The sequence below is a fragment of the Saimiri boliviensis genome, chromosome 6 (genome assembly GCF_048565385.1).
Source record: "Saimiri boliviensis isolate mSaiBol1 chromosome 6, mSaiBol1.pri, whole genome shotgun sequence".
Taxonomy (NCBI): Eukaryota; Metazoa; Chordata; class Mammalia; order Primates; family Cebidae; genus Saimiri; species Saimiri boliviensis.
Window position 1 is genome coordinate 85,175,559 of NC_133454.1, and position 144,179 is coordinate 85,319,737.

A 144,179-nucleotide genomic window follows, 5' to 3' on the forward strand; every position below is an offset into this window, starting at 1 on the left:
ATTACCTATAAACCATTTCTTATAGTATTTCTATATGAATCTTTTAAAAATATAGTCCCTTTATTAATATACTCATCTAACTGTATTGTAATTTCATAATGGTATAAAAATCATCTTCATAATCTTTAATGCTATTTTGTAATCTCTTTGTGTATAGTATTCAAAATTGTTGTTGGGTGAATGAATGAATGAACAGTAACAGCATTTCCCCAGCATGCTATATGTATGCAAAGTGAGTTAAGGTGGTACATGAGCAAATTATCTTTATTTTAATTGATATGTTATTATAGCAAATATATTGCAAGGTATAACTAGCCTATTAATTCTGTGATATTTTATTGTTTAGGATAAAGCTAAATATACAGTATTTAAGAGAGTGAGTTCATGGGTAAAAAAGGAAATGTGGGCTATAAATATCACAAAAATTCATAATAACACAATGTGAATAACCAATATAGGAAACAACTGCCAGGGTCACTCTTCTGCTGAAAGATATCCTTTACCTTGAAGATAACATTCAAAATCCTAAGTGGAACTTGTAAGTCCTCTCTTCTTACCTGATTCCAGCTGGCTATCTCTTGATATTCCCATTCCATTCCCCAAAGGATACAGCCTGCACAGCCACGTGAAACTCCTTAACCCTCCCCACTGTGTCCCTTTTATAAAGCCTTTTGTCCCTGAAAATGCAATTCTCTGCCAGAAATGCCTGCTCCGAATGCTTTGCCAATGAACAGGAGAACTCCTATTCACCCTTCAAAACCCAACTCAAATTTCAACACTGCAACTGTAGTGAGCTAAAATAGAGATGTCATAGATGGGTACAAGCTGATATTCCAGAAGATCCGATGGTGTCAGGCAATATCTAAGTAAATTCACCATGACGTAATGAAAGCTCTTCCCTCTTACAGATATCTGAACTCAGATTTTGCAGATATACTAGAGCTGATTACATTCAGATAGAATGCCCAAAAGAACTCAACAGAATCAAATAGTTACCAAAATGAGATATCATATAATTAAGGCTCTTTCTTTCCTTTTCTGTATCTTTGGTGCTGCTTATTATGAGGATGAAGAACTGGTAACTCCCTAAAAACTCTCAAGTGCAATCACAGCATGGGTTCAAACAGGCCCTGGCACTTCTTACACTGAACCAAAGGCTCAAATACTCCATAAGTATCAAAGCTAAGAATCGGAATCAGCATTCCATAGCTAGAATAAGAGTAATTTTCTTTTGCTAATTTTTTCAGACTGTGCAAGATATTTAATTGTAGAAAATTGGAAGTATAAAAAAATCTAAGAACCAGAAAGAGAAATCACTCATAATCCTATTACCTACAGGCAGAAAATCTCAATTTTTGGGCACATTTCCCCTTAGCCTTTTTTCCACTCCTCCCCACACCCTGGCTTTATTTACTGTCCTTGTATTTTACTTTGCTCACTTATCATTATTCTTCCATGTTATTACAAATTCTTTTCAAACATTAATTGCATTACTTAACTGTACTTTAACCACCAAATAGCTATTTTGACTATTTCCAGATTTTTTATTACACAGAATGTCGTAATAAACATTTTTGTGCATAAATCCCTGTCTGCATTTTAGCTTCTTTCCCTAGGACTGATACCTAGCTATGAAATCATTGGTTCATAAGTTATGGCTATTTTAAGGCCAAACTAGGAATACTCCTGCCTCCTGACTTCTGTTTCAGAGCTCTTTCCACTTCAGCAAATTATTGCTCTCCTTCATCAAAATCCATGTGAAAAAAATCATGGGAAGTTTTCTTCCTTGGCCTGTCACGATATCCTCGGCAGCACAGAGCTGAAGCCATAGACACTCTATAAAAGTCTCTTTAGAATTTCCCATAATGTGCTTACTGAGACTCGTGTGTCCTGATTTGGACACACGACACAGGTGTCCATGCTATACCTAGATTGTACCTGCCTCACCTCTTTGCATTAATACCTTGGTGAAACTGTTTAGTTTTTTCAGGTAAAATCCTGCAGGAAACCTTGCAGTCAGGGCTGGGCTTGTGATGTTTTAATGTCCGTGCGAATATTTTCAGAACTTCATCCCCTGATTTCCACTGACCCCACTGGAAAGAGCTCATTGCTAATAACCACAGTTACCTTAAGAACCTGGGTAATAAGGTGGTGTAAGCATGCAGCTGATATAGCACCAACTTTATGCATATTATAACAAACAACTCCTCTGTCTGGACACATGCTTGATGAGCAGACAGCACCTTTTGAGAATAAACAATGCACACATTGTTGTAAGGAGATGCAGCTCTGCAACACAGCATGCACTGGAGCTTCGCCCTCACTGGCTTCTCAGCTGAGCGCCTTAGGGCTGAGGCAATCGACACAGGCAGATGGAAACCTTGACACTGTCTTCCCAGCCAGAGACTTTTCATGGATTGTCAATATGAATCTACATGTAAGAACCTCCTCTCAATAGTCCTTTGATGCAAGTGATGGTATGCTTCTCAGAGGACATCTCTGAACAGCAAAGAACAACTGGATAAGGAAGAAGGAAAAAAGATGGCAAATGTAGAGAAAGTAAGTCCTCCTGTATGCCAAACAGACTTCTGCTGCTTCCCCTCAATCCCCTGGGCTTTACATGATCGTACCTGGCAGGCAACCACAAGCAAAATGCATCTCTTTGCCTGAGGGTTTTCCCTGGTGACTGAACTCAACTATACCCATGTGGTCATTGGGTCAGAAGTACTGGAGAACTAGTGCTCCTCCTCCAGTAATCCTTAACTAATGGGTGATGAGGATTGATGTACAAGTAGCTCAGGTGGTTGGCCTCTCAGGTGGGATAACTCTGCAGCAGGTGTTCTACATTGGCTTTCAGAGTTCCCCAGCAGGAATAATTTCAGTTATCCACAGTGGTTGTCTACTTGGTAACACACCTTTTATTAGCCTCTTTCTTTCTTTGTCTTACTTCCTCACTCCTTTATTAGTATTTCCTAGGATTACTTCCCAAATAAACTACTTGTTCTAAATTATTGTACCAAACTATGACACAGATGAAATAGACACTCTAAATAAGTGAATATAGAAAAGTCTTTAAATTAGAAAGGAGTGGGGAGGGGCCGAAGCTTCTTATTGGAAAAAGGAAGGGCCAGGTGGAAGCCCATGCTAAAAATATCTCATATCTGATACTCTGAAGAAGGCTTGGATGAGTGGAGAATTTACCAGCTTCATACACTGAGATAATGTGAAATATTATGCATTTTCATTACATGTGTTTCTAATATAATTCTGTTGCAGGAGCTCTTGCAAGATATGCGCTGGGCAAAAATTACCACTTGGCTTAGTGTAATCTATGTTTCCATGTAAAAAATGTATCCTCCACAAAGCAGTATAATTCACAACTTCTTTATCTAAGCTCCTTGGAGACCAGCAACAGATGACACAGACAGGACAGGTAGATGGTGTTGTGATTTTAACAATGTTTAAAATTAGGATGAGCTCAACCAATAAATAAAGTCAGGGCTCTCCTGGAAGATCCAAGCCTTTATGCCCTTGCCGTAGTAAAGATGCTGTGGATCCTGGGCACATCCTCACAAATGGCAGAAATATACAGAGGAAACCAAGATGGGGCCAGAATTCTGGAACCGAAGGGGCATGTAGAGGCAGCAAGCAGGTAAGCAGAAGTGGTGGCTGTGGCTGGTCAGGTGCCCCTCCTGTCTCACTGGTCTCTGACCCGGTCTTCCATGTGTAAAGGCTGAGTCCTGGAGGCCAGGCTGAGGTGCCATTCTTGCAATCGGCAAGCTTTTTACCCTGGGAAATGGTTTCTTCTCCTTTCAGCTCCTTTTCAGATTTTATTTGCATTTCCCCAGACCTGTTTTCATTTCCATCAGCCTGGGCTGGCAGTCAGTGTGGGCTGGGGCTGGAGCTGCTTCAGAGTCAAGATTCCCCCGCTTGATATTGCCTCTGGTTGGGCCTGTTTGGGCTTGCTTTGGCAGCACAATCCCGAGTGTCATTCAGGCAATTAAATAAGGTATTTTATTTTATTCAAGGGGGCTGTATCATGCCTATTTCAGGAGCTATTTGATGGGAACTGGGGCAAAAAAATGTCCCTTGAAAATGGCATCCCATCTGTAGCCCGATGTGAAAGGATCACAGAATTAGCTTTTCTTTAACACTATTATATTCTTTCAATAGGGTGTAAAGTTTTAGGAGATGAACTTTCATGCTCCATGTCACGGGAGCAGATTGGTTTTGCATGTGTGACAGAGCAGGCCCTGAGACTCCAGCCGTGGGGGGACGATGCAGAAACATAGAATTCTTAAGTGAGTCAAATGTCTTTCCAAGGTCTGTGTCTGCTTAAAAACTTTTCCTGTCTTCCCTGTATTTGCTTTCCCTAACTTGTTCACTTTCTTTCACACCAACCTGTGGAGTAACACTGAGCAGAGTCAATGTTCTTGTCTAGAAGTTGACTTCATTAAAATGCAGGTGGGACTGTAAGTCTCCGTATGTTGTGGACCAACTCCACATGTGGGTCATTCTAAGGCATTTTGTCTTGCCTTGAGTTTCCTTGGAAATGATTCTTGTGTTGGCTCAGGCCCATTTGCTGGGAGACTGAGATCCCAGGCCTCCTCCCTGTGCTTAATTTCACAGTGAGAAATCTGTGAGTTCATGGCCCCAGCAACTACAAGGTCATGGTTAGAACACAAGAGGCATTTATATTTCGTCCTGGCTCTCCTTTGCCTTTCATCTTTCCTGGGATACTAAATTAATTTTTAAACTAAAGCTGAAGGAGTTTTGATAGAGAGGGTAGCTGGGAACATGGAAAAAGACAGAGTACAATATCTAGAATGGTTATTTGTTCAACTTTCTGAAAAGTGGAACATCAAACAATAATTTATTCATAAAACAAAACCATAAAATTTTCTTTCAAAAACAAATATTAGACAAAAAGCCAATCAAACAAAAAATTTCATCAGTATACAGGGTGAACAATATTAAACCATCAACTTAAGTATCAAGAGTGACAAAGAGAAAATATTCTAACCGATCTTAAAAACACAAATTCTGGTACTATTTGAAATCACTTAGTTGTCAGGCATAAAAAACTAGAAAGGGTTTGTTTTCTTTCCTTTCTAAAAATATTACATAGCATATCGTGTTAGAGTTAACATTTTGTTGGCCTTGAAGTTCTAATAGATTCATATTTGTATGAAGCAAACCTCTCAAAGAAGCAATTCATGGCGAGACACAGTCTAGGTATGAGTGTAACCCTACTGTTGCACAAGCCTTTACTCTAGAGAGGAGCATTGTTGGAGAACCTCTGGGCACGCAGAATTCAGCAGGATAAATGGGAAGTGAAAAGACCTCAGAGAAAAACTAAAAAGACTTTTAAATATAGGAAAAGGCGAGAAAATGGTAAACTAAGAAAATAATTTCTTTTTCCTTTATGCCTTTTCTCTTGTTTTTCTTAGTGTAGTGAGGGTGTAATTAAATTATTGGACATTTCAATGCATGTATTGAATTAACTCCATTATCTCACTGTCTCTAGTGGGTGAGATCCTCTCTGGGAACTGGTTTGTGTGTTCTAGGCATCTGAGAGTCCTTCCCTTTCCCTGATGCCTTGGATACACCACTAAAACTGACCTAACTGATCACACTTAGGAACTGTCAATCCATCAGTAAGAAACATTGTTGAGATTTCAATGGAGGAAAAGATTGCTAGGGATTGAAAGACAATGTCACTGTGTTCGAAGCGATCATAATCAACTTGAGGAGATAAGACATAACCCTTTGGAAAGTTAAATATGAAAAAAAATCATAATGAGTGACACAATAAAGTATCAGAGAGGGGTGAATAGAACATTCCCCCTCTCCTCGCCAATCAAAGTAACCAACCATAGGAATCAACATTGCAGTGTCAAAAGTGTGAAAGCCAGCTGGCCCACATCCTGCAGAAGGCCTGTCTTCAAGTCCAAATTTGCTGCTGCCCCATCACTTACTGGCAGCTAGCTAGCTGTCTCTTCTGGGGTAGGTTCATGAATATTTTTGAGCTTGTGTTTCTTTAGGTACAAAATGAGTTTATTTTATCCATCACCTAGAAATACAGAAGATTGCTAAAATAGGATATGTAAAATCCCTAGTATTAAGTATGACATGTAATACATATTCAAGAAGTGTCATTCATCTGCCCCTATATTGTCTTCCAAGCTTCAGGACCACAGAGACTTTATGTAGAATTAAAAGTCCTAAGAAACACGGGCCAGAATCCAGCTACCGGAAATTTTGTAATTCTTCCTACTCCTGAGATAGAAATTTGTGATTTAAAAAACTCCACGTTCCACCCAACTCTAAGTAAAATTAACTTTTCACCCACTCCTGCCTTCCACTCACTATTTTCACACCTTTAGCTGAGCTCAGGCCAAGAAGTACATGTGAGCTGATAAATGAAGTAGGGACATAGGCACTATCCTAGGTATCTAGCCCTAATGGACCATAGGATAGAGCAGCTCTGGGAAATGTGCTGCTCCGAGTAAGAGGATAGCAATCTGCTCTTAGTTTTTGCCAGAGAAGTAGGCTCACTATAACTTTCATGGCCTATCTCAGCCTCCAGCATCAGACTTGCCTGGATTTGCCTCCTGGACAATACTAGCTTGACCTTTGCAAACTAGTATTGCCCACAGACCCATCCATGACCTTATTCTATCGCCACCCTCTTCCCGGCACTCCAGTCTGCGGTTTTCCTTAGTTTTGACTCTCCTGTCTGACTAAATTTCTCTCTGAAGATTTTCTGAGCTCCAACCGAACCCCAGCTAATGGACCACAGTCGCCACTAGCCGATGTGCCATCGTGACAGCACTGTAATTGTATAGGCTGGAATGAGTCACCAGCCCTCCTCGATGATACCTCTGTTTCCTCCTGTCCATATATGAAAACAGGCCACTGTCATAGGTTGAGTGCAGGGCGTTGGAAATGACAGTATCCCCCAGGCTGAATGGGGAAAGGAAGTCAGTAGGTAGCTGGTAAATTGGATGCACCAATTTTCTATGTGGAACTCCCCCACCCATCCCAAGATTTTCCATGGCACTTGAGAGAAAATTCAAATTTCTTCCTATGGCCTGCATGACCCCTCTGAACTGATCTAATACACTTTATTCTGTACTCCATTGGCTTCAGCCACACTGCCCTTCTTTCTGCCCCTCTAACTGCTTTTGTCTCATTTGCAGACCAGGGCTTTCACTTCTTGTTTGCTCCCCTTGAAATTTCCTTCTCCCAGGCTCTCTCACAGTTGAGTTGTTCTTGTCATTCAAGTTTTGGCTCAAATGCCATGCCTCTTCAAGTGGTTAGAGAACTTTCCAGATCATTTTATTAAATATTGTCTACCTACCCCATCACTTTCTAAACCATTAACTAGTTCTGTTTTCATCGTAGCCCTTATCCCCCTATGTGATCTTATTTACAGTTATGTACTTATTTCATATTTGTGTCCTCCAATAGAATGTCATCACAATGAAGGCTGGAACTGGTCCATATTATTCGCTTTTGTGGTGCCAGGGACTAGATAGGTAAATGGCACAGAGAGGGTTGCCAAAACAGAATCTGGATAGACAATTCACACAGTTTGAGAAGCACAGTGGGCTCCTTTAGGTATTGGCTGACACTAAATGGTGAATTCAACAACTAAAATAGCAGCAAAGATTTCAAATGAAGTGATGGAGAGTTAGAAAGGCAAAGGTTCTCCAAGGAATTTTTTCATTCGGCAACAATATTTCAGCCATCTGGACTAGTCTTCGGGTCTTGAATGGACCATGCAGGTCAACAAGACTCTCACTCTGAAATAAGGATCACAGTGGTCTCAGCCCACAGGAAGACTGGTATTTAGCAAGGGAGTCAATCAGAACTAAGACGAAAGAACCAAGGTTGAATCATGGAATGGACAGGCCTATCTAAAAGAGAAAAAGAAAGATTTGTCTTAGGCAAGACAACTAACCAGCAACGAATTTTGAAAGGATAGGTTTCCAGATCTGGTGTCAAGTGGCAATGATCTGAGGGTGAGCAATGTGGAATCTCATCAGTCTTGACTCAGAAAAGAGAGAGTGACTTAATTCTCAACCCTATCCAAAAGGGATCAGGGTTAAAGTGAGGTATGAGGGATCAGGAAACCTCATGCCAGTGAGAAGCCAGGGATAACAGAGACACACAGAGAGGAGCTGACAGCTTCTCCCAGCAGCCAGCCTTTGCAAGAGTTAATCAGCCCACTCACAGTTCTCAGAGGCAGCCGAAGATGAACAGCATGTGCTGTGATTACTCTGCCTTTTAAACTATCCTGTGTCTCCACGGTACAGGCAACACTTTCTGGAGTAAGTAAATCATGCCCAGCATTCATCTCACACATACAGACAAATATGAAATCAACATTTCTCCATGGTAAACAAGATCCCGCTGTTCATCTGCTGCTGGTGGGCATCTGGAATGTCACTCCTTTTCTCTAAGAGAATGAACGTCTCAGAAGAAGGACCTGTTTTCTGGTCAGGGAATCAGTTTAGGAATGGTTAGGGACAACTGTCTAAAACAGGAACAGACTATTGTGAGATTGAATCAGCAATGCTGCTTCAACTAATTCAGTTGCAAGTCTGTCCATAACAGTAGCTGCAGTGAATCTTTATTCAAACTTTACAAGAACAGTTTAAGCCTACTAGTCTTAAAATGATGAAAAATATTGAAGTAGTATCCAGTGTTGGCTAGGGCATGAATAAACAGGCATTCTCATATACTTGGTACCAAATTCAAACTGGCACAATGAACCTTCTAGAAAGTAGTTTGCTAGCATAATCCTCATAACAAAATGTCATCTCACTGTTGTTTTAATTATGTTTTCTTGATAGCTAGTGAGGCTTAGCACATTTTAAATGCTAAAACCTTATGTGTATATTAGTTGATGAATTGCCTGATGTCTTCAGATCATTTTCTATTGGAATAATCTTTTTATCTTGGTTTGTATGAACCCTTAAAAGATTAAGGAAACTAAACCTTTGTTTGTAATATGTCTTGCAAAAAAGTTTTATATTTTGTCTTTTAATGTTCTTTGTGGTATTTAGATGAATAAATAAATCAGGGTTTGTTTTTTCCATTCAAAAATTATAGAATTTTACATAGTCAAAGGCATTGTTAATCTTTTCCTTTAAGCGATTGAGTCTGCATATTTTCTTCACCATCATAGGATTACATAAATATTTACATATTTTGGTATTATAAGTTTTTTTTTTTTTTTGCTTAAAACTTTGAGAGAACCAAAATTTATTTTTGTAGCAGTTATGGGTACAAAGCTTGAAGGTGTTTTTTTTTTTTTTTTTTAAATGCCTGTACACTTGCTATCAGTCATATTTTATTAAATAATCCACTTAATAAATAGGTGAGTCTTTCCCTAATATTTTAACTGACCAAATTAATGTATACCAAATTATTATACATACTTAGCTCAGTTTCTGGACTATTTTTCTGGACTATTTTTTAGCTTTATGAATCTGACTACTTTGGTACACTATACCACAGTGATAATTTAATTTCAGATAGAAAAAGTCAATCTCATTACTCATTTTTCTTGGTCTTTTCATGACTATTCTAACACAATTATTCTTCTAAATGAACTTTGGAGTCATTTGGTCAAGTTCCAAACAAAAATCTCATCAAATTTTAATTGGGATTGTATTAAATGTATAAATTAATTTGAGGAGAAATGACATCTTTAAAATATTGAAGCCTCTAATCTAGAGACATGAAATGCCTCCTGATTTATTAACATCTTTTATGTCCTTAAGTCAAATTTGTGATATTTCTAAGATAGATCCATTATATTTCTTGGTAAGATTACTTCTTATTATACTTTCATTGCTATTGTTAATGTGATTACTTTTATCTTTATGTATTTCTTTTATTATTATTATTTTGCTTCCTCTCCCTTCTTTATATATTTCTAAATAGCTATTTCTGCTGTATAAAGAAGTTACTGATTTTTATATTAATTTGATAACAATATTTTGTCAAATGCCTTTATTAGCTTTATTGTTTTTCAAATTATTCTCCTGCTTTTTTCTAGATAGATGATCTTAATCCTCAATAAACAATGTTAATTTTATCTTCTCCCTCATAATATTTGTAGGAAAACTTTTAGTTAAATAATTGTTTTGACACATATGTCTAATATGAGAAACCTTTAGGAGCAGGAGAATTTTTGAACAACTCATATGAAAGTGCTTCTAATAAAATGTAAAATTGTTACTTTTTTAAAACTAAATATTATTTGTAATAGATTCAGCTGCCCATTAAATTTTCCCTAACTCCCACTCTAATTATAAGGGATTCACATCATATTAAATTTTATTCTTAAATTAATTAAAATTTTAACAATGAGAAGGAAAGAAAGAAATCGAGATTAAAATGGTTCAAATTGTGGACTCTGAAGCCAAATAGCCTAGGTTTGAAGCCTACATTGGTTACGTATTAGTCATTATTATTTTAGGCTAATTATTTCACTTGTACGTGGTTCTCAAATACGTAAAACAAAAGTAATAATACACATTGAGCATCCCTAATCTGAAAATCTGAAATCCAAAATGCTCCAAAATCTGAAACTTTTTGAGTGCCAACATGATGCTACCAGTGGAAAATTCCATATCTTATGTGATGGGTGTGTAAAAATATTGAAAATATTGTATAAAATTACCTTCATGATATGTGAATAAGGTATACATAAAATGGAAATGAATTTCATGTTTAGACTTGGATCCCATCCCCAAGATGTCTCATGATGTATATGCAAATATTCAAAAATCTGAAACACTTCTGAGGTCCAGCACTTTGGTTTTGTTTGTTTTTGTTTGTTTTTGAGAGGGAGTCTTGCTCTGTCACCCTGGCTGTAGTGCAGTGGTGAGATCGGCTCACAGCAACCTCCACCTCCGGAGTTCAAGCAATTCTCCTGCCTCAGCCTCCAGAGTAGCTGGGATTACAGGCAACCCCCACCACCACCACCACACCCAGCTAATTTTTGTATTTTAGTGGAGACAGGGTGTCACCACATTGGCCAGGCTAGTCTCAGTATCCTGACCTCAAGTGATCTGCCCTTCTTGGCCTCCCAAAGTGCTGGGATTACAGGCGTGAGCCAACACACCCAGCCAGCATTTTGGGTAAGGATTACTCAATTTATAGTACCTACTGGTCTTCATCTGCTAAGGCTACTATAACAAAATACCAGAGACTGGGCAGCTTAAAGGACAGACATTTATTTCTCACAGGTGTGGACACCAGGAAGTTTGAGATCAGGGTGCCAGCGTGGTAGGTTTCTGGGGAAGGCTCTCCTCTTAGCTTGCAGAAGGCTGACTTCTCCCTGTGTGATCTCTCTCTCTCTTTCTTTTCTCATAAAGGCACAAATTCCATCATGAGAGTACCACCCTAACAACCTAATTTAAACCTAATTACTTCCCCAAAACCTTACCCTCAAATACCATGACATTGGGGGTTAGGGCTTCAGCATACAAATTTTGGGGAAACATAAATATTCAACCCATAATATTTACCTAATACAGTAGCAAAGGATTACTTTATACACACACACAGACACACACACACACACACACACACATACACACACACAAAAGATTACTCTCTCTCTCTCTCTCTCTCTATATATATATATATATATATACCTATACATATGTGTATATATATATATATATATATATATATACACATATGTATATATATATGATTTTCCTTTCTCTGCAACCTCACAGAGCACAACAGATGAGGGATCTCTCTGGAACTCTATATGAGCACTAATCTCATTCATGAGGGCCCCACCCTTATGACCTAATTACCTTCCAAAGGCCCTGTGTCCAAACACCCTCACATTGGGGATTAGGTTTCAACATCTGAATTTGGTTGGGGAGGGCACAAATAGTTATTCCAGAGAACCATATTTTATTTTTTTTAAATGCCAATGCATTTATTTTGTTACTGTGTTATAGGATTTCTCATCTGAAACCATAAATATAATTGTACTACAGAGTTCTACGGTTTTATATTTGTGATATATGTATTGTTTTTGTTCAATTTTATTATCAAGTTTATGTTAGCTTCATAAAATGAATTGAGAGGTTTTCTGTCTTTTTCAGTGCTTTGGAGAAAAGTAATACATTTCCAGTCATCTATGCTCAATGTGAAAATATGTTTAGAACACATAAATATTTTATTCTTTTAAGTTTGATAGACTCCACCTGAAAAATTACTGGCTCCTAGAGTCTCAGTTGCTACTACAGTGCATTAATCTACTCTATTTTAAAACTTTTTGTTTTTGAATTGGAATTTCACTCATGATACCGAGGCTGGAGTGCAAAGGCGTGATCTTCGCTCACTGAAACCTCCACCTCTTAGGTTCAAGCGATTCTCCTGCCTTAGCCTCGCAAGTAGCTGGGATTACAGGAATGAGCCACCACAACCAGATAATTTTGTATTTTTAATAGAGATGGGGCTTCACTATGTTGATCAGGCTGATCTCGGAACTCCTGACCTCAGGTAGTCCACTCACCTTCACCTCCCAAAGTGCTGGGATTACAGGTGTAAGCCACTGTACCTGGCCCAATAAACTTATCTTAAGAACATTTTACATTTACAGAAAAATTGCCAAGATAGTACAGAGAGTTCCCATATACCCCACACCCAGTTTCCATTATTATTAACACCTTACATTTGTATGATACATTTGTTACTATTAATTAACCAATATTTTACATTATTATTAACTCCATTATTAAGTCCATATTTATTCACATTTCCCTGATTTTTACCTGGTATTATCTGAATGTCTCCCAAAATGTATGTGTTATAATTTAATCACCTATGTGATACTGTTAAGAGGTGGATCTTTTAGGAGGGGATTAGATCATTACTCTGTGATATTTTGCTACAGTGGCACAAGTAAACTAATATCTTTTTTCTCTGCCAGAATGTTATTCAGGATATCGAATTAAATTTACTCACTATATCGCCTTAGGCTCCTTTTGGCTGTGACAGTATCCAGATTTTCCTTATTTTTGATGACCTTGACAGCTTTGAGCTCTCATCAGGCATTTTGTAGACTGTTCGTCTATGGAGTTTTGTCAGATGTTTTTCTTATGATTAGACTTGGGTCATGGGTTTTATTTAGGAGGTAGACCCTAGAGGTAAAAATACAATTTTGATCACATCATATCAAGGGTATACACAATATTAACATGGCTTATCATTGCTGTTATTAACAGTGATCATATGGCAGAGGAATTAATCTTACCAACAGAGTACAATGCCTTGTTCAGTTTATTTTGCCCTTGGTCTTATAGATTCTACTTATTTCCAAAACTAGTTAGATCAGCACTTCTTTTACCTATCACCTTCAGTGCAGTTGTTTCATATATTTGTAAAACAGATTTTTTTCATTACATTCTGCATTCTGTCCTGGGATTTCAGACCTCCTAAGTAATTTTTTAAAATGTGCATGCATTAAGATTCACTCTTTGGGCTATCAGATTCTATGGGTTTTGGCAAATGCCTAGTTTATGACATCTACAATTACAGTATCATACAGAATCGTTTCACAGTCCTAAAATATCTCCTCTGCTTCTTCTATTTAACCTTACCCTTTTATCCTTCCCTATGGCAAACTGAACTTTTGACCAATGCTATAGTTTTTCCTTTTCTAGATCGTCACATAATTGGAGTAATACAATACTTTTCAAATACTTTTCAAACTGGCTGCTTTCACTTAGCAATATATATTTGGCATTCAGGTCTTCTCATGGCTTAATAATTCATTTTATTTTATTACTGAATAGTATTCTATCATATATACAACAGTTTGTTTATTCATTCACCAATCGAAGGACATTTTGGTTACTTCCAGCTTTTGTTGGTTATGAATAAAGCTGTTATCAACATTTGTGTTTGATTTTTGTGAGGACATAAGTTTTTGAATCAATTAAGTAAACAGCAATGAGGTTATTGGATAGTTTTATAAAGTTATGTTTTGATTTATAAGTACAGCCAAACTGTCTTTCAAATTGAGTTTACAATTTTGCATTCTCATAGGTAATGATTAAGAGTTCCTGTTGTTCCATATCCTAGCTAGCAATTGGTATTGTCAGTACTTTGGGATTTTAGCCATTCTAATAGGATTGTAGTAGTATTTCTTTGTTGTTTTAATTTGCAATTCTTTCATGACAAATGATGTTGAACATCTTTTCACGTGTTTATTTGCCATCTGTATATCTTCTTTTGTGAGACTTCTGCTGGCAGTGAATTGACTCAGTTATCTTTGCCTGAGAAAGTCTTTATTTCTCTATCTCTTTTGAAAGTTAGTTTTACTAACTATAGAATTCTATACCGATGGCTTTTTTCCTTCGACATTTTAAATATTTTATTCCACTCTCTTCTTGATTGCATGGGTTTTTGTTTTGTTTCATTTTTGTTTTTGTGTTGAGACAGTCTTGCTTTATCGCAGAGGCTGGAGTGAAGTGGTGTGATCTCAGCTCACTGCAACCACTGCCTCCTGGGTTCAAGTGATTCTTCCACCTCAGCCTCCTACGTAGCTGGGATTACAGACATATACCATGATACCCAGCTAATTTTTGTATTTTTAGTAGAGATGAGTTTTTACCACTTTGGCCAGGCTGGTCTCAAACTTCTGACCTTAAGTAATCCACCTGCCTTGGCCTCCCAAAGTGCTGGGATTACAGGCATAAGCCACCATGCCTGGCTTTGATTGCATGGTTTCTGACAAGAACTTTTTTTTTTTTTTTGAGACGGAGTTTCGCTCTTGTTACCCAGGCTGGAGTGCAATGGCGCGATCTCGGCTCACTGCAACCTCCGCCTCCTGGGTTCAGGCAATTCTCCTGCCTCAGCCTCCTGAGTAGCTGGGATTACAGGCACGCACCACCATACACAGCTAATTTTTTGTATTTTTAGTAGAGACGGGGTTTCACCATGTTGACCAGGATGGTCTCGATCTCTAGACCTCGTGATCCACCCGCCTCGGCCTCCCTCTGGTTTCTTTTGATTTTTTTTTTTTTTTTTTTTTTTTTTTTTTTTTTTTTTTTTTTTTTTTTTTTGGTGTATGCTGAATATACTATGTCTTGGTGTTGGTTTTGGGGGATTTATCCTGTCAGGTGTTCCCTGAGCTTTCTATCTCATGTGGTTATGTTTACTGATTAGTTTTTGAAGCTACCAAGTCATTACTTTAAATACATCTTCTTTGATTTCTCTTTTTTTTTTCTGGTGTTTCAATTATGTGTATGTTACCCTTTTTGAAATTGTCTCACAGTTCTTGGCTATTTCTCTTCTTTTTCATTATTTTTCATCTTTGCATTTCAGTTTGGGAAGTTTCTATTGACATATCTTCAAGATCATTGGTTCTTTCAATAATGTCCAGTCTACTGATAAGGTATGACAATGTATTGATGATCAAAGGCAGCATTCTTCATTTCTATTACAGTGTTTTTATTTCCAGAAATTTTTAAAATTCTGCCTTAGGATTTTCATTTCTCCTCTTATATTACCCAACTGTTTTGCATGTTGTCTACTTTCTCCATCATGGTCCTAATGCATTTATCATAGTTATTTTACATTTCCTGTCTGATAATTCCAACATCTGTGTTATATCTAAATCTGCTTTGATGATGCTTGCTTTATCTCCTAGATGGAATTTTTCTTGCTTTTTGGTTCATTTTGCAATTTTTTACTGAATGTCAGGCATATTATATGTTAGAAGCTGATGTAAATAGGCCTGAGTTTAAGGATTTGTGCTAAACTGGTTAGGAATTAGGCTGTGTTTATATATGTATGTATATATATATATATATATAAAATTCTTTTTTCTTTTTTTAATTGTACTTTAGGTTTTGGGGTACCTGTGCAGATCACGCAGGATTGTTGCATAGGTACATACATGGCAATGTGGTTTGCTGCCTCCATCTCCTCTTAACCTATATCTGGCATTTCTCCCCAGGTTATCCCTCCCCAAGCTCCCTACCTCCAGGTGCTCTCCCTCCCCTAGTCTCTCCCAACAGACCCCAGTGTGTGATGCTCCCCTCCCTGTGTCCATGTGTTCTCATTGTTCAACACCCGCCTATGAATGAGAACATGCGGTGTTTGATTTTCCATTCTTGTGTCAGTTTGCTGAGAATGATGGTTTCTAGATTCATCCATATCCCTACAAAGGACACAAACTCATCATTTTTTATGGCTGCATAGTATTCCATGGTGCATATGTGCCACATTTTCCTTGTCCAGTCTATCATCGATGGGCATTTGGGTTGGTTCCAGGTCTTTGCTATTGTAAACAGTGCCACAATGAACATACGTGTGCATGTGTCTTTATAATAGAACGATTTATAATCCTTTGGATATATACCCAGTAATGGGATTGCTGGGTCAAATGGAATTTCTGTTTCTAGGTCCTTGAGGAATCACCACACTGTCTTCCACAATGGTTGAACTAATTTACACTCCCACCAACAGTGTAAAAGTGTTTCTATTTCTCCACATTCTCTCCAGCATCTGTCACCAGATTTTTTGATGATTGCCATTCTAACTGGCGTGAGATGGTATTTCAATGTGGTTTTGAGGTGCGTTTCTCTAATGACCAATGATGATGAGCTTTTTTCCATGTTTGTTGACCTTATATATGTCTTCTTTTGAAAAGTGTTTGTTCATGTCCTTCACCCACTTGGCTGTGTTTAATGTAGGTACTAGAGGCTTCAAATTTCTTTTATGTCCTTGTTTATGTTTCTCCCGTTATCTTTGGGTTTCCTTGTGAGCACTTCCTCAACTGAGTCAGTTATGTATAATCCCTGTTAGCTATAATCCATTGTTATTACATTGGAGCCTTATTGGAGTGGTCATGCAGTTTATGGGGGAGGGGAAGGTTTCTATAATTTATTATAAAATCTCTGCATGTTGGTGGACCTGTGCTCCTGGCAGTGACCTTCATAAGTGTTTCTTAGATTGTTCTTCCCACTTCTGTGAGACAGAAAGCCTACAAGTGGGAGAAATCCCTTTCCCCAGGTTTGATAAAAGGCAAAGTCCTTCCCCCTTGAGAGGAGGCCTTTGTAAGGGAGAATTCACTGTGTGTTTCACAGTGGTTACTCTTCCCTCCCTGTGCCAGAGCCAGGAGATCTTTCTTGATTCATCCTGAAAATCTCGTGGAGTTTCTGGAAGTAGGACTCAGAAGCACATCAGGACCCCTAAGACTGCGACCCCCTAGGAGTTTCTCATTTTCTAGTTAGTTCACTTTCACCTCCAGCTATTCATCAAAATTATCATTTTATTGTTCTTGCCAGTTGTTGGCTGCAGCAGCTTCTGCTTCGGGTAAGCTGATCCCAGCTTTGATTCTCTGGATTTACCTGTCTCTTCAGATTTTGAGGCAGTAGTTTCCTCTGCAACTTTATTCCCTGATTTATCTGAGAAAAGCTGTTGATTTTCAGTTTCTTCAGTTTATTTATCATAAGGGTGGAGTGTAGCATCTTCCAAGCTCTTTACATGTTAGAGCTAAAACCAAACACAGTATTCTGTTTTTTTAACTTCCTTTGGTTCAATTTTGTGTCTAAGTGTTTTGTGTCTAAATGTTTTTCCATGCAGATATACAGGGCATTATTAGTTATTTAAAACTCTTTTGTATATTTGGTTTTACCCCCTTTCTCATGCCTACTGTTGCACATTTTTATTTTCTATCATTTTTCCTCCTGATTTGCATTGCTAGAAGGATATCAAAATTGAGAGAAAAAAAATCTGTTAAGTTTGTCAACTCTGTTTTATCTCCTATTTATTTAATCTCTTATTTTATATACCTTCAGCTTTTCTTAGGTTTTATTTGCTACTTACATGTTTTCTCTCCTTAAGTTGGATGCACAGCTTGTTTGGTTTCTTCCATCATTGTTTAACAATATGCTAATAATACTCCTCTCTCTATTACTGCTCTTCCTATCTTCATACGTTAGCTGCAATTTTATTGTTTTTAAAATAGTTCATAATTTCAGTTTTAACTAACTCTTTGACATAGAAGTTACATTGGAGAGGAGATTACCTTTTATGTTTATGTGTACTTTTATTGCACTGCATTGTTACGGTGTAGAATGTGTGGCTCAAATGTGAAAAAATTTATTCACTTTTTTTTTTAGCCTAGCATATAAATATTTTTGTGAAAATGTCATGAACTTTGAAAAGTAATGTGTTTTCTGTTTGGAGTGTATACAATTCTCCATTTGATCATTTAAGACAAATTTTCAACTTATTTTTTACTTTCTTCACTTGCTAGTTGTGCTGTGAAAAATAGTCTTTAAATCTGTCAGTACAATTAACTTTCATCAATTTCTCTAACAGCATTTTAAAGTATTTTAATGCCTTGTTATTTAGTAGATTAGCATTAGTAATTATAACTTCATTTTAGGTTATATTGTCTAATCGATATTCAGTAACATTCTACTTCCTTTATGTGCTGTTACATGAATTTTAATTTGAGTTCTAATAGTACTATATGCATCCCTGCCTCTTTTTTTGGCATTGCTTTAATAAATCTGTACTCCTGTGAACCTTTCTAGATCAACTTAGTTTTAAAACATTTGCTATAAACAGTATGTAAATAACTTTATGTTTTGCACATTATATGCTTTTTTAAAAGTTATATTTTTAGAAAAATATCTACTCTCTTTTATACTGATGATTACATTGTTTGTTCTTCAGGCATATTAAACTTTAATTTTTGTGTTACAGTGAAACACATAAGCATTATCTATTGAGTCCCCTACCCCACCCTCACCCATAAACCCCAGTAACCACTAGGAGAGGGATTGATACATAAATAAAAAACTGTCTGTTTAACCATTGAAACATACGTTTTTTTCTTGCTATTTCTCCTTTATAGCACACGTTTGTGACAGAATATGGGTTTATTTATTTATTTATTTATTTAAAATCAAACACTGCATGTTCTCACTCAGAATATGGGTTTTTAAAATTTAGATGCTAAAACTATAATTCCATAATACATTATACTTCTACCCCTTTAAGAATTTTTAAAAATTAGCATTAGGCTTTGTATTTGCCTTTTACAAATATTAAGATGCTAACATTTATTTTTGAAATACTACCGTCTTTATCATCCATTTCCTTCTTATTACATTTTCTCCATAAATAACAGCTTCATTTTTCTTAATTTCTCAGACAGGCAGAGAATTGCTTGAGTTTTTTTTTTTTTTTTTTTTTTTTCTTCTTTTTCTTCTTCTTCTTAATAAAGACGGGGTGGTTTTACTTTCTAAATCATTTTTCCAGCCCTTTTATATTGACAGTTTTTCCAGGTTCAGAAATTTTTCACAATTTCCTTTCAAAATTCTATAGACATTGCTCCATTGTCTTCTGGCATTTAGAATTGCAGAACAAGAGTCTGTTGACAACTTAATTATTTTTATTTTTACAAACAAATTCTATTTTCCCCTCCTTAATTATTTACAGAACTTTTCAATTAGGTTTTTATTTTTCTTCACCATAGGCATACTGATAATTTGAAAAGCCGAATAGTTCTGGAAGACTTGTAACTTAAAATAATATAAACCCTCTCCCTGTCTTATTCACTGCTCCACAAAGGCAACTACTTTCAAATTTTTTAGCTGATTTTGAAAAACGTACTTCTGTAACTCTAAATAGCAGGCTTATACTGCTATTTGAATTCTCAACATAATTTAACCAGTCTTTACTTTAGCTTCTTCTTAACATCATCCACCCCGCCCCCATCAGTGTGGGAGCTACTGATTCCTGAGGGTTTGAGTTCTGTGATGGGAACGTGTTCTTCTTGGGTTTTCCTGCCAGCAGCTTAGAATCTTGCTTTTGTCAGTCAGCTGTGTCTGTTACACTTCTCCACCTACTGCCCAGCTTCCCAATTTTTTTTTTTTTTTTGCTACTGTTGTTCTATTTTTCTTTGCCATTTTCAATTATTGTCTTTAAACATTTTATTTTTATTTTTTTTGCTGTCGTGTTGGTGAGATTTTAAGGGGAAGTAAAACTAAAGGCATGTGTTCAATTACTCATTTTTTGCCAAAAATTCTCAGATGTTTTTGATCCTTGAAATTCAAATATGTTATTAGATATATCAAAAAGCATGTTTTCTTTTACCAGCTTTACCTGAGTGTTCAACTGGGAATTTGATTCTACAAATCTTAATTTTTCCTTTGTACAGAGAAGTCTGTTTCTATTTTGTATTATTCTTCCATATGCGTCATTTCACTTTCTGAAATTCTATTATAAATGGATTATATCTTCTAGAATAAAAGTGAAGAATAGTCTTCACTTTTATCACATTTTTGTTCATCATTTTTATTTATACAAATTTCCTGTGAATTCTGGGATAATTTATATAAATCAACCATTCACCACTTCATTATGTTTTCTGTAAATATTTTATAACCATATTTTGTATCTAGAATTTTTTCTTATCTCAGAAGTTCTTTTTTTATTATTATTATTTTATTTTTTTAGGTAGTCTTGCTCTGTCACCTAGGATGGAAAGCAGTAGTGCAATCATACTCCACTGTGGCCTTGAAATCCTGAGCACAAACAATTCTCCTGCCTCAGCCACCTGAATAGCTGGGACTACACAGGCATTCACCACCAGGCCTGAGTAGTTTTTTAAGACTCTTTTTTTTAGCAATACATCTCACTTTGTTGCCCAGGCTGGTCTCAAATTCCTGGGCTCAAGTGATCCTCTTGTCTTGGCCTTTCAAAGTGCTGGGATTATAGGTGTGAGCCACCCTACCAGTCCTGATGTGCCTTTTTTGATAGATGCATTGTCCTCTTAAACCTAAATAAGAGCATGGATTATAATATCTTTAAATTCCTTATTTGTTAACAAAAATTTATCTATTAAATAGGGAAATATTAGTTTTGATTCATAGGAACAATCTCCTTATATTTGGACCAGTAAATTTTTATATGCAATTGATATTTCTTTAGCTTATTACCTTTTAAAGAATTAAGGTGTACTTGGGAAGAATACGCTATTTGGAAGCCACTTGGAATGAGTAGAATGCACACAATCCTGGGGCACTACATTATAGTTGAGAGCAAAACCATGATGGGGGAACAGGATGGAAGAATAAAAGTGGCCCAAATTATACTACACCTTTCAGCAGAAAACCACTCTAACCTAGTCCCAGACCTGGCTGCTCTTGAACTTTGCTGATCATTATGGTCTACTTTCCCCCTTCGTGGCTTAGCTCTAGGCCCTGTTCTTTGATGTGTCCTTTAAAAGTTTGACTCTTTCCAGGATTAATGCAAATTCTCAGTTTTTCTGTTAGTTTTTCTAAGATAACTGCTATGATTTGAATGTGTCTCCGAAATTCTCTTGTTGACAACGTAACGAGATTAAGAGGTGGGCATTTAAGAGGAGATCAGAGCATGAAGGCTTTTTTCTTTTGAATGGGATTTAGGCCCTTCTAGAAGAGATTTTAAAAAGCCTGTGTTAGGCTCTTGTCCTTTCACCTTCTACCATGTGAGAACAATGTGTTTCTCCCCTCCAGAGAAGTCAACATCAAAGTGCCATTTTGGAAGTAGAGGGCTTCCCTCACCAGACACCAAACCTGCCCACTCTTTTATCTTAGACTTCCCAGCCTCCTCAATTGCGAGAAATACATTTCTGTTCTTAGAAATTATCTAGCCTTAGATATTATTTTATATCAGCATGAATAGACTATGACCACAATTCGGGGCAACAACAGTTTCCAATGTCATTACTGAGACTTGCATTGCTATCAGTTCTAACAAATACTACAGCATTTTAATTAGCACATCTGTAGGCCAGTTCAATCTTCCAGTTTAATTCCAGAGAAAGAATATCTTGTCATCTGAAATAGATGGTTATTAACCTTCTTATTGCATTAATCATTTGAAAAACTAAAAAAAAATGTTAAATTTGCAAAAGGCATATTAGTCTGAAGATTCTTTAATGAAAGTAATATTGAGACTTTGTTGTTTATTGTCATTCAGAAACTCACTCACTTTGTGTCTCTCTCTAAGATTACATATTCCAAATACACAAACTCTTTTCTTAAACACTTGGGATTAGATGTATTTAGAATTACACTGTTAAAAAATTTATCTTAGAACATTGATAAAGGACATGCAGTATATGTTACATGATCAAACATATAAAAATGTTTAAATGCTGACAAAATGGAATAAAGATGATCAGGCTTTCCCAGGTAATATAATCATGCAATGGGTTCGCCTTGCCCACTGCCTAGACAAAGCCGATTTATCGAGACAGAGAATTGCAATAGAGAAAGAGTAATTCATGCAAAGCCAGCTGTGCAGGGGACCAGCGTTTTATTATTACTCAAATCAATCTCTGCAAGCATTGGGGAATACGAGTTTTTAAGAATAATTTGGTGGGTGTGGGGCAGCCAGTGGGTCAGGACTGCTGATTGGTCAGGTTGGAGATGAAATCATGGAAACTCGAAGCTGTCTTGTGCTAAGTCAGTTCCTGGGTGAAGGCCACAAGATCAGATGAACTGGTTTATCAGTCTGGGTGGTTCCAGTTGATCCATTAAGTACAAGGTCTGCAAAAGATCTCAGGCAGTGATCTTAGACCTTACAATAGTGATGTTATTCCCCAGAGCAATTTAGGAAGGATCAGAACCTTGTAACCTCCAGGTGCATGACTCTTAAACCATAATTTCTAATCTTTTGTATAATTTGTTAGTCCTAAAAAGGCAGTCTCATCCCTAGGCAAGAAGTGGGTGTGCTTGGGAAAGACCTGTTATCATTTTAGTTTTAAACTATAAACTAAGTTCCTCCCAAAATTAGTTCAGCCTACGCCCAGGAATGAATAAGGACAGCTTAGAGGTTAAAGACAAGAAGGAGTTGGTTAGGTCAGATCTGTTTTACTGTTTCAGTTACAATTCTGCAATGGTGGTTTCGGTCAGGTCAGGTTTTGTCATCCAAGGAGCTATGAAAAAACTTGGTCAAGAGAATATGGGCCTTCCCTTACCTTGTTCAGTATTCTTCCATTAGTTAATATATGGTGACAAAATCTGACACAGGTGGTAGAAGTTTCAGAAAAGAGCAGAGTCTCTGAACAAAAGGTTGAAGTTAAAATTATATTTCCTGAAAGATAATACAGGAGAAAATAGAGATGATGTTGGGCTTGGTGATGACTTTTGATACAATACTAAAGAAAGAATCAGTGAAAATAGCTGATAAGCTGAACTTTATAAAAGTAAAAACTTCAGGTTTGTAAAAGACAGTGTCAAGAGGATAAGAAGACAAACCACAGACTGGAATAAAATATTTGCAAAAGACATGTCTGATAAGGGAGTGCTGTCCGAAATATATAGAACTCTTACAACTCAACAATAAGGAAACCAACAACCAGATTAAAAAATGGGCCAAAAACCTCAATAGACACGTCACCAACAAAGATGGACAGATGGCAAATAAGCATGTGAAAACATGGTCCATGTCATATGTCATTAGGGAAATGAAATTACAACAACAAAGAGATGCTGTTACACACCTAGGAGAATGGCATTATCCAGAACACTGACAACATCAAACACTAGCAAGAATATGAAGCAACAGGAACTCACTCATTGTTACTGGGACTGCATAACTGTACAGCCACTTTGAAAGATGATTAGGCAGTTTCTTATAAAACAAAACATATTTTGACCATATGATCCAGCAACTGCTGCCCTTGGTAGTTAGCCAAAAGGGGAAAAACTTACATTTTACCCAAAACCAATACATGCATGCTTAGAGTAGCTTTATTCATAATTGCCAAAACTTGGAAGTAACCAAGCTGTCCTTCAGTAGCTGAATGGATAAACTGTGGTATACCCAGATGATGGACTAATATTCAGTATTAAAAAGAAATAAGCTAAGACATAGAGGGAACTGAAATGTGTATTATAAGTAAAAGAAGCCAATCTGAAAAGATTACATATTGTATGAGTACAACTATAGGACATTCTGAAAAAGGCACAACTATGGAGACAGTAAAAAGATCAGTGGCTGCCAAGACGTAGGAGGAAGGAAAGGATTAAGTAGGTGGATCATAAAATATTTAGGGAAGCGAAACTATTTAGTATGATACTATAATGGTGGATATAATTGCCAAAACCCATGGAATGTTCAACAACAAAAGTTAACCATAATGTCAACTATGAACTCTGGATGACAGCAACGTGTCAATGTGTGTTCATCAATTGTAACAACTGTACCATTCTGGTGGCAGAGGTTGGTAGTAGGGAGGGTATGCATGTGTCACAGCAGGAGGTATATGGGAACTACAAATTTTCTGCTCAATTTTGCTGTGAACCTAGAATTGCCCTAATAAAAATTAATCAAAAAACTTTCCTGATATATACATATATATATATATATACACACACACACACACACACACACACACACACACACACACACACACACACATATATATCAGAAAACATTGTCCTGTTTGAATTGACTGTTTATTTCCAGAAACATAGTTTGGAATGATATTGTCCATTATATTCTAAAGATATGGGACATCCTGGTCATGTTGTTGGAAGGGATTTGATCTTTTTGGATTAATAAATGTGTTACTAAGTGAGATGGGGCATGGAGGAGGCTACTGTTTCAGTCTGCAGAGATTTCTTTATTGCTTTACCTTCTTGTCTCTTCTTCACACTTCCAAAATAATCCTCATTGTTAACAGTTCTAGCTATTAGGTCTGCAAGAAAGCTTGGTTCAATTCGTATCACAATTCGTTGCCATCCCTAAAGAATGTTTTCCAACAATCCTCATTAAAGCTGATTTACAGGTCAGATGTTGGAGAAGCGATTACACATATTTAAGAACCCCAAATGCAGATTGTCAAATTATCCCTGTAGCTACAGGAGGACGAAAGTTGGGAATGAAGGAAGAAAGGAAAGAAGAAAGAAGGGAAGGGAGGGAGAGAGGAAGAGAGGGATAATTCATAATCTCAGTTATTCCTTTCTGCAAACAAGTAAACAGTCCTGGAAAGTGGAAGATTAACTTCTGTGGTTCTGGTTGTGAGATCAGGGACCAAGTCTTAGGCCTGCAGCTTGCTCTCTATTCCTCTCTCCCTTCACAGATATTTCCCTGTTTTTTTCTGAGAGGTTAGCAGAGGTAGGGCAATGGAGGGACTTGCTCTTGAGATGTCTCACCGACTCCTGTTCAAATAAGGTTTCAGGAAACAGAGAAGTGGCTTGCGGCTTCAGCTTGTAAAAACGAGGTGTTTGAATCTCAGTTCTAGCATTTTAATCATGTCGCCTGACTGCAGGGATCCCCAATAGTTGCTACCATGTCAAATACTAACACCTCAGAATTAGGAATCCTCAGAACCATTCCTGCAGAAAGAGACAAGAAGGAGGATATTGGCATTCATCTATGTCCTCTTACAGACCATGTTGGTCCAAGGGACAGGAAGACTCTGGCCATAGGGCTGAACTGGGCATTGGCTGTGTGGCTGTGTGCAACAATCAGTCTTTGCTCAGCCTTCTTATTCCTGTTCTGCCCTTGCTCCTGTCTCAAGTTCTCCCAAGTTCAAGCCCCAGCCCCTGGACCTCTGGACACAGACCCTGTACTGTGGTTTGTGGTGCTTGGTCTCAGTACTTCCCTGTGTGCTCTACTTTAGAACATTGAACTCCTCCCTCTCAGGAAGTCCTCTGCAACCCAGTCCTGCCTATGGGAGTCAGAGGCAGAGCTGGCAAAAAGCAGAAAAGACAAGTCCTCCCTGGAGCACATTCTCCAAAGGCAGAATCTCAGAAAACCTCAAAGTATAAGGAAGGTGTGAAGAGCCCTGCCCCTCCTCTCACTGCGGCCACCAGGATGGAGGGCCTGATGGTGCTTCTCACCTGGAGCCTGGTGCTCCTGTGACCTGCCTCTGCCAGTGACAGGGAAATCCAGATCATTTCCTCCAAGTCACATCTGCTCTCAGGAGCTGGAGGGGAGGGCAAGAAGACAGGATATTCTTCCTGCTATGGCTACAAAACAGAGTTGAATGCTTACCCCTCCCCTGAGAGAAAGCACAACTCTAAGAGGCACCCTCACACCTGCCTGCATTTTAATTAATATCAACCCACCATCTATCAACAGCAAGTCAACATGCTTCACACCAGGGGAGAAAAACAATCCTCGCCTTGTCAGCCCTGCCTCTCCGGGAGCAGCGGAGGGTCTCAACGTCCTCTGACTCTCTGCCACCTCTTTTTCCCTGGTGGCTGTTGACAATGTATGGTGTAGCATGCCATGGATATGGCTTTGGCATCAGAGGGTGGCAGCATGAGAATGTGGCAGATGGCTTGGGATTGACCATGGACAGGCACAGGCACTCTGTTCCAACTGTCTTAGGACTTTCCAGTCCTCAGAGCAATGCTCTGTGATGGGTATTTCTATCCCCATCTGAACAGAGGGGCCACCGGAGGCTGTAGACGTGCAGGGACTCCCCGAGTGTTAGCCACACTGCTAACACGAAGTAAGGCTAAGCATATGAGTGCAGATCTGACCAATGGATCCTTCGGGTCTTTCTGTCTTTCTTTCCCACAACCTGCAGATCTGACCAATGGATCCTTCGGGTCTTTCTGTCTCTTTCCCACAACCGCTGCTCGGCCCACTGGAATTTTAGAGTGTTACCCCCAGATAATCTGCGCCTTTTTTTTGAAGCTTGAGATGCAGGATAAGAAGAGCTCTATCCAGTAGATGGAGATGGGAGGTAGAAAGAGGCATCCCTGGTGTGGGAGTATGTTCGTACCTATAGGGCTGTGTGTGCTCATGCACAGACACACACGACATCCGCAGGAACCCGAGCTCTATGTGACTGCGACCGAAAGCGTGTTGATTGGTGTCTGTCTGTGCACAATGCAACAGTGCGCCTTGTGAGCATACCTGGGCATTCTCCATTCTAGCCTGTAGAAAAGTGTTATAGAGAAGTGGCAGAGATGCTCTCAGGCTCCCCTGGGCTTAACTGTGTCAACCTCTGTGAGCCACTTTCCTCATCTGTGAATGGGCAGTAAGGTGATTCAGTGATACAACGTGTGAAAAATCCAGTATGCTGCTTGGTACACGGTAAGCACGCGATAAATTGTAGCTACAAGCCAACCCTGAATTCACTTAATTACCTTGTCATCTATCTTTTCCTTGAGGATAGACTTAGTCAAATGCTCGCGGTCCAGATTTGCTTGCTTTCCAGTCTCTCAGCCTGGGAAGTGGTGAAAAAAGTGTTTGGTCCTTTGTAGCTAATTCTTGGCACACCCTTGCCAAGCCTTAGGGATCACTTTCTCCCTCCCAGGTGCTCACAAAGACTGTGCCTTTAAAAGGAGGGCAGGAAATAAATACTGACATATGTGAAGTGCTTCCTATGCCTGTAGGAAGGAACCCCATGCCTTCTGGCTCCTCACAAGGATGGGAAGAGATGCCCTTTCCTGGGCCTAGTTCTCTCCCCTGATTCTCTTGATGAGTCCCTAGGTTCTGGAAAATCTCCATCTGCCTTTAAAGCTGGTTTCTATTATCCCTGTTAAAGAAAACCCTACTCAGCTGGGTCCTTAGCTACTTAGAGACAATTGTCCAGTTTCCAGCCTCACTTCCTTTTATCATAGAATTGCCTAAGCAGGTGGTCCTCCACGGCTCCTCTCCTTCCTGCAGGATAATGCCTTCCTTTGTGCTCTGCCTGGCAGGAGAGGCCCTCGTGGGGATGCTGCTGCCCGAGGACTCCAGGGATTGAGTCTTTGCCAGCCCTCGGATTTCTCCCCTGGGTGATTCCAGTGGAGGTGCTGGGCTCTTCTCAAAAGACGTGAGCCAGGGAAGTGGATCTAAATGCAGCCCCAGACAAGACAGAAGCTGCAGATGGCAACATGGGTTGGTGGAGAGAACCAGACGATGAGCCAGGACATCAAAAGTCAGGGAAAGGGGCACTCAGCTGTGTCCTGGAGAATATTCCTAGGTTTCCTGATAGGTAACAGTGGACATTTTCCTGTTCAGACTTCTTGAGCTGTCCCCTTCAAAGAATTAGATTGTAACTCTTATTGCCCATTACCTTTGTAGACAGAATTCTAGTTTCCTAAATTTTACAATACTTTCTCTTTTTCTCTAACTCTTTTTTGTTCTTTCCTGGATTCCTTTTGATCTAGCTTCCTTGGAAATAGCTTCTTAATTCAAGGAAATAAAAATTCTTCCTGGAGTGGGGAGATTATCACAGTGCCCCTTGGCAGTGCTAAGACAGCTCTGTGCTAGAGCCCAGGTTCCAAAAGCACAGAGGCCATCTAAATGGCGTAGGAAAATGGAGTAGAACAGGGGCAGAAATTTCACTGTAGATAATGGCAACAAGAACAAAGCACCTTTTCTCTCCACTAAACAAAGAGGCTTCTCTGATGTGGATCGTGGTGATGCAAATAAATGATGGTGGGAGCAGGGCTGGACAGTGGCTGTCAGGGAGATACTAACAATGGTGGAGACAAGGTAGTGGCAATGGAGGTACTGGGGAGAGGAGTGGTGGCAATGGTGACAATACTGAGGTTCCTGAGGATGGTTAGTGTGCTGTAGAGCTATCATCTGGAATACTTTCCACACTTCATGTCTTATCAAGTCCTACACATCTCACTGCATCACGGAAAGAAGGTGCATTTGGAAACCAGAATTCCTACTGCCCTTGCAACCTTGTAAATCTTACCTTTTTCAGTCTTCAATTTTGCTTATCTATAAAATGTGGGGATTGGAGAAGGTGAATTCAAATGTACTGCCACTTCTTGAATTATAGCATTTCAGAATTTCAGGCTTAGTTCTAGTCCTGCTTTCTCCCAAACACTTTAGGCTGGACATTTCCTGTTTCTCTGGGTTTCAAGGATGCTTGATGTCTCAACCAACTTCTTGGTCATTAGCATTGACTACTACACTTATTGTAGTGTCTTGGTCTTGGGGCTGGGTTCCCATATGAACTGTTTTTGGTTCAGTACCTGGAACAATATTACACAGTATAGACATTCAGTACATGGTTGATGTTTCCTGGGGATGAAGACTTACTCAACGAACAACTGCTGAACATTTCTACATTCCAGGCTCTGAACCAGGTCCTGAGTTAAAAGCATTTTCTGATTGTGAGACCCTGATAGTGAAAGCAGTTTACTTTCCAGTGTGAACCATTAACTAAAGCACAATGTGATAAGTTTTCATAATGTACATATGAATGAAGTGCAGTAGCTTGCTGAGGAGGGGACCTGTGTAAAGCATAAGATAGGACACAATGTTTTATTTTTTTTATTAATTTTTTAATTGCATTTTAGATTTGGGGGTACATGTGAAGAACATGCAAGATTGTTGCATAGGTACATATGTGGCAGTGTGATTTGCTGCCTTCCTCCTCGTCACCTATATCTGGCATTTCTCCCCATGGTATCTCTCCCCAACTCCCCACCCCCCACTGTCCCTCCCCTATTTCCCACCAACAGACCCCAGTGTGTAGTGCTCCCCTCCCTGTGCCCATGTGTTCTCATTGTTCAACAACCGCCTATGAGTGAGACCATGTGGTGTCTGATTTTCTGCTCTTGTGTCAGTGTGCTGAGAATGATGGTTTCCAGGTTCATCCATGTCCCTACAAAGGACATGAACTCATCGTTTTTGATGGCTGCATAATATTCCATGGTGTTTACGTGCCACATTTTCCCTGTCCAGTCTATCATTGATGGGCATTTGGGTTGGTTCCAGGTCTTTGCTATTGCAAAAAGTGCTGCAATGAACATGTGCATGTGTCCTTATAGTAGAACGATTTATAATCCTTTGGATATATACCCAGTAATGGGATTGCTGGGTCAAATGGAATTTCTGTTTCTAGGTCCTTGAGGAATCACCACACTGTCTTCCACAATGATTTCTGATTGTGAGACCCTGATAGTGAAAGCAGTTTGCTTCCCAGTGTGAACCATTAACTAAAGCACAATGTGATAAGTTTTCATAATGTACATATGAATGAAGTGCAGTAGCTTGCTGAGGAGGGGACCTGTGTAAATCAACTGATTTACACTCCCACCAACAGTGTAAAAGTGTTCCTATTTCTCCACATCCTCTCCAGCATCTGTTGTCTCCTGATTTTTTGATGATTGCCATTCTAACTGGTGTGAGATGGTATCTCAATGTAGTTTTTATTTGCATTTCTCTGATGACCAGTGATGATGAGCATTTTTTCATATGTTTGTTGGCCTCATGTATGTCTTCTTTTGTAAAGTATCTGTTCATATCCTTTGCCCACTTTTGAATGGGCTTGTTTGTTTTTTTCTTGTAAATCTGTTTTAGTTCTTTGTGAATTCTGGATATCAGCCCTTGAGAACACAATGTTTTAAAGGGAATCTTGGAAAATGATTCTTGTCTTTCCATTGACAAGAAGAAAAAGGCTTTCAGGCCAAGAGAATTGAAACACCATGTGTAAAGGGTGAAGGTATGTACCTAGGGAATAGTGGTTTGGCATGAAGGCTGATGCCTGACTGTGAAGAGAGATGAGCTTTATCTTCTGGCCTCTATGGAAAGATTTTAGGCAGGGATTTCCAGCATTTTCAGAAAGGCCCTATGATGGCAGGGTGGAGAATGGACTGCAATCCAGGAAGGTGGAGGCAGGAAGGTATGGCAGGAAAATCTTACAGACTGACTTTATAATGAGATCTGACAGAGGCAAGGCATAAGACTGACGGAGCAGGGAGCAGTATCCATGGGGGCCTCAGGAAGAGGCATCAATAACTTGCAATGACTTACTGGATCTAGAGGGTGAGAGACAGGGAGAAATTTGGAATGGTTTTAAAATTTCTTGCTAGGACAACAGTCCTATTAGAAAGGATGTAGGGAGGAGGTTTGATGATAATGAGTGGATGAAGATGAGACTATTATCTTTGGGTCTTTGTCTCAGTATGGTGCATACATGAAGTGGACATTTGGAAAATGGACCTCTGTCTCTCCCTGTCCTTCCCTTGCCCACATCTCAGTGGCTCATAAGGTTCTACTGACCAGAGCTCTGCAGAATCTAGGAGCAGGCTGGGAAGGAGAAAGCAAGGGGGACCTCACGAGTCAGAGTCATTGGTTTGATTTCCCAATATCCAGATGCTCTGTCCAAGACCTGTAGCCACTTTCCCAGAGAAGGCCCGCGAAGAGGTCTGAGCTTGATGGAGTTGGGGAGTAGGCTTTTTCTTTTTCTGGCCCCCCTTTTTTTTTTCTTTGAACTAAAAGCAATTTCCATTTTATGCCTTTTGTCTCTTCATCCAAGCAAATGCCGGTGGGATCTGGCAACCTGAGTTCAATAGCCAGTCCTTTTGGTCTTTCAAAGGCTATGAATGTAATAAGAGCACTCAACCCTTCTGAAGATATGCAAATCCGTGCATTTAAAAGATTTACATTCATCCTTCACAGGCCCTGAAATATAAATATGAAATACCCAGAACCTTGTCACTTCAGTAATAATTAAGCTGATGGCCTATTATGTTCGATTGCAAATCAATATAGTATCTTTTGGTGCCACTTGAGTTCTTGAGGGTTGGCATGGGGCCAGCTCCAGTTATACAATTGAATTGCTGCAGCTGCCTGGGAAACTTCGCTGCCGTTCCCATTCAGGAAGAATAGGCGGGTAACAATGGTGACCAGCCTCCCTACAGTAATTGTGTACGAGGACACATTTCCAATGGGGTTTTTGTTCAGCAGGTGCTGTTATTTTAGTTTAATTTGAATTCTGAAATATGGAGGAGAGAAGGAGACCAATCTTAACAGCATCTAACCTACAGCTGTTCGAAAGAGGCCAGCAAACAGCATATGTTGCTTAGATGGAAATCATAATTGCTTATTCTCCCTGGGATGTTGGCCCACCAACGTGGAGCCTCTGAAATTAGCCGGCATTTTTCCGGCATTTTCCTCAGTGGTGAGGCCTCTGCAGAGCTCAGGAGGAACTATTCTAGAGTGGCTCGCTCCCTGGAAGGCTTTGGTGGTAGTGGCTGCTGTATGTCCTTTTTCTTCTCCTTCCCTTCCCCTTTTCTCCTTCTTGGTAGACTGAGGTGAATTCCAAACACTACAGAAAACGCGTCCTGGATTGGCTTCCTTATTGGAGGCTGCCAAGGGGACACACAAGGAAACAGACAGTGCAGAGGCCTGGTGGAGCCCCGGGGCTGGGCTCTCTCTGAGAGAGAGGTAACATCCACAAGGCATGCTCCCATCCACAAAACACTTTCACATGCTCTGCGTTTTTCTTTACGTGCTCACAACACTTCCTGGAAGGAAGTGATAGTGCTCCGTTTCATAGAGAGGGAAGCTGAGGTGCAGGGTTGTCGGAAGACACACCCCAAAGCTAAAGCCTGCTGGGCTGGAATAAGTCCTCAAATGTAAAATTCCACACCTTTCCCTTTATCACTGTTTCCTTTTTTGTTCCAGGGACTTCCTTCAGCTCCCAGGTTGGTAAGAGGTCCTGAGAGATCTACTTCCTTCAGCCTCTAAGTCTATGGTAATGAACTAAGCCCATGATAAAGACCAAACTCCTGTGGTCTCTGTATTGAAAACCCATGTTTACATGATTTGGGGGCTAGACTTAGGAAGAGTCAGAGGTGTGGCATACTGAATGCCTAGCTTCCATTTTTTTCCTCCCTCCCTTTCTTTCTTTGCTTTTTCCTTCCCTTTCTCTCTCTCTCTCTCTCCCTCCTTACCTTTCCTTCTCTTCCTTTCCTTCTTTCCTCCCTCCTTCCCTCCCTTTCTTTCTTCCTTCCTTTCACATTTACAGAGCCCCTGCTATAAGGCAGGCGTTGAATGAGATGCTGTGGGCCATGCAAAGATGAATAAGGTAAGTACCTGGCCTTCAACAAGCCCAGTCCAGAAGAGCTAAGCCCCCTAAAATAGAAGAAACAGCTTGTTTTGGTTTCAAATCAAGCTGTTTTGATTGGGATGTACAAAGTGCTTGGCGTAGACAATGGCTCCACGGGGAGGTGAATATGGAGGTGGATAATGAAGGATGTGTACAACTCTTGAAGGTGGAGAAAAGGGGACAGGGACCCAGACGTGGCTTGAGTCACAGGTCTCACCCCATCATGCACCCATTGTTAATAGGAAAGAAGGGTTACAGGACTGATGGGGAGAGGACTGATGTAGCTTGGCCCCCTCGGTGGCATTATATTAAGGAGTAGCAGTGCTGGAATGGACATTTGGTGTGAATGAAAATTTGGTGGAATGGAAATTTGGCATTAAGAAGATGAAGCGGGTATGTGGCAGGAGTCTGGCCCAAATGTCTCTTGTTAGTCCCTCCTGGCCTGAAAAACTGAGAACTTGTTGACTTCTGATGTGGCTAGAGCAGTGCCTTAGCTCAGATGCTGCTGCCCTTAGAACTGTGGGCAGCTCCTAGAGTTCAGTGATCCAAGGCTCATAGTGAGCCCCTGCTCTCTGTCAGAAATCTTTGCCCTGCCTTTTTTGTCAGAGACTGTTCGTCCTCTGCCTGACCTTTGTGTTCACTTTGTCCCTGTTTGGGAATGTTCCTGCTGAGAGGTATAGAGTAAGGATGTCCAATCTTTTGAGTTCCCTGGGCCACATTGAAAGAGGAAAAATTGTCTTGGACCACACATAAAATACACTAACACTAATGATAGCTGATGAGCTAAAAAAAAAAAAAAAAAAAAAAAAATGCAAAAAAACAATCTCATAATGCATTGAGAAAGCTGCAAATTTGTGTTGTGCTGCATTCAGAGCTGTTCTGGACTACATGTCCTGGGCCCACAGGCTGCAGGTAGACAAGCTGGGTATAGAGCGATCCTTGAAGCCTTGAAGCTATACAAGGGTAAGGTTCAGCTCTCAACACCTGCATGTCTCATAAACCTGCCTCGTTGGATTTCAGAGTGTTTACCAATCCCATGGTTAGGAGCATGGCTTTGGAATCACACAGGTGTGGGTGCTAGCAATGGATCTAGAGGGGAAGTATAAGATGGTGGTCACGGACTTGGAAGTCAGACTGCCTGGGGTTGGAGCCTAATTTTGTCACTTCTAAATGTGTAAATGTCACTTTATTATATCATCTATAAATGGGAGACAATAATCTCTAATTGAGAGGGTGAATGTGATGTTCAAATCAATTAATGCATTTAAAATATTAGTACAGGGCTTGACACAGCCCACTAAGATTTAGCTGCTCATAGAAGTAGCAGTAGCAGCAGTCGTAGTAGTATGACAGTAGTAAAGATGATGTAATCATCATAGTCGCAGTGGTAGTGTAGTAATAATAGTGATATTATTACTACACTAATAATATAGGATATTATAGGATATTATGGTGGTGCTGGTAGTAGTGATAGTATTAGCAGCAGTAGTGGTAGTAATGGAAGTAACATTGAAAAGCTCCACCACTTAAATATCTTGGGAAAGTTTCTATACCTCATCTTAACCAAAAACTGGGGCAAATGGTATTTCTGTCATAGCAGTGATGATAGTAACAAGCAATCAAATTTCACAGTTTACCGAGCACTTGAGACACATGAGAAATTAACTACAGCTGAGTCTGTCACATGGAATTTCACCAAAAATTAGATAAGTTGAAATTTGAAAACCCCCCAGGGGTTAAGTAACCCAGTGTTTTTCTTCGTGATTCTTTCTTTGCAGACAAAGAAATGACCTTGTGGAGGAACAAAGCGAGACTACAGTGTTAACTGTACAGGGAAAACCAGTGGCCAGAACCACACAATCTCTTTTGCCATCAGCTCCCTGTGGCCTAGCACCGTGCCTGGCATAACAAGTGTTTAAGTAAGTAATATGTTTGCTTATTGGATATTTGTCGAATGCAGAATAAAGGGATGATGCTGCACTGCCTAAGTAAAAACCATGGGGATTCTAGAAGGCTCTCCCCAACAAAAGGAAGGTGATGACATTTTGGCTTTTAGTCAAAATAGTCCTTTTAGTTAGGACAGGAAGGAAAGAAACGCCACTTTGGGAGGGGCCCGAGGGTCGCTTTGGAGGCAAGAGCTTTGCAGCTTCCTCTGTGAATGTGGGAGAATCTGCTATGTAACAGCTCCTCTGTCTCCATGCTTTTACTCTAAGCAAGCCAGACAAACTCAGGATATCCGTGGGTGGGAATTTATTTTGGCAGTTCAAGTGATGTAGGAAAGCCAAGAGCCTGGGGCTATTCAGTTAAACAACACATGTTAATCTCAGTCTATTTTGCATAATCCCAGCAAACATTTTGATGTCAGGAAAGTGTCATCCAAGAACAAGCAGCTTCTGTGAGAGGCTTGTTCTTGGCGTGGCTCAGTAATACAGGAGGATGGAAGTGAGGTCTGCAGAGGAAACCTTGTGTCCAGTACAGGCATGATCAGATGCGGAAGCCCATTCTATCCACCAAATTATGATGTTATGGTGTGGGGGATGGGACCCCCAACCTACTAGTGGCTGGGGTACAGAGTGACCGCTTGCCTCTGTAGATTTAAGAGCATGGTTTCTGTAGTCGCAATGTGTCTTCCAAAATTCATGTGTTGGACCTTTAATCCCCAGTGCAACTGTGGTGGGAGGTAGGGCCTAATGGGAGGTGTTTAGGTCACAAGGGCACAGCCCTTCATGAATAGATTAACGTCCCTATAAAAAAGGCTTATGGAAGTGGGTTTGCTCTCTTCTGCTCTTCTGCCATGTGAGGATGCAGCAAGCAGGCCAATACCAGATGCTGGCACCCTGATCTTAAACTTCGCAGCCTCCAGGGATGTGAAAAATAAACTTCTGATCGTTATAAATTATCCAGTCTCAGGTATTCTGCTATAGCAGCACAAAACAGAGAGAGGGCATTGGAACTCATTGCAAAAAGAATAAAAGGAAAAAGCTGACATGGCTAGTAAGAAAATGGTGAAGATGTCCTGCAGGAATACTTTCTCTGCTAGGCCCTGATGGGTGGGGTCATAAAGATGTGGTTTCTGAGAGCAAACTGTCTACAGTGGCAACAAACAGCCAACTCAAGTCCCTGGGCCATGGCTCAAAGACCTCAAGGTGACAAAGGTAGGCCCTGGTGGCTCTTAAGATGCATTGGCCCTCTGCTGATTGCTGTCTCTGGTGCATTCCCATCCTCTACACCATCATCTCCTCTTCACAGGTAACAAATTATGAAAGAATCTGTAATTCTGGTTGAGGTGGGTTTACTGGCCAGTATACATATATATGTATATATCTCCCAGTTACGGCATTTTCACATGAAAATGATTTTAAATGTCACCTAACATCTCCCTCTATTCCACCCTCCCCCCCACACAAATCCCATTCCCCCCACCAGATACTCATTGCATTTGATAGGTGGGAAAACCCAGTTGCATGGTGGGGGAAGTGCTTTTTCAAAGTATTCACAGCAACTTAGCATCAGACAGTGCTGGGCTATGACTTACATCTGTCCGCTCCAGATTCTCTGCTCTTTATGCTCTACACGCTGCCTCCCACACTCAGACTCTCTTCTTTCTTGATATTTAGGAAGCATGGCACTTCCAAATCATCTGTATTTTCTCCAGGATGATTTTTACTTGTATCTAGTGGGCTGAGAGTAATGTTAGCCTAGGAGAGAAATCATCGCAGGCCCAAGATAAAGGGGACGTTGTTACCATGGGCTCCAAGGAAATTAGGCAATAGGATTAAAAAGTGTGTGTGTGTGTGTGTCTGTGTGTGTCTGTGTGTGTCTGTGTGTGTGCGTGTAGCCATACATATAAAGAATAAGTATATATAAAGATACACATGGAAAAGTACATATACATATGTAAAATGTATATAAGAAATTAAATATAATACAGATATATGTAATATCTAAATTAACTTCTTGCTTATTGGGTATGGGTTTGTGAGTGTAGAGTGAAAAGCTTGAAATTAAATCTTGATTCTACCACTCATACAATTAATGACTTTTGTATAGTCAGTTTTTCCCAACTTTAATTTCCTCATGTTTAAATGAAGGATAATAATACCTTCTTACCAGGGTTGTGGTAAGGGTCATACAGAATCATGCACTGTTTCAGGAATGCTTTTGACTTTAGTGACAGAACTATTCAGCCATAGTGATTTAAACACATACAGATTTAATGTTCTCAAACACAAAGATGTCGGAGGCAAGTAACTGCTGGTGTTAGCAGTTTAATTCAACATGGGCTGATACCTTTGTAATTCTCTTCTCCTTTCCTTACTCTTTGCATTATGACTGCTGCAGCTCTTGCCATCACATCTGTAATCTAGTAGGAAGTGGTAAGAAGAAAAAAATATCTTTTTCAGGAAATGAAAAGCTTTCTCCAAAATTTCACAACAGGCTCCCACTTATCATGTCCAGGGCTGTGTCACATGGACACCTCTAGCTGGAAGTTGGCAAAGAAAAAGAAGTTGGGAAATGGTCAATCTACTATGTCTGCCAGCATAAAGCTTTCCCACAGGACACAAGACTATGGAATGAATGCTCTTGTTTCTCTTCTTTCAAAAGATTTGTGCAAGTGTGCTCGGAGCTCTAGAATAAAGGAAAGATGATAGGGCTGGTGAAATGACAAAAAGCAGGCTGAGTTTCTGGTCATTGCCTGAGAAAAGATTATTTGTTTCCAGACTTGCTTATGCAGGTGACCTCAGTGGTCTGGAATTCAGCACTACCTGGTGAGGAAGGGGAGAGAAAACTATTGAGGACTAAAAAGGAGAAAGATATCCCACCCCACCCTACCCCAACCCACCCTGGCTGGGCTGCCGGACACTTTCATCTGGATCTCAGCCCTCAGTCTGGTCACGCTCAGTATGTCCATAAGAAACTTGGCATTTGTGGGACATTAAATCATCTTTACCACTGGATTTTACTGTCCATCAAGGGCTGCAACAGCTTCTTCCTTGCTGAGGCTCTAAAGTTCAGAGCCCTCTTTGTCTGTGAGGACTGGATCTTAGCAGGCAACTGGCTATATCACCCAGAAACAAGGCAGTGCTGATGACAGGGACAGTCAGACAAGAAGGAGAGCAGCAAACTGGAGGGGAGTCCTCTCACCTTAGTCAGGGGCAGAATAGAACACAGAACCTCTGTCATGGGGTTTATCATTTGGATAAAAACAAAATGGGCTCTCATCTCTGTTGCCTCCCCTCTCTATTCCTGTTCTGGTCAGGCCAAAGATCTATTCCTTGGTCCTCTCCAGTGTCTTTCTCAGCCCTTGCCCCTCTCACATGGATTACAGGGTGATATGGTTTGAATTTGTGTCCCTGCCCATATCTCATGTTGAACTGTAATCCCCAGTGTTGGAGGAGAGTCCTTGTGGGAGGTTGATTGGATCATAGAGGCAGATTTCCCCCTCGCGGTTCTCATGATGGTGAGTGAGTTCTCATGACATCTGGTTGTTTAAAAGTGTGTAGTACTTCTCCCTTTATTTTATTCTTCCTGCTCTGGCCAGTGTAAGACGTGCTTCCCTTGTCTTTGACTTCCGTCATGACTGTAAGTTTCCCGAGGCCTCGGAAGCCATGCTTCCTGTAGAGCCTGCAGAACCGTGAGCCAATTAAACTTCTTTTTTTTTTTTTTTTTTTTTTTTTTTTAATAAATTACCTAGTCTCAAGTAATTCTTTATAGTAGTATGAGAATAGACTAATACACAGGCATAGCCAGCCTGGGGCTCCTTGACCACAGTCTGTCCTCTTCCAACAGCTGACACTCATCTTTTGTAGTCAGGATAGCTGAGTTCTAAGCCTGACTCCTTTCTGCTTCCCAGCCATGTGACTAGACTGCTTTCATTCTGACTTAACGCATCTGTAAATAATATCATCATTAGTGAGTTGCTGCCGGGGCTGAGATAGGCAATGTTTGTGAAAGGGGTCTCACGGGCTTCAAGGACTGATTAGATGGGAATTTGAGTAAGGAAAGGACAAAAGGAATAGGCTGGGCTTCAGGTGTCTCAGCTAAACTTCAACAAGAGCAGCTCTTCTATCTTTTTTACATGTTGAGCTTCTGGAAAAATATCATGTGAAAAAAAGCTTTTCTTTATTTAAATAAATACATAAGGAAACCACCAATTTATGTTAAGTGCATAGCATATATTAGGCACTTAATAAATACTGCTCACCTCCTTTCCCCAACCTCTTTTTCAAAAAATGGCAATTGCCATTTCCAACAGCTTTTGCTTCATGCACTTCTAAAAGTTAAAAAAAAAAATACACTAAATGCTTGCCACTTGCATCTAATTATGAGAATGGCTGGTCCAGTGATTCTGTGTGTTGAGATCACAACTCCGGTGCTTATCTCTTAATCCATCAGTTGCAGATGACCATCCAGGGACTCATTTTTCTTTGGCATGACTTCTTTCTGCAGCCAAAATTTCCTGGACCTGCCTGAACTCCTGTCTCCATGCAGCTCCCCTTTCACTTAGCTGACCTGATAAATGGCCAACAAGGTCTGGTTTCAGCAATGGGCACGTTTCACTAGAAAACAATTAAAGTGACCAAAACCTGCTGAGATCTAATAAATATTCACTCATCCACCTGAACAGATGCCAGTTACAGCAGAAGAAAAATATAGTGTCTGCAATCAGGGAATTCACTGTGGTCTGGAGCTCCTAGCACAGGTGTCAAAAGAAATACAATGAAATCAGGATAATCTTGCCTTAGAAGGGGCATCAGGGAACAGAGAAAGATGGGGTACAGGAAGGTAGGTGTCTATATAAAAGTGATACCTAGGGATCCCCATTTGGATTTGTCCCCTTTTAGCAGAGATGGTGACTTGACTATGTAAGCTCCTTAATAAGATTTGTATAATAAATCTTTGGGTCCCTTTGTAGTCCTTAGAACAGGGCCCTACGTAAGATTCAGGGATACTTACAGAGCAAGGCTTAGAGTGTGCAGGCCATAGGAGATATGGGAATGCATGACTCACACTTCTGTGATTAGAGACTTCAGTTCTTGTAGGAGGAATGGCAGCTCTAGGTGAAGTTCAGGAAGATCTACATGGGCTACTGGGTCTAAAGATTCTGTAATTTCACAGGGGAAATCACCTCTGCCTGGAGGGGATTAAGGAAGCTTCATGGCAGAGGTGGCATTTAAGATGGGTCCTGGGATATGGAGGTGGGGTAAAGCCATTTGAGGAAGAGTGGATTCTGTGAGCAAAGGCTCGGACAAGAAGGAGTGGATTGTGCTCAGGGTCAGCCTGAGATCCTGTGAAATCCTGTGGTTTGGAGACAGAAGACCAGGTTCTGGTCCAAGGCTCCATCTGTTCATAAGGAAACTCAACTTCAGAGAAAAAAAAGTTATAAGTCCAAATTCACAAGGCCAATTAAAGGCTTCTTAGGAAATTCCAGAATGACAGCTTACCAAAAAATGAAGCATCCGTGGACAATACAAGAAGAGCTTTGGTTAATTACTAACTGTGAAAGAAATTTTTGAGCTCAGAGGAGATTGAGTGCTATAGGTGACAGAAGAAGCTTTCCTGGAGAAGGCACAAAGAAAGTTTCTCAAAGAACAGGGTAGAAGAGAAGAATCAGGAACAAGGAACTTATAACTGTGGGACCCAGGCACTGGGTCAGGAACAATATATATCTAATTGATAAAAAGACTAATTGCAGTTACTATTTTTGGTAACCAATTATGTATTAGGTATTTTATTTACATCACCTCTAAAATTTAAAATTATACTGCCAGGGAGGAAATATTATTCCATTTTGCAAATTAGAAAACAGAAGGTCAAAAGAATTACCCAATCCACCCTGCCGTCAGGAATCAGAGCCAAATAATAAAAAGTGATCTGCTTCCTATGCCACATTGACACCAAGATTGTTTTTGTCTGTTTTTTTTATTTACTTAAGAATTACAAAATAATCACTATCCCACTTTACATGTGAGAAAACATGTTCAGAGTGGCTGAATAATTTACCCAAGGTCACACAGCAAGGATGGTGGTGGGTTCTTTCTAAGGGCAAAGCTGATGCTTTTTGCCAGATAACACATTCTTTACCATTGTGGATTTGGATGGGTCTAAAGGAAATGAACAAAGTGTGAGTATAAAGGTGTGGAGGCTGCAACAAGAATATGAAACTGAAGAATGTTGAGGCCACCTGCCTCCTGTCCATCTGAATCTGTGTGAATCTGAAGGGCACAACATCTTGATCCTGGCTTCATTTTCTGTTCTTAGTTCCAAGACTTCTCAGGCCAGAGTATTCTTTACTCTCTCTACATTGTGCTTTGGGTGATAAAAGGTTGGAATTTTGAAATTCTCTAGTTTCAACCTCTCTACTGTTTATATATACAAACCTTCTGGCTCCCCAGTTTCTAGGCAAGTCACTTCTTCTCTTTGAGCCTCGGTTTTCTCCTCTGTTAAATGGGAGCATCAATCTTCACTTCAAGGATTGTGTGAGTAATAAATTAAACAATGTTGATTAAGAGTTTAGAATAGGCTGAGTGTGGTGGCTCACACTTGTAATCCCAGCACTTTGGGAAGCCGAGGCAGGTGGATCACTTGAGTTCAGGAGATTGAGACCAGCCTGGCTAGCATGCCAAAACTCTGTCTCTACTAAAAATACAAAGATTAACTGGGCATGGTAGCACCCGCCTGTAATCCCACCTATTCTGGAGGCTGAGGCGAGAGAATCGCTTAAACCCGGGAAGCAGGGGTTGCAGTCTGCAAAGATGGCACCACTGCCTGTCACCCAGGCACTCTAGCCTGGATAACAGAGCAAGAATCTGTCTCAAGGAAAGAAAAAGAGTTTAGAACAATGTCTGGCACACATTTGGCGTTTCATATACAGTTGTGGTAAATAGATGGTGTGTTGTTAGTATGACCATTTTCATCTGCCCCAGCCACCCAGTCCTCAGCCCCCAGGATCCATCAGACCTCAGCCAGCCAGCCAGCATCCCTGCTGTTCTTTCCCAGCTGATATGGGCTTTCAACAAGACTCCTTTTTGCTATACAGCAGGCAGGACTGAGGTAGAAGAATAGGAGTGGTGTGGGGTATAACTGGGTAGGGCAGCCAGGAGTTTTTGAAAAGTAATTCATGGAAGTGATGGTGAGTCCCAGGGTAGGGGACAGCAGATTAAGCAGGCGTTGCCCCATGGCTAACCAAGACCCCCTAGGGGAACCAATTTCTGAGAAGAAAATGGAGTCTCTCCTCTCCAGTCTCTCCTCATTCCTACTTCACCATCCTTTGCCAACTCTGGGCTCCAGCTGGTCTGGGAGGCAGCTCACCTCTGCCTGGTCATTAACAGTTCATTTGCTTAAATACCCATCATCATTACTGCCAATGGCTCCTCAGGGCACCATTGCATCTCAGGAACAGCAGCAGACATTCTCCTCTGACTGATGGCCCCATGCTCAGCCCTGCTACCTGCTAATGACTCCTGGGCTGACAGCCCAGTTTGGGGGCAGCAGGATGTGGAACACTGAAGGAGATCTGCGCTGCTCCTGTGAGTTCCTCTGACCCTCACAGTCCTGGAAAAGACTTGGCCCTGAGAATGGCAATGCCCCAGATCCTCAGGGAAGAGATTATAGGAGGCATCCTCAGTGCCCGCTCTCGAAAATCTCCCTTCCTGAGAGCTCGTCTCTGCTCATGGCACAGGGTATCTCCGTCTTCCTTTTGCTTGCAGGGTGTTTCTCCTGAGTACATCAGGACATGAGATCCAAGAGGAAGGAGACTCTTCAGACTTGACCACCACATCATGTCAGCCTATTTAGAAAGACTCTCTCATCTCTGCGTTTCCAGGCAGGTGGGCTCGTGTCCACTTTACAGATGAGGAATCTGAAGTTCCTGGAATTTGAGTGAGCTTCCGAAGATCACACAGCCAGGGTATGTCAGTGTTGCTTTCCAAATTCAGTTTGGTCTGAACCCAAAGGCCAAGCTTCTTTCTCTGCCCCTGATATTCAATGTGAGGGAAGCCCCAGGATTCTGCAAAATTGAGAAGCCAATAGGCATGGATAAATTGAGCAGCTGTCTACCTTACAGAAGCATTTTCTGTTAAAAATTTTACTTAGTTATGAAGATTTTGTGGTTGGTTTGAGGGGAACACCACTAATTTCCCCCTTCCCTGACTCGCTGACCCCTCCCCTTTTCTGCTTTCCGCATTATCTCATAGGCTGCTGTTTCTGTTTTTTCCAGGCAGAGGGGACTGCTCTTAGTAACAACAATGTGTACCTTTTCAATATGCCAAGGACTTTTTAAAACTGTCCATGTGTTAAGTCATTGAATCTTTACAATAAATCCATGTAGTGGGTTTTGTTCTTATTCGCATTCACAGATGAGGGAATTGAGGGCCAAGAGGCAAAAATCTTGCGCAAGATCACCGTAGCTACTACATTAGAATCCTTAAAGGGTGAGGTGGGAGGAGTATCTCTTTAAGGGCATCATTCCTCTGCGCCTATTGTAGTCTGACCTTCTTAAGTCACCTACAGTTTAAGCTGTGTTATCAGAAGTTGAGAAACAGATTGCTGTGGAGTGAAGCAGGTTTAGAAGGGCCTGAAGCCTGGACATGTGTTGTGGTAGGATTGGGTATGGGGGCTGACCTGGTGCTGGAAGGGAGAATACCTCTTGCTTAACAGGAGAGAACGATGTCCAAGTCCCTTGTCTGCCGCAGGAGGTACCAGGGCAGGGACTAGTTTCTACAATCGGTATGGAAGCTGCTGGAAAGCTTAGCCAGGAAGCTGGGGGGCAGGCTTGCAGGAAGCATCAATTTTGGGACCAGAATCAGGAATATATTCAGAGGAAGGGCTTTGGGCCCTGAGGATAAATTTCTGCTGTGGCTCTCAAACCAGGCAGAATGAATCACTCCCTCCTCTGGCTCCCTGGTGTTTGCCCACATCCTTGTTGCCACACTTACTCTTTGTCTAAGTTGCAAAGCTAACCATGTCATTTTCTCAGCTTAAAAAAAAATTTTAATGGCTCTATAAGGCTACAGGGAAAATCCCAAACACCTAAAAAGAATTTCCAAGGACCCCCACAATCCAGTACCGGATGAGACCTTTGGCATCATCCGTCACCTCCCCTTGTAAGATTTGTTTCATCAGAACAACACAACTTTCAGTTCACATCACAAAAGGTTTTCTCTCATCCTCTCCTATCAGGTACCTGTGATTCCCTTTGCTGGGAAATTATTTCCACCTCTCTGGCCACAGCTACACCACATACATTCACACCTATGCCCTGTTCCCTGGAGAACTATTCATTTTTTGACTCAGACATTGGTGCTGCTGGGAGCCCTTCCTAGCCAACCCCACCGTAATCCTAATGGCCAGGCCACTTTCAATGCCCTTGCTGTATTTCCTCTTAGCAACCGGTATTTCCCCCTATCATACACTTGCCCTCTGGACTGTGACGGCTTTTTGGTCTGTGATGAACCTTTGCTCCCAGCACCATGAGGGCAGGCCCTCTGTCATTTTTGTCATTGTGTACCCATGTCTGACACACAGTAAGTGGTTAATCCACATTGCTGAATGATTGAGTGGCCTCCATGTTTTTGCCTGCTAGATTATTTCTTTTCCAGAGTGACTCAGACACCATATCTGGGTTATCATTAGGACTCAAGAGCCTCCCTCAGGATGGGCCCAGAGCAGACAGAAGTATAATCCGACTTAACTAAAAGTAGCATAGGAAATGGTGCACCAGACTGGCACCTGTTGCCAGACTGCAGTGAAATGCTCAGTAAGTCAGGACCAGGTCATGAGAATGGGAACCAGTGGGTTCTGGGCCCTGAGGTTAGTGTCAGGTTGCAGCCAGGGTGGCCATGCTAAGTTACCCTGTATCCCCAGATAGATACTTAAAGTATCACAAGCTGGGGACAGGACTGGCCCCTGAGGGTTGTTTGAAGTTGACCTCTAATCAGCATCATGTGGAAAAATTGGGACTATGGGAGCTAAGAAAAGGCAGTGTGGGCAATGGGTCCCAAAGAGGGAGAGGTCTATGAGCAAGAGAGAGCAGTTGGAGAAAGGAGAGAGACTGGCTTGTCCCCTCTCGGGCTGAGTTACTGGGAGACTAAGAGCCCCTCTTCCTCTTGGCTTTCTAAGGCTGAGGCTGGACTGAAGGGACCCTCAGTGGGAGAGGTCCCCCAGTGAGGCTCAGTCCTAGGAGAGGTTCACATTGCAGTGTGGCCCCAATGTGGGCAGGGACCCTGACTGAGGCAAGTCCAAGGAGCTGAGGCAGCTGAAAAAAGGTCCCAGGTCAAATTCTGGCTCAATTAGTTGGCCTGTGTGAACCTGACAAGTCACTTCCCATCTATGAACTTCAATTTCCTTCTCAACAGAATGTAGAAGTTGAGCCTCAGGTCTGCGATTACCTAAGCCACTTAGTCTAGCATCTAAAACTTAGCTGTGTATGTGCCAACTTTGTCCAGTTTAATCCACTCAACCTCACGAAATGTTTATCTGCATAATGTAACAGCATAGGCCCTGGAGTCAGATTAGTGGAGTCTGAACCCTGATCTTGCAACTTGCTAGTCGTGGGACCTCGGAAAATATTCTCAACTTCTCCACGACTAGCTGTCTTCATCTCTAAAAAGGGAATAGCATTTGTATCCATTGGGAATAGCATTTGTCCTCAGACTTTTAGGAGGGTTACATGAGACAGTGCAGGTAAAGTAGAGGCTGGTTCGTGATATGACCTTGATAAACTTTGGCTGATACTGTCAGTCAGGATCCTCCAGTTTTTGTCAACACACCCGACTGATCTTCACTCATTTTCATTTGCCCTTTTCTACCCAATTCCTCTCTACCTCTATCCAAACCTAACCTATCCTTCAAAGTAGTCTATTAGACTTCTCCAGAGAAACAGAACCAATAAGATTAATAATTAATGAATTATATCCTTATAAGAAATTGACCCACATGATTATGGAGCTGGCAAGTCCCAAGATCTGCAGGGTGAGTCAGGCAGGCTGAACACCCAGGAAAGCCAATGGTTTGGTTCTAGTCTAAAGGCCGGAAGACTTGAGACCGAGGAAGAGCTGATGTTTCAATTCAAGTCTTAACACAGGGAAGTGTCAGCTTCCCAGTTTGAAGGCAGTCAGGAGGGAGGAATTCTGTTACATCCAGAGGGTCAGCCTCTATGTTCTATTCAAGCATTCAACAAACTGGATGGTGCCCACCCACATCAGGGAGGGCAATCTGCTTTCCTCAGTCAAATGTGAATCTCACCCAAAAACATCTAGAAACATCACAGAATAATGTTTGATCAAACATCCCAGCATGCTGTGGCCCAGTCAAGTTGACACATACAATGAACCAACACAGATGGCTCAAGGACCCCTCCTCCTGAGAGACCCACTCATGTCTTCCATTGCCTGGGATCTTGAGCTCTTCTTTTTCTGAACTACTAGAGAATTATTTCTGGTTGTCCTGTTTTTTTTTTTTTTTTTTCCAATCAGTTGCATTGTGATTTTCATTATAAAAGAAGAACAATAAAGGCTGGAGACACTGGCTCATGCCTGTAATCCCAGCACATTTGGAGGCTGAGGCGGGCGGATCAACTGAGGTCAGGAGTTCAAGACTAGCTTGGCCAACATGTAGAAACCCTGCCTCAACTGAAAATACAAAACTTAGCTGGGCATGGTGGCACACACCTATAGTCCTAGCTGCTTGGGAGGCTGAGGCAGGAGAATCACTTGAACCCAGGAGGTGGAGGTTGCAGTGAGCTGAGATTACACAACTGCACTCCAGCCTGGGCGACAGAGTAAAATTCTATCTCAAAAAAAAAAAAACCAGAACCAGAACAATTTATTCCACACCTATTGTGTGCCAGCCAGAGGATGGTAGCCATTACTATTCCTATTTTTAAAGATTAGGAAACTGAGGCTTAGAGGGTTTAAGAAACTTACCTAAGAGGTTTTGTAACTGAGGGAACCAGGGTCCAAATCTAGCTCTTTTTGACTCCAAACTTGTGCTTTTTCCAATACACTGAGCTATCACCCTCACTATTATTTAAATAATCCACCAACAGGTGTTTGCCTTTTCTCATTGGATTGTAAGCTGCTAAAAGGGAGGAGTTTATGTTTCTCTGGATCTTTCACTGAGCTTAACATGGTAATTAATGCTTGGCAAAATGGAGATATATCTGGCTGTGATTTGTTTAAAACAAAAGTATGGCTGTGGCAAAGGACCAAGTGCCATTTAAGCTTGAGGTAGGGAATTTTGAGGGGGTCTCAAGGCGTATAACTTTCATTTCTCAGTTACCATGCACCATGTCTTTGCTTTTCATATGCAGTGAGCCCATTTCCCAAGAGGAAGAGAAGTCATCAGCCCTGCAATCACCACCTTGCAGTCATTCTTTCACTTCTTCAGTTTCTGTCTTCTCCAGTTCTTCAGCTCCCTGGATATTTTCTTTCAGGCTCATTCTTGTCCTCTATCTGCATCTCCATCTTCCTTTTCTACTGTCATCCTAACTGGGGCAAGAAAGACTTAACCTGTGCTTTCCCTGTTCATCCCCAATCCAGATGCTTAGCTGCTCTGGTCTAGATTTCTCTCAGCTGCTGGCTTCAGTTCACCATAGGTTTGGAAGCACTTCGTGTCTTCATAGTCCATGAAATGGCTTTGCCTTCTTATTTTAAGATCTTCTTTTTCTGCTAGGTCCTAGTTTGAGTGAGATTCTGTTACCACAAGTAAGAGATCACTATCTGAATCACCTCAGTGATTCAAAAGGTTATTCTAAATTCCACTTCAGTTCTAAGGTAAGTTTTTAAAATAATAAGAATAAGATTAAAGCCTGTTTTATTTTCTTTATTAAAAGCATCACAAATGATTTAAAGATTTTTTTTTCAAATAAAATTGCAGCATTGTGTCCAAAGACATTGCAAATAAGTCAGTGGGACTGGATGGAGTAAGCAAAGTGAACTGATTGATGATTCAGGGAGAGGGACAACACGGTAACTGTGGAAGGCTGTGGCTTGTGGAAGTGACCGATTACCTAGGGCTTTGAACTTAGTAAATTTTGCCTTTGTTTTTTATTCTGGGTTTTTTAAAAGTTACCGATTTGTTTATTGTGAAGGAAATGGAGTCATTAGGGCAGTCTGAGCAGCAGTGTGACACGATCTGAGCATGCTTTTGACAAAACCTGTCTGGCTGCTGTATGGAGAATTGATGGTCAGGGCAAGACAGGAGCAGGGAATACTGCAGTAATCCAGGTGAGGGCTGGTGGCAGCCCAAGTGGTTGGTATGGATGTGGGGAAAGTGAATGGACTTGGCAATGTTAATAGCATCTAATGGATTGGACCATATCTGCTTTGTGAGGGCAGAAGAGTAAACTATGAGATCCTAAAGTCTTGTCCCAAAAAGAAACCACTACAATTTTATAAATTTGGCAACTCTTAACAGGGTGTTCCATTGGAGGTTAAACTTAAATATGTGTATGTGAAAAGGGTTGACAATTTTCATGAGGACTCTAACCATCTTCTTGGGAAGAAAGGATTCAGAGCTAAACCTCCACATGGGGATATCATGGAAAGAGTGCAGTGGATATATAAACGTGGGGATGGCCACTGCACCAGAAACAGCCTATCTATTCGGTGGCAGGCTTGTGCCCTAGAGAAGTGGCTAGTGAGTGAATGTAAGGAGAGGAACCCAGGCTAGCGGATTAGAGAGTCATCTCTCCTGGCCCCTTGAAGTACATATGTGGCTTGGACAGAGCCTGCTCTGGCATCCATGGCAGACCTTGGAGCAGGCTGCCAGGCCTCAAGACTTCCTGCTTACCAGGCAGTGAAAATGTAGCTCAGCCAGGAAGAAACGGTCAGCAGCGGAGAGTGGGTGTTTGTTTGGATTGGCCATGTCTGCCTGGACAGCAGGTCTCCAGGTTTACACCACCGTTAATGTCAAAAGGCTAATGCAGATCATGAAACAAATTTCACTCTCTATCCTACTGAGCACAGTATAATGGCAGAGCTGTCAGAGAAGACACTTGGCAGAATGCATCCTTCTATGTGGCATGATATAATTTGCACCACCTCTACAAACTTTTCCTAACTCTTTCCTAAAAATAGTGCTTCAATTAGAAACCGACACAACTTCTGTTGGGAAAAGTGTGAACAGCCACAAAATGTTCCATAAAGGAAGGAACAGGTGAGACCCCGGTAGATCATCAACTGCCAAATCATATACTATAATGTATGGTAATTGGTTATTATTAAAATAGTCTATTGCTTATCACACAGTAGTTAAATGGCCTTTCAGTTGCTCTGTAATTACTCAGTGATGGGTGATCTGTTTTCTTCTTTGGGAGCTGGGTACCAAGGATATCAGAGCAGCATCTGTCACAACACAGGAAGAGAGCACAGGGAGGGGAGGGTTTCTGCCAAGGTGGGGCTGTACTGGGTTCTTTCAAAAATCCCCTATGGGGCCAAATGCTCTTAAGAGTTTTCACAGGGCCAGGGAACAGAGAATAAGGCTCCGTCTCTCCAGGCCTTCCTCTGCCTTCTATCACTTCTTCTTCTTGTTTTTTTTTTTTTTGTTGTTGTTGTTGTTTGTTTGTTTTGTTTTTGTTTTTGTTTTTGTTTTTAAGTTGGAACCTCATTCTGTTGCCCAGGCTGCACTGCAGTGGTACGATCTTGGCTCACTGCAACCTCTACCTCCTGGGTTCAAGTGATTCTTCTGCATCAGCCTCCCAAGTAGCTGGGACTATAGGCACGTACCACCTTTAATTTTTGTGTTTTTAGTAGAGACAGTGTTTCACATGTTGGCTGGGCTGCTCTTAAATTCCTGGCCTCAAGTGATCCACCTGTCTCAATCTCCCAAAGTGTTGGGATTACAGGTATGAGTCACCGAACCTGGCTGTATCACTTCTTACCTGTCCTTGCAGCTACCTCTTTAGAAGTGTTCTAAAAGTTTTTGCTGCTGGTGGAGAAAAGACACATTTGTGTAAAGTGAGGTGGGACTGGGGAATGCCATTCCCTGATTCTTCTCCTTCAGTGAAACCATAGAGAAGCCTGGGCCTCACAGAACATTGCTAACTCTGAGACTCTGAGGGTAAGAAGTAAGATTCAGTGATCTCAAGGAGACCTAGATCAGATCCCCAGGGAGGTAGAGAGAGCAGCTGTATCAGAGACGAAGGCTCAGCCCAGGACAACATGAGGGAGAAGAAGGCAGGGATGAAAGGATTCAAGAATTGTAAGGCACAAAGCAATCCGTGGGGAAGCTGATCTCTCACTTCTCAGATGGAGAAGAAACACTCAGAGAGGGAGCAGCTTGTCCAGAGCCACATGCTGTGATAAGACCCAGAGCTGGGTGAGAGGTCTGGCCTTCTGAATCCATCCAGGCAAGCCCCAACTAGAGGGTGCTGCTGAGGCTAGGAAAACAGGAAGATGGGGGAACACAGGGCCCCAATTCCTCTTCTCCATCCCCTCACTGCTCCAGCAGGCCTCACTGTGGCCCTGGGGCAAGATGAGAGGATGGGATAGTTTTATAAAAAGACGAGGTACTCCAAAATCTAGCTGGTTACAGGATACAAAAGGAATACCTGTGACTTCTGGGCTGGTTTGTTTCCTCGTGAGTGGGCAACAGGAGCTATGGTTAGAGTGGAGTCTGACCTTAGCAAATGAGACGGAATGTCTCAGGAGAAGCCTCTGTCACCTCTTTTTTTTTTTTTTTTTTTTTTTTTTTTTTTTTTTTTCAGAAAAAGGGTCTCACTGTTGCCCAGGCCAGAGTGAGCACAATCATTACTTACATTTGATTGAGAATACAGTGGCAAAATCATTTCTCACTACACCCTCGAATTCCTGGGCTCAAATGATTCTCACCTCAGCCTCCCAGAGTGCTAGGATTACCAGCATGAGCCACCACACCCAATGACTGTCTTTTATGTCAATGGTATTAATAGTTATTTTTTTCAACCCAACTAAACCCAAAACGTCATATACTCTAGGATACTTAATGAGTGTTTGTTGAATGAATTTATGAATGAATGGCAAGAAGTATGAATGCTTAACATTATAAATAATCCATTTCTATTTCCACTGTTTTAGAGCTTAAAGTTTGGCTTGTGCCACTTCCTTGGGGAAATCTTGTTGGACCATATCAGGAAAAGGAGGGCTGTGTCCCCACAGCACTGTGCACATGGTGCATTGCCATAGCGTATTGTAAGTATCTACTGGGGAACCGCTCTATCCTACCACATAGTTTTCTTAACCATTGCATCCCCAGTAGTTAGCACATGCCTGTCATAAAGATGTTCAGAAATGTTTGTTGAATGATTGAGTATTCAGACATGCACACACTCACACATATGTTCTAAATTATGAAAACATAGCTAGAGGAATTTTTTTTTGTCTGCAATGCTTTTATTTTCCATTTCAACCAGATCTCAATATTTTGGAGAAATTAATTTTCCCCTGTTATTTGCTGTCTTGGTGGAATGGTAAATCCAGATACCTGCCCTCCCACTATAGAAGTCAAAGGTATCACTGAGGGCTTCTCTGCCAGAACCAGGGGCCAGCTGATGCTCTCTCTGAGACATCTGATTTCTGAGCAAATAATACAAAGATGAATAATACAAAGATGTGATCAGAGTTCATTTATCCCATAGCTCCATGATCGGACTACTCCTGCTCTAAAAATATACCTGTAGCTCCACATTCTGCATTATTTGGTTTCAACCCATATCTAAGCCTGGTTCTCCAACTTTCCCATTGATTCACTAAGCTCCTGTTACCCTTCCAATAAATTCCCTTATACTTACATCAGCCAGAATTAGTTTTGCTGCTCACAATGGAAAACTTCTTACTGACACAATCACAAATTAATTTCTGAGCATGAATACACACTCAGCAGAGGGCCTGGCTCTTCTGTGGAATACATGAATTATGTTTAGTAGATCCTCACTTATGGCTGCCACTCAAAAATGTTCACTAAAAATACTTATTTTTCACAAATATCATAGAGGCTCAAGGGTTTAAAAGCAAATCCAGATTGCTCTCTTGGCATCTCCCAGATTAGGAAAAATGAAATATAAATTAAGCAAGTTGCCAGAGACATTTGAGTGGACATTTCAACTCAGTGGTACCTAGGCCCTGCCAACTTAAACGGCCTCTTCTGCCTTTGCTAAGGGAAGCATGCCACGTTGCTCAAAGAGGCCTGCCTGTGGTCAGCACCTCTTCCTCAGTGTGGGTGTTGGTGACAGGGAAAGTGGTGAATGAGGAGGTGCTCACCTCTATACAGACCCAGGAAAAATGGAAACTGAGCATAGAAATTTTCCTTAAGCCAGACCCACTTAATTTTCCAGCCAAGCACTAACAATAAAGCAGCTTGAAAACATATCTTCTCCAAGACAGTATCTGCCCTGGCCTCCATTATGGGTGTGGTATGGTGGCTGTTATCAGCACTAATAGAATATCCAAGGAAAGACATTTTTTGTTCGTTTTTAAAAATACGAAATATGTTAGACAGAAGCATCCTATCCTTTCTGTGAAAAAGTTGAAACCCCAATCAGATAAGTATAGAGACAACATTGCTGAAGGGGCCAGCATGGTCTTCGTACCACATGCTGTAACCCACAGGGCTGATGCTGGGATTTTGAGTTTCAAGTGCTGGATGATCACTGGGACTCTAGGTAGAGATAGGCTCTCAGTGCCCCCTCAAAGGCATTACTGGAAGCCAATTGTTCAGGGAAAAGCAAGTTAGCTTGGAACTGTGGAAGGAAATTATCTCATCTAGTGTACCACAGCCCTACGGAATAATAACAATGGTTATCCTGCTCTGTGCCATGAAATCTCTATGACAGCTCATTAAATATAACAGTCTGCAAGACATGTATTCTTATACTCATTAAATAGAAGTAGAAGCCTAGGTCCAGAGAGCTTAAGTGACTTGTCCAAAGTTGTAATTGGTTAGTAGAGTAGCTTAAATTCGAGGATTTATTCTCTGAATCCAAATCCTCTGCTCTTTAAGAACCGCCATGCTGATTCCTTGTGATTTTGTAATTTTGAGAAATTCGTTTCTGTCTCTGGACCTCCATAGCCTCCCAGTACAATGGAGAAATTGGTTCAATAATCTCTGCTATCCCTCTCCACTAAAGTTACATTTCTTTGGGACCAAAGATCCCAGACCATTGTGCCCATAAAAGACAAAGCAATCACCTCTGATTTGACTGAGGCACCACAGGAAGAGCCAGCCTTTGACTCACAAATAGACAAAAGCAGGTCTGTGTGTACTCCCCCAAGTAGGAAGGTGCACAGATGCTAGTCCAAAAGGCCCAGTAGTCTCTGATAGGTATTGCCACTAGGAATTTATGGGAGAAAGAAGATTAATTCTGGGAAGGTTGCATGAAGGATAGAAATGAAATGTAGAATTTTAGCTGACTCTTAAAATGATGGCTAGAAATTAGAAAAGGAAATCAAATTTAGCATGTTAGGCATTGATAAATAATAATAACTAAAATTGGACAAACAATCATCTAAGACTTTTGCATATGTTAATGACATTTAATTATCACAGCAGTCCTCTAAAAGATATAATACCATTATTTTCATTTTAGAGATGGAGAAACCAAGTCTTCGAAATCTTAGGAAAGTTGCCCACAGTCAATATAGATGTTAAGTGGCAAGTTTGGTGATTGAATCCACAATGATTTTGTAAGTTTATGCTCAATATTTGAATGATACAGGGGACAAGTGAAGAGGAGGGAGGCAGGTCATATGTCCTAGGCCATAAAGGAGGGGAGTAGAATCGAGGAAGATGCAGCAGAAAAGAAGGCTTTGAAGGCACTTAAAAGAAGGCTTTGAAGGGTCTTGGTTGGTGGAACCATGAGAAGAACACAGAGAAGTTGGTGAGGATAATTCTGCCCCTTCTCCGTATTCTAGAGCTGACAACTCCAGCTTGTGTCAGGGTACTCAAAAGAACAGACGATTTAGTGCAGCTCCTGCCATGTGTCAAGAGTGCACCTACCTAACACCCGTGGAGTTTTCTATGCATTAACTCTTTTAATCCTTGCAGCAGCCCTGTGAAGCTGCTACAGTTTACAAGCTCTAGCTCAGATGAGGAAACTGAGGAACGTACAGGTTGAGTAGCTTGCCCAAGATCTTCAAGCCAATTGAGTGGGCATCCAGCTCCAGGGTATGTGGCATGAGCACTCTGTAAGCTTCCTGGACAGGCTGGAGAAATGAAAGGGGTACGAGCCTGGGTCCAAATTCAAACTTCATTACCATGGGGGTCCTCTCTGAGTCTCAATTTCCTTTCTGCAAAGCAAGGATGACATCATCTCCTGTCAAGGGTTTATGTGAAGATGACATGAAATGACTAAAGGAAATGCCAATCCTAGTGGATTTGAGGTAAAAGGACTCCCAGCCCTAAATTCCTTCCTCTTATTCCCCAATAGTCTTCTCCCTGTGGAATCTGGATTTCAAGTCTCCTTTCCCAGAAAGGGAACACTTTTCTTTCTGGGACCGTTGATATAGAGCTATGTGAAGCATTCCAATCTAAATTTCTTTTCCCCAAACAGCCCTGACTGACATTTTCTTTCCCCACTCAGCTCAAAGACACTCAGAGCATTGAGCAAACATCTGGGATTTTTGCATGTTGCCATGTCTTTTAAAGAACATCCCTAAAATGTACTGGAGACTCCAAGGCTTAAAATAGGTCCCTGCAAATTCACCCATGCCTATAATTGAATAGCAGTTTGAGAGAAAAATAGCTTCAATAATGTTACATCTTAAAATTATGGTACATATTAATTGCGCTCGAGTCTCCATTTTCATTTAAGAAAGTGGCCTCCTCGTAAGTAAAGTGGGAAAGATACAAAAAAGAAAACCAAAAATAAGTCAGTTTTTTTCCCAAATCACTGAAGTGCAAGGCACAGTCTGTTCCCAGGCAGAGTTTCTGAGGGAGGGATACCTTCCCCGCTTTTGCCTAGAGAAAGGAAGAGATCTTATTGCAATCATTCTTATTTTGTGTAGAACTGAGGCACAGAGGAAAAAAAAAAAAAAAAAAAAGACGCTTCCAAGATCATAAATATGCCCAATTGTGCAATGAGGCCCTCCAGCCAACTGATTTTAATTCTTCCAGCTTAGATATTTCCTATTTTACAGATGAGGAAATTGAGACGGAAGAAAGAAGGCACCCAGGATCCTCCTAACTATATAAACTTGAGTTTGTGTTTGGGGGAATAGAGGTCCCAGAGGCTTGAAACTCTGCCTGTTGAACAAGGTCACTCTGGAAAATGGCCATGGGATATCCTGAAGGCCACCTGTAGTCACCATCTGTTGCTAGTATTTAGGACTTCCCATTTCTCATGCTTGTCTACTGCATGTTCACAGATATCTGGCTGACTGTCAAGTCCATGGTTAGACATGTGGGTAGCAGATGTGCACAGCATTGCATCCAGCTGTGCTTTTGTCAGCTGCAAAAGGTAGCGTTTGCCAGTTTCTTACCCATTAGACGTCTGGAGAACAGGGCTCACATGAGAAGAAGCTCCTAGACATGGTGTCCCTGTAGGTGAGAGTCATAATGCCTTCAACACTCATCATGAGCCTAAGAAAAGGCTGGAAACAGAATTCTGGCCAACTCATTCAAGAAATAATTTTTGAGTGCTAACTCTGTGAGAGGCATCATTCTAGATGCTACAGAACTGGTGGAAACAAGACAGAAGAAAGGACTCCACTGTGGAGGAAGGGGGAAAATGTGATCCCCAAAGCAGCCAGGATGATCCTTTAGGAAAGTCAATAGAGTCATGTAATTGCTCACTCAGTTTAAAAGCCACAGTTTCTACCCTGGCTTTACATGAACTGCCTTCTTCTTCCTTTTCAACCTCAACTCCTAACACTCTTCCTCTTCCCCTACCCACTCCAGCCACACTGGTCATTTTGCATTCCTAGAACACACTAAACACGTTTCTACCTCAGGCCCTTTGCACTTTCCATTTTTCTTTACTGTTGGAAACACACAGCAGAGATTCTTAGTTCTTGGTTCCCTCTCTTTTGCTATTGTTCTCTTCTCTTCATACGCCCAGCAAATATTTTTAAAAATCAGGAACTAGTCATCACAGGCGGTTAAAGAAGAAACCATGTTCTCCCATAGGCTGTCCTGGAATGCCCCACCGGCATCAATGACTGGGTCCTCTTCCCTGGCCCTGAAGGAGTGGGCCACTTTCCAGACACATCCCAGGCAGCAGGCCTGCTCCCTGACACTGACAAGAAGTGAGGAGCCTCAGGAAAAGTCACAGACATAAACAAGATAAAGCCTGTGACCCTCTAGGACACTTTGGCCTGTGGACCAGAGAACTGTCAATGGCCCAGCCCTTGCTCTGATAAGGGAGGGCAGGAACATTCCAGGAGATGCATTTGTCTGGAGCCCTCAGGGAGAGCAAAGGCTGAGCACCCCCGAGAATCTGGCAGGGAGAGAGGAGGGGGAATACTGGTGGGAGGATCTCTCCAGGGCGTGGAGCCAGCCCCACTGCCCTTGCTATCCCTTTAGCCCAGATATGGGGCAAGACAGTCAGGCCAACTCAGCAAACGTGTACCTGGCAGCTCGTTTCTGCCTGACACTGCTAGGGTCAGGGTGCTGGGGGAGATGGGAGAGCTGGGATACCAGGTTGCAGGGGCTCAGAAAGGTGTAAGGGGACGTGGATATCAATTGCCTGCATGGAAAATGAGAGGGGACAAAGGACAGGCTTTAGTTCTCTGAGGAAGGAGGCAGTCATTCTGTCTGAGGTTGTGGTAGTCTAGGAATGTTTATTTCTTGGGAACAAGGCCCCTAAGTAGGCTGTAAAGTCAGCCATGACTTTGAGAGGTGGAGGGATCAAAGGAGAACATTTCTGGCATAGATTGGTATGTTCAAAGCATGGAGGAAGGCAATTACAGATGTGTTTCAGTTCACGCAAAGGCCCCTGAAAGGTGGCAACAGAAGATGAAGCTAGAAAGACAGATCAGGGCTGCAGTAGGAGGGGCCTTGACTGCCTGGGAATGAATGTGCATCTATCCTATAGGAATGGGAGCCAGGGCTGCCTCTCCTATAGGGCAGAAACAGGACCAGTTGGGCTTCACATGGAGGAAGGCGGTGTGGAAGGGGAGCAGACAGGGCCAGTGGAGGGGATGTAATAATCTAAGTAAGAGGTGGTGAGGCCTGAATTCCGGTAGGAGCCATGGAATTTCTGGAAAAAGTTGCTGATTGTTTTCTTGCTCCTCTTTTAAGACCGTTATTAGCAGCTACGGGGCCACCTGAATGTGTACTGAGCACTTAGGAAACAGGTCCTGAACCAGAAAAACTGCCCAGGTACAAGCCTATATCCCATACATTCCTTGTCAGGCAGAAGTTAGCAGAAAACCCTGCAGCCCAACCAGATAAAGGCCTGGCTTCTAGAATGCCCTGGAACTGCCTGGGTGATCCTTTTAAAACATGAATATAAACATGTCCTCATCCTCCTTAAAACCCTTTACTGGTTCCACGTCACTCTCAAAATAAAGTCCAAGCTCTTTGGCTTGTCGTTTAAAGCTTCATCAAGCCTGTGCTTATTTATACCTCTCTTGTCCCATCTCTATAGTGTATGGCAGGGGTCCCAAAACTTGTCTTCATATTCAAATTCACCTGGAGATCTTTTAGAATGTCTAAAGCACAGCCCAGCACCCAAACCAATTAAATCACCGCTTCTGGGATGGGACCTAGTTGCTCAGGTGACCCCAGACAAACTAGAAACCCAGGTACAGGGCCTATATCCTAAGGTCCAGTCGTACCAGATATATTAGCTAGCTATTTCCCATAGCAGACCACTTCAAATTCATGGTGGCTTACAACAGACATTTATCACCATGGTCACATAAATGCAGATCAACTGTGATTTGGCAGGTAAATGCTGGTGGCAGCTCTGCTTTACACTTCAGGGTCAGCTGGGTTTGACTCTAGGCTGACCCTGGACATTGCATTCTAGACGTTACATTGAGGAAATTCTACAGATCTCTCATCTTTCTGAGAGCAACATCTTTCCCTGCAGCAAATTTTCAAGGTGTTGATAGAAGTGAAGGTGCCCCTTAAGATCTTAGATTTAGTTGGCAAACCCTCACTTAACTCACATCCCATTGGTCAAAACAAGTCCCATGGTCAAGGCCAACAACAGCATGGCAGGAAAACAGACTTTGCTCACTCTTCTGTTCTGCAAGTCACATAGCAGGAAGAAGTGAGAAGCTGAGAATAATTCACTCCCACTTACAGGTCATCTTGTGAGCTTGAGAGAGTCACTTCTATGAACCCCAGTTTCCTTCCCTGGAGAATGAGACAGTTGCCCTGGATGCCCACATACATGACCACCCCTCCCAGCTCTTCTCATCCACAAAGATCTTTGCATATGTACACACAGCCACCCACTTGTGTCCATACTGCACATTTTTAAAACTGCACCTATGTGCCTGTGTGCACTTGCTCAGCTATACTCACACATGCCACATGTATTCTCAGACATGTTTAGTTACAAACAGTCTCCCCCACCCGGCTCACCCTCACACACTGGCTCACTCACACATATATTCCATACCTCTCTGCACAGCTGTTTAATCAGAATCAGGGCCTGCTGATGAGGCTGTCGTCTGGTGCTCAGGGAGCTGCTTTAACTCTTTGCTGCTCCCATAAAGGCTGGCTGTACTGCGTGCCCTCCATCTGCAGACCCCAGGGAACAAAAGGGCCACAGAGGGGTCAGGCAGAGCTGCTTAATCTGCAGGCCTGGAGCTTTTCTGGTGCTACAGGGCCAGGGAGAGGGTGCAGAAGACACAGGGACAGCATTCTAGACCCTCTGATTGCACTTTATGATTTCTCCTCCTGCCTGCATCTCCATTCTCATGTCCCAGGTATCTTCAGTAGGATAGCCAAAATATGAATCATCCAAACCAAGACAGTTCTGAGAGCCAAAGGGACATTAACAACAATTACATTGAAACAACGGAATTACCTGAGATTGTCACAGGCAAGCAGCAATGCATGGTCCCTACTCACAAGAGACCAGATCTTGCGGAGTTGCCCTGAGCTCATGTTTCAGCCCAACTCAAGGACAATCCAGGTTGAAAGGAACCTTCAGGTAGAATTGCCTCATTTGCAGTTGAAGGCCCAGAGAGAGGCTGGGACTTGCCTGAGGTCACACAACAAGTTAGTAACAAAACAGGGTGTTGAACAAAGTTTTTCAGTCTTCCTGGCCAGAGTTCTCCCTGAGCTTAGGTACAGCTCCTGGGAAGCTGGCTGAGACTGTGGGATTAGCATGCAAGCATTCACTGAGGTGTACTTGAGAAAAGAAAGAGGACAGGGCAGAAGGACAGCAGCCTCAGCAGAGCTCATGGGGAGCTGTGGAGCTGAGAGGGTCCTTCCAGGTTGTCTCAAATGAGTAGATGGGCCGAGGCTCTGTGCTTCTTGGGAGAAGACATGGTGTAGGGGGGCGGGGGCAGTACCCTGCAGCTGAGAGCGACTCCCAGAGAGGGACACAGTAGCTTGTCAACTAAGGGAGGAAGTGCCTTGGTCTTCCAGGGGAGGTGGGCAGCACACCATGGTGTCCACCACGTCCTGCAGCCCCAGGCGCCCCCACCTCCAAGCCAGCTTGTGCCTGGGCAGCAGTTGTATGGGTATTCATTTCACTGGCTCCATAGGGGGTCCTGGAAAGAAATTGCTGGGGAGGAGCCCACCTGGCTGAAGCTGCTCCTATGACTGGCCAGCATGTTCCTTGTGGAGCCCGAGCTTCCTGCCAGCCCCAGCACAGCCATCCCTGCAGCTTTGCAGCTGCATTATTCACACTCAACAGAAGTCACTGTTGCTTACTTTATTTTCTCACTTCCTCAATCCTTCTACATTGCATGATGAGGACAAAGGAGAGTTTGGGAGGTCTTGGCCTCTGCAGCGAGCAAATTCAATTATTTTGACAAAACTGTTCCTGGGCCTGTCTTCTGGTCCAAGGGAGTTTCCTGTTGAACTCAGCCAGGGAACAGGGGCAGCTAGCAGAGACCCAAAAAGGGGTACCTGGGCACGGGTTAAAAGGGCATTTGTGGCAAGCCAATTACACAGCTATAGAAAACAATCTCAGTGAGAATTCTCAGGCTTCTCTGTGAAGGAGGGACACTTTTCCCATGGGCTGTGCAGTCCAGCAATCCTGACTTCCAATCTCAGCTCTGCTGCCTACCTACAGAGGCACTTTACAAATACTTCCAAGTGTGGGAAAAAAAAGTTCAGCAAATTAAATTTAACAAAGTTTAGTTGCGCAAAGAACAGTTTGCAACTTGAGCCCCAATCAGAACCAGGAAACGGAAGTGAGGCACAGAAACAGCTTCACTGGTCACAGCTCAGCATTTGCCATATTCGGATGTGGTGTGATGAGCTGACTGCCTGTGATTGGCTGAACCTCAGCATCTGTTATTGGCTGAGACACAGCTACATACTCCTAAATTAGGCTTTCATTCTGTTTACATACTAAGTTAGGTGCAGTTTGTTATGTAAATACTCAAGGTACAGAGGCATCTTCAGGCCAAGTTTAGTTAAATTTAACACAAGTTACCTAGAACTTAGGGATGGCTCTTTATATACAATAGAGCATTGTGAGAATATAATGAGGTAACCTGGGAACCGGAAAAGGATCTGCAACGTGCCAGCACTCTGCTAAGCATGCAGCATCCACAGCCTCCCTTGTCCCTATTGCAGGCCTGCAAGGGGAGTACCCAGGATCCCATTTTACAGATAAACAAGCTTGCCACAGGGTCCCAGAACCAAGCTCAACCTGACACCGTATGATTGCAAAGTCATTGCCAGCATTCTCTGTAGATTAGTCCTGACAAGGGACAGTTTCTTACTGCAGTAAAGCAGGAATTAAAAAGAAAAAACAAACCACTGGAGTAGTGTTTGACATTTCCCTATGTTTTCGTCATATTGGGTGAAAGAATTTCAGTGCCAAAAAAGACTGTGGAGTTTTTACACACACACACACACACACACACACACACACACACACACACACACCCGTCTTAGAGTTTTTTTCCTGAGGATCCTGCCGAATTGCTTTTCACAAAAGAGGGCTAATGGCACAGGGCTCTTTTGGAGAGCAGATTGAACGAATTGTCCAGTTTTGGGTGGAGGACCATCCCACTTTCTCAGTCATCAGTGGAATGCTGGCTGGGTTGATGTGGGTGTTACTCAGGGACTATTGACAACCCACCAAAAGAATCTAGCAAACTCGTATGTGCCAAGCTCAAACGAAGAAGCTCACAGTCTCCTGGGGAAAATGGACATAAAAACAGGAAATTACCACATGTAAGTAATATTATAACAAAGAGTAACAGAATCAAATACAAAGTCCCCAGATAACTTGGAGGTGGTGTCGCTCTGTTGTGGAGGCTCAAGGAAGACTTGCTGAAGGAAGGATCGTGAAATCCAGGTTTTGAAGTATGAACAGGAGTTTTTAGGAACTGCCACCTACTTTTAATGATTTCTTTTTCTATCTAGAGAGTGGAGAAAAGAAAGAGAAAGGGTGCTTATATGTACTACATGCCATTGGCCAGGCTGCATTAGACGCTTTGCAAGTTTGCACACGTAATTCTTATGATAACCCTGTCAGATGGGGTTTTTCACAGGGAGGAAACGTAGGATCGAAAAGGGCAAGCCGAACAATTGACTCAAGGTCACACAGCAACCAAGTGCTGGGTCCAGAAATCCATCCCAATTTTTTTGGCTCCAACTCCCTGGCTCTTTCCTTGCTGCTGGCTTCTGTAGCCCATAGGAGCTGCACATTCATAAAACTTATTTGTAGCACATGGTGCAGTTTTAGAGTTGGTTAGAATAATGTAAAATCGTTAGAAATGGATTTAGCAATGGGTCTTATTTAGAGTCAAACCAACAAAGTTCCCTCATCCGTTCACAGAAACTACAAGTCTTCAAAGCACTGTCCCATCTACCCATAACTCTGCCCAACCCTGCAACTTGAACAGGAAGGTCCCTTGTCTGGTAAGTCAGGAGCAGAGCCAGAGGGACTAGTATCTCAATCTCTTGGCTCCAACCGCAGTACTCTACAAGTGACAGTATATTATACATATCTTGTCCCTTTCACATCTCTGGTGCTATAAGGAAGTACCTTGAGGTCCTCCAGATCATGGGTACCTTCCGCATACTCCTTAACACAAAATGACATTTAGCATAGGATTGAGATTGAGTGTATTTCTTTCCATAAACAGGTGTGGCTTGAATTCCTGTGCTGGCTACTCCTGACTTGTGTGACCTTGAGCCAAGTTTCCTGACCCTTTAGACTTTAAGTCATCTGAGAAATGCAGGCATAAGTTTGGAGAAGTCCTACCTCACAGGACCTTTGTACCCCAAATAATTGGGGTGATGTTTCAGTACTTACTAGGTACACAAAATAGCTGGTACTTACTAGGTGCTTGGTCGATGTGAGTTTCCTTTATCCTTTGAAGAGCTGAAGAGTGAGGGGGGTTAATTTCACTGCATCAGGACCTAGACATCCTTATAAAATTAGAGATTTTATTTCCTTGTGCAGTAATTATCTATATATTGTACATTCTGGATTCAGAGTCACAGAACAGTTACGGTTTTCAAACTGGGTTCGATGAAGCCCTGAGGTCCTGGGAGAGGGTTCAAGGGTAATGGATGTCAGTGGTCAGGCCTTCAGACCACCCCACACCCAGTTCAACAAGAGCAGAATCTCTTTTATATCTTTTATATTTTGAGTTTTCAAGTAGAATTTCATCTTAAGAATGAGATTGAGTGTTGAAAATAGAACATTGCAAACCTCTGTTGGCGAGTAATAGAAAGTTTAATGTGTGAGCTTTGCATCATAAAGGAGATTGCTTTCTCCTTTAGTCTCTTCTCTTCAGGTCTTCTTAATGACAAAAGCCCAGCTCCTACCCTGCTAGCTGCCCTATCACCAACATGCCAACCAGTCACAGGAAGGAAAACCAGTTAACAAATGCCTGGAGCAGCTACAACATACTTCGGCTTCCAGTCTTTACATGGACCATTTTTGTCTCAGCTTGGCTGTGAAGTCTTGACTGATGTAGGCTAGAGACAGGAAAGGAAGGTGAGTTAGGGCCTAAAATGACAAAGTGAGGGCAGAGAAAAGTGTTGAAAATGAATGACTATGGGAAGGAAATAAATCTTCTTCCGAGATGCTCCTGTTTCTATCTGACACCCAGTGAGATGGCGAACACGCTGACTTTGGATCTAAGAAAGCTGAGTTCAAATTCTGAGCCTACCCACTCTGTAGCTATGTGATCTTCAACAAGCCATTAACTCTTTCCAGTCTTAATTTCCTCATCCACAGAATGGGAATAGTATTGCTGCCACAGGATTAATATGAGTGTATATCACATGTATGTAAAAAGCATATGTGAGATATTGAATGAAAAACAGTTGGTGCCTGCTAGCTGTCACTGAATAGACATCAGTTCCCCTTCTCCATCCAGCTACCTACCAATTGAACACTAGGATGTGGTAAAGACTGAATTAAATGATGTAAATCAAATTCCTAATGCACCTCTGGCACACAGTAGGTGTTCAATAAATTCTATCTTCTCCACAAGCTTCCCCATTTCTGCACAGCATATTTGCAGCAACCGCCATCCTGATCACCTCATGCTTGGTTACTAACTTAGCCTCCCTAGTGGGGCCCCTGTCCCAGAGCCCTGTTCCTGTCTCCCTGGCATGTGCAGTCACCCTAATCTTCCTCTAAACAAATGAACAAAGCAAGACAAATGGCAAAGCTCCACTAACAACAAGCTATTCAGTTCCAGCATTATCTGATTTAATTCTCCATTTATGTTTCAGACCAATCTGCAAGATCAGTGTTAATAGCACTCCCTCCCCCTTGTAATGATAATCTCAGGCTCAAAGAAATAAGCAGTTTCAGCTCCTCACCTCGGTGGGGGCATAGGTAAGGTGTGAGATTCCATCAGTTCTGTCTGCAACCAAAGAATCTTCTGCAATGTAACTGCTCTCTAAAGTGGGCTGGCTGGGCACTGAGAGTGGAGAGACCTGGATGCTAGCACTGGCTCACCATTGGTTCATGGCACATGAGCCCAGTTCCCCCTCTGAAAATGAGGAGAGTCTCTTCCCTTCTTACCTCGTATGTCTGCACTCAGGTTTCAAGGCCAATTCCAGATGGGCCATATGCTCTCTCTTCTCTGTACCTTTGCCCAAGCTGCCCCCTCTTCCTCAATCACCACCTTCCTTGCTCTGTGTCTACCTGGTTAAGAATTAAGCTCTAAGATTCTGCTCACTCATCCCTCACCTCCTTCAGAAAGCCTTCCTAGATGACTCCAGGCAGAATCAGGTGCTCCCTCCTCTAGGCTTTCATAGCCCTGCATCTAAACCACAACTATGGCCTTTTTTTTTTTTTTTTTTTTTTTTTTTTCTGGTGTATACATTTGATTGTAAGACTGTCTCCTAGTAGATACACTGGGAGCTCTCCTGTAGCTCATTTATCTTTATACCCATGTGTAACAGAATAGTTGCTCAGATAATACTTATGGAATGAATGTATTAATGAATGAATGAAGAGAGAGAGCAAGGGAGATCAAAAGAGCCTCATTGAATGAGTTCAGGGTTTTGTTGGATCCCAGCTTCAGAGTCCATGAATTAAGATTAATTCATTCTTGCAGTTCTTCCACTGCTGACTTTGTGCCTCCATGGGGGTCAGTGGCCGCGTGCCCTAGCAGCTTATCCCTATACCATGTAATCTGGGTCCGATGCTGGAATTTGTGCTTAGAGCTTGGCTCCAAGTCTCTGTGACAGGTCTCTGCCCTGCATCCAGCCCCTTTCTAGAACATGGGACCTGTATTACCCTGGCAAGCCTGTTTCAGACCAAGGAACTCCATTCCTCTCCCCAGCTCCCGTCCTCTCCCTCTCACCTGCTTCCCTGGCTGGTAACAGGGCCTACCTCCTGCCCACCAGAGCTTCTTAGACTGCAACTATCAGCCTAGTTTCCCCACTTCTGTGTCCCACCCACCTACTAGGTCAGCCTTCCCATGATAGCTGGGAGAGGGTAACATCCTCACGTGCCAGGCTTTCTCTGGTATCAGGATCCCTTCATGTCAGCTCCTATCCCTGGGTCAGATGCCCTAACATATGCTCAGCCCTTCGGACAGCTCCAGACCAGTGTCCAATCCCTTTCTGCCTGTTAGGGAGCATCTGGACATGCCTAGCCAAATCCTGAGATGGGCCGGGAGAAGGCAGTCGAGCCTGGAGATTATTTTCAGTGAAGGTCAACCCCGCAGGTGGAACACGTGGTGGGTGTTCAGGTTCGACTAGGCCACGGGAAATGGAAGATTGCATGTGGTACAAACCTCAGGCTGTGTGCCTTTGGACAACTCATTTTACCTCTCTGTGCCAAAGAGTTTTCATTTGCAAGCTGAAGATAAGAACACATAATTGCCACCTCAAAGGGCCATTATGAGGAATAAATAACACAATGCACATCAACCTCAGGGCCTGGTACGTGATGAGCCCTCAATAAACGTGAGCCTTTTACCATGTCACTATAGCTGTTGTCATTGTTGCTGTTGTTGCTGCTATTATCATTTAGAAGAGTGGGCTGCATCTTCAAGTACATCTCCTGTACCATTTCTTCTCCTCAAACTACTCATTAATATTCTGAAGACTAAGTCAGGGAAGCAGTAGTGACACACCAGGCTTAAAATTAATCAAGTTCCCTTCAGTCCAAATGAACTTTTCTCACCGATTCTCAGATCTTCGGCATCTTGCTACTAGGTACATTTTTTCTACATAATGAAGTTTGGGCAGTGCTGGCTGGCCACTGTCAGCTCCTGCCTAGTCCTGAGTGCGACCTCCATGCAGTCACAGCTGTTCTCAGGCACTGCGCCGCGTGTCCCCCACCCCCCATCGTCTGGCTGCCTTCTCATCTGGGGTGATGCAACCTCTTTCAATCAGATTAACATGATGTCCTTGTAATTCTGCATCCAAGACACATGTCACTTTCCTTCAACACATTTGGAAGGAGGGCAAGTTCTACTTTGTAAGGGCCATCACTTATTTTGAACTGGAAGAAAATAATTTATTTGGTCAAAAGTTGTTGTGCTTTTCCATTAAGGGCACATATTCCCCTTTCGTAATGGGAAATGGGACCTTTTAGACCCTACATAACCTAATATCCAAAGTCGTTCCAGCACAGGGCTTTCGGCCTCATTTGATTTCAATTAATCAGTGAATCCAACAACTAAGGAAAAGCATTAGAAAATTAACCATACCAAGTGAGAGCAGAGGAAGTTATGTTAGCAGGAGTCTCCCATCTCAGGTGTTTCTGTAAGAACGATTAAAATGCTCCTTATCTGAGGCGGAGGTTGTGATGAGCTGATTGCGCCACTGCACTCCAGCCTGGACAACAGAGAAAAAAAAGTTCCTTATCTGAATGGAAATTCTTTTTTTTTTTTTTTTTTCTACTATGGGAAGACTCCAAGACACTCCTCCTAAGACTGGGCTTGGCTCTATGCAGAAACCCTGCTAAAGTTGGCAGTGCCACCCACCACCCAACTAAGAAGGTCTCCCAGGACTGTTTTCTAGTTCCCAGCCTGGGCTGTCTGATATGGCACCCCAACCTAGTACATATCTTAGAGGCTCAGGTTTTTGACAGTAGCAAACTGGAAATTTCACCACTTGAATGAAACCACGAAATCTTTTTTTTTTTTTTTTTTTTTTTTTTTTTTTTTTTATTGCATTTTAGGTTTTGGGGTACATGTGATGAACATGCAAGATTGTTGCATAGGTACACACATGGCAGTGTGCTTTGCTGCCTTCCGTCCCCTCACCTGTATCTGTCATTTCTCCCCATGCTATCTCTTCCCACCTCCCCACCCCCCGCCCCTCCCCCATTTCCCCCCAACAGACCCCAGTGTGTAGTGCTCCCCTCCCTGTGTCCATGTGTTCTCATTGTTCAACACCCGCCTATGAGCGAGAATATACGGTGTTTGATTTTCTGCTCTTGTGTCAGTTTGCTGAGAATGATGGTTTCCAGGTTCATCCATGTCCCTATAAAGGACGTGAACTCATCGTTTTTGATGGCTGCATAATATTCCATGGTGTATATGTACCACATTTTCCCTATCCAGTCTATCATCGTTGGGCATTTGGGTTGGTTCCAGGTCTTTGCTATTGTAAACAGTGCTGCAATGAACATTCGTGTGCACGTGTCCTTGTTTAATAAATGGTGTTGGGAAAACTGGCTAGCCATGTGCAGAAAGCAGAAACAGGACCCCTTCCTGACACCTTACACCAAAATTAACTCCAGATGGATTAAAGACTTAAACATCAGACCTAATACCATAAAAACCTTAGAAGAAAATCTAGGCAAAACCATTCAGGACATAGGTGTAGGCAAGGACTTCATGACCAAAACGCCAAAAGCAATGGCAACAAAAGCCAAAATAGACAAATGGGACCTAATCAAACTCCACAGCTTCTGCACGGCAAAAGAAACAGTCAGTAGAGTGAATCGGCAACCAACAGAACGGGAAAAAATTTTTGCAGTCTACCCATCTGACAAGGGGCTGATATCCAGAATTTACAAAGAACTAAAGCAGATCTACAAGAAAAAAACAAACAAGCCCATTCAAAAATGGGCAAAGGATATGAACAGATACTTTACAAAAGAAGACATACAGGAGGCCAACAAACATATGAAAAAATGCTCATCATCACTGGTCATCAGAGAAATGCAAATCAAAACCACATTGAGATACCATCTCACACCAGTTAGAATGGCGATCATTAAAAAATCGGGAAACAACAGATGCTGGAGAGGATGTGGAGAAATAGGAACACTTTTACACTGTTGGTGGGAATGTAAATTAATTCAACCATTGTGGAAGACAGTGTGGCGATTCCTCAAGGACCTAAAAATAGAAATCCCATTTGACCCAGCAATCCCATTACTGGGTATATATCCAAAGGATTATAAATCATTCTACTACAAGACCACGAAATCTTAAGTCTTGGGAAAGCATGTCTGCAGGGCAGTCTTGGCGTGCACGACCCTTTTGCACCTCTCACTAGCCATTTTCAACAGATGCCAAATTCTTGGATCTGGAAGGGGTGGCCCTGGGCCCCATCTTCAGGCTGGGTACATGGTGGGCTTGAAGGGTGAAGAAGACTGCTTCAGACTTTGATACATTACCAATATGACTCAAAGAGAAGACAGAGGTTAAGTAACTTGCTCAGAGTCACACAGGTAGTAAATAGCAAAATTGGACTTTGGATCCAGGCTTATACAAATTTATATTATGCCTTTCTGCAATGCTGCTGCCTGGAAGTCAGGCTTAGTGCCGCTGAGATCCTGGTAGATACCTACTTTCCCCAAAGTGGTGAACTTTTCAGGCTACCACCAGATCTGTGCCATCTGCTCACTTCTGGAAGGGTTTCTTCAAATCCTACCAGGTGACCTTAATGTCCCAAAATATTCTTGACACGGAAGCCCTCACTTGCAAAGAAAAGCTGGATCCCAACCCCTGTATTGGACAGACCTTACAGGAAGTTTCCTTAAAAGCCTAAGAAGCAGAGACAGAAAATGAAAAATCACTAAGGTAGTGGTAGGTTTACATCCCAGGGAAGGAGCGCCATGGCACGCACACACCTCCTGCATGGGCTAGGGTTTGCATTTGTGTTTAATAACAACTTTGATCTCTCTGCCAGCGGCAGCGGTCATTGAGAAATCCTGACATAAAGAAGGTATCTGGGAGATAAAGTTCTGCAAGCGATGATTACTAGCACTTAAGTTCTCTTTTTGTTGAAAGGAAGAATCCCAGATTGAACAGTGCATTGAATGATATGACAAGCAAGTACTTGATCCCTGTCCAGCTGGAGGGGGGATTGTACCCATCAGCAGCTTTTTAGCTAAGGACGTCTTTATATTTCCCTTCTTTGTCTGGGCCTCTCTAGTTCCTCCTTTTACTTCATGTCAGCACTATATAGTAGGTATGCCAAGTGGTTTTGAAATTTAAATTACAGTCTCTTTTTCAGATGTTATTGGAAAGAACATGTAATTTATAACCACGTGTTAGGAGTACAGGATGTTCATGGTCCACTGCCAATTTTTCTTTTGTAAAGTTAATAAAACTTTCATAAAACACTTATACACTTGTATATTTCATGGTAAAGATTTTTTTTTATCTCATAGGCTAATGTAAAGATTTATTAAAACCATTTTTTTGTTAAGAGGAGTGTCAATAGTTTGCAGCTGAGTGTAATTTTGAATCCGTGGAAGATGACGGTCTGATGGAAAATGACAGTAACAGCTTTGTTGATTTAGCACTAAAAATAAAGGAGCCTTTCAAATGAGAGAATGCTCTAATATCCAGAGTGGGCTAGGATGCACTCAGGCCAATGGAGGCAAGCTGGAGGAGCCGGCCACCAGCACTCCAGCCCCTGGCAAGAGCAGTGTAGGGTTGGATGAAGCCCAGGTGGGAGGGTGAGCAGAGCCCCAGGGGTTAGCGTGAAGGAAGGCTCTTCTTGCTAGGGAGGAAGAGGGGCCAGGAGGAGTGTCTGAGTTTACTTCTTGTGGCCGAAAACTCTGGAATCTAACTGTCCCCACAGGCACTTTTAGCCCTTTCTAGCCTTTGCTGGATTCGGTTTTTCCTGAATATAGCAAGCTGATTATATCTGGCATACCTCCCTTGCCCCACTCTCTGTCGCCTCTACCAATCGACATCTACCCTAAACTGGTTTCTACCGAAGAATCCTTTCAAGGAAACTCACTTAACTTTTTTCTGAGTGTAAACCCCAGCATTTTTTTTTTTTTTCTGGAGGCGGGTAACTGGTAAATTGCCGTGCTCTCCTGTGTAGAGCTGAAGAGTAGACGGGCTACAGATTCAATGATTTGGAGGAGTAAATAGACGTTTCTGAGCTTCCGTCTTCTCCAGGAAATGCAGATGATAACTCCTACCTCCAGGCCCCTTTCTGAGCTGATTCTGAGATAATGCGTATAAATGGGCTTTGCAAACTGTGGGCACTAGATGTGAGAACTCCTCCTCTTCCAGGCTGGATCCAAGATCCTTTGCAAGGGATAGTGAGCAAATTACATCCTGCTTGCAGGAAGACCCACGTTCCCTCAAATGTTGAAACAGGCTGAATTTACAAACAGATTAAGAAATTAAGAGCAAATGAAGAGGAAGGAATGGTTATTAACTGTGTGCCATAGATCTTTGCATTAGTAAGCCTTATGGTCCTTGTTTTATAGATGACGAAAGTGGGAGTAAGAGAAATAAAGTACTCAGCTCAAGATTACAAAATGAACGGAACAACCAGGTTTCAAACAGGTTTATTCTGGTGCGAAAGCTTATATATTTTTTTCCATTCTAGAATGTTAGAAGCAGCAGACACTCTGGAATGTTCCCACATGCTAAGCACTATGCTAGGTGCTCTATAAACATTCTCTCTCTCAATCCTCACAGCACACCTGGGAAATCACAATTACCTTCATGCAAGGTGAGCGGTGCTGAGAGTTATAATTCGCTACTGAGTGTGCTTCCCGTGGAAGGCTACGGCCTACCAGTGCCTTTGGTGGGAAGGAGCAGGAAGCTTCAAGCTCTGCCTAGGGCCACTTCTCCTGCAGTTGAGGGTTTAGGGTTAGCTCCTAGAATTTGACTGAGAAATGGGGTTGCTAATTGTCTCATTCCTCTCTTCACAGCTCCTCCCCATCTCCCGCATTCTGCCCTTCGCTCCAGCCCGGCTCCCTTTGGACCCTCTTCCAGTCGTCCTTTCTTTGCTCTCTCTGCCATTCTCTTCCATATTCCTTTTTCAACCAAGTGGTCACTCTCTATAGCAGCATTTCTCCTGGTGACCCTCTCTGGCATCACTGAGGTCAGGGTCAGGCACGTGCCTGGTTTAGGGCTGCTGTTTTCTTTGCAGGAATCCTCTCCAGCCACCTCCTTCCGCCTACTTTCTGGCTAACTCCTATTCTTCACTGAGGTTTCTGTTTAAATGTTACTTCTTCAGACTATGCCTGACAAGTCTAACTAGATAAAGCCATGTATGTGTACACTCTCTAATCATTTTGCCTTTCTCCATAACTCTTCACAATTCTAATTAAGTAATTGTTTGTAAAACTTACTTGTTTGCTGTCTATGTTACCTGCGAGACTGCAAGCATCAGGACGGGAGGAACGGCAACTGCCTCACTCATTGCTGCACTGTCCATGACCAGTACAGCGCAGGGTCAGTCCTCTCAGCAACCTCACACCATGGCAGTGTTCCTCCCCTTCTAAACAAAAGCCCAAGCAGCCTCCTGACTTCACACCAGAGTCCCATTTGTTACTGTGCCAAGTATCGCCAAGTGTCATACAAGTGTGACAGAGTCTAGTTAGGAGAGATTCTGGTGGCAGCCTTCCCCTTTGTACTTTGGAGAGTGAAGATCCAGATTCCCACCCTGTAAGAGGTGAAGAAAGAGCCCATAGCCTAGCCAGCTTCCACATCTCAACAACTCTGAGATAAGGAGGCATAGGAATATCTGGGACCCTGGAAAAAAATGTAAAAGAGAAATTGGGACCCCCAGGGCAAGAAGTCCAAGAGAAATGACAGAAGACCCCTACACGATCTCTGTCACTGCTGCAGGAGCAAAGGCAGAGCAATTGGGATCAATGACCCCAGCTAGGAACATAGCCTGGAGGGAGTGAGTGAGCGTGTGTTTGTAAGTACACAGGTCTCCTTTTCATCAGGTCTCGGGGAAGGGCTGTGGCCCAACTGAGCAAGCCATTTCCAAATATGCAGATTTGTTCATTGCTGTTGCTGTTGTAGCTATTGTTGTTTTTAGATGAAGCAAGTGTGGTTCAGCAGAAGTTGCTGCCTCTAGAGTCGGAAGGTGCAGGCTTGGGTGCTGAGCACCAGGGGCTGGAACCCAGGCTATTCACTGAGCCTTCAGAGCAGTGCTCAGAGCTCAGCCAGGCCAAGGCCCCTCAGTGGGATGATCTGGATCCTCCCAGAGTTGCCAATTCAGGGAATGTTGGCAGGCTGGAGGATCCGCCCATTATCCAGCTATCTTGCTTGAGACAGTTTTGCAGAGTTGTTAAGAGTTCAGGTTCTGCAGTCAGACCCTCAGCTTATCGACTTTGTCATCTTGGGGAAATTATTTGGTATCCCTACATGTCAGTTACAGTTATAAGCAGAGTCTGTTTCATGGGCATGTGACCTGTGCATTCCCCCAGGGCCCCATCCTCATAAAGGCCCTGCACTTGCTTTAACACTCTGCTGTTACCATCTTGAAATTCCCAGTGATTTTTTTTTTTAAGTAGCTCTATATTTTCATTTTGCACTGGACTTTGCAAATTAAGTAGCTGGTTCTTATTACCAAATACCAAATAAATATTTATTAGCAGAACATATACTCAGGGTGAGGAACAGTGAGATAAGGCAGGTCTGTACTTGGCACACATTGAGGGCCTGACATTAAGGGACATTATGATTATTGCTTCCTGGGTTACCTACCAAGAACTAGACACCTCCCCGGAATTCTGGCAGCTAGTTGGTGAGAAAGGACAACTCTAGTTTTCCACAACAATCAAAAACAAGGCCCTTTAATGCTTGAATAAGACATAGACTGAATAAAGAATCAAGATTTTGAATGGCTTCATGGCACATTTTTCCAGAAAGCCATGGAGTGTGAAGTAGGATCTGTATGTGGTAGGCTGCAGAGAGGTGACCAGGGGTGACTGGCTGCCCTGCAGTCAGGTTCACCCTCTCGTCTCCTTAGTGTCCCAATCCCCAGTAGCAATTCCACTCTGCTGAGAGTTTAACATTGCTGCTGCTAGTCTGATTTGGTCAGACCAGTTGCTCATAAGTGGTCTCCCATGTCCCGACCAGTGAATGGTTATGCTTCCAAGCTAGGCACATGCAAGATAACAAACACAGGCAACAGAAAAGTCTTCATTCACCTGGTGAATACACTAGAGTGGCTCTCTCTCTGTCCAGACCTCTTTGATCACCTCCGGCTCTTCCAACACATACAGCCATGGCCAGTGCTGATGCCTTCCTTTACTCTCCCCATCTCTCCTCAACTCATTCCTTTGTCTCTATCTTCATCCAAGTGCTGGAATACCTTTGTCCCTCTGGTTATAAGAATATTACCACCATCCCATCCCTTTGACATTCCTCTAGAAAACCAAACCCCCGTGCTAAAAGGAAGCATTTTCTATTATATTTGACCAAAATCTATTTTTGAATCTTTATTTGCAATAGCTGGCAGCATAGTGCAGCCCCTAAAGTTCCTCATACACTCCAGATATTATGTAATGGGGGGATGGGTCAGGAGAAGCAGGAGTTCTTCTTAACCCTGGGGTATCTGAGGAGCCAGGGAGACATAGCAGGTAACCACAAAGTGAGGCTTTGAAATAGGGTCTCTGAAATTCAGCCCAGTGCTCTTTCTTCCTGCTGTGTGATGTTGCCTCTATTGAAAGATTCCCTTTCCCCAAACAGAGTACAACAATCCCATTGAATGCATTGCCAATGATAAACTATGTATGGACAAATAACAACAGTGACAAAACCGCGTACAGCGACAAGGCAGTCTGTGTTGGGGAAGAAAGAGAAAAATAAATGAAATTAACAGTGGGAGACAAAAACAGAGGAAAACCCAGCAATTAGATTAATCATAGACTTCCAGGAAATTGGCCCAAATTTCTTTAAAATCTTGTTGATTGTTATTCAGATTGAAGGGTTCCCTGCAAGATTAGCCAGAGCCCACTAAGCTTGCATACCAATCTGCTACATCCTGCATACGAGCTGCTCAGATCCCAGGGCTGTGCTCCCGCTACAGTGGATCACCTGTGTAGTGGTGAGGTCCAGTAGACAGAGCCCAGGACTGGGGGTCAGGGAGTGGCATTTCTAGTCCAGCCTCTCAGCTAACTCACTTTGGGACTTTGAACAAATCATGCAACTTTCTGGACCTCAGTTTCCTCATCTGTTAAATAGGCAATTCTGCCAGCCTTTCTTAAGTCAGTGGGTTTTGAGAGGTTGAAGAGAAAATATAGATATGGAAATCTGTGGACAGGCTGAAAATGCTATGCAAGCATAACATAACTTTTTTGAGTATTTTCAGGGTCAGAAACAAAGCCTAAGGTTCACCTATCCCCCTCTGAATACCGGAGTAGAGAAAATGCAGTGGAGCCCTAGTAATTGCTTACAAAAATGTTCTGAAGCCTTCAGATTCAAGAGAAAGTTCAGTATATCTTTATCCAAATATTCCTCCCTCTTTTATGATCTGCATTTAAAAGAAAATTGAATGACCTATCTCTGGATTTATTAATGCTTAAATCATTAGTATCTTGGCTCCAGAATGCTCCTGGTTTGCCAGAAGGATGTCAGGGCTTTCAGATGCCTGGAAGTTGCTCCTCACCCAGAGTGAAATAATCCAAGCATGAAATGGTTTGGGTTTGGTTTGAAGGATTGAGTGCCTGGGTTCCTCTTAGAACTGAACTCTTCAAATAGGACCTTTTTTGGCTCAAGGTTAAACAAAGTTATTAGGTGCTAGGCTCTATGCTAAGGGCTTTGCCTGCATTATTTAATTTAATCCCTGCAACCACGTAGTGTGGTACGTTCTATTAATGTTCCTATTTTAAGTATGTAAAAAGCAGGACCACCCCTCCAAGTACTGTGGAGAAGATTTTGACCAATTTTTCTCTTGGCTTCTGTTTTTGAATCAGTGAATCATGAAAAGAATAAATCATCTGAGAGTTGAAGTAAACCACAACAGCCGTCCGGTATTACATTTCCCAAAACATGTCTCTGCTGGATTTACTAGGTGTTAGCATTTGAGCATCAACTAAGCTTGAGGACAAGAATTAAGTAGGCTTCTTTGCTGCAAGACTTCTCAGAGCCTTTGAAAGGGATGTTCATTGTGACTCTCAAAGGAGAGGATGATGCAGGCAGCATTTTACTAACTTACCTGGTGACAGATCTTTTTCCATAGGATCCTAATATTCTTCAGAAAAATTGTTTTAGAAGATGATATAGAAGACACCAAGGCCCAGTCAGAGACAGCAACTTGTTCCCAAGTCCTAGGATGTTAATAATAGTAGAGACAACAACCCAGTTGCCCTGAGTCCAGGCCTAGGCCAGGTCCTGTGTTTCACTACAACAAAGGAAGGTGTGGTAAGAGGGCCAGCGTGGGCTTTCCACAGATTCATGCCACAAGGACCACACCTGGGATCACAGATCATAAATCACACATTTGCAGAATCAAATGGTCATGGGTGCTTTAAGCTGGAAGAGAGAGTTCTATTTCAGTCAACTCCTTTATGCTTGATGGAGCTGTATTAGTCAGGATTCTTCAAAGAAACAGAACGAATAGAATGTGAAAGGAGAGAAAGAAAGTGATTTAAGGAATTGGTTTAAGAGATTGTGGGGGCTGGCAAGTCCAAAATCTTCAGAGTAGACCAGCAGGCTGGAAACTTAGGGAAGAATTGATATTGCAGTCTTGAGTCTAAGCAGTCTGGATGCATAATTCCTTTTTCCTTAGGGGACCTCAGTTTCAACTGATTGAACAAGGCCCACCCATATCATAGAGGATAATCTGCGTTACTCAAAGTCTGTTGATTTAATGTTAATCTCATCTTTAAAAACACGTTCACAAGAACATTCAGACTTGTGTTTGATCAAATATCTGAGTATTGTGGCCTAGCCAAATCACACATAAGATTAGCTATCTCTGGGGCCACGTTCCTTCCTTCCCTTAAAATGCCATTGACACTTCTCTACATTTTCATCCTATTCCATAGAACGGGAGAAGCATGCCCAGAAATCTCTCATTACTCTGAATTTCAACCTGAAACTGCTGTGGTACCAGGGAAGTACCTTGTGAGTTCTCTCAGTGAATGAGGCTAGAGGCAGGGGTGAGGGAGTAGGGCTGAGCTGGATATAGTCAAGGTTCTACCACACTCCTCTCCTTCAACCAAAACAATTCAATTTCTGTCTGTTACATATGAGACTTCCCTTTAAACTGATGGTAAAATCTGCTGGAGATACTCCTGGTCTACACAAGAACACTAGCGCCTCCAACGCTTTTCTACTCAAAGTACATTCTCCAGACCAACAGCATCAGCACCACACAAGAACTGGTGAAAAATGCAGAATCTCAGGTCCTGCTCTCGACATACTGAATCAGAGTCTGTACTTTCACAAGATCCTTAGATAATTAGTAAACATTTTCAGGACTGAGGAGCAGTGCTCTGGAGCTCAAACTTCTAGAGGACTGACTAGAACACTGTCAGACACATCATAGAAAGTTAAGAATTGATTATTTCCTGAATGATGGCTTGACTTAAAAGACTGAGACACAGAGGGAGAAAAGATGACACAATTAATTAGTAGAGTATTAGTTAAATCTTATTAACAGAAAATAAGATTCTCTGATCATATATGTATTCTTTGTAAAAGAATATACCTCTATTCTGGGAAGCCCAAGTCATCATTGAAAATTCTGAAGTTTCCAGTATGAGCAATTCAGAATTCAAGAAGTCCCATGGAACTGTCTAAGTTATTTGTGTTGATAGGAGAATTCCTTACAAGGAGTTTTGTTCAGCAAACAAAATCACTTGGCTAGAATGAGCAAGTTCCCCTGAGAGGGTCCACTGGCGTGGATGAAAACTGAACTATGTGTTTACCTGAAGGTACATTCAAGCTGAAATAAAAGTCTCCTATGCAATCTAGGTTCACTTGAGCTGCCTTTTCTGGAAGGATTTAAAAAATTCTGAGCAAATGATCAGTCAAGAAGTTAATTTGCTGCTGTGCTAAACTGCTAGCACTGAGGCTGTCACTGGGGAGAAAGAGAAGCAAGTGGAGAAATCTTTGATCCTCAGTTCAGCCCACTTCTTCCAGAAAGTGGAATGGGAGATCAAACATGAACAGCAGTGTGGGCTCCAGGCTCTGTCCAGGGCGATAGGAATCCAATACTACAATAATCATCCAACTTCGACAGAAGTCATCCCAGGAAGCTTGCCAAGAAAAAAGCTTGACTAATAAGACAGCTGAAACCATGACAAATGAGGGAGAGGGAGTGAAGGCTGCAGACGTCCTTGGGTTGTCTTCACTGGGAAACTCCTTCTGTGTGTCTCCTCCCTTATGCAGCCTTTCTTACAGAACCCAAAACAAAGACGAAGTTGAATGATCGTCTGCATTTCTAGACTTACCTAAAAGTTTGAGGGTTTAGTCTTAGTTTTTCTGGGCTAAAAATTCACACAATCTCAGCCCAGGAGAGGAGCTTACTGTTCAAATAGCACTGTGTACCAAGAGTCTCACCAGAACTTCTGTTCAGATCCTGTGTGATATTCTCCATAAAGGCCCTCACAGCTGTGTAATACCTTGTTATAGAGTGTTACAAAGCACAGTCACATTCATAAGTCATTTGTCCCCAGGTAGGGTCTGTGTGCTATGGGATTCATCCACACACTGGCTGCCTCCATATCCCATTTTCCTCTCCAAGAACCCTGGTAATAAGTGATGCACAGGACAACTTGATCAAAGTCCAGCAAATACTACAAGTGTAGTCTCTTGCAGCTACTACAAATGCAAAATCTCATTAGAGTCACTGAAATATAGCCAGTTACACTGAGATTTGGCAGAAGGCTTGGCAGATAGTCAGAGCAGCACCCCTCATAAATTTCTGAGTGTCCAGACTATTACCACCTTACCTTGACTCATGGTATGGAGCAGATACTATGTAAAAGCTGTATCTTAGGACATAATCTCTACTCACAGGCTTGGTCTTGAACCACCAAGCCCTTCAGCTCATCTAGCTTTCAAATGCCCTAGCCACCTGCTACAACACTGATTCCCCCTTTCCTTCCTCCCTCCAAAATACTCCCCCTCACCCTGCCAAGATGTGCCTTTAGAACTCTGACCTCTTAACATCAACCACACCTCACTATTCCATACTTCAGTGTTATCGTCTTCCTAGTCAACCTAACCCAAAGGACACTGTGTACCAAAGGATAAACAAGTCAGTCTTTTGGGGAAAAAAACCATGAAATTCTGAGAAATGCTTCGTAAGTTCACACTGTGCTATGGTTTACTGCAGAGCCTCTCAGTAAAGGGTGCCACAATCTGGAGAAGAGAAACTAGCAGAACCAAGTGAATTCTAGAGCTGTTAAGTGTGGTAGGCTACAGTTCACCCATCATCAAGTGAGTTGATAGAAGTAAGAAAACAAAGTCCCTTCTCTCAAGAGGTTTAGAATTCATCAAGGAAGACAGACAGGAAACATGCAGTTAAAATCCTGGAAGATGTTGTTGTGATCCAGATTTCCCAAATGCGATCAGAGCAAGTTACTGGTAACTGCTGCATCCAACAATTTCAGGGGAGTATATTCACATTAGGGATAGCTAGCAAAATCAGCTGATCTGGAGAAGCTTTTGGCATTGATTCTATAGAAGCTGACCACATTATCAATGTTTATAACACGTGATTACCTCTGACAAAGATTGAGATTTTCTTCTTTCATAACAAGTCTCCCAACCCGAGGGTAGCTGCAGGGAGACTCATGGAAAGCAATAGTGATCCAACATCTAAAGGAAGTGGTCTTTGCAGCACAGGCACAGCTTGGAATTGACCTGATTATCAATCATCAAATCACTCCAAAAATAATATTGAGCAACTATTATTATCTGCTTAAATTAAATCATTCTTAATATATAGATGAGGCATAATTGTCCAATAGTTTTCTCACCCATGAAACAAGGATAATAATTCTGACCCTAGAGAATGTGTGTGGGCTTTAAATTAGACACTATAGGTAAAGTATCAATAGTTCTGTTAAGTGTCAAGCTTTGTTTAAGGTTTCAGCCTGCCTTGAACAAGAGAAGGAAGGGAAAACAAATAAATCGTATTTGTTCTACCTAGTATTTTAAAACTCCAGATTATTTAAAGTGGATAACCTGAAAGTGTTCAGAAGTCTTGCTAGAACCCTTTTAGAATAGCTAAAGACAACAGAGATAGGGAACCTTTCCTTTTGCACTAGGTGATGAAGGGCTAGATGTCTCAGAACTAAGGTGCAGGCTGCTGGGTATCTATTCCATCTTTCTCTGCCCACCCTAGTAGAAAGAGGTAAACTCAGGGGTTTATTCAGAAACAGACAGAACTGATGGGAGGGGGCCAGAATATTCCGTTTACGAAAACTTTGCCTTCTGAATCAAGTTTAAACTGCAGCTTTATCTGAGTCCCATGGGAAGAACTTCTTGAAATACTATCTGTTAACAGTTTACATTTCACTTTAACTTCCTCCAGGGGAGTTAGAGCCATAACTACTAGTGAGATGGTTTTGTATGATAACCTGGGATTCTGGTATTATTACTGTTGGCAACAGTGTTTGGTTTCATGGCAGTAGGCTTTGGTGGCTGTCTGATATCAGTGGATAGAAAGGCTTCTTTAACTTCAACATGTTAATGTAATGATTATTCAGTTCTTTCTGCATATAAAGTGTAACCTACCCACTAACAAACATCCCAGATAGGAACTGGAGGACCAGAAAGACAGCTCTGAATTAAAATCCTTTAGCTGCCACTCACAAGCCATGCAACCTTGGCCAGTCTATTTCGGCTTCTGTTTTATCTGTTGAATAAGAGGCAAAATCTCAGAAGGTTCTTCAAAGGTTTAAATGAGAAAATGTTTTTGGCACATTATGGGACTAGAAATACATCTTATCCATCCCATTTTCAAAAGCAGGCACTCTGGAGTGAGTCTGGTTTATATCCCAACTTCTTGACTATCTAAATATAGAATCTCAAATGCCTCTCCACTTTTAAAAATAGGATAACAATAGTATTTACTAATGGGGTCGACTAACCCCCATAAGATAGATTGCATGAATAAGCACAAGTTATTAATACATGTAAAGCACTTAGAATAGCACCTAGCATGTAGTAAGTTCTGTTTTAAGAGTTAGCTATTTTTATGATCTCTTTCCTTCCTCCTTCTCTCCTTCTCGTTTCTTCTCTTCCACTGCACTAATATGACAGAAGATCTCTTCCTGACAACACAATCCATTTGGAATCATCAATTTTCAGATCACTGATTTCTCAGCATCAAAAGAGTTAAGATCCTTTCAAAACCAGATGCCGGCGCCACATACCGCTCCCTGTTCTTTATAGAGGCTAAGGCCTTGATCATTTCTTAATGTAACTACTTCAGGAAATTTGTTGCGCTAATAATGTTAATATGCCTTATTTCTACACTGCTCACGCCCAGAGCTCTCAATCACTTCAAAACACAGTGATTGAAATTTTTCAAAAGTCTTTGATTTCGAAGTTGTTATGTAGAACACTAGTCAAGTATAAATATGGCAGAGTGATTTAAGGCGGTTGGAGCAATCCAAATGTTTAAGCTTGTTTCAAATAATTATCAATCTTTCTGCTCTGCATTTTCAATACCTCCCTTCATTTCAAGGAGTGGCCCTCAGTGAGGCCTGGAGCATGCTGTTGAGGCTGCTGAGTGCCTCTCTGTTTCCCACACTATGTCACTTTGTCATAATCATGTTATTAAACCCTAATGGCTTGTGCTGCTCCTGGTGTCTGATTCAGGTCACAGAGAGAACTGGTCACGTTGGAATCAAACACTCGCGGCATGACTGCATTCATTCAGGCATTGTCCTTCCAAGCCACCGCTTTGAGGATGTGCAGCCTAAGGGACAGTGCCTTCTGATGGCCTCATATCAGTCAGTTTGGATGCCCACAAGGAGGCAGGCTCTGGTGAAGATTTATCTTGAAGTCACGAGCTGCAGATGGACCAGATGACGCTCTTACGGCCCTGGACATCTGTGCACTGCTGCTCATCTGCTCAGCACCACTTCGTATTCTATTCCAGCCCCTCCCACCTCTACCAGTTTGGGCTGGGATTTTGACCAGATTCTCTCGAGGGCTAATTGACAGTGCTTTCTTCACCCAGGTGCATATCACATACTCCCTCTCTTGCCCTGGGGCTTCTCTGATTGAAGGGGAGAAGTAACCATGGGCCCTGCTTAGCCGTATGCTTGTGCAACTATAAATGCAGGTAAGTAAATTACCCAAGAGCTGCCTTTGACCAAAGGAAGTGATAGATAGATACGTTCTCCCTTCATACTCCTAGTTGACAGTTTCAAGACACATTTCATGAGGATTCTCCAAAAGCCCTGTGAAATGAGCATCAGTTGCTCATAGCAGCAGCCAATTCCAGGGCATATACTTGCATTAGCCTTCTCTCCTATGCTATTCTACTCTCTTAACTCTCTTTCAAGTGCCCTCCCTTACTAAATAAAATATTTGCATGCAATTGCATTTGCTTCAGACTCTGTTTCCAGGGGAACTCAGGAATTACCCGCATCTGGGAGGATTGGGCTCAGAAACATTCCAGGCCCAGAAACATTAACTTGGAAGACCAGAGCACATGAATTCCTGAGAACAAAGGGAACGAAGCCAGGGATGCCTTTGTGCAGAAGGACAAGGTGACCCAGTTGTCCAAGCACAGACTAGCCAGGGTGCAGAGCTATCTCAGCACAAAGGGTTTCCTTGACACATTATTTTTTCAGTGCCAAAGAACCAGTGGACAGGATTACTTTAGTAAAATTGTACAGATGACAATTACCACAGCCCAAAGAACTAGGGGCCTGGGCACAACAGGACCGACGAATACAATTACTTGAGATAGAAGCTTCAGGTATAGACTGAAGTTGCCTCCATGTAGAAAGGCCAAGGCCTGGGCACAGAGTAACAGAGCCCCATGTGGCTGGGGTGGAGACAGGCCAGCTTTGTCCCTTCTGCCCTCTGCACCCCCCCACACAGTGGCACCAACCATTGCTTCCTCTCTTACTTGTGAAGTGCCCATGAAGAAAAGCATGAGATTTAGGCTCAGAAGATGGGAGTTAAGGCCCCCCTCTGCTCCTTCACTGATGGTGTGACTTGGGAGAGTCACTAAAACTGTCCAAGGAACACCCTTCTTCTTTATAGATGGGAAATAATAAATATGAGAGGTTCACTATTGAAGTCCTCTGCAAAACTGTAAAATATACACTTAATGTGTAAAATACCATTTAGTATGAAATAGCTGTTTCACAGAGGCTAACGGGAATGCAAATTGATCATTATCATTATTATTAAACAGTATTTGCTTTTGCAAAGCTCTGCTTTACAAAATGTTTTCACTCGATCCCATCCAAAACCTATCCTGAAAGTTGAGTCATTGCCCATCATTCTACAGAGGAGGAAACTGCTACTCAGAAAGTGTGACTCTCCCAAAACACTCAGGCAATGAGTGGCAGATCTGGGTAACAAAGCAGGACTTCTGCACCCACATCCCTTGCTGTGTTTCTACCCTGACATGCCAGAAAGGAGAGTTGGGCACCATAGTTCCATGTTTTCCAGCTTTAATTGGAATGATGCCGGGAGATAACTCTGCTTAAGAACACTGGGATGATAGTGTTCCGTCTCCCTCTTCCCCGGGGCCATTCCTGGGTAGCACTCACATCACGCTGTCATGTAGAGAAGCTTCTCAGGCCTATATTTAAGTAATAAGACATGACAGGCTGTGTATTTCTGGGACATTATTACATGCCTGGGGTGGTGGTGGGAGGCTGAGGCTAAGGAAATTTCTTTGAGTGTCGCTTTGGCTATTATAAAATATCATGTATAAATCAAGATGGGGAGAGGGCTAGTCAAAGAGGCAGACAGTCACTTAGAGGCGGTGCTGGCATGGCTGTTACATCACTGCCAGCCAATGCCACTGCTCCTCTTTCTTGCCAAATGCCCCCAGTGATTTGACAATATGAGATCTACAAAGCATTCAGGTTCAAAGTCATCCTCAGGATTCTGAGATTGTTAGGGTTTGTGGAGCAGAAAGGTCAATCATCCCATAGTGTCCATGTTCACCCAGTGGAGGATGATCCAGTGAATTTGGATGTAGAGGTTCTGTAAGAGAGGGCCCTCCAGCAAACTCATACTTGCCATTGGGTAATTGCTGGATTTGCACGTCTCAACATCTTATGGGTTGTGGTTGTGGTTTTACACTCTATTTGAGGGATAGGCCTTTACTCTCTGCCAGTCTAAATGACTAGCAGGCATTAAAGATGGCTGCCAAGCTGATCAGAAACAGACCTCTAGGCTGATCTGCAACTAGATCCCTGAGCTCTGATGTTTCAGCCAAGGTTAGGCAAATTCAGGCCTTATGCCTGGTTTCTGTGGGGCGTTCTTGTGTGCGGTGACTGGGCTGTGATTAGGAACAGCAATATTTTCCAGAGATTTTTGCCCTCAGGGAACTGACAATCTGGAAGAAGGCATAAAACAAATATACTCACATAAATCCAGTGTGAGTAATAAAAAAAAAATTACTAAGACCAAGTCGTATGTAGCTATATCCTTAGTGCATGACACAACTTCGAAGATCATAGTTTCTCAGCCAATGTTTCTTGAAGGAATGAAAGTGCCCTAAGAACCCAAAGTGCTAAAGATGTCCAGCTGCTCTAAGCTTCAATTTTTTAGGCTGAATATAAAAAAAGTGGGGCCTTCTTTCCCTGCCTTGGTTGCAGAGTTAGATTGAGAATTAAAATATAAGAATTTTATTGTAAGCTTTAAAGCGCTACCCAGTTTTAAGTGAATGCAACATAGGATGTGATCACATATCTGTCTAGCAGTAAGAGAGACAACTCAAAGAAAAAACTCTGGATGGTTTGGTGTGCATAAACATTTGCAGCCTCTTCCCTCTGTTCCCTCTCTCATTATCAGTGACTTGGACTAGACCTAGGCTGCAAAGAGGCTTCATCTATTGATCTTTTGGAAATGTCTGCCCCATATACTAAGTTGAGTAGGATGGTGAGATTTCATCTAGATCCAGTGGGGCACACAACTAACATATCAGCGAACTCTGTTTATCAAAGTTCTCCTCCTCATATGCAGTTCACCAGATACAATCCAGCTTTCAGAATGGCTGTCTTGGGTCTGTGCCCTCCCTAGATTCAATTAGATCTAAGGCTGGTGACTTACGAGGAAGGAGCCCATAGAAAGGGCTGTATGTATGGCAGTCCAGTTCAGTACATTCCTCATCTCATTTATTTGTTCTTCAAATATTTATTAATCATATATTTATGCCAAGCACAGTACCTAGAATAAATACAAAGATGTATACACAAGACATAATCTCCTGTATTACAAAGTTCACAGTCTAGTGAGGAAGGTAAACAAGCAAATAAATACCTTTTACACAGGATAAATGCTATAATAGATATCTGTATAGTGTGCGACAGGGATGAAAGAGAAGAGATCAATTCTACTCGAAGGTGATGAAGGAAGATTTCACAGAGGTGAAAATAAATGCACTAAAGAGTAAGGATAAGCAGAAGATTTCAGGCTGGTAAGTTGCTCAGAGTGTGTTGGGGAGAAAGCTGGCTGTGCCTTCCTGGTATGGTCAGAGGGTAGGTTTGGGCTTCCAGGCCAGAGGTGATTTAGCCGGGTATGGACCAAGTCACTATGGGCTTTATTGGCTTTGCTGAGGAGTTTGGCTATATTCTGTGGAACAAGGAGAAAATCCCTGAATGATTTTAGTAGGGGAATGTCATGGTCAGATTTAAGTTTTGGAAAGAGACCACTTTAGTGGCTGAAGTAAGAAACAATCAACTCTGATCTCTGAGGGTTGGTCTGTAGAGCCATCTTGGACCCGAACAACTTCCCAGTTTTCACTTTACATTCTAATTGCATTGTTCATTATACCAAAACAATGGAATATGTTTCTGCTAAATCTAGGGGGTCTGTTTGGGATGGTCTAATTTAAAATATGAAGTACATGGTTCAGTCAATGGTGCAGATAGAATTCAAAGGCCAGAGCCCTTTCTATTCAACAGTTGGACCTCAGAACTAACCAATGTTGGTCAAGAATGAAGCCCACTGGCTTTCGTTCAGAGTAAGGCCCACAGCAGCGGCAGCAGGGGTCAAATGCTGGTAGAGACAGAACTACTGCCCAGTCTGTAATACCACCTTCTCCAAGTGCTGGGCCAAGCCTCACTCATGCAGAACTCCTCCAATCTGTAGACAGTGCTTTCTCCCTGGAGGTTCCACCTCATTATCAAATTGGCCTGGAGAAGAAAAGATTAACTTCAAAAAGTTAGTAGCTATTCAAATAACTGAAAAGCTGCTCTTTATGAAATGAAGAGCAGACATACACTCTTAAGTACTTCTGAAACTTAAATGGGCACACAAATTACCTGGAACTCTTACTGAAATTCAGATTCCAATTGAGGGGAAATGGGAGGCGGCCTGAAATTCCTCGTTTCTAACAAGCCTCCAGGTGATATAATGCTGCTGGTCTGAGGAACACACTTGTGTACCTAGGCTCTAAGTAATCCCGAGGGAAGAAAGAGATCCCCTTGGAGGATGCTAAAGTGTAAGAGTCCTAGCTAAAAAACTTTTCGCCTGTTCAGAGTTATGTGGAAAAGAATGTGATGCTTCAGTATCATGACTGACCAAGCAGAAATTAGGCAATAATTTGGCAATTGCACATTGTAGAGGAAATTTCTGCTCTGCATGGCAGGTGGACTGTCACTAGACTATCACAGTCAACTTCAAACTTTTTTGTTTATGTATGCCCTAAAATATTTTGACAACTATGTATCTACTTGACCATTTCCAGATTGACACCTAAATTTTACATCATATGTTTAAAAGTATTTATTTCTTAATAAAAGATAGAAAATGTTAAGCAATGTGTTTAAAATGAAATGAAGATTGACTAATTTAAACAAATGCTGTATTAGCACCAGCAGGTAAGCTCCAGAAAGCAAGGAATTATTTTGCCTGTATTTTTCAGGTACTTGATCAATGTTGTTGAATGAAATGAAGGTGCCCCAAATATGAAAACAGACATGTGAAAATTTTATCCATGATACTTATATATAGTATCTCGAAATATTTGGTAGCCCCTCAAAATATTCCAGTTATATTTAAAAAGTGATCTTCTAAAAAAAAGCATCTTGACCTACACTGCTCAGGCTGTTCTAAATTCAGTGCATCCCAACCATGGTCAAAATACCAATGTTTTAATGTTAAGTTGTATATAATACACAACAGAATGATGATCAAGGCAAAAAAAGATTTTTAAAAACCTAGAAAAGGTAAAGTGCCTTTGCTTATGTTTTTCTCTTTTTTTAAAAAAATAACAGCTTCTATTTAAACATTATTTGATATCTCAAAGCTGCCTCCCTGATCAACATCTGTCTGAATTTCCATCATTTTGTTCCATTTACATGTGTAAATGGAACATGTGTAAATGTTCTGATGTCAGAGCATTCTGGGGTCTGGGTTAGGACTCCAAATGCCAACTACATCTCTGAAATACCATAGAGTGACTATTTTCATACTTTCTGGAGGCCACATTCTGCCCACCAATGGAAATTTGCCTAGTGTCCACTCTACCTACAGTGGACAAACCAATCCCAGGTCTCATTCTCTGTATCCACTGTAACAACCAGCACTTTTCTTCTAGGATGGGCAGGCATTTGAGCAGTGGCTGGTATCAACATGGGGCGGTGTCACCCAGCCCTTCCAACACAGCAGCTTTTTACTGCCCTCTGACATCTTTCATGCTCTTAACCTCCCCTTTTAGCAAGCATTTTGACGGTCACTCTTCCCTCTTTTTCTTCAGAAAGTCCACACTGACTTTCTGAACCCCGACCCTTTGGCCAATAGACCTGTAGATGGGATCTGCCTGAGTGGTCCTATTCCTGCTTCCAACCTGGACCCACTTCGAGCTCCTGTCCCATTTACGTTACAATGCAAACCCACAACTCCAGAGCTTCCTTCACACTCTCCTTCCCTCTCATCCTAATGGAGACCCTACCTTCGTTCTCTCTCTCCCCAGCCTTCCCTAGAGACAGGGTTCCAGAAAAGCATCAGGAGCTTCCTGCACCCTGCCTGCTCATTGCAGTGTTGTTAGAGGGGTGATCCAGCCAGCCCATCACTGCCTTTCTTTTCCTCATTCGTAGCCCATTTCTGTAGGCAGCAGGTCAGACTAAGACCCTGATAGAGTGTTCTTCTGATAGAGGGAAATGGGACTGAGACTGAACCCTGGCCAAAAAAAAATATTTTTGACTGTGCCTTAAAATTTTTTTTTGATATATGCCATAACTCATCTGCCTAAAGGAAAGTGGTGATATTCCAGTGTCCGATAAGCACATCAGACAAGCCCACAGATCATGGGAACCAAGAGAAAATAGCCCTGCAGGGTTACATGAGCCTCGGACGTGTTCCCGGACAGAACAAGTGTTATTGTAGGATGACACAGACCAGACCTCAAATCAGATGCTAGTTAGTCCTGTTCTCAGAGGAAAAGCGGGCTGGAAATGGAGCTTTGAGACAGGGTCAAAAGCAGCAATGCTCTTTCTGGCTGGCAGCCCTCATCCCAGCCTTGTCTCTACAGAATCTCACTGGGAAAAAAGACAGAACCCAGAAACATCTATGTGACTGTCTTTAGATTTAATCATGATTGATATTTGTCCAAGGAAGTGAATGAATCCAGGACAGGGAGAGAGATGTCTCATCAGAAGAATGAGCAGGATGTTTCCCAAATTTGCTTTCTGGCCCATTAAAATCTCATCAGGACAAATCTTTTGGGGGCCTAAGTCACCCTGGAAGCATTTGGAACAGCAGATAACTGGGCAAGAAAGAGGGTGTCAATTTAGATGTCTTTCACTGGATGGGGATAGTGGCAAGCACAGGGCAAATAGAATCATCATAGCTGTTAACCAAGAGGTCATCAAATTCAGCCTCTTGATTTTCGAGAGAAGGGAAGTGGGGCACACAGAGGAAGGGGGTGTGCCAAGGTCACACTGCCACAAGGCTTGGAGGGAGGTGAACAAGGATCAGCACTCAGTTCGCCTGATGTCTAGCCCAGGTGTTTTCCTTGCATTGAGCCTTGAAGGACAGACAGCCCAGGAATTGGCGAGGACGCTGCTTCCCTTTGCTGCCGCTCTGTAGCTGGGGAGAAATGGGCCAGGTCCTAAATGCAGCTCTTAGGGAAGTCTCTAGCAGGTTGTCAAGTGTTCCTGCCAGTGCTGAGCTGGCAAAGGAGGGTGGGAGAAGTGCTTAGAAATCCTGAGCACTGAAAGGTGGCCTGTAATTGTAAAATTCCATTTCCTTTCAATTAGCAGCTGATTGCATTTGATGAGCTGCAACATTGTTTCCTCCGTGTAGATTAGGAGTCAGAGCAGTCAATGAGCTGTGAAATTCTCTCCCTGCTGAAACAATAGACAGTGATTAAAGCGCAGCTAATCCGATCATTATAGCCAGAGCCCACTGATCATTAGCTGCTAACCAGATCCCTGAGAGCAGCTTTAGCCCAGCCAAGGCGGGCTGGATGCAGCAGGTAAATGCTACCAATACACTGCCTCCCTCCTCCCTGTGCCCAGAAGTCCCTGTTGGACCCGAGGGTTGGGGCGAAAAACTGGATGCCACAGTGGATACAGGGAATGAGACTGCCAAGGGCAGCTTGATATCAGAGAGACAGCCAGGACTTCAGAAGCAGAGGTAACAGATTTGGGATCATGTCCCATCCACCCCTCACCCCCACCCCCCCAGTTTGTGTTTCAATCCTGCAGCTGGCATTAGCTATTTACCCCAAATCCTTAATAATACCTTCCTTGTGTGGCTGTTCTGAGGATTAATGCCACGGCCTAGGTAAGATCACTGGCATAATGCTAAAGGTCGGTAATAACACCAACTAACATTTTCAAGTGTTTGCTACGTGCCCAGCACTGTTCTAAGGGCTTTGTATGGATTAACGTGTCTAATCCTCGTAACAGCCCTGATACAGTAGTTGCTATTATTATCCCTGTTTCTTCAATGAGGAACACATAAGTTCAGGAACTTGCACAAGATCACTTAGCTTTAAGAGACAGAGCTGGGATTTGAACCAGGCAAGCCAGCTCAGAGGTCATGCTATTAAATACCCAACTTGGCTGCTTCTTACAAAAAGAAAATGTCAACATTCATTGTCTCCCTTTGCTAACTCTGTACTTTTCAGACTTTACAGTGCAGAAGAATTAGCCAGTGAGAGTGCTAAAAATGCAGATCACCTGACCTAAACCCCAGAGATTGGAATTCAGTAGGTTAGAGAGAAGACCCAGGAAACTGTGTTAATCAGCACCATGTGCAATGTGGTTATGACGACTCAGGACTAACCTGGAGAAATGCTCGAGGTTCTGGGAGCAGCCATGTCTTGTCCAGGACCCACATCGTCCTGTAGCTCTGCTGCTTCACTCAGGGCTACTGCCCAACACCTGATGAGGAAAGCCACAATGGCACTCACAGAGGATGAGAAAGGGGCAAAAAGCAGAGGTTCTGGAACCACATGGAGTAGGATTTGAAAATCTGTTCCTTTTCTTACAGGAGTGGCCATATAAATCATCATTCAAAGGAGGACACTTCTGAGAGTAAAAGGGAAATTAATTAATAATTATTCCCAGTCTAATTAATAATGAATAATTATTCACCAGTCTAATTAATAATTAGACTGTCCCAAGCAAACTGGATGTGGGGTCATTGTAGCAGAGCCGCTGGTGACCTTGGTTCTCTAGTGCTGAGGTGTGCTTACAGCAAGCACTTGTGGAGAATGAGCGACCAGAGAATAGGACAAGCAGGAAGAGTGGAGGGTTAATGACCCTGACGCAGCATCAACCAGTGGCAGATAAGGGATCTATAGGTTAACTCCATGATGTTCTTGCCTCTAGGACCACATAGTAACTCTTAAGAGTGTTCTGTTCTGTCTCTGAGAGTTCCTCAGTAAGACAGAGGCCCAGTCGCTCATCATGGTAAGTAGCTGGATAAACATTTACCTTCTTTCCGTTTCTGTATCTCATGTTTCTCATCTTTACTGGTTATTTCGTGAGGTCACCTTGCAAATGAATTGACACCCAGATCCTTTGCTCAGTCTTCTTCTGAACTCAGAACAGCTGCCTTACCACTTAGGAGCCATGTGACCTTGGGCAAGTACTTAAATTTCAGCTTGGAAATAACAGTAGAGAATGCATGTTAAAGCATGGCATATGGCAAACACTTGATACATGTCCAGTTCTAGTGTTATTATTATTGAATTGTTATTGCTCTGACTCACGTCGGAGCATTTTTTCTCTGCTATCTTGCTGTCACCTCTTCATCTCTCCTCCAGATTGTTGCAATCCTCTCTTATCCGGGGTGGCTTCTACACCATGGCCAGGGTGCTGACCTCTTATTTTACTGCTCCCCTTGGCCTGCTGTATACCAGGCAAGTGCCAGGGTTTGAGAAATAGTAATATTGTGTTTTTAAAATTTGTTTTGAAAAGTGATTCAGAATTGCTACTTCAAGAAGAGAACATAACTTAATTACAAAATGCAGAAGTCTAACACTTATATTGAAGAGCAACACACATTTAAAAAGCCCTGAGCTGATTATCACTCTTGCTTTCAAATACCTTCTTTTGCCTGACACTGAAAGAAGTCAAATGCAGCATTCAAGGACACATCATAACCTTTGACCTCCTGACAGGTCGGCTAACACTGCTTGTGCTCAGAGGCCTATCCCTACAGGGAAAATGCCATGGAAAATCCCCCCTCTGCCTAGCTCCTTCTTCTTCCTACTTTTCTTTCAAATAAAACAAATGTGAGGTATGATTGCCTACTCCTTTTAATTTTTTGCTAAGCACAGTTGAACAGCTGATTTTAGTCATTTCTACCTATGGTTTCCTCCTTAGAGCTAATTAGTTTCTTTTCAAGTAATTGCAAATAGTACATTTTCCAGGCCCTTGGAGTAGAGGCTGACAACTAGCTGGCTGGAGTGGGCTCTTATCAATAGCTCACGGAAATTAGACACACAAACATCACACTGGGGCCCTGAGGGTTGCTCTAAGTCGTTTAGAAGAAATAGCTCACGAAAGTCCCAGGGCTCTTTTATGAATGGACTCGCTGATACAAAATCTCTGGGATGTGGTGGGCAACAGGATAATGGAAGCTTCCCTAAGCATCCAAATGGACTGAGCTTTACATGAGATCAAGCTTCACTGTGCCACAGATACTGTGTTTGGTGCTGTGAGTGAATCAGGAACAAGGGTTGAGTCTAGAGATGAAGGGGAGGGAAGAGAGTGGGAAGGGCTCTCTCCACAGGTTTAGAGAAGTGGACAATGATGTTCACTAGAAGGGGAGAGACACACAGACTTCATGGAGTTCTTATCATTGTTATCAGTCATTCCCCTGCACCAGAAAGCCAGTCCTACTACCCCATCCTCCAGGAACCAACGAAGAGATAGATCATGCTTATAAAGTTCTCACTTTGGTCTTTGGAACAGAGTGCCTACTTTCAGGTCTGTGATTTTCCATCGAATCTGGTTTTATATTTTAAGAAGATTTCTTTTCTTGTTCTCATCCTTCAGTTTTAACACTGTGGTTGTTGCTGCTGTTGCTGTTGTTGTTTTGAACCTTAGATGAAGAGAGCTGAGTCATTTGGACTCCTCAGTTCACGGCATGCTGCTTACCCTGATCAGTCCATGTGACTCCCTCTACCTTTGCATGAGTTTCCCATTGCCGCTCTAACAAATTACCACAAACTGAGTGGCTCAAAGAAACACAAGCTTATTACTTTACAGTTCTATAGATGGGAGTCCAGCTAAAATCTCACTGGGGTAAGGTGAAGGTATCGGCAGGGCAGACTCCTCTGTGTAAGCTCTAGGAATGATCTGGGGTAAGGTGAAGGTATTGGCAGGGTGTATTCCTTCTGTGTAAGCTCTAGGAGTGATCTGGGGTCAGGTGAAGGTACTGGCAGGGTGTACTCCTCTGTGGAGGCCCTAGGGATGATCTGGGGTCAGGTGAAGGTATTGGCAGGGTGTACTCCTCTGTGGAGGCTCTAGGGATGATCTGGGGTAAGGTGAAGGTACTGGCAGGGCGTACTCCTCTGTGGAGGCTCTAGGGATGATCTGGGGTCAGGTGAAGGTACTGGCAGGGTGTACTCCTCTGTGGAGGCCCTAGGGATGATCTGGGGTAAGGTGAAGGTATTGGCAGGGTGTACTCCTCTGTGGAGGCTCTAGGGATGATCTGGGGTAAGGAGAAGGTACTGGCAGGGTGTACTCCTCTGTGGAAGCTCTAGGGATGATCTGGCGTAAGGCGAAGGTACTGGCAGGGTGTACTCCTCTGTGGAAGCTCTAGGGATGATCTGGGGTAAGGTGAAGGTACTGGCAGGCTGTATTCCTTCTGTGGAAGCTCTAGGAGTTGATGTGTTTCTTGATCTTTTCCAGACTCTTGGAACGTCCCACTTTCTTTAGCTTATGACTCCTTCCTCCAGCTTCAAAGCTGGCAACTTAAGGCCTAGTCCCTCTTGCACTGTCTTCTCTTAGTCACATCTTCCTTTGACTGACTCCTGCTTCCCTCTTCCACTTTTAAAAATCTTTGTGATTACATTGGATAACCCATGCTATGCTTCCTGTCTGCTGATTAACAACCTTAATTCTGTCTGTAACCTTAATTCACCCCTGTCATGTAACAAAACAGATTCACAGGTTCTGGGAATTAAGATGCAGATATCTCTGGGGGAGGAAGTTTATTCTCACTACCATAATCCCTAATCCTACACCTATTCCCTGTCCCCATTGACATCTACTCCAATGTCTTGACATGTGCCCTGAAATATGCACGTTTTCCTTGTAAATATGCCATTAGTGTGTGTTTTTAATTGACATTTGGGTATTATTCTATGTTTCGTCTGTGGTGTTCTCATATATTTTTCATTTAATGCTATGTTTATGACGTCTTCCATGCTGTTCTGTACACGAGTTTGATGCTCCTAACAACTGCATATTATTTCATAGTTTATGTCTACCTCATTTTACATATCCAGTTCTCCACCGATGGACTCTTGTATTGCCTTCACTCTTCTCTGAGCTTATCATGACAGACATCCTAGTGCCTGGTCCCAGTTAGACTCACATAAGAATTTTTCTAAAATAATGAACTAAGGCTAGGATTTCTGGGTAACAGGGTAAAGGCTAGAATTGCTGGATCACAGGATATATCTATCCCTACTTAGTTTCACTAAGCTCTCTTGACTGGCTGTACTAGTTATACTTGGACTAGCAGAGTTGTTAAACCTCTTTACCATCATGGGGATGCAGCATCTTCTTCTGTCAAACCTCTTTCCCGGGAGCAGAGCTGAAAGCCTTTTCTGGATCTCTCTTCTGTTTTCTTAGGCTTCAGAGGCACTAAATACACTTTCCTCCAGCCAGCGCTTACGTCCCCCTCCACTTCTCTTTTCTATGTGTTAGCACTATGCTGGGCATAGGCCTCCATCAGAGGAGTCTGTTCTTTGGCTATGCAAACTCCGAATTTTATTTCCATCCCTTCTTCTTCATCCCCATGCCTCTGGACTCAGGTTTTATTAATGTAACAAGGATTTCTTAGCACTTAACTGGCTCAAATACCTTACCCCCTTCTCCCCACCCTAGATATTGGGGACATCAAAAGAACAACTAAGGGGCTTACATTCTGGTGTCTTGTCAACTCAACTGCAAAAACTTAGCCAGGATCCAGTCACCTCTCCCCAAAACCAACCCAGTATAAGCAAACAGAACTTTGGCACTTTTCACCTGGACATTTGCATTTGTCTTCTACTTGGTCTGCCTGCTTCCACCCCTACCCCATCTAGTCATTTTTCTACACAGCAGCCGGAATAAACATTTAAAAATATAAATCAAATCCCATCTCTCTTTTATATTTGCTAATAGTCCATTGCCTATAGAATGAGATCCACATCCCTCAGCCTGGCTTGCCAAGCCGCATGGCATCTGGCTGCTCTCTGTCTCTCTGACCTCACCTCGTGTCACTCTTGCCTTCATTCATCATATTTCAGCCCCATTGCCCTTTTTCCATTCCCAGGATAGGTCAATCCTGTTTCTGCCTCTCAGTCTTTGCAGTAGCTGTTCCCTCTGCCCAGAATGCTCTTCCCTCCAAGTTGCTCAGGACTGGCCCTGTTCCATCATTCATGTGTTGGTTCTGATTTACTTCTCTACATGGTACTTATTTATTTGCTAGCACTATTTATTTATTAATGAGTTCATTGCCTATAGTCCCCTGTAGTGTGTGAGCTTCATGAGAATGCTTTTATTTCTCTTGTTCACTGTTCTATCAGTACCTAGTATACTGCCTGGCATGGGGGTGGAGTTAAAAAATGCATGGGTTTTAACTTTTTTTGAGGAATGAATGAATGAATGAATGAATGAATCTAAAGCAGTGGTTCTTGATTCTGACTATGCATCAGAGTCATTTGCACAAGGCCAAGCTCTACTTAACACCAATTGAATCAGAATCTCTAGGCACAGGGCTCGGGTATTGGCACTTTTTAAAGCATCCAGACAAACATTCACTTAAGGCTCTGAAGCAACCCTTTGAGGATGAGAGCCCATCTCAAGTAGGGAAACTTAGAAAACTTCCTTGGGATTTTGTATTCAAACTCTTAAAAAGAAAAATTTTCTTTTTCTTTTTCTTTCTAGTGTTAGCCAAGGCGCTGTAAGCCTCCAGCTGTCTGCAGCTATGTCAGCTGACACTACCACCATTCCTGGCTACAAGGAGGAAGCCAAGCTATAGGAGGAAAGAACAGGACCAACTCACAGAGGAGCTGAGCCAATTCAAAGGCGAGGGAAGGCATGGCAGGGAGGCGTAGGAAAAGTGCTGATGGTATTGTGGGAGACCCTGGAGTCTCTGAGTCTAGCCCCACTTAAATTCTCTTCTCTGCTCAAGTTGGCAGCAATTAGGTTTCTGTCATTTGCAGCTAAAGGGATCCTGACCAATACTTGTTCAAAGCAAATAATTGTGGGCCAAGAAAAGATGATGTAAATGGAATCCAGAAGACAGAATATTAAGGCAATGCCTTTATCAATAAATCCATAATTCCAAATATAGCTTGTTAAACTAGAAGGAATCCTTTGCTTCTCTTATTTCAGCCAGTTAGTCTGTTTACAAAGTGTCACAGTTAAGCACTTCCACAGCCACATGAAACGTCTTAGATAACTTACTCCTCTTAATAAAGGGAACAAATTTGTGATGGACCGCACTGTGCATTCATCACGGGCCACTGCATATGCCAAGCTTTTGGTCCTTAGGGGCTCCTCTCCCAGCCGGGCAACTGAGAGAACTCAGCACAAATGGTCGAATGCTGAGACCTCTATGATTTCCCTGTCCACCTCAATTCTAATCACAGGGCTCCTTTTGAGCCGTCACAAAAATGCTGAAAGAGTAGAAGCTTTGGTTACAGAGGCCCTGACAAGCCTATAAGGTTCTACCTCGAGCAATGGAGAAATAGAAGTAGATCAGTAGGAACTTGCCCAAGATGCCAGTCTTCAAGGGGTCCCAAATGGAATGCTAAAAGGTTTTGAGAAATTGAGGGAAATCAAGAAAGTTGTATTGGAGAGAAGTCCTCTCAAACAGAATACTGTGTATGATCGAAAGGGACAAAGCTATACAGAGCAGATACGAGGCCTGGCACACACTTTTGGAAGTGCATGCCTAAACTCTTTAAAGCCTTCAATACTGACAAGCTCTGCTCCACAAAATCCCACATGCCAAGATGTGATTCCTGCAATCTTTCTGCATTTCCCCAAAGATAAGCTATATGAAAAAGAGAAATAAACGGGAACATTCCCAGGAAGATTTCCTGCTGGCTTCAACTTTTCATGGAGGCACGAACAGGGATGGGGCACATAGAATCACACAGGGAAAGTATGTAAACCAGGTCTCTAAGCTGGAGGAAACATCCAGATAGTCTGTTACCATTTTATTAGGCTCCTGCCACAGGCAGCCACTGTGTTGTTTAATAGAGTAAGCTGTGGCAATAGCCCAAGTTAGAAGGCAACCGTAGCTGATTTCTCAGGCTTCTGAGGCTCCCTCTTCTCTTGGGCAATAGGTCAGAAGCTGTGCTGTACTATAGAGAGCTGTTGAATTGGATAGCAATCTGCAGGGGGCAGCAGCGAGACAGATACTTAGAATACTTCCAGAACAAAAGAATATTTGATAAGCCTCTCAGTAAAGCACAGGACCTTTCCCAAAGACCTGTGCTGAACAGCATCCTGAGAATGGTGGGTTTGGTTAGTTGGGGGGCTTCATTTCGCTAAGGGAGGTGTACATGTTTGGGGCTAGGCAGGATAGTTCAGTGTGGTAGAAGAGAAGCGGAGCCCAACCCTTGGTGGTCTTCACTCTTCACCCTGTAGTGATAAGCTTCCCTAGCCAGTAAGTGTTGAACAAATATTTCAAGTCTGTGGGTTTGAAGGAAAGTAAAAATCTTACCTGCCCGAGGAGCCCCATAATTTGTTCTGGCCTGCTCACAGACATTCAGCAGCCTCCTCACTCCTAAAGTCTGGAGGAGAAGGGAAGGGAAGGTACATTGTCATCCTTCTCAGGACAGACATAATGAGGAAAACTCCACCACAGCATATCTGATTGTCCCCTTTTTGGCTTTTGTATTTCCTATACTTGAACCTGAAATTTTCCCTTGTCTATTACCACTGCCTTCCTGTAGGTTTTCTATAAAAATAGTGGTTGTATTTTGTCAGGGCTAAAGCCTGGGTAAGATTGTCCACCATTAACCAAAGCTCTAAAAGTAATCTAATATAGGTCTCTTAATTGTATAAGCTCTCTTAGACCTAAACCCACATCATATATTCAGTGATCAATGAACTATAATGAAATTCCAAATAAACGCCTCCCCATGGAGCACCAGCCTTCCAATTTGGAAAACAGTGATCTGGTGGTTTCATCATGCTCCATCATTGGCAGAGGACGCCGTAGCTCACCTGCCCACATCCTGACACCATATCTTAGGCTCACTCCCTTATTTAACATTAGATCTCTAATATGCACATGCACACACAACACTTGCATACATAATACAGATAAAGATCTATACAAAACAAAACAAACCTATAAAACAATTAAAGAATATAAAATTACTATTTCAAAATTATAGGCGTGTGATATTTATTTCCTTCTTTCCCAAGTGGGATCTAAATATCCTCTACCACAGGTCTCTGGGGTTGGCCCTGTTACTTGCTTTCCAGTAGAATGTTAGTAGACATGACACCTAGATGACATGAAGTATTTTGTGCATCATCTGTCACCATGAAGTTAACATACCCAGTTGCTTCACTGATCCAAGGAAGACAAGGGACACCTAGAGCAGAACTGAACCCAAGTTACAGCTTAAAGCAAAGCCCAGCCAAACCCAAGCGGTATCAACTAAGACTCAATCCTCAGACATATGAATGAGAATAAATGATTGCATTTTTAAGCCACTACACTTTTGGATGGTTTGTTATAAACTTTATTGTGACTATAGCTAATAAGAATGATATTTTCTGAAGCAAGTTATGAAAGTTCAAAGTCAAAAGGGAAAATGCTGACAGGGGTAACCATGACTATTTTTAAAGCTGTATGTGGATGTCTAAGCAAACAGCACCATAAATAAGCTTAAAGATTAATCTGAGCCAATAATTTAAAAAGCATCTTTAGCAGATGAGGGTGGGATGGAGGAATGAGCAAAGAACAGAATGCGTAAAAATATCTGTAGTAATGAACTTCGCCCTTTCATTTGTGGAACATCATGTTGCTGGTAAAAGGAATGAAGTCAGTCATTCAGGATTCACCATGGATAGATGTTCATGCTGAATAGAGATTTCAGGATATGTGATTAGTAGGACAGTATCTTGAAAAGGGATTTGGAGGGAAGTCCACTATACTTGTTGCCCCTGGGGACTGGAATTGGGGGAAGGAAAGTGAGAGCGAGGACTTTCAATTTGGCTATGTCTATATCTTTGCATTCTATTCTAATGACCATGTATTAGGTGGGTGTTTGGTCTCAGATATCCTTTTGCCCAAAAGCTCAATATTGTAATAGCACCATTATTATATCATGGTCCAGCCATATATATAGGATCTCCTATAGTGACAAGAAGCCTACTACCTCTGACGCAGACCTTTGGGTGGATTAATTTTTAGAAAACATCTCCAAATATTTTCATGTATTTACTTAAAATCTGCTGCTCTTTCTCCTAAGCTCACTTGAACTTTCTTAAGATAGAGGCCACATCTTATTTTTTCTTTATTTTCAACAAGTCAGGTATCGTTGAGTATATTTACTGGAGCGTACAGATATGAGAGTGCATACTTCACTGTATAATTGTTGACTCTCAGAGCTTCAAGGGAGATCATAGGCCATCCCATTAAATCCCCAATGCCAACTATTTTACAGACAAGGAAAATGAAGCCCCAGAGGGACAATATCTCACCAGACAATCTCTCTGAGCTGTGAGATCAGAACCAGGACTCAGAAGAACTGAGCAAAATTACAGTCCAGTCTTCTTTTCCTTCTTCTACCAGCTAGCCCCCTAGTCCAGTTCCTTTTTTTTTTTTTTTTTTTTTTTTTTTTTTGAGACAGCGTCTCATGCTGTTGTTGCCCAGGCTGGAGTGCAGAAGCATGATTTTCGCTCACTGCCACCTCTGTCTTCCAGGTTAAAGCGATTCTCCTGCCTCAGTCTCCTGAGTAGCTGGGACTACAGGCATGCACCACCATACCTGGTTAACTTTGTATTTTTAGTAGAGACAGAATTTCACTGTGTTGCCCAGCCTGGCTGGTCTCAAACTCCTGACGGCAGGTGATCCGCCCACCTCAACCTCCCAAAATACTGGGATTACAGGAGTGAGCCACCATGCCCATCCACAATAGTCCAATTCTAAAGACTGGTCAGTCTGGGGTCTGAGAAGGCAGCAAGATAGCAGGATATGATGACAAGAGCATGAGCTTTGGAATCAGACAAACATGGGTTCAAATCTCAGCGCTGGTATTTGCACAAATGGTGCCAATGGCCATGTTTCTTAACATTTCTGAGTCTATGCATTAGCTTATAAAATGGGTGGGTAATAGCTATCAAACAGTAACCGTGAAAAAAAATGAGATAAGGTTTATAAAGCACTTAGCTCAGTGCCTGGCAGAGAGTAGGAGCTAATTAAATGTGAATGCCATTCCCTTCTCTGTGGAATATCTCAGTAGTTAAAACACTTCTTTATGCATCAAGGAATTAACACCACTGTTATGAGATTAATTCACAGCGATGCACATGAAAACAGTGATTCAGATCATGGCAAAAACTATAATTAAAGTATCTGGTATTGTTTGATTACAGGGTTGGCTTTACTGACTTTAGCACTTTGTGGACAGAGAGCAGGCAGCTGAGAGGCAAAGCGTGCCTTTATTTTCTGGGAGGTTTTTGCCCACTTCCCAGGTCAGTGTGGGGATTACTCCTCTCATCCTTGTTTTGCACTGAAGCATCTAAGCCTTAATGGGGTAAGATAGACAGGGGAACTTACATTTATTAAACATCTACTATGTGCCAGACCCTTTAAATACTCAATCTCACTTTGTTTTCCCAGAAACCCCAAAAGGTCAATATACACGACTACATTTGATAACCATGAATGCTGAGGCTCATCAGTAAATTCAATAAGTTGCTTACAATGTCATCCCCAATTAGGGATGAAGGTAAGGTTTAATTCAAGTCTTCTCAACTCCAAAGGCTGTGTTCAATTCAATATAGAGGCTACCTCCTCTTTCTGGCACAAATTTACAGCTAAATATGTAACAGGCACTGTTTTAAGTACTTTAAGTAGTACAACCAAGACTGTTAGCTAACTATCCACTTCCATTCTTCCCTTCTTTACTAACAAAATCCCAAGTTTTTATTGTGAGTAGCACCATGCCTAACCACAGATCAGCATTTCCCAGTTTCCTTTGCAGTTAAGGAGGACCCAAAAGATCTAAAAAGTATTGGTTGGAACTACCAGGAAATGTCCTGAAAAGATATTGGCCCATGTGAGAGACAGGACTTCATGTCCTCTGTCCCTCCACCTTTCTTTCTGCTTCTGGTCTAGAATGTATACTGAGAATTGGTACCTGGCAGCTATGTTGAACCACGAGGTACATGAGGCACATGAGGTGACCCTGAGAATGGAAGCCAGTGCTAAAAATGGTGGAGTAGAAGAGTAGAAGTAACCTTAGGTTCCTGACAACTGTGGAACTACCTTGCAAATACTGGACTGCCAATCTTTAAAATTATTTTGAATAAGAGAAGTATAAGCCTCTACTGATTTCAGTTACTTTTCTGTTACTTTCATGATTATACTTGGAATATAATCTTAACTCTATACCTATAGATTCTCATTTAATCCTCCAATAGTTCTACATGGTATTATTTTCATTCCTAGGTTTTTCAGGTGAAATAATTGAAACACAGAAAGGTTAAGCAACATGCCCTAGATCACTGAGCTAGTATATAAAAGAGAGTGGGCTTGAACCCATTCCAACTTCTGCAACACTCATGCTCTTAATAATCATATTAGACTGCCGAGTCGGACTACACATCAAAGACTATTTTCCCCAAGCTGAAGAACTTTCATGTCTCGGTGGAATTTTCCTTCGGAATCAAACTTTATTTCTGATGGCTTGAGCCCTATTTGCATCTGGCATGAGGTTAGTTTTTCACTTTGTAAGAAATAACATTCTAATGGGTTTTTAAGGGCCCAGAAGACTTGTTAGCCATTCCCTGGCTGCCGCAGGACAAACTCATTAAAAACATCTGAACAAAACCAACAGAACTTGAAGGGCAACAAGAAAATGAAGACACTCTGGGGGTGGAGTTAGAGAATCCTTATGGTAAAGCACAGATGCTAATGGGTCCACTCACACAACTGGAGGTGGAACTCTGTGACCAAGACATTTCACCCGTTTGCATGACAGGGTCTCACAGGTTGATAACAAGAATTGCAGTCACTTACTCATTATCAGAGTTGCTGTCAAGAAAACAATTGGGATATCCCTAGAGTTTTCTCTTAATGGGATTTTACCTCTGTGGGAAAGGGTTTGCTAAGTATATGAATGAAGCAGACAAAATTGGAGGAAAAATATTTGCTGAGCTAAAGAGAGGAAATTATTTTGCAACCCTGGAAAAGTACCAATTACAGGAAAATACGGTTTATCCAGAGTACTATCAGTTGGGGTTTGCTATTAATTTTTTCTGTAAAATGGGGATAATCACACTGATGTTTCAAGGCGATGGCAAGGAACATGCTAAATATACCATACGGAGGTGACGTAGCACAGAGACTACCACAGTGATAGAAATACATTGAGATATGCTTGTATTCTTTTACGGGGCTCTGAGGGCCTAGGACTTGGCCACTGTGTTTTCTTTTCTGGTCTTTGGGGAGCAGACTGTAGAACATACAGAGACCATTTAAAAAATAATGAACAGAAAAAAGCAATAAACTCTCCATTTCCCTAAACAACCCAGGCACAGAGCAGGAAGCATTGGCTCCAGTATCTGCAAATAACCTTGCAGATTTTCAGACTACTTGGTTTTCAGAAGCCCACCTAAGTAAATCTCCCAACCCCTGGATCATGTCAAGAGGCAAGGCAGCACAGCACAGCAGTGAACATCTCGGCTCCAATACCAGTTGACCTGGGTTTAAATTTTTGCTCTTTACTTACTTGGCCATTTTAGTTAAATATTTGTGAAATGGAGTTAGTAATAATATGTATAGTTGACTGTGGTGAGTGTTCAATCAGATAATACACATGGGGGCTAGAAGAATGTCTAGCACATAGTTAGTGGTTAATAATTAGAGGTCAGTGTTATTGATTTTAACTATTAGCACAGAGTATGGCATAATTTCCTTCTTCCCCTTCCTTCTGTGACAGCTCCATCATGGTGGGTCCCAGTCTTGTGTGGTGGAAGCAAAGTAGATGTCATAAGGAAGTCAGGAGCCCAGCCCTCAGGCTCTATGGAGATAAAGGCCCTGATAAAAGATCTGGTTTGCTTCCTTTAAAAGATTAGAGCATAAACTTTGAAACCAGGCCTACTTGGGTTTAAATTCTGATTTCTCTGATGACCAGCTGGCACTGTAACCTTTAGCAAGATCTCAGGACCTCAGAATGGACATGTACTGTCATGTGTTGCATAACCACATTTTGATCTATGATGGACCATATATACAATGGTGGTCCCAAAAGATTATACTACTGTATTTTTTAACTGTACCTTTTCTATGTTTAGATATGTGTAGATACACAAAGCTTACAATTGTGCTACAATTGCCAACAGTATCCATATAGTAACATGCTGTACAGGTTTGTAGCCCAGGAGCAATAGGCTATACCATATAGCCAAGGTGTGTAGTAGGCTGTGCCATCTAGGTTTGTCTAAGTACACTCTGTGATATTCCCACCATGACAAAATTACCTACTGATTCATTTCTTGGAGTATATCCTTGTTGTTAAATGATGCATTTAACATGGTTGTTAATTTTTTACTAATTGAGGAGTAAAAGCTCAAGTAAAATAACTCTTCTTTGTTTAGCTTTAAACTTTGTAATCAGCGGCCTTGTCAATTGCAAGGTTGTTCTGAGCTGACAGGCTAATTGGAGAAATGGTCCATGTGATTTTATTTGGAGGAGGACTGCATAAAAAACTATTCCAAACTTTAGTGGCTTAAAACAACAACCATTTATTTAGCTGATGACTCTGACAGTTGCTAATTTGGTCTGGGCTCAGCAGGAAGTTCTTCTGCTGGTCTTAGATGGGTTCACTCATGTGTCTGCACTTAATTGCCAGTCAGTGAGACGGCTCTGTTTCTGGGGATTAACTGGCTATTGGTGGGGCCATAAAGCAACATTCATCATGCTAGAGCAGGCAGTCATGGGGTTATGGGAGAAGCAAGAAAGGATGTGTCAATACACAAACACTTCTCAAGTTTCCTCTTGCATCACAATGGCCAAAGCAAGTCACATAGCCACCACCAGAGTATAGAGAGAACTTCCCAAGGGTGTAGGATGAGGTGAACAATCAGAACCACTACTTTTAACAATCTACAACAATCACCATAGAACCTGTTTTGGGAGAAATAATTCATTTCTGAAATTGGCATCTTGGACATACACATGAGACCAAAGTGCCTTTCCTACTATATTCCAAAGAGAAATTATTCAGTATGACACTTGGACAATGGCTGAATAAAGAGTTTTCCAGTTACTAACCAATTGAAATGCTGTATATTGCATAGAGATTTCCTCAATTTTTGAATTAAAGCCCTGGAATAGGGGATTTCTATGTCTCTTTAAACCCTGACATTCTATGAATCTATACTTTTCCATTCCAATTTTAGAATAGCTAAAGCCCAGGTCAAAAAAGCTCTGTTTCTTGTCCAGTGAGGCAGTCAGGAAATTTCAGCCCATTGCAATGAGCAACTTGTCAACCATGAAGTCTGAGTGACATGACCATGGATTAAAATGTCTCAAGAAGTAGTGAGCTCTCTGTTACAGAAGGTGATCAAACATAGACTGGTTAGCCAATTTAAGAAATAATCAAAAGCTGTGGTTTTAATTCTATGTGTATAAGGAGACATATTTTATGTTTATATTGCTTCCAGGAATTCTGATGCCCTCCCCAAGACAGGCCATGCAGAAAAGTGGAATCTGTCCTTGTATTAAGTTAAAAAAAAAAAAAAAAGATTATATGCATTTAACAACAAGTAAGCACTTAATATAAACTAATTTAAGTACTTTCACATCTTATACCCTTCTTTACTCTAGTGCCAGTAACTTCTTTCTACAAAGGGAAAACAAAAGCTTACAGATTTTGCTCAAAGTTATTCTCAATTAGTAACTGTCCAAGTGGTTCTTTCACTTTCAACTAAGTGGTTCTTTTCATGTTCCTGGTAACCTTCTTTCTTTCCTCCCATTATTCATTCATTTGTTCAGTCTGTCTATCATTTGATCTTCATTTTTAATGAAATATATGTTAAATGTGGGGAAGGATAGGCATGTACTAGCCCCAGTACATGTGTGCTCAACTTTGAGATCTTAAGGTTGGGTAAGAATTAAATTACATAATATATGTAAAATTCTTAGAGCAGCAGCGGGTATCTAGAAAACACTCCCGGAAGGCTAGTTAATATTATTATATTGGGAGAAAGGCATAAAGCTTTTGAAATTGAGCCTGAGTTCAGAGAATCTGAGATGTCTGGTCAGAAAGAAACATGTAAAAAGGGTGAGAGGGCAATGACCACAGCCCCACATCCTTGAATCCTGTGGTTGTTTCAGGAACCCTGAGGTGCGTGAGGACATCCTGAGTGGAGGATACCTCAGGGGAGCTGAAGGAACAGGAGAACAGCCCTGGCACTCCCTGCCCAGGCTCACCTCCTCCTGCAGAACTAAGCCAGGGCTGAGCAGTTCCTTGAAAGAGGCTGCTCTTTGAAAGCCTTGTACATTTCTGAAGGCTGCCAAGAGAATGTGTGGCTGAAACCAGAGTGGGGACCCGTGCTTCCTTGAGGTGGTGCCCAGGGTAAACCTGAGATAGAGAAGTTAATCCTTTCTTCCTGCTCCGTGCTCCCATACCCACTCTTGATGGCCCTCTTGGACAGGATCTAAAACAGCCCCACACAGACTTTCTCTTGAGTGGCTGACATCTGGTCTCTAGAAAATACTCAAGTAATACTTGTCTGGCAAATTCCTGGAGTACGGGTCACACCCAGCAGCTGACTACTTTCTCCTTGGCTCTGAGGCCATGACAGCTATCCAGTCTAGTGTGGGTCCATTTGAATTCTAAAGTGTGTGTGGCCTGGCCACCCCACAGCAGGGGGTGCATAGCAGGCTCTTCTCATGGTCTTCTTCAGACACCTCTCCCTTGTCTTGCATACCTGTCCTCATGGAAGGATGTGGTCTATGAGCAGATTGGGGGTTGGTGGGGTGGGAGGAAATGGAATATTTTCTGAAAGAAGATCATTTTCGGAAATTGTTTTAAAGTTAGGCCAGGTGTGGTCACTCACACCTGTAGTCCCAGCAATTTGGGATGCCAAGGCAGGAAGAACGCTTGAGGTTAAGAGTTTGAAACCAGCCTGGACAACATAGTGAGACCATGTGTCTGAAAAAAAAGAAGAAGAAGAAGAAAGAAAGAAAACTTAGCTGAGCATGATGATATGTTCCTATAGTCTCAGCAACTTGGGAGGCTGAGGCAGGAGGATCGCTTGAGTCCAGGAGTTCTAGGCTGCAGTGAGCCATGGTCACAACATTGCACTTCAGCCTGGGTGAAAAAGTGAGACTCTGTCTCTGAAGATAAATAAATTAGTTAATTAAAGCACTATGCCAATAAGGTAATTTTTAAGACAATGCTAAAAAGAAATTAGAGGTAGTGAATGCAATGTATCATTGAAGGATCCAGTGAAAACCAAGAGACAAGTGGAACAGGTGGTCTGGCTTTGAATGTGCTTACACTTGGAATAATCCACAGCACTGGCACCCTCTGATGTTGAAGCCTGGCTCTTCCTGAGCCTGGACGCACATGTCCAGGCACAGGCCAGGAGAGAAACATTTGCTGGAGTTTCCCCTGAGCTTCTGCACTTGGCCACCTTAGAACCATTGCTATTACAGAGGCAGTTTTAAGGACCCCAGATAAAAGATTTGACTGAAGGAGAAGAAGCACCAGCATCCACAGTTGAGTCCGTGCTTCCCAGAGTGCCAAGGGCTTTTTATACAAAATTTCATGCCACCCTCAATGCAGCTTGATATCTTAATTCACGAGATAATATTTTTGCTCTTCTCTCTTCATTGCTATCTCTGCCTTGAATGTCCATTTCCTGGATCTTCAAGTTTGCAGATCCCCCTGTCCACACAGACTCAATCCAAACCCTATCCTTTCCAGAAAGCCTCCTGTGGTTCCTTTTCCACTACTACTACCAGCTACAGTCAGAAATAACTTCATCACATACTTATTCATTCTGTGCCATAGCTTCCTCATCTATAAGATGGGCATAATATTAATACCTTCTCCATATGATTATTGTGGGAATTAGGAAGAGCACTTAGAATTAAGCTTAGCATATAAACAAAGTTTAATAATGATAATGATAATATTTATAGTTGTTGTCAATGGATATAATTTATCTTCTTTGCTACACTCACTGTAGGATTTTGGAGGCAGGGTACGAATTCATCTCTGAACCCAGAGGCTACCAATCAGACTTGATGCCCAACAGATACTCAGGCTCAGTAAAATGTTTGATGAATGAGAGTGGAGGAGTGTCAGACGCCAGCGACAAGAGCAATCTTTGAGCCAACAGACTCCCCACTCATTAACCCTCCATCTGCCTGGCCAACTTTATGGGCCACCTATCACTACGTGGCTATTGTTCAAAGCCAGCCAAACTATCCTGGTGCTGGCTGCTGGCAGCCTTGACTTCAAGCAGCCGCCAGAGAGGCTGCTACATATGCTGATAGCATCATCGAAGCTCCCTTCAGGGGTCTGCTTCTCTGGGGCTGGTACAGATGAAACCTGTGCCCCTGGCAAAGTGGGGGCCTGGTCTTCCTGCAATCCCAGCCCTGCTTGGACACCTATTACAGCAATGAGCACGGCACGTTTGACTTCTTGCCTTGTCTCTCACGCTTCTCAACGCGGACGATTCGTAATGGATGTCAGACTTTGAATTTCTTATCATGTTGTTTATATCTAATAAGTGAATTGCCCTGTTTTTTTAAAAGTCAGCTTTTAAAATACTGTGTTTGAACATCTGTCAAGGGCTGGGGATTAGCTGAATAGGCACTGGATGCCAGGATATTATATTCTCTCTTATCCTTTATACTGTAATTATCTTGATCCTCAAACAACTCAGCACCAGTTACAACCACTTTCGCAGACTTGTTGTTGCTGCAAATTCAAAAAATTATTTTATTTGAATCTAAATTAAACTGATATGTAACAAGGTTTTTTTTTCCCTGCTAAGTCTCAAAAAACAGTATCTGCAGATGATTAAAAAACAGTAAAACACGGACAATTTCAAAGTTTATTTCAAGAATAAACTCATGAAAATTCATCTAATTATGCAGCAGTGTACCAAAAATAATCTTTTCCAAACCTAAATTTGTTTAACAAAACACACAGTCAGCTAAGCCAAATGAAAGCAAACGTGTGTTTATGCCATAGTAACCCCCTCCCCCTGGCTGCTCGAGTGGGCACGAGGGCTTGGCAGGGTCCTGAAGCCTGTTGGCGGCTTCTGAGTCCTGACACTTTGCTTACTGGTGTTTCCAACTAGGGGGCCATTGGCTCCACTGGTCACAGAAATGGACCCTGTTGCTGCTTGTGTAAGTGGTCTCTGTTTCTGGCATGTGGAGAGCTGAAGCAGGGAGGACAGAGCTCTTTACTCTCAACAATTCAGGGAGAAGAAGAAACTACTAAAACATCGTGCACATAACCGCAGGCAGAGTGGTACTGTGTCTGCCAATGATTAATAGTAATAGTGAGAATAGCTACTGTTTATTGAGCCCTTGCGCTGCACCAGGTATTCATTTAGGAGTCTCACTTTCTTCATTTTTTTCAACTGACCGATATAACAAAATAACTGGAACCCAGTCATCATGACCCCTACTTTACAGATGTAGAAGCTGAGGTTTAAAGGGAAACAGCCAGCCTAAGATCACACAAGTAATTGGCTGAGCTGAGATTTGAATCTGTCTGACTTCGAACACAATGTGTTTAAACTGTCATAGCATATTGTGTTGGCTCAGGCCTGGGCCAGCTTCTGGAAAGCAGAAATCTGGGAATCCATGGGAATCCAAGCTCTCCCATCCTAGACAAGTTCCTGGTAACTTTCTGGATCTCAGTGTATTCATCTGTAAAGTGGAGAATGCAATACTTAAGACATAGTAAAAATTAAAAAGTCATAAAATATGACTATTCAGTTAGATGATACATCCTCAGAGGGCAAGAAGTATGTTATTTGTTTGTAATTGTAACCCTAGTACCCCCCATAATAATACCTCTCACAGTGTTTGACATATAAAAGAGTAGGAGTGAAATCATAAGACAAGCTTCCTTCCTATAACTTGTTTACAGTTTATTTGGAAAGAAAAAGCAAGTGTGAGCAGATGAAAGAACAAGCCCGGTGAACATGTCATCGCGGAGATGCTAATTAGCTGCCAGATTGGTGACCTAGCAATAATGTCATACTGGACTTGTCCCCACCAAGCATTAGAAAGTTGGGTTCTGGCCCCAGTGCCACAACTTCTTAACTGTGCAGGTTTTTGAACTTCTCTGAACTTCTGTAGGAGAGGAATCATAACGATCTAACTTTCCTTTTCTCCTTGTACTATTGTGAAGTCTGGAAAATACTGTCACATGCTTTATGAAATGTCATGGCCACCAGCATTTTTGGCAGGAAGAGCAGGGATGAAGCTGAACTCTATGGAGGAAATGGCTAGAGGTCCTAGCTGTGGACGGGGAGCCACACTTTGCTATAGATTAGAATGTATTCCAGAAGGAAAACTAAAATCAAGGATCTGTGTCAAGTTCAACCCCTATGTTTCTAGAGGCCTCTGGAATCCTGGGCGTTGTCACTCAATATCACTAGCCAGTAGGAATATTAGGCACTCACTAAATATTTTTAAAATTAAGTTCATTTGTCCTAATTGGAATAATGGAATTGAATTATATTGAATGCAAGGGCTTCAAAAAGCCCAGTTAAAATCCACCTGCCACCCAATCACATAAAATCGTCAAAACAACTTTCTTCACTAAGTTCCATGGTCTGTGCTTCTGCTATTCTTTTCTCTAACTGAGGCAGAGTGCAAGGGGAAGGCATGGCTTCTGGAAGGGAATGATAGGAGGACACATGCATGGATACTAGCTCCCCCAGGAGCAAGAACCTGGGATTTCTAGGGATACAGAAAGGAGACCTCACATCCCTCAAATTCACTGGCACATGCTTCCCTAAATTGCCTTAACAAGTGAAGCTCCATTAATCTCAGCATTCATCTGTTAATTCACCAAACATTTTTGGTCCTTGCTGTGTACCTTGGCATCATGCTAATCCTTGGGTCTCAAGGCTTTTCAGATTTTCTATTTCCCTTATCTTGGGCAAGTCCCTTAAACTTTCCTATCCTCAGTTTATATATCTATAAAATAGACATCATTTTTTATGCCTCCCAGAGTTGGTAGGAGGAACAAATGAGATTCAAATACTTCACACGCTGTCTGACATTTAACAATTACTTTAAAAGAAATAGTCATTAAAGAATTAAAGATGTTTTAAAAAAAGAAATAAAGGTCTCTGGATCTAATAATGTGATGTCATGGAAGGAACTAGCTATAGTTGGAAGTTGAAAGTAATGCATACACGTGTAAAAAAAAAAAAAAAAAAAAAAAAAGGACCTGACTGCTGATGGTGCTAGTCCCCTGCCCGAAAACCAACCACTGCCTGTCATCCACTCCCAAAGAGCCGCAACTCCTGAGAGCCTAGCTACCTCTCCAGACCCATCTCTTACAGCCCTGCTCCCTAACCCCAACCTGTGCCCTGCTCTTACACCACACGTGGATTTGAATGGCTAGTTCTTGAAGAAAACATATTCTCTCAGGCCTCCCTGGCTTTGCATACACTATTCCCTCTGCTTGGAGAAGCCCCAGTAATTTGACAAGAGCTCGCTGGATGTCAGCCCCTCTGGGAGCTCTCCCAGTGTTGCCTTTTTATCAGGGCTGAGTTTTGTTTTCTTCTCTGATCCCTGTAGCACTTGGGCAAAGAGCTGATGCAGAGTTCATTTTGTGAAGCTGTGACCAGTTTTCCAGTAGACCGTGAGCTTGCTGAGGGAAGGAGGCTGCCTGTCTTTGATCTTTGTTTCCGTGGGGTTTAGCCGGGTGCCTGGCACAGCAGCTTTGGAGATGGAAGGGATGGAGGGAGGTAACTGCACAGGTAGGAAGAGTTCAAGTGCTCTGTTCTTACAGGGGGTGTAGGGATGATTCAGAATTAGTTATTTGGCCGGGCGCGGTGGCTCAAGCCTGTAATCCCAGCACTTTGGGAGGCCAAGGCAGGTGGATCACGAGGTCGAGAGATCGAGATCATCCTGGTCAACATGGTGAAACCCCGTCTCTACTAAAAAAAATTAGCTGGGCATGGTGGCATGTGCCTGTAATCCCAGCTACTCAGGAGGCTGAGGCAGGAGAATTGCCTGAACCCAGGAGGCGGAGGTTGCGGTGAGCCGAGATCGCGCCATTGCACTCCAGCCTGGGTGACAAGAGCGAAACTCCGACTCAAAAAAAAAAAAAAACAAAAAACAAAAAACAAAAAACCACCAGAATTAGTTATTTAGAATAACCTGGAGAAACTCTGAAAACAAAACAAAACACACATATAGTTCCTGCCTCCCAAGAGTCTGCTGTCATATGGGCCTCAGGCAAAAATGGATTTACCTTGACAATAGCGGAGTTTATACTTCAAGACCCTTCACTTGCACAGTTCCTTCCAGGGACCTGGGAGAAGCTCCAGCAACTCCTTTTTTAACTTTCAGACAGGGTCTTGCTCTCTTGACCAGCCTGGAGGGCAATGGTGCGATCTCAGCTCACTGCAACCTCCACCTCCCGGGCTCAAGCGATCTTCCCACCTCAGCTTCCCAAGTAGCTGGGACAGGTATCAATTTCTTATTCATAACTTTATATGTATATTTTAAAAAGGACTCTCTGTATGGAGTGAGCTCAGGTCCCACAAAACCTGGATCAACCTCTGGCCCCAGGATCCATAGTTTCAGTAAACTTAACAAGTGATTCTGATACACAGCCAGATTGGGAGATGACCTGCTACTCAGTGTGTAATTCACAGGCCAGAAGCATCAGGAAACATCATAGTTGGGCAAGTCGGAAATGCAGAATCTCAGATCCTATCCCTGACCTACTCTCTGTGAATCTGCATTTTAACAAAATCTCTGGGCTGATTCATGCGCAAAAATTCACATTCAGAATAAAGTTATGAATTGCTGCTGTAATGATTTCTCTGAGAGAAAAACGATTTCCAGCTGTAAAATCACAGAGGCCTTCTTGGAGGAGGTGATCTCTGAACCAGGACCTAAAGTAGAGGCAGTATTTGGGTATGTGAAGTACTTTAGCAGAAGCAGCAGCAAGCAGCAACAGTGGAATCCTGGAGATGGGGAATATGAGGAGGCGTTCAGTAGACCAGGGCCTTTGGGCTGGAATGAGACAAGACAACCACAGGTAAGTTGAGTCCGGTGGTAGGTAGGGAGAGAGGCAGGCTGGGGAAAAGCCCACGTGCTGGGTTAAGGTCTTTGGATTCTAATTAGGTAGGAATGTGGAGCCTTGGTGTTTGGGTCCAGAAGATATGAGAGATTCAGCTGCAAAAGCAAAACATCCTCTGGAAGAGGGAAGCCAGTCATAGTATTTATTAATGCTCAGGTACAGATTATTAATGCCCAAGCCTTGCCTGGAAGATGTCTAAGAAGGGAAGGGGCAGGAAGCCAGAAACAAGGACTGAGAATTCATGAGGGAGGTACTCATATTTTTTCCCATTCTGCAGGGTTGGTGAGAGTCTCAATGGCACTCCCATCCTTGGCACTGCAGAGTCAGGATATTTGCTGATTGTGGCTTACAGAGAGGAAGGATCTGGGTGTGGTCCAGGGTGAGTCCTGTGAATTCCCATCACTCCTGCTCCCTGCAGGCTCCACGTCTGCAGCTTCCGGTGTTCCATTCATTCCTGCAGCCCAAACAAAACCTACCTACAGGATTGTTAGAAGGACTAAAGGGCATAATATAGCAAAGTACCAGAAATATATTGGGACCTGAAAAAAAATTCATGTAATCCTTTGAAACTTGAGTCAGAACTCATGGGTCATCCACTTTCCTATGCTATCACGTGGTTCAAGTTATAACAGATAGTGGATTTTCAATGAATGCTTAATCATAAAATGCCCAAAATACCAGCTATAGGAAATTCATCATTTGGCCTTAGAGTAGGTTTTGTCAAGGCTTGAAGTCATATACACACTTTAATAACACACATTAATAGTAATTTAATGAGCATTTACTACATGTTGATCATTGTGATAAGCATCTTACAGTACATCATCTCATTTTGTCCCATCATAAGATGAGGAAAGGGAAGCTTGGAGATATTGATTGTCTTACTCAAAAGTTCTATTACTACGAAGAGGCAGAGCAGGAAATAGAAGTCAACATTAGGGTGAGATCAAAGCAAGTGCTCACCTGCAAAGCTTCCTATGGGTGCCACAGGTGAAACAGGTTTCATTAGGAAATGTACATTTGGCTTCCCCTCTCCATCTCATTTCAAATGTTAGGAAGAGTCAGCATCACATTTCATGTAGATAGAATTGTGGACTCAGAGTCAGACATAGAGAAAACATAAGCATGATCGAGTTCAATGCTGCTCCCTTACAGAGGCAGAAATGGAGGCGCAGAGAGGTGGCTTACTTGCCCACGGTAACATAGGATGAGAGTGTCTTACCTCTTATAGCTCGTACGTTAAGATAAAAACAAACATTTGAAAACATAGATTATCTTGTTTTGTTCTATCCTCGCTTCTTCACATCCTGTCCCAGGCGTCAGCTCTCTCCTTCCTTTCTTTTTTCTTTACTCATTTATGTATTGGTTCAGCAAATATTTATTGATGTACTATTGTGAAATAAGTTACATTCAGGGAAGAGACCGGAATTTAAGAAGAATCAGTAATAAACAAGAGAGAAAAAAGAAAAGTAAAGAAAAGAACAAAAAAGTACAGAGAAAGAAATGGAGAGAGAAATGCAGAAAAAGAGAGAAGGAAGGAAGGGAGGGAGGGAGTGAAGGAGGGAGTGAGGGGAAAAGGGAGGGAGGGAGGGAGGGAAAGAGGGAGGGAGGGAAGGGACACTATCAACTGATCACTTTCTATTGGACAGGCACTTTTCTAAGCATTTTACATGTATTAACTCATTTAATTCACCCAGAAACCCTGTATGGTAGTCACTATTCTTATCTCCAATTTACAATGAGGAGCCTGTGGCACAGAGACCTGAAATAAATTGCCCAAGGTCAGAGGGCTGGAAGGTGGCAAGGCCAATATGCAAACCTGGCAGATCTGGCTCTAGAGGCTTTACTTGGGACCTATGCATGTAATCGTATTGTAATGTACTCTATTTGCTCTGATGGCCACTGGAAGTGGATTAGATACTTACAGTAAGAACATTAGTGTTCCTGAGGGTCTTTATCATTTTTTTCTCAATAGAGAACCATCATCACAATTTGTCATGGACCATCAGTGCCCATGGTGTGAAAGGAGAAATGTATTGCACATAGAACCATCTAGCAGAGGAGCCCGAAGGGAAGAGGATCATGGAATTTAGAGCCATGGGACCTGGGGTTTAGCTGCGTCCCTGCCACTCCCTAGTTATGCCATGGGACGAGTCAATCCATCTCTTTAACCGTCTGGCTCCTCATGTGGAAAATAAAAATTGTAGTTGATTCGACCCTATCTACTTCGGAAAATCAAATTGAGGTGTAAGTAGTTTATAACATCAAAGGGCAAAACCAGTGTGAGATCAAACACAACCATCAGTCTTCTCTCCTTAATTTTGTGTAGATGTTTATTAAAACAGAAAGAAAGAAACTCTGTGGGGGTGGGGGTGCTGAATTTAGAATGAGGATAATAGAGAAAACCCAAAAATGAAGGTTTAAATAATGAGCTTCCAGTGGTTAAGGGAAAGAAGGGGGATTATTTGGGAAGAACCAGAAAGGGCCCTGTGGATGGTCAACTGCTTTGGATAAATGGATGGTTACAGTCATTCATTCATCCATCCATTCGTTCATTCAATTAGTATTTATTGAGTGCCTCCTGTGTACCAATGACAGTGCTACATACTGGGGTACAGTTCTTTAGAGAACAGACACAATCCTGGTCCTCATGGAGCTTGCGGTATGCAGAAAGTCAGACACTGAACAAATATGTACAGCATTTAAATACATAATAATAAACTGGGATACATGCTGTGAGACCAAGGAAAAGAAGAATCTTCTATAAGAGAGAAAAACAGTATTGGGTAGGTGAGGACACACTGAAAGACTCAATGCCCTAGTTTTCCCATTATTCCTCCCCACCACCCACCAACTGCTATTTGAAAGGCTATAGGTCTCTGCTACATACAGACATGTACTACCTCAATTTAATGAGCCATCTTTTGAGTCCCCAATAAAAATATGTGGGTATATCCCCAGGTGTCAGGTGTTGGGCTGCCTTCACGGTCAGCCCTGGCTGCAGCCCCCTTTGATGGAATCCCTGCATATCGTTTTTATTCCTATTTTACAGATTTTAAAAATGCTCACAATAGTTCAATGATTCATCCAAGACAACACAGCTAGAAAATCCAGACCAGTGTTCAAGACTTTCGATAGCAAATCAAGGGCTCTTTCTGTTCACACTTAGAATAAAATCCTAACCACAAGGTCCAGGATGTCATAGCTTCAGCCAGCTCTTGCTACCTCCCTCTTCTTTACCGGGCTTTATCCACACAGGCCTTCCCAGGATGCAAAAAGATTTCCCCTGCGTCAGGGGCTCTGCATCAGCTCTTCTTTCCTATATCTGGAATGCTCTTCCTTGATTTTTTACTTGGCTACCATTTTTCAATTTTAAATCAACTTTATTGAAGCATACTTAAAATTTTTTTATTTTAATTTTTTCGATGGAGTTTTGCTCTTGTTGCCCGGGCTGGAGTGCAATGGCATGATCTCGGCTCACTGCAACCTCTGCCTCCTGGGTTCAGGCAATTGTCCTGCTTCAGCCTCCCAAGTAGCTGGGATTACAGGTGCACGCCACCATGCCCAGCTACTTTTTGTATTTGTAGAAGAGACAGGGTTTCATCATGTTAACCAGGCTGGTCGTGAACTCCTGACATCAGGTGATCCACCCACCGCAGCCTCCCAAAGTGCTGGGATTACAGGCATGAGCCACCGTGCCCAGCCTGAAGCATAATTTGTATGAATAAAATTCACTCCTTTTCAGAGTTCAGTTTGATGAGTTTTGACAACTATATAAACATACTGAGGCAACCACTGTTACATTTCCATCACCTAAGGAAGTTTCCTTCTGCTCCTTGGCAGCCTATCTTTTGCCTGTACCCCAGGCAACCACCAGCTGCCTCCTTTTCATCTAAGTTTCAGCTTAATTATCCCCTCTTCAGAGGCCTTTAAAAGTAATGCCTGCCCTGACCATCCAAAAGCTCTCAGCCATGCTCCTCCTCCATCATTCTCTTTCAGACAGTCTGGCTGTTCTCTTCCTAGCACTTAATACAAGATGTACCCATTTTATCGACTTACTTGTTTGCTCTATTTCTGGTCTTCTCTAAACAATATAAGCTCTATGAAGGAAGGGTCTTTGTCTTCATTAACACTCTTGTAACCCCAGGGCACAGTACTTGGCACATAGTAGAATAAATATTTATTAAATGAATGAATGAATTCACAGATAAGTGGTGCTGCATCCTTCTGTGTACAAATAGCTGAGGATTCATGGCTGAATCAGAAATGATTTCTACACTTATGGAGCTCACAATCAAATGGAAGTCTTGTGACAGGCACACAGATAACACTGACACAGATAATCCCTAATGCTTGGATAAAGCACTACTATGCACGTATAATGCATTTACTGTGTGTCAGGCTTTGTTCTAATATATATATCTCCATTCATTTCATCCTCATGACAACCCTATATGGAAGTTACTACTATTATTGTTCGTTTAAAGATGTGCCCTCTCTTGGGGCACAAGAAGGCTGAGTCACTTTCCCCAGATCAGCCAGCTTGTGAGTGGAGAAGCCAAGATTTGGGACCATGCTTTTTTCAGGACTGCCTGATCTATGCCCCAAGAGAGGATCACATCAGGGATCCAGAGAATACAGAAAAAGCTAAAGGCACGCCCAGCCCAGACTCTGGTCAGACTTGCACGGCAGGCGAAGTTCTAACTCTGGAAACTGGAAACAGGGACTACTGTCTCTGGAAGCCCTACATCAGGTCCAGTTCTAGCAGCTAGAGACAGCCCTCCAAACCCAGGGGCAGGTTTTTCAGGCCTCTAAAGGGGACTATAGCTAGATGGAGGGGAGGGGCTTTCCCTAGTGCTCCTGTGTCCCCAGGGGTCCAGTTACCCCAGAACCAGTGCAAGCCAGAGCACTGGGCTTCAGGTTGCCCACTGAGTTGTTCCCACAGGGATGCATCACGTACCCGAAACACATTGGGAACTGGGACTCCAAGCCTAGGGGCCCCTGAGCGACGCCTGGGGATCTGGCCCCTCCCTATGGCAGCTTCCCAGAGGCCTGCGGCGCCGGCCTGCAGTTCTCCGCTGAGGACAGTAGGTGGCAGTGGGTCGTGAGAAATGGCCCTCGCCCGGCCCTGGCTGCGGAGACCCAGCCTGGAGAAAAACGTGGCTGGGCTTCGGCCGCCGAGCGAGGGAGAACCGCGTCCCCGGGGTGGGGCTTGGGGGCCGCCCTGGGAGTCGGTGGCTTCTGCCCGAGCGGAGGTCAGCGAGGACCCGGGAGGCAGAGCCTGGATGGAGCTGGACGGGGAGGGCTCTGCTGGGGCTCCTGGTCCCCATGCGGCTGGGCTGTCATGGAGAGCCCTGGGGACCCTGGACCCCTCGGGAGGGCCCAGCCTGCCAACTCCTTAGCCAGAATTTGTGCCCAGCGTGGGAATTTACTTCCTGAGCAAACAATTTTTTTTTTTTTTTTTTTTTTTTTTTTTTTACGCTGAAGAAGAAACTGCCGTAGAGAGATTAATGGACTTGGCTGTGGTCACACGGCTCGTGCGTGGCTGTGCAGGGATTAAAACCTTGTCCTGTCTGATGAGAGTCGTGTTTTTTTCCACTGTGCCAATACCCAGTGGGGAATTCCCTGCTGTGAGCGCCTGGGGATAACGGGGTGTCTTCTAGTCTGCATTTATAGTGAGAACTCAGTGTGGCCATGGGTCACACTGCCAGGCACTGTCCCTCTCCAAGCCCCAACTATCCAGCTCCCCACGCCCTGGTCCCCTAGCTCTGGCAGTCTCAGAGCGTTAAGTCTGACCAGAGCTGCCCCTGCAGGGTCTGAACTCTGGACACGCCCCACCCCTGTCTGTCTCCTCTTTTTGTTTCGGATCTCAGCTCTTCTCCCCACCTCTGACATTTGAAAGCATTTTTACTCTCAGGAATTCGTTAGATCTTTACAACCACCCCGTAAGGGGAAAAAAAGGATGTTTGCATTTACAGAAGAAGAAACTGAAGCCTCAGAGAGGTGATTTGCCAAAGGGTACTAAGCACGTTCGCGGCTGAGCTCGGTCTTGAACCCCAGGTCTTCACAACCGCCGCCTTCGACAAGGCGGGAGCGGCCAGCGCTGGTGAGCCCAGCCAGCGGAGGCCCTTCCAAGCCTCTTCCTCTCCCGGCGGCAGGCGGGAAGCGGCCGACAAATTAATTCACGCTATCTTTACATTATGTATAATGCGGCATGATTTTATTTTGCTTCATTCCCGAAATCTTTTACAGTAATTAGTAGCCGAGTAAAATACAAAAATTAATGCAATATAACACTTTAATGGTAATAATACACCATCCTGTCTAATTAATAAAATCTGTTGTTTCCAAGCATGATTATTTATTTGACAAATTGATAGCACACATCCTGTTCATACCCTCTTTCCTAGCTCCCATCCTTTCAGTTTATCGAATAACACTGTAGCAGGAAAATAAACAGATTGTCTTCTGACCTGACAAGCAAGTGCGAAATAAACCCCTCACTCATACATCCCTAATTGTTCTCAGCAATATCCTCTAACACATGTCCAGATTGGTTAAAAATGAATCTTGAGTCCTCCTTCCTTTCTTAAAAAAAAAATTGCGTCTCCTTATTTTAGAAAAAAGAGACATAGCTTCGCCTTTCCTCTGGATAGTGTTTATATAGAGACAGTTGGGGGGATATAAATTTTGTGACTGTGTTCAGAAATTCTGATGGCCTTGCTAACAGAGTGAAATGATTGTTCAGGCTCTGCCAGAAAGAGAGAGAGAAAGAAAGAGAGGAGGTCCGGGCTCCTCTGAGCTGCCGCCGAAGAACACTGAACCCATCGCGAAGTCTGCAGGAAAGGATCAGCAAGGGAGCAGGGAGCAGGGAGCAGTGAGGTGCAGGATTGTCATTGGGAGTTGGCAAAAACAAAACTGGAAAAGGGCTAGGGTAGGATACCCAGCCCTGGTAGTATTTGCAGGTGGTACTGAGGGATAAGGAACAAGGTCCAGCCTCATTATATGTGGAACTTGGGATGAAACAATGATCTAATTACAAACCCGAATGCATGCTATTTTATGTAATACAGGGACATTTTACATGCCAAATGTGAAAATATGAAAGCACTTCAAGCTATAAATAGGGCCTCAGAGACAGAGGCAGAGACACAGAGAGACATGGAAACAGATGGAAAAAAAGAGAGACAGAGAACATGCAAGAGCAGGACAGAAAGAAAGAGAAACAGAGACTCACTATCTGCAGGTTTTTTTGCGGCACTTTTCTCTGAAAGAAAAATTATGTGATGTCATCTGTGTTCAGGGAAAAGCTATGCTATCCCCAGCTTTCAAGCTACATTTACTGTAATAAAAAAGGAAAAATCTCCAAGTGCACACAGGTGAAAAAATTCACCCTCTCATGAAAACTGGACTCAAAACACAAAAAGAGATACACACACACACACACGCACACACACACACACACACACACATACACACATACACACATCTGCTTGCACAACCCATGGATGAGTCTCCAGAATCCTTTCTTTTGTATGGAAAAGTTCTGTGATTCTATGTGCATTAGGTCCAACACACACACACACCACACACACACACACACACACACACACACACACTGCAAATATGTGCACATATCACCACTGCACATACACCCTGCTGAGCCCAGGCCCTTGAATCAATTCAGCCATGCCCCATTGGTGAGACTCCCTGGGCTGCTTCCTGGGCCACCACAGTAACCCCTACCTTCCACTGACATCTCAATACTCTGATTTTATTACTCACCCCCACCTTTTCCTCTTGATCCATCTCCCCATCCCCCACCATTTTTTGCTACTGCATTACTTTAGTAATAAAAACCGTAACTTAAATAAAATTCTTTCAGGCTGGGTGCAGTGGCTCACCCTTGCTATTCCAGCACTTTGGGAGGCCGAGGCTGATGCATTGCTTGAGCTCAGGAGTTCAAGACCAGCCTGGGCAACATGGTGAAACCCCATCTCTACCAAAAATACAAAAGATTAGTCAGGTTTGGTGGCATGTACCTGTGGCTACTCAGGAGGCCAAGCTGGGAGGATGGCTTGAGCCCAGGAAGCAGAGTTTGCAATGAGCCAAGATTGCACCACTGTACTCCAGCCTAGGCAACAGAACGAGACCGTGTCTCAAAAAAAAAAAAAAAAAAAAAAGGTGTTGACTCCAAGTTTTTTGCCAACATACAGATATACAGAATTTGACCAACCAATTTGAATGCTTTACCTTTTTAAAAGTGCTTCCCTGTGAATTGTTTCAGAGCAAGGATTACTACACTTTCTTTATAGATAGGGAAACAGGTCATTTCTTTCCAAGGAAAAACAGCTGGGATGTTCAATGAAAAATATTTACTGAACACTTTGAGTGGATCAGGCATTATTTAAATGCTTTATGGGTATTATTTCAATGAATCCTCAAAATAACTGTATGAGATGTGTTCAGTTATTACCCTCAGCAGTATAGATGCAGAGTCTGATATTCAGAAGGTTTATGTAATTTGAGAAATTACACAATTATACAGCACATATGTAATAGCACTGGAGTTTGAACCCACACCTATCTGGATTTGAGGTTCATAAAGCCATGTTCTAATTCCAGCTCTGATATTCACTGGCTGTATTACTTTGAGCAAGTAACATTTCTGAGACTCAGTTCTCTTAACCGTAATATGAAGATGAAAATTCTCAGCATTGATATGAAGGTTAAATGTGACATATATATAGTGCCCAGCAGAGAGTCTTGGCAAGGGTTAGGAGTTTAATCAAGTCTACTCTTCCCTTCATTTTTACTTTTATCCATCTTACATTAGCCACTCCCCAGAAGTTGCCTGGAAGATAACTCGGTTTGGGCTACAACCAGTTGACAGCTTGGGGTTTCAAGCCGTTGTTTCACCGTTTGCAAAATAAGGAAATAACAGCTATTTTTGAGGATAAACTGAGTTAAAGCATAAGCGGCCAGCACAGTGTCTGGCACATGGTTGGTGCTAAAATAAATATTTGTGAAAGGAAAGAAGAAGGGAGGGAGGAAAGAACTAGGAGAATGGTGCCCAGGTACTCAAAAAGAACTTGCACCCCAGCAGCTCTTAGGGCCTGGGGACTGGTCTCACCAGGCTCTGCCAAAGGGTGAGCAGGAATGTTCCAGTAGACGATGAATGTCCTGTGGACCTGCTCAGTGCCATCGATCAATATGTTTTATGATGGATCTAATTAAGCTCTCTAACGAGGGATCACGAGATAACAATTTATCCGAGAACCATCACTCATTAAAATGCTATTTCAGGAGATGACATCGTTCCAGCCTTAATTGGCAGGGTTCACGTGACTGGAATCCCTTGGGAGCAGAGATGCCCCTTGTCATTTACTTATCACCTCTGTGATGAGGTGGCTTAGAAAGGCCCTGAGAGGCACATGAATTTGTCGGACACTGCCACAGCCCAGGCCCCACCTACCCTGCTGTAGGTGGCTCTTTGGAGTGGGTGACTCAGCAGGTGGCTGACAGGAGCCTTCGGCAGTGCAGAAACCCGTTTCAGAATCAGAAGGCCAGAACTTTAGTCAGTTCCCGGAATGATGAGTCAGGAAGCCTAGGGAAGTGACCATCCCATCAGCCTGAGTTTGCTCTTCTGTAAAGAACCCTTCCCTGCCTGCTTCCTGGGTCGGTGGAAGATTTAAGGAGATCATGGAAAGGCTTATAGACCAGTGGAAAGAGCACAGACTGAGAAGTGAGATTCTCCAGGTTCAAATCCTTGTTCTGTACCCACTGGCTGTGTGACTACAGACAAGCTACTTAGTGTCTCGGAACTTGGTTTCTTCAATAATAGTGCCTAACTCAGTAGGATTCTTGGGAGGATTTTAAGAGCTTTATAATCAGCTTGGTTTCTGAGGATCCCAGGGATATAGAAATAAAAAGGCATGGGGGTTTTCTGAGGGAGCCTGTAACACCTTAATATCAGAATAATAACTATGTCAGGACAGATTACCAACCCAAAGAGGAACTGAAAAAGTTATGCAGGCTATACTCATAAGGGAGGAGGAGCTCAAGACTTGAGCTAGGTCTTGAAATAGAAGAACCTTTCCCATTTGCAGAATAGAGGAAACGGCATCCCAGGATGAGGGAGCCCTGAGCATAAATAAGCAAAGCACCCGGGGTTGGAGAGAGTTCGTGCGTTCAGAATGCGGTAGTGCCCCCTTCTCCACGGAGAATGCTTGAAACCATGGATAGTACCAAACCCTGTATAAGAGATATTTTTCCTATATGTGTCCTTATGATAAAGTTTAATTTATGTATTATACACAGTAAAAGTTTAACAACTAATAATAAAATAGAATGATTATAACAACATAATGAAAGTAAGGTGAATGTCGCCGCTCTTTCTCAAAATACCTTCTTTCATTGCACTGTAGGTAAAACAAGGGCTACTTTAACACAAGCACTGTGACAGTCGATCTGATAACCCAGAAGGCTACTAAGTGACTATCAGGCAGGTTGCATATGCAGTAAGGGTGCACTGGACAAAAGATGGTTCATGTCCTGGGCGGGGCCAAGATTTCATCATGCTGCTCAGAATGGCATGCAATTTAAAACTTGGAAATTGTTTATCTCTGGAATTTTCCATTTAATATTTTCAGACTGCAGTTTACCCCGGGTAACTGAACTGTGGGAAGCTGCTGCGTCATCCCATTGCGGAAAGGCAGAAGGGCAAGCAAGCAGGTGCGGAAGACACTGCAATGCTCCAGAGCTTCCTTTTTACAGCAACTCACACTTCACTCCCATAGCAATGGCATGAATCCATTCAGGAGGGCTCCACCTCATGATCCAATGACCGTTTAAAGGCTCCACCTCCCAGCAGTGCTGCATTAGGAATTAAGGTTCCAACACATTAACTTTTGGGGGATGTATTAAAATTGGAGCACCTTGCAAAGCATTTGGATTTCATTATGAAGGTCACTGCAACCTCTCACATAGGGTGAGTTGAATGAAGTCTCATTACAGAGCTTGGACCTCAGAGGAGGAGGAGGGAGGAAGATTCAGATGCTTCTTCCAACAAAGGTGGCTTGGAGCAGTCAGAGCAGACCTCATCTGTTTTCCTAAGACCAGAAAGAATAGAGCCCCATGTCCTAAGTGCCATGGACTTCTCAGGAGCACTGTGGAAACCAAGATGGCAATGGTGCCTTGAATTGTTGTGGCTGCATTCCTCCCAGAGAAGGAGACTGGCAGTGGGTGGAGGGAATTAAAACTTGCAGAGCTGCTATATGCATTAGGGGATGTAGCATTCGACTCTCACAATACTCACCATTAGGTGTGATTGTCCACATTTACCAAATGATGCATTTGAGTCTCAGAAAGGGTTAGTGCCTTCTCTGAGGTGACCAGCTAATAAGAGCAGAGCCAGGATTTGAGCCGTGGTCAGTTGGTTCCAAACCAATGCTTCTATCACTGCATGCTCTCTCACCAAACACTGTCACACCTAGGACCTCCAGTCCTCAGGTTTCAGATGTGAGTGATTTAGCTCCATCTTTCAGAAGGGGATGCTGAGACCCAAAGAATTCTTCAAGAAGCACCTTGCCCACGGACACTCTACATGAGATAACTTTCTGATAGGAAACAGAGATGCAGTTTTGATCTGACAGCAATGCTATTGAGGAATGCATTTCTCCTGGAACTCTGGGATGGATGGCCTGGTTCCAATCGGCCCTTCCAGGGTCCATTAGCCCCCGCTCATTCATGACTCCTGGGGCAGATGTGAACACTCCTGGATCTTTTATTTTTGAGAGGGCATAGGAGGGGGCTGATACTATTTTCTTATTGCATAATAAAATTATTTTCTTAACAAAAAAGGAGATCCACAGTTTTCAATTCAAATGCTATAAAAAAAACAGGGGGGGGAAGTAGCAAAAAATAGTTGAAAGAATGCACCCCTAAATGTGAAATTGTTCAGAAATACATATTTGTAATAGGATTCAAAGTGTTCATGACAGCTACTACTTACAGTGTTTAAAAAGTTGCAATTAGTACCAAAAGGCTTGGATGAAGAAAACATCCTATCATCGGCATATTTATAAAACAACTTCCATCAGCCAAAGGAAAAATGGACAGAACTCTATTACAAGCTTTTTATATTTGAAGAGCAATTTCTAATAATATATCTAGAAGCCATTTCTGAAATTGACTTAGTGTGCATGATCTGGGATTAATGTTTTCTGCAAAATCACATGCTCGTTTGAACGTAAACAATTTGCACTTCCGTTCCACCTCCTGGTTCAGAAGAATGCACCTCCAATATGTAAAATGATCTATCAAAATTAATTGTGAATGCCCTAATCCAATCAAGTCCAGCTCATTAGGCAAACATTTAAATTATTAAGTTAAATAGTGGGATATTTCAATATAATCTTGTTATGCTATTTTTATGGCAGTACAAATGCTATCTACAGATGGGCTCAGCTTCCCAGCCTCCTTGCTATTGTTGATGAGCTCACCACCTCTGTTGCTGGATTTCACACATGTGTGGTATTTGTCTAGTCACAATCCTGCACTCCCTCACTATCTCAGCAATTACTGGTGGAATCCTACTGTGTGTTAAAATTCGAAGGCTAAAAAAGACCTTCAGGATAATCTAGTCATCTCTTTTGCAGATAGAGGAACTGAGATTCTGAGAGATTGGGTGAATTTATGAATCATGGAGCAAATTTGTGGCAGAGCTACTGGTAGAACCCTTTCTTCTAGACTCTGCATTGAACCATCTGCTTTTTTTTCTTTCCCTTTTCATTTGTCTCTCTACTTTAATTCAATATAAAGATGTAAATCAAATACATCAGAGTCACGCTGTTCATATTTTAAATCATTAGTATTTTGCAAAATTATTCTTGTATCCCCCCATTTAATAAAAAAATATATTCCCAACCTGGTTGCTCTTCACAGAGCTTTAAATAGCTTGTCCTTTCTAAATTCCTCCAGCCAGCAAACAGCTATTCATCATTTGATAGTTCCTTGAAGGCCAGCCCAACAGAGACATGTTTGGAAGAAATAAGATCTTGATGTCTCAGACTCCAGTCCCTAAATTAGTCGCGGGGTATGTGCATATTGAGAGGAGGAAGAACAAAGGAGTAAACAAACAGGAACCAAAGCGGGCTTGAGATCTGGCCATGACCAGGGACCAGATGCCCATATTGGGGATCCTCTTGGGAGCGAGAGAACACAATCGTGTCCTTAACAGACCCCTCGCCCTACACCCGCAAGGGAGTCATGTCTACGCTGTCTAAAGATTCAGATTTCACACTGACTCTGAAGGCAGGTCTAAGGAACCCTTAGACTTTACCCTACTTTTGGCAACAAGGTGAAGTGAAGAACTTCCCAGTATTCCCCTTTTACTCTCTGGTTCAAATGTAGACAGGGTTCTCTTTTCTTTATACCCTGAGGCATGGCTGAGACAGGGATAGAACTATCAAAAAGATATTTCGAAGGGGAGCTAAACTCAGAGATTGCCATGAATTCAAATTTTCCACTCTGCAGGTGGCTTAGGCCCCAGGGGCACAGTATGATCGTAGTGGGTCCTAGGTACTCTTATTTGCATGAACTTTTTCTTCCATAGATAAGTAAATAAACAAATCATATTTTATGACTACATTAATATAAATAATAAAATATCAATATTACAAATTAAAGCATTTTCTTTAACCTAAAAGTCCTAAAATTCTCTGATTTTAAAGGAATCAAAACATTTTTGTGAGCCCCTAATTATCTGCAGTTCCAGGCACTCAGCCTACTGTGGCTAACGAATAAAGCAGCCATGCCAGGCCCAAGGAGAAGGAGCCTCCCATTCTGCCTCTATTTGGCAGATGGATTCTGATCTACAACACCACCCTGGAAATATCTAGCTTCCTCGGATCTGGACAAGAGAGAACGGCATTGGCTCCTGTCCTCTCACTTTCCATAGCCAGTCTGGGGACAGATTGAAAACTACTGGTGTAAGGAGAAGTCACCCTCCTTAATACCATTCAGACTCAGGTGCTTCAAAGTTATCCCTGAAGGGGAATGAGATTTTTTTCTTTCTTCTCACAGTTTTATTCCTTCTGCCAGCATTACACTGGTCCTGCGTGGAACTGCATTCTTCATACACCAAACATGACTCTGTTAGGGTTAGAACTGTTAAAAAGACCTTCCCAAGGGGAAAGTAAACACAGAGAATACTGCAAATTCATGATGCAAAAGGGCCCTTCAGAACACAGGAGGTGGGTACATGAGGCTCTGCAGAGGAACCTGATACCCCTTGTTTAAAAGACTGTACAGGGCCGGGTGTGGTGGCTCACCCCTGTAATCCCAGCACTTTGGGAGGCAGAGGTGGGTGGATCACTTGAGGTCAGGAGTTCAAGACCAGCCTGGCCAATGTAGTGAAACTCCATCTTTACTAAAAATATAAAAAATTAGCCTAGCGTGGTGGCACATGCCTGTAACTCCAGCTACTTGGGAGGCTGAGGCAGGAAAACTGCTTGAACCAGAGAAGTGGAGGTTGCAGTGAGCCAAGATCGCACCATTGCACTCCAGCCTAGGTGACAAGAGTGAGACTCCGTCTCAAAAAACATAAAAAGACTGTAGAAATTCAAACTCTTACACACTACTGGTAGGAGTGTCCATTGGTAAAACCACTTTGGGAAGCTGTTTGTCAGTATCTATGAAAGTTGAATATACTATACATATCTCATGACCCAACATTTCTATTCCAAAGTATTAGATTGAGCCATATGAAATTGCCAGTGTTTGACTTTTGACTCACAAAAATGTCAATTTAATTTGATTCAATTTAATATACAACCAATAAAAAACATACATATGCTCATCTAAAGTCATGTGTAAGAATGGTCTAGCAGTACTATTTATAACAGTCAAAAGCTGGACACTACCCAAAAGCTCATCAACCATAAAATGCATAAATAAATTGTGGTTTGTTCCTATAATAGAATAGTACATGCAATGAAAATAAAGAAATTACAACTCCATACAACAACTTGGCTGGATCTCACAAACACAATGCTAACTGAAAGAGGCCAAGCACAAAAAGATATCTATTGTATGATGCCATTTATATAAATTTCAAGAGTCAATATTAAATTTATATAAATTTAATTCGTGGTGCTAAGAGTCAGAAAGGGGACTAGGTGTGGCCCTAAAAGGCACACGAGGGACATTTTCTTGACCTGAGAGACAGTTTTATGGGTGTGTTCACTTTGAGAAAACTCATCAAACTATAACTTATGGTTTGCATACTTTTCTAGATGTATGCTTTCCTTTCTTAAAAAGCTTACTTTAAAAAAAAGCAAGAAGGCTGCAGAAGAATGCAGGCAGATGTTTGGGGCAAAGACAGCAGCAGGTGGTTTTAGGAAGGCCTACCCTCCTGCCTTCCAGTTTTTGTTGGGCCTCAGTGCATTTTTTGATCACTCACTAATACAGGTTCTCCTTAATCTCACTCCCCTGCCCAACATCAAGGTGGAGCCTATTATCGTCTGTATCCAGTGGGTGGAGAAACTGGGGAAACTGACGCTTTGAGAGTTGAACTCTCCCAAATGCACACAGCTATTGTGTGAGCAGCCAGAACCTGACTCCAGAGCAATGTCTCTCCTAAGCTCTCACTCTGTAGGTCCATGATCCAGACTCAAAGTAATTAGCATCACATGGGACACCCAGAAGTCACAACTCCCTATGATTTGGATGCAGATCCCACCTCTCTGATCCTGCCCATCTGCAGACAGTATTTGTGCTTCTCTGGAAGAAGGTTCCAGTTCTTGTCCCTGCCCACCAGCATGGCTACCCATGAACCTGTGAAAACTCTTGGTGGGGATCGGGACCCCATGACTGCAAGTTGCTCACTCAATCTGGAAGACATGATTTTCTCTGTGTCTCCTGACAAGTGCAGGCCCAGCCAGCCAGTTCGGGCCTTGTCATCTTTGTTGCATGTGTCGGGGACATCCCAGTTCTGTCTTCTTGTGCTCATTGCTCTTTCTGACTTCAGTTCTGAATGGCCCTGTAAAAGTGTCTATGTGGGTTTATGTGGAGATATAATATATGGAAAACGATGCAGCCTCAGGTCACAACAGAGGCAAAACTCAGCCTCTGCCTTCTTCTCTGACCACTAACTCAACCTTCCCCAGCCCCAGCTCTTCCCACAGCACTATTTAAGGTGAATGTGGGAAGCAGGGCCAAGAAGGAAAGAAGGAAAGAGTGCTTTCTGAGGGGGCTGTGGGAGTCTGTTCACATGCTCTTCTACTTTCATGCATGCGACACCCCTGGGAATTGAGTATCATCGTTCTCGTGGCACAGCAAAGGCATCTGGGTCCAAAGAAAGGTAGATGCATGGGCTGCTGTTTTCCCTACCTGGGATAGGGATGTAGGCAGAGCAAACTGATGAGCACTCAGGGGCAGGCAACCTTTCCTCTGCCATGGTTTGGATTCAACACTCGTGGGTATGGACACATTCACAGACAGAGCTTTCTGCCTACTGATCTTGGTTCAGGTCATGGCTGCAGTTGGTACCATTTATAAGGCACATGCTGCTCTTCTAGAAGAATGAAGAAGGGAGCCATTACCTTCTGTGAGGGGCAAAAGACCTTATATTAGCAGGTAGGAGTTCTGGTTCCAGCTCCCCCATTTACTCTGCATGGCTCTGGAAAAATTTCTTCCCCTCTCTGTCTCTTAACTTTCTCATCTGTGCAATGAGGGAATGATATTTGTTGATACCTGAGGGTCCTCCCACCTCTGATACTCTGGCATCTTATAAGGAGGCACTCTTTGATCTGGACCATGAGGTGCTGATACCACTGAGGAATATTCTAACTTTCCCCCAGGACTGAAAAGCCAGGAGGCACACTGTGTCCTTGGCCTCTGGCTCCAGTGGGTATCTGAGTGACAGAGACAGGCACAAGCTTGGTCTAGAAGGAATGAGGGACAGGTAAGTTGGTGGGTAGTTGAAAAGTTCCGTGGACCAGGAACCACCCAATTCATGGAGTGCTGGACAGTTAGAAGAAGGGTCCAAGAAGGTAGGTTCTGAAAGGGAAACTAGAAGAGCACCAGATTCATGTCCAAACCATGGCTGCAGCATCTTATTTTATGTGTATACCTCCTGGCCCCCACTTACCCCAACTGTTTCCTATAACTCAAGGGCTCTTAATCTGGAATTCATGCCCTTTGAAGTCACTTGCAAAATAATATGTGTAGGCAGGTATGATAATTTTCCTGGGCACAGAAACTTCCTTTTTATTCTCAAAGAGCTTAGACACACACATGTACACACAAAGAGCCACTTTTCCAATTCAGACACATCCTTTCTCCAACCCCACACTGGTCCAGGCCCTTGTCATGAGTGTTTTGGACTATTGTAATCACTTCCTAACTGATGTCTCTGCCTCCAGCCAAATATTCCTCCAATCCACAGAGCCTTCAGCATAACTTTCTTCAAACTTTGTTTTAAGAAGCTCTAGATAAAGTTCTAAGTGTTTAGCCAGTTGTAAGGTCCTTTGAAATGTGGCCTCTAATTCCTTCTCCAGTCTCACCTCCTAACAACCCCCTTCCTTGTGCAACTTTAACTGTGGCTTCACCCCAGGGCATCATGGTTCTATGACTTGTTTGTTCTATTCTCTCTGAGAGGAATGACCTTCCCTCCCTTCATTTGCTGAACTCTTAGGTTGCAAGCACCTTGAGAAAAAGACTTTGCTTTGTTCATTGTACTATCCTGATACATAGAATGTGCCTGGTGTGTGTAGGTACTCAGCAAATATTTGCTGTGAATGCGTAATTGGATAAATGACTCCTTTGGAATTTATACCGAGAGTCTCCACCAACTGAAGCGTTCTCTGCTGTCCCCAGTGGAGGTGGTCATTCTGTTGGATCCGTGTCTCACTGTATTACAACTATTTTTAATATTCTATAAGAAATTATTAGTTAACATTACTTATGTCATTATTATTAATATATATCAATGAAAAATAAACTCTTAAGTTCACAGATCTAGAATTTTTTTAATTAAAAAGAAACCCCCAACATCTAGATCAGCCTGGCTGGCACCTACCAGTTTCTCCAAATAAATGTATCTTAAATGGATGAGAAATCAAATGAATGCTGGCTCAAAACTCAAAACCATCTTTGCCCCATCAAAATCCTATCCATTCTTCAAGCTCTGACTCAAATCTGACTTCCTTTCATGAATCACTCCCTTCCCTTGTCCTCAATTTAATGTGGTTTCTGGCTTCTCCAAGCCACCACTGGCATTTTGTTGAACTCTTTTTTGTGGACTAATTTCACTCTCTCCTGCGTTAAGAACTTAGGATGTTGCTCTCGCCTATTAGTCTTGTATACTCCTCGAACCCTGGAGACACATCTATTCTATTCTGTGGCCCCTCCCATCCTTGCCTGCTGACCCAGCCCTAGCACAGTGCTCAAAACTGTGATACATTACATGAGATTTTTGTTTAATTGATTGGCCTCCCTACCCATCAATTTTTGGCTAGATCTACAACTTTCCTTCATTAGACATGTTTCAGCTTCAGTTCTTCATAAAGTCTTTCTTTACAAAGAAGACAAAGACCCACTGGTCAGTATGGGAGCGTCCGTGGAATCATTCAGCTCCTTGGATTCTTTCTGTGCACATACCTCAAACCAAGACTGCTCAGAGGAGGGCCAGCCACTCAGAAAAGCCAGCACACTTAGGCATTCACACTTTAGAAAAAATAAAGATGCAGAACTGGAAAAAAATCATTATGGGCTGCATCCATTGCACAGTAAGAAGCACTAATTATTCTGTGTAGCCTGAGTTTTTCTTGGTAGGCAAACTCTTTTGAATATTAACAAATATTTATTTAGAAATTAATAATTGACATCTATTAAAGCATAATTTATGGAGAGTGAATTCCTCTTGGTTTGGGTTCCCACTGCTCTGCTACTTCTGGCTGCTCCAGAAGTGACTCTTTCTTTTGTTAGCAGCAAGATGCAGGGGCAGAGCACAAGCCAGGGCCAGGGACGCGCTTCAGCGACCGCACAGAACAAAGCGCAGTGGGAGGGCGTAGGGTTAGGATTCAGTTGGAAAACTGGCCATGGGCCTGACTCTGCCACTCCTGTTCTTGTGGCCTTGGGAGAGTTTCTTACCCTCCAGAGCCTCCTTTCCAAGGCTAAGAAACAGACGTCTTTGTGTCTACCCGTATTTAGTTGGACATGCCTGGTTGCCAGTAAATAAACTATTTTGAGTTGGCTTGAGCAATAAAGGGGAATTTGGGGAAGGAGACCAGGTCATCTTCTGGAGCCCTGACAGGGACAGGGCTAGGCCTCAGGCACCCCAGGGAGCCAGGGCTGCTAAACCCTCTGCATCCTCTCTGCTTCTCATCTCTGCTCCTCTCTGTGCACCTGCTATTCTTTTCCTCTGTTTTCAGATTTCCCCTACTTCTTTAGTCCCCTGGCAAAAGCACAGCCTCCTCATAGCTCCTGAGCTTTCTTGGCATGGGTTCAACCATAGAAGACAGTGTGAATATCTTTTGTCTCCATTTCCATCTTACCCTTGTGTGATGCCGACTGCTTAGTGGAAGGATACCAACCAACCATGGACAGGGTTTCAGGGTCACAGTCAATAAAATGCCTTCTAGGCACCACCATGAATTTATGTACTCATTCATTCATTCACTAAGGACCATTGGCCAAGAGCTCACTGTGTGTTAGGCAAGGTTTGGGGTTCTGCATATGAGGCAGAAAAGTGTGTGGATCAGAGAGGCTACTCTTAGGACAGGCTATTCCAAGAGAAGCAGCATTGCCAGAGAATCAACATAAAACCACTGCAAGGCTATGTGAAAAAGCACAAGGAAAGCTCGAAACCTTTGCCAAGTGTAAGAGGTTATTATGATATTAGACATATTTAGTAAAAACTATAAGAAGTTTAAAATGGAAGAAAAGAGAGAAAGAAGAAGGAAGAGAAACAGTAAGTCCACAGAAACAGAAAAAAACTGAAACAACAGGGAGGTCAATGCCGAACAAATAAAAGAATTATTTTTGTACTTGAAGCCTTTGAAAAATAAAATGAACAGTGGTGAGCTCTCTGTTGTTGGAAAGTATTCAAGACAAAGCTAAATGACCACCACTTGGGGCCGAGGTACAGGCTACGCATAAACCAGACAAAGAGATAGATGTGCCTTCCCATTTCACAGTTCTGAAAATCTGTTTTCACAGTTAAATTCAAAGGTTTCAGGTGATTCCACACTTTTGGCCTTCAAGGGGAGAGGCAGCTTGTCACCTTTCCTGGCCTCCCAAGACAGGAGCTTATACCTCATTTTACCATTAAATAAAGAACAGCATTTCAACTCCTCTGGAATGCAAAACTGAATTTGAGTGAAATATGCAGTTTTCATTATGTTAAAAGATCTACTCATTACAATCAGGATAAGAGGATATGAATAAGACAAATTGATCACCACTTTAAATGTATTAATCAGCTTGCAACTCTTGTCACCAGTCAAAACAGAGCAGTCAGACATTTATTCTGTCTCAGTTGTGCTGTAGAGCCCATTGAGGAGGTCACAGAGTCAGAGTGCCTCCCTGTACCATTTATGGGAAAACAATCACAGCACATTGCAGAAGTTCTTGCCTGCTTAGAATTGGACTAAGCAGACACAATTAAATATTGTTACTCATGCCACAAATATTTATTGAGCACATACTATATGCCAGGCATTGTGTAGGGCACTGGAGATAACAAAGATAAGTCTTCATATTCCCATGGTTTAGTCAGGAAGCATATGTACAAGCAAACAGTATAACAATAAAGTATAACTGGAGATAAGTAAGTGGCCTTTGTGCAGTGCTATGGGACTAGGGATCAATCTGGAGATTGTGGTTGCAATTGGATGGTGGGCATGGAGGATATCTGGTCCAGACACTGTCTAAGCTTTAGGTCTAAGAGAGAACAAAGGCTCTTGTGAGAAGAGAGTCCCCCACAGCCAGGACAGTGGGTACAGTGGGCACAAACACTACACTCAGGAAGAACATGTCTTCCTCTAGCCTGGTCGGGGAGCTTGAGCTGATAGCTATGTTGGCTGAACTACCACACTTAGTCCAAAGAAAAGCTATGAAACTAGACCCAAAACCCTCACAGGAAATACCTTCCTTTCTCACTGTCTCTGCCATAATAGAGGCTCAGAGTTCTGTAGGATGAGGGGCATGACATTAGTTTGGGTCAGGGCTTAGGATACGTATAGATAAGATGATTGATGGAAGGATTTATTCAAACATCAGGAATAGCTCATGAGTTCATGCCTGTAATCCCAGCACTTTGGGAGGCTGAGGCAGGTGGATCATCTGAGGCAAGGAGTTTGAGGCCAGCATGGCAAAATTCTGTCTCTCCTAAAATACAATAATTAGCCAGATGTTGTGATGTGTGCCCCCTGTAGTCCCAGCTACTGAGGAGGCTGAGGCACAAGAATCACTTGAACTCAGGAGGTGGAGGCTGCAGTGAGCTGAGATCACATCACTGCACTTCAGCCTGGGCCACAGGGTGAGACTCCATCTCAAAAACTAGCAAACAAACATCAGGGATAAACAACTGTCTTCTAGAAAGTGAGCTTTCACAAGAAAGGAGGGCTTGGATGGAAATCCCAGTAGTTGGACTGGTTAAGCCTGGCCAAGATTCCCATCCCCGGGACAGTCTCCATTTTCAGAGGACACAGTTTTAATTCAATGACTTGGGTGCAGCTAGAGCAGAGCCATTTGTCAAGGTTGGGGCACAGAAATAATGAGGCTCAATGTTCAAAACCAGCACCTTCAATCCTCCCTACCTGAGAACAGAAAGGCAAGAATGAACTGAAATGGCTGGGATGGGGACAGAGAACCTGCTGTATGATTGTCAGCTCTCACTTCTTTCAGTCAAAGACAAGTCCCAGAAAAGTGTCTAAATCGCGGAGGTAGATTTATAGTAAGTCTGAAATCTAACTGAATCAAAACACTTCAACTTGGGTCTGGGGACTCAGTAGTCAGTGGGCAGAAAGGCAGGGTAGATGGAACCACCTAGAAAGAGAGAATAACCCAGATTTCTTTCTATGCCTTTTCTCCAAGCCTCGTGGAAAACATGAAACAGCTCTTTGGGGTCAAGGAAAGCCAGGTGTCTCTGGCATGATCTGCTTTTTTTCCAGGCAACTCTTGAGGCCAAACAGTCAATCCACAGAGTCGAACTTTGTAAGTTACTGATTTTTTTTTTTAACTTCAATTATCTTCTGTTGATGATTCCATTATGGGGAGGGAAAGAGGTGTTAACTCAATCTAGGGTTCTCTGAAGCAGAGCATTTATCTGGTTTTATGAGATTGTGAGAACACATAACGTATGTTTTATGGGCCCATTCTCATTTTTAATCTGCTTTGATAAGATCACTATGCTGGAAGGATATCGAAACTCAAGGCCAGGCCCAGCCCAAGAGAAAGACAATGATACTGGCTTGGGAAGGTTTTGCTCCTTCAGTTGATGCCCCTGAGCAGTTTCCTAGATGTGGGCTCCTTAGGATCCTGCTCAGTCAGGGCACAGTCTTGTCCTTATCTCTCAGACAGCATTTCCTTATGGATCCTGGGCAGCAAAAATCACTAGAGGGCACAGACCTCAGACTGTGACAGTAAATCATCTTAACCTCCCCTTTAGGTTATAACAACAGCAGTATTTTTCAATAAAAATGCTGAAAGAGAGAAACATAGAGAATAGGAGAAAATGCATTTTTTAAACGCTTAGAAACAGACTAAGTTCCAGATAGACTTCCGGTCCTAGCTCTTGGAGTCAAAGGTTTGACTAGAGTCTAGGGTCCCTGTTCCAACCCCATCATCCTCAGGCGTGACAGTTTCATTTCCCACTTAGATCTTCCAGTCCTCTTCCTTGCTTCATCCTTTCACCAGGAGAAGAAGAGGCGTGAGCAGTTGCTGAGTAGGCACAACAGTGAAGCCTTACTGAATCTCTACCTCCTCCCCTAGCCCTTGACTGGGCTCCTTTGTAGCTATGTTGGGATGCATGCCAGATCAACAGGCTGGGAGTAGGAGTCATTTGTGTTGCCTCCAGTTCGAAGCTGGTAAGAAGAGGTATGAATTATCCATAGTTTCTTGCCAGTGGGAGAAGAGAAGATGGTTGAGACATCAGACTTGAAAGACGAAAATAGCCCTGATCCCTAAGTCACTGTTGGAGAAGAGCCTTCAAGAACACTGCCTGACTTGTGGACTCTGTTGAGTCACTGGGATTTTGGGATTGTTTGTTCTTGCCATCCAGTGTAGCCCAGCCTGACAACTGAGCATCTTCTATGTGTGCAGCACTGTGTTGGGTTCTTTCCAACAAATTATCTCAAAGCAATCTTATGAATATCTACTCTAGGAGAGTGTGGGCATAGTGAGGTTTGAGGATGTGAAGGATTCCTAACTCCCCCAAGACTTAGCTTCTTTCTATGCATCTCCAGAAGTTATACCAGAAACCCTGGCCTTTGGGACTCTCAGATTCTGCCTGTCCTCAAGAATTACACGAATCTAGCCTTCTCTCTGGACTTGCCATTCAGCACACTTGCCCCTGGACTTGACAGTCTCTGGATATTGGAAAAGTCACCATTTTAATTGAATTCAGTTGACTGGAAGGTGATTGAATAGTGTATAAAATATTATCTTTTAAGTCAGACAGATTTGAATTCAAATCTTAGCATGATCACTCTGTTCATTCAGTCTTTCATTCTTGGTGCATAATATGTTATTAATACCCAAATATACATCTCCAGCCTGGACAGCTACTCTGAGCTACAGAATCAAGAATCCCACTACCTGCTTGTCATCTCAAACACAGCTAGAGCCCTTGATCTCCAGACCTTCCTCTAGGCTTCCCCTTTTCAGTAAGTGGAGGCTCCACGGGTCCAGATGCTCATCTCAGAAGCATCCTTAACTCATCTGTTTCTCTTAGCCATCATAGTCTAATCATCACCAGGTTTTATAGATTTTACTCAAAATATCCCTGGAGATTTTGTCTCCGTTTCCACATTCACCATGCCAGTCCAAGCTTCTTGTCTCTCTACCCTGGACTAGAGCTAGAACCTCTTTTTTGTACTCCCAATTGCCTTGTTCTATTCATTCTCTAACCCACCAGCCAAGGTCTACTGAGAACCTATTAAAATATTTGTACTGATTTTAAAGTAGAAAATTCCAAACTCAGTTGCAGCCTTGAGTGATCAGTGTACCCTCAGGGGACCTCTTGGCCTTCCTGCTTCTCTCTGTGCTCCCCTCATGCCAGCCTTCCTTTTGTCCCTAGCAGGTCCTCAGGTGGTCCCATCCTGCCTCTGCCTGGGGGCTCTCTGGCTACTGACTTGGCCACCTTCTGTCATTCTTTTAAGTCTCAACTTAAATATCACTCTCTCAGGGATGCCTTCCCTAAACTCTCAACTTAGAATTGGTCCCCTAATATAACTTCTAATTGCACTCTGTACTTTTCCTTCATGTCACAGTTTATACTTGCATATTTATTAGTGTGGTTTTTTGTTTAATGTTATGTCTTGCACCTGACCACAGGGGCAAGGTATGCACAGTGACTAGTACAGAGTATTTGTTTCACATATGTTGTTGAACTGATAAATACATGTTTATTGGTTGGAACGTAAGTGCCTCTGCTGCAAGAGTGAGCAGGACTCCTAGCTATGGGATCAACTAGAGTGTGCATATACAAGAACTCTACTGTATGAAAAGCTCTGAGAAGTCCATATTTATAAGATAACAAGATGGGTGTATAGTTGATATAAAAATGGATTTTTAACGCAAGCTTTTCTCCTGGTAATTCTTCAAGAGTTAAAATTTATACAGTTTGTGCTATGTGCTATGCCCTAAATGAATGCATTTAATTCTCAAAGACTTTAGGAGGCAAGTTCTACTTGTACAAATACAGAATGTGGGACATAGCAGGGTTTAGTGACTTATCCAGGGTCACACAGCTTATAAATAGCACAGCCACAATTCTAGCCTGGGTTTTCTGTATGCAAAGTCAGTGCTCTTAACCACTTTGTGCTATGCTAGGACATGCTCCTTAGTGGTCCCTAAGGTGGGACCAATGGATAACTTTGAAGTCCCCATCTCAGACAGACACCTAAAATGGCAATGTACCATGAATACTCTCAGAGAGATCTTGAAACACAGCTAGGACACAGCATTTCCTGGCAATGGTCAGGAAGCTGGGTAGACCGTTTCTAGTCCTGGCCATTACCAAGTCACTGTGTGGTGTTAGACCAATCATTTCACTCTCGGAGTGTCTGCTGCTTCTTCCTTCATAAAAATAAGGGCTTTGACTAGTTCACCTCTAAAGTTTCTCATATACAATAGTCCAGAATCGTGTGCATCTTATCTTTGATAAGATCACTATGCTGGAAGGATATAGAAATTCACTGACACCCCCAGCCCGAGAGAGGCCTGGGAAGGTTTTGCTCTTTCAGATGCCGCCCCTGGGAATCCTCCCTCAATGTAGGCTCCTTAGGGCAATATGAATAAAGTCCTCTCTCCCCTTTCCTTCATTCTCAGAAATTAACCAGAAGTACCCTCTTCTACTTGGTCATTTAAGTAAGGAGTGAGAGTTAACAAATGGATCAGAGAAGGATCGAGACAGAATGAAAGAAAAAGGTAAAAAAAATGTGAGGAAGAGAAGAGAGGTGAAAAAGAACAAGGTGAGCTTGGTGTACAAGGCTGTCTCTACTGTGAGTTCCCAAGGAACACGAAGGCACTTCAAAGTTTGCAAATTGACTCAGTTGCCTTTCCCAGTGACTACAGCTGTCAGAGGCTTTTGACTTGCTCTGAGTCAACAGAGGGAAATGAAAAGGATGATTTAAAAGACACAAACACGTACAGCAGAGATTGCAGATACAGAACAATAAATATCCTCTTCAAATTGCCGATTGGAGTATCTGTATTAGGCCGTGTTTGTAGTCTCTGCGTGTCGAGCGATGGAGAGCCCAGATTGTGGCCAGGGAAGTCACATAACAATGGGGCTTGATGTTTTGTTTCCACTTTTCAAAGACGCTCCTTTTTTTCCTCCCAGTGATAAGGCCCAGGAAATGGTTAGTGACATGCTCATGGGAACCTATGGAAAAGAATACACACCGTATCAATGGAGCAGCCGGCGGCCCGGGAGCAGAGTGGGTGGGTGGGGGAGCCTCAGACTCCTGGCGTGGGCTGTGGTGGTGAGATAGCATTGAGAGGCCGCCCGAAGCCGTGTGTCCCCAGTCTGGGGACCGGGCCTCTTTATCCAGCCAGAATGGGTGGAAGGCCAGACAATGTAGTGCTATATTTGGTTTCACAACAAAGGGCCCTAGAAACATTTGATAGTGCAGGGATGTTTGAGAAGGCGGGGCAGGATGCAGCACAATACAAGCTTTGCAAAGGTATTTAGCCAGGCCCTTTATGCCAGGGACATGGCAGGGTATGGATGTCATCATGATGTCTAATGGCTTTTGTTTGAGCCAGGGTTCCATTTGCTAAGGAGGTCCCTGGGCGGAGCTGAATGCAGTGCCAGGGTGCTCCTGGTGCCACTATACTTCAGAGCCACCTAAAGTCACACTCCATGACTGCCAATCCATTCCTTCCCCTGAGCCCAGGCTTCAGCAGGCCCAGAGAGCCCCAGGTCAAGGGAAAGGGGTGCAGGAAGAACTGGAGCAAGACCTTCACGGAGTTGTCCTAACCAGAAAGAAGCAGCTCCAATTCTATTCGGGGCCAGGCATCCCAGCAGGAAGCTACCAGGATGGGGATGAGGGTGTAGCTTCAGAAGGGTGGAGTAGAGAGCACTGAATGGCATTAGGTACCGAACCTGGTGTTTTTGGGAATTTCAGCCAGAAGGAAGACAACGGGCATGAAAGAAGCCCAGGCCCCGTGTGATAAGGCTGGCAAGAGTCTGAGAAAACTAGCCCCATGATGTGGTGGGGTACAGACAGGACTTCTCCTGCCTGAGAACTTGAGACCTTCCAGGAGGAGGCAAAGTGAATAGAGCAACCCCAGAAATGCAGGGGAGTAAAGCCATTGGGTCCACTGGGTAGCTTGATTGTACCAGAGAAGTGTTCTGGAGAAGAGGTGTGGGAATGGCGTCTACCACTCAGTAATAATCCTTACACATTTAGGGCTTCATTCCAAGGGGAGGAGCATCGGTGACTATTTCCAACCTCTATTCTGGTTTTTAAAAATGTAAAAACCCTTTTTGGGCTGCCCCCATACTGGTTCCAGGAAAGGAACATGGCAATAGGCAGGCTAGGGCTGGGACAGGACGAGAGATGTTCTGCTGGGTGACTTCAGCAGTCATGGGCCCATTGGACCAATCCCCCTGTTCAAGCTAGAGAAGGCCAGGACAATGCAACCTCAACTGGAGGAGTTACCCCTGGTTTGGGGACACTTTTTTCTTATTGACTGCTTTATGTGTCAGGATGTACTTTGTGGACTGAGTCTGGCACAGGGGATCTCTCTGAGAAGGCCTGTCAACCTTTCCTCTCTGTTCCCCCATTATTCTCATCATTGATGCCATGAGATCCTCCAGAAGTGCTCCCTGGGTATTGTCTTCCCCTTTTCAATTTTTATCAGTTCCATCCATTATCTATTCACTTGTACAACAGAGCTCTCCTTTACTCCTAGATGCCAAGTTTACCCCGGATATTAGAGATAAAGTATGGAGCTCCTGCAGCCTCCTCAGGAGTTCTTGGGCTGGTAAGGAAGATACTTGTCTAAGCCCATAACAACTATTACAAATTCAGAAAAGCAGTTGTCAGAGTAGCTCTGAGGAGGGAATGTCAAATTCTATCCAAGAAAGCTTAAAAGTCTGCATGGAGAAAGTGATGTTTAGTAAAGACATAAGCACATGCAATGTATTTCTCATAATACAGATTTGGGTCTATATTATGGGCTGAACTTTGTCCCCCTCCCAAATTCCTATGTTGAAGTCCCCAGACTTGGAGACACCCACCTTTAAGAGATAATTAAGTTAAAATGAGGTCATTAGGCTGGATCTTAATCCAATCTGACAGATGTCTTTACGAGAAGAGGAAATTTGAACACAGACAGGAATAAAAAGATGCTGTGGAGTCACTTGGAAAAGACCTCATCTTCAAACCCAGGAGAAAGACCTGGAATAGATGCTTTCCTCATGGCCCTCGAAATAAACCAACCCTGCCATCACCTCGATCTCAACCTTCCAGCCTCAAGAACTGTGAGAAAATACGTTTCTGTTGGGTTAGCCACTCACTCTGGGGCACTTTCCTAGGCATCATGCCAACCCTGAACACTGTGACATTCTTTGCAGGGAAAGTACCCCTTGTTGAATATCTAGCACAGTGTTTGACACATAAAAGGTGCTTAATCAAGTCTAAACTGAATGAAACAGCAGGTCATTTTTAAATCCAACTCTATCAGCCTCAAGTAGAACATGCAACTCAGAGAGAGAGCAGCCCCTGTTCCTAAATGTTGCCCAATCTTTTATCTCAGCTTACGTTATCTATATACTTTCAGTAAGATATTTATTCAGTAATTACAACATATATATTGAGAACCATGTATTAGGCACTGAAAATGATAGTGGGGGGAAAGGCCCTTTGGATGAAGAAACTCCTCCTGAGTTGCTCCAATGCAAGGAGTGCCTATCACTGGGGTCACATCTCTTTCTGCAATGAGGCCCAGGCTCCAGGACAAGTTTGGCACATTCTGGCCTTATGTCCGTGGCTCAGCCTGTCATTAGCACAGGCTCACTGTGGGGCTGAGATAGGCAAGGGAGTCTGATGCTTAAGAAAGGTGCCAATAAAAGGGCCCAGCTAAAGAGGCACTTCAGATGCAGAGTGACTGAACTCTGTGAGTTCCCTCCTGCTGACCCTGGGAGGATTCCTGGCTCTCCACGTGGCTGACAGGGACAAACATGTGGATCCCCGGGATACTGTCAGGAGTTTCAGCTTCTAATTGGCAGGCATCCAGATACTGGGACAGCCTAGTGATAGGAAGAATGTAGAGCAATTGTGGGTGTTAATGAGGGCTGGGGAATCAGCCAAGAAGCAACGTGGTGGCATCTGCCACAACACTTCCTATACCGATAGCTTCAGAGACAAGCACTGTGGGTCAAATCCACATATTCTCACTTGCATATGTGTGTAGACACCAGCATATGTGCTCTCATATGCTGCTGGTGGTATTCACACAGATCACCATGTAAAATATGCATGTTGACATGATACCTGCACCTGTCACACTGGGCAACACCTGACACATACAAAGCCATGGGCACACACATGCACGTACATTTCTAAGTATGCACTGATGCATAAAAAATTAAGTTCAGTATGGGTAGTGAAAGTTATACAAGCACATGAAACGCATCTCTCATCGAAGAGGGTTTGTGTCCTCTTCAATGCTTCAGAAAGTCTTCCTGGGACCAAAGGCAATCGTAAGTGTTTTCACCGTTTGGATTAGAGCTTCCTTGTCTTCCCTGCACATCTCTGATAACAAGTAGGTGGAAACTGTCCTCAATTCCTTTGGAAGCTGTAAAGTGCCTATCAACATGTAGTATTAGCAACATTATTTATGATTTTTAGAAACAGAAAGACAATTGATGCAAGTGAAAGAGCAAAGAACCAGAGATCAGATTTAGATTTTCATCCCAATCTTGCCTCTCTCTTGCTAGAGTATTGGTCTGGATCCAGGATGACAACTTTCTTGTCAGCATCATCTCTGACGGTTCTGTTGAGGAGTGTTCTGAGGCTATGAACAGGCTTGAAAAGGAAGAATGCCATGTTTGGTTAGGAGTATCTGCCTTAAGCCCAGAATAAGGATGTTTCTGACCCTTCTATTTCCAATAATCTCTAAGTGTGTATTCTTATTCAGAAACTAGAGGAATAGTGCTCAGACTGCATCAAGTTACTTTTCTATGGTCCAGTTAACTTATTTGTCAAGACAGGGACCACACATGCACCTGTTTCTCCTCTTTATCTTATCACTTCAGCTCTTATTCAGCCTTCTAAAACCCTAGGATCATTGATAATATTTTTTGATACTGTGACCCTCATGCTTCCCATTAACACTTTACTTATAGGGCTGAGTTCATCATCTTCATCTTCAAATGGAAAAATCCCTTCAGGGACTGCCTGGAGCAGTATATTAAGGCTCCAGTCTGTGGTTACCCAAAGAGATCAAAAGCTGCCTCGTATGCATTTTGCAGTGTGGCTCCCACTGCAACTCTGTGAAGCATCAACTGTGCACTGGTTATGATTCAGACTGATGCAAGGAGGGGGAGTAGAAAGACTGGGACCCCTTTACCATTCTAACAATACCCATAGAAAAGCAGGGGAAATGTATTGGAGCAATTCAGACCCAGTTCTTAAATTCTGCCTACTGACATACCAGCTCTTCTTCACTAGGTTGGATGAATTCGCAACAGTAATTGAGCTCTTCCAACATTTCAGACACTAGACTAGGCACTTTACATCATGTATCCCATTTAATGTGTTCTATGTGCCTATTAGATAAATAATACCTACATTTTCAAAGCGCAAAAGCTAAAGAGGGAGTCTGAATTAGACAGCTGTGAAAAAGTAAACTTGGAATTAGTACTGTATTAGCCAGGCCCCCATGCCACCTGGGCAATACCACTATAGACTCACAAATGGTTTACCATTCTCCAGTGCAGAACATACAGACATCCTCCATAGTCATCTTGGAAGTAGACTCCATCAGTCAGAATTTTCCTTGAGGCAGTTCATCTGACCCTAAACAGAATACCAAAGACTTTAAGAACTGAACTACAGGATAGCCCACTATCCAGATCCAGGCAGGTTACTGGGTGGTGCTGCACACACAGGACAGATCCAAATATCATTGCAAGGTCTTTGAAAAAAGAACTGATATTAACACAAAAACTCATAAAATCCTGTTTGGAACTTGTGGCCTGAACCCAACCAAGTTGACTGAAAAACCTAAAGTAAACATATTTTCCATAGTCTTATTCAAGACCTAAAGTCTCATAACATAATTATGATACAATTAGGATACAATCCAAAATGTTCAATGTATGAATAGGAAAATCTACAGTCACAGAGGAATAGACAATCCCTTGCTGAGATAACATGGATGTTGAAATAGTCAAATTCTATAAAGCAGCCATTACAAAAATGTTCTAAGAATTTAGGGTGAATACTCTTGAACCAAGTAAAAAGATAAAGATTCTTGGAAAAGAAATAGCAGTTACAAAGAAACACTGGAAGTTTCAGAACTAAAAAAATATACTAAACAAAATTTTAAAACTCACTAGATGGCATCAATAGCACAAAGGAAAAAGTCAGTGAACTTGAAGATAGAGTGATTAAAAAATACCCAACCCGAAAAACAGAGCTAAAAAAGAATGTATTAATTAAAATAAATAGATCCCTAGGGATATGTAGATAAAAACAAAAATTCTGACACGTGTATCATGGCAGAAAGAAGTAGAACAACATTTATAAATTACTGAAAGAAAGGAACTGTAAACATAGAGTTCTACATCTAGTGAAAATTTCCATCAGGAATAAAGGAGGAATAAAGACATCTTTAGATGAAAGAAAACCAAGAGAATTTGTTGCCACTTGACTTGACCTAAACTAATTGATATAAATAGTTCTTTGGACAGAGGATAATGATACCAGACAGAAATCTGGAACATTCCAAACAAAGGGAGAACAACAGTAGTGGTAAGTAGTTAGTTAAATATAAACTGTTGTCCTCCTCTTTAATTATTTAAAATATATGACGGTTGGAAACAAAGTTCATAAAATTGTCTAATGGGTTTTTCAATGCATGTAGATAAAACACGTAACAACTACAAGATAAGTGAAAAGGGTAAGGAACTTATATGATGTCAAGATTTCTACGTTTTGTTTGAAATAGAAAACATTCGAAGTAGTCTATGGAAAGGTACGTGTGCATATTTAAATTCCTTAATAACCACTAAACAAAAATACGCAAACAGATATAGTCAAAAACACAGCAGACAAGTTAAATCAGAATAATGAAAAAATGTTTCAAATTATTCAAAAGAAAGAGAAAAGGAGAAACAAAGGAAGTAAATCAGAAAGAACAAATAGAAAACAATAATATGTTAGGCCTAAATCCAAACATATCAATAATTATATCAAATGCAAATAGTCTAAACACACCAAATAAAAGTCAGAAATTGTCAGAATGGATTTTTCGAAAATCTACCTTTATGAAAGAGCTTTACATATATAATAATATAGAAAGGTTAAAAAATATAGGAAAAGATATATCACATAAATACTTGTCAAAAGGAAATTTAAGTGGCTAAAACAATATCAGATAAAACATTTCAAAGCAAAGAAAATTTTAAGAGATAAAGATATTATGCTATGATAAAAGAGTCATTTCACTGAGAAGTTATAATAATCCCCAAAGTGTACACACCTGACAACAGAGCTTTAAAATATATGAAGCAACAATGAACCAAACTGAAAATATATATAAATTCACAATTAAAGGTAACAATTGTGATATTGATATCTTGATATCTCTAAAATTTGTATATATTTTCTTTCAATAATTGATAGAGCAAGTAGACAGAAAATCAGCAGGGGTATGTAAGTACTAAATAACACTATTGACTAGCTGGATCTAATTGACATTTAGAGAATATGCTACCTAACAGTAGAAGACACATTCTTTTCAAGTGCACAAGAGTCACTTACCAAGATAGACCATATCCTGGGTTAAAAGCAAACTTTCACAAATTTAAAAGCATTAAAATCATGCAAAAAGTGTATTTTCTGACAAAAATGGAATTAAACTTGAAATTAATAATGGAAAAATAATGAGAGAGCCTCTAAACACTTGGGAATTAAATAATACACTTCTAAAAATATCCATGGGTCAGAAAGGAAGTCTCAAGAAAAAAAATAGAAATTATTTTGAGCCAGTTGAAAATGAAAATACAACATATCAAAATTTCTGAGATACAGCTAACACATTGCTTAGAAGGTTATCTAGAGCATTGGATGCTTATGCTAGCAAAGAAGAAAGATCTTAAGTCAATAATATAAGCTTCCACATTAAGAAGCTAGTAAAGGAGCAAAAAAGAAAAAAAAAAAGTAGAAGAACAAAAAGAACATAAATAAATAAAATTGACACCAGGAAAACAACAGAAGATTTGAAATCAAAACCTTATTCT

The 144,179-nt window shown here is 42.4% G+C and overlaps 1 long non-coding RNA gene across 1 annotated transcript; it reads left to right on the forward strand.

Moving 5' to 3' along the window:
- Positions 1-26,679: 26,679 nt before the first annotated feature.
- Positions 26,680-70,021, forward strand: LOC141584750 (uncharacterized). Its single transcript, XR_012517956.1, has 3 exons — positions 26,680-26,774; positions 50,923-51,016; positions 69,781-70,021. It is a non-coding gene; the product is annotated as an uncharacterized LOC141584750 (long non-coding RNA).
- Positions 70,022-144,179: the final 74,158 nt, after the last annotated feature.